The following is a 144,179-nucleotide window of genomic DNA, read 5'->3' as shown; positions in this document are numbered from 1 at the left end:
ATCTAAGAAATACACATATAGCACAACTGTTTTATTTTTGTCTGGAACACAACAACACAATCTCCGTAACAAAAACTTTGCTGATCAATCGCAGTGTATAATATGCAAGCGGCATCTATCGACATGTACTTCAAAATTAATTGAAAATGGATGTCAGAGATAATGAGGAAGAATATCTTTGTCGAACTTAGTATCTTTTTACCTGGGCTATGAAAGGGAGGTTGTCTGATGACAGTCCATTCACTTCCACTGTCTTTTGAAACCTGGCAAGCAACCGGGCCAGTTGGCAGACATATTGTTTCAGATGGTATGGGCACTCTGCTAATAAGGAACATGGAACGTCTTTACAGTTACAGTAAATAGTGAAAGAGGCATTGTAGACAATGTGAGTTATTCAAAAGAAGATGGCAGTGGCCTTCAGTTTGGCTACATATCTAATACCACAATAATCTATTCTCAGTGAATAATCGCACTCCATTGAAAACTCACCCTTTGACTGTTTTAACACTGGAAATATCAGCAACTAGCAATATAAATTGCCTACTGTGGCAGATAGAAGCCATGTTCGGATACATTTTTTTGCACAAAGAACTATGGTACCAACACAATCTATACACCTTAAGAAATAAACAAGTACCAAGTTAAATGGATATGTAAGGGTTTACATCACTTGTACTACTAACTTCAATATAAACATTTAAAATCCTGCTATAAACCGTAGCCAGTAATGTGGTCTATAGAAAGCTCCATGCAACTATCTTAAAGCAAATAACTTTATTCAGAAAACAGTTTGGGGTGCTGTTGACATTATAAGCAGGTGGACAAAATGATACTATCAAAATCTATGTTACATGTGATGTTTCATAACCATATGTGTTGGAATGGTGCACAAGGGAAACAAAAAAAAAACGTTCTTATGTGAGACACTAATTAAAACCCCAGCTTCTCTTTAGCAGGCTGAATGGGGGTGATATTGGCTTTTTAGCTGGATGTGGGAACCCGTCCAACATTACCCAAACAGACGTAGAGAGGATGGAAGAGGAGGGAACCGTGTAGCGGTCAGACTGGTACGGCCAGCGGCAGGATCATTAATTAGAGCACCCTGGTACGTTCCAAGAACGGCCTTGGTTGTCGGTTGAAATGCCCTAAACAGAATTCCTATTGAACAGCTTGAGCCAAAATGGAGTGGTTGAGCAAAGCTACTGCTCGCTTCAATGTAATCTGATCACCACTCGAGTTCACAGAAATAGACTGCAATGTTTCAACTGAAGTTCGCAGAAATAGGCTACGTATTCAACCCCCCCATGCACACAGATACACACCCACACACACACACACACACACACACAAATAGGACTATATGGATAATTTTGGATTGAAATGTAAATGCCCCCAAAAAGCTATTCTCTAAATAGGTTATAATAAAGGAGTCAAGGATAACTTCCCTTTTACCAGAATCCAGCACATTTTATATCTTCAGAAGATGAGATTAATCTACTGCTGAGAAATATTTCATTCTTCATTTACAGTAGGTTTATGGGAATGAAAACTCAGAGGGGCTGGCTCCCATCCAACAGACAGGAGAAATTATGTCTGGTCAGGACATTGCTTCAGAGATAGCATCTCCACATTCGTACGATACAGCTTTGGTTCTGCAGGAATCAAAAACCAAGCCCACAAATCACAGAAAAGTGCTTATCTCTTGCCAGACAGAAAGCCCTGAACTCTGTGCAGAGGAACATGTCAAGCTTGTTTTCCACCAGGGGATCAGACTCTGGTAATAAAAGAAGAGAAGGTATTGCTCTGATTAAAAAATGCTACACTGTGTTTAAATTAAAAATACCATGGCTGAGGACAAGGGTTCATTTTTGTAGGAAGTGTCTAGATGATGATCTAGTTTTCCCAAATGCAGAGCTGTTTTGTGAAGTAGCAACTACCTCAGGTGGCAATGTGTCAAACGATGACCAAAATGACTGACTCGTTGGGCAATGAATGTGCCAAAATGTCATTCATGTTCCTGTAAATGTCCGCTCTTTCAGTATCCTGTGCTGATGAAAGCTGTTGTTGTTGTTTTCTGCATGGACACTTCAGACATTTATGAGATAGAACCTGAGATAGAAACTTTTCCCTGTGTTTTGAATTGCAAGATTAGCCCAAATGCTTTACTTCAAAATTCTGTAAGACTGTTGATGCCAGTTCACCGCTCTCCGATATCAGTACAAAGCAATCAATCAAAAAACATGCATTTAAGGCCAAAACTAAATCATCCAAATTCCTAGAATATAATGCCTCTTGCACCATAGATTTGAATTTTTAAAAGACAGCACATTCCTCCATTTGGTAATTAATGTTCTTTCATACCTTTATGTAAAAAGAGACACTTTGATCAATGACTATGCTAATTAACTAGTTTAAACAGAAATAGGCCTGCACTGAATGTTTTTGGCTTTCACTCTTTTGCTAATCAGTGTTTCCTAAAAGTAGAATTGAATGTACAACTACCCTTGTCTATAGAGTATAGTGGAAAAATGCTTTGAGCTCTGAAGTTATTAGGTACAAAATATGATTTAAAAATAGGCTTCTGTGATTTCAGACACAACCATTTTTATTTCTGCAACAAACTGAAAAAAAGATGCTGGACACACTAGCATCAATTATCAATTTTTGCCATAAAATATTTGACCAAATTTCTTTTCACAATGACAAGTCATATGTAAATGATTGAACTATACAGTATCAGTCAAACAACCATCTACAAAGCTGGGTCATTGTTCCAAATCAATGTTTCAGAACAGACTTCCTCATTGCAAACTGCAAAAAAATAATTTATCATTGCTGTCCACCAGTTGTCTAGCCAAACCCAGCATGATGTATTTGGGCCTTCTCTGTCTCTCTCTCCATCACTCTTTCATTGCGGAATGCAAACAATCAGAACGATTTCTCAAGGACCAAATGCGTTACACCGTCAAACGCAAGCGGACAGAGCACTAGACGGACGAGTCTTCCGAATGTGGTCACTCCGCGTGCTTTGAGAGAAAACAAGTGGTCAGCCATGATTAGTGGACAGGGGGATTACCAGGAAAAACACAGAGAGGTGTCGCATCTTTTCCCATGCCTATCCCATGCCAGTGGAGTGGGTCAGGTCAGCATGGGGAGCGCCAGGCCAGGCTGTGGTCCCACAAAAATGTCTCTGACAGAAGACACCTGCTCCAGCTCCCCAAGTTCCCCACCATTAACCTCCTCTGCCAGGGACTGTCCTCTCCCAGAATCCCCTGGGCTTCAGTGGCTGGAGTGGCACCACACAGCATACCTGCGGCTCGCTCGGACGTGACGCTGTCTTATGAGGAACACCCAGATGGTGGGAACTGAGGACCCAGTACAAGGAGCTGAAAAATAAGAGCACGTAGACATTATGGAAACCAGAGGGTGGAGAGTGAGAAGTTTCCGTCCCCACTGGGGGACCTCTCAAGCAGAGAGAGACTGGGGCTACTCATAAAAGTGAGTTATGCTGTGGCAACCCTGGCTCTTTCAGTGTCTAGCATGGAGGAACTCAATACGCTGTTCAACTAAGAGGAACCAGCCATAATGACTTTGCTGTCACCCCATTATTATCAATGGTGAGTGATCGCAAAATTCTCCCCGGTGGAAGTCTTCACCTAGTTTTTAGCTATTGCAAACACTACCGCTGAACACCAAATAGGGCATCATCATGTATGAGTGTGGGGGTGGTGGTGGTAACATGACACATTTTTCTGGGGAGGTACAGTAGAATATAGATTGAATTCACGCCTGGTCTATCATAAAAAGTATGATACACATAGAGTTGACAAGTCAGACTTTGCACATGCAAAATAAAGCTCTTTTGAAGACAAGCTACCATTTTTCAGTAGTATCATTCAATTTCTTTTCTTTTACTAAACCCATCAGGCCCTGGTGTGTTCTCTGTGCAATTGTACAGATACTCCAATTAACCAGGGAGAGAGCAGAGTCAGTGGGGTCCTGTAGATGAATTTATCGGGTGTTTTCATTAATCAAAGCGGTGCAGTCAGGGGTCAGCGGGTAAAAGCAATGACGTGGTTCAATGGACCGACATGCACAGCTTGTTTTCACAGACCAAAACAAAAAAGATTGACAAAAAAGATTATTGCTATCAGTGCTGGTGTTACAGGCTATGAAGGAAGACACAACTTACTGTAACAACTATGGAAAACCTCAGTTCAGTGTCTAAACGTTTCCCAGTATTGTTTTGAACAGTAATGCATTAGGAAGCATGTTTAGGCATGTTTGGGCAGAACCCATCCCATGCAACTACTTCCAAAGATCTAATGTATTAATTTGCGCTTCATATATTGTGGGTTTAGATCTATTATCCATGGCCTGCATCTGCATCAAGGTGCTATCTGTCACAGGTGTCTGTTCATGGAGGTGGTAAGTGTTGTATGCATTTTACAGAAGTAAATAAAGTCACACATAGTCTACAATGTAGTGTTCTATTTTATTGCACTTTGTTATAGAGTGATTCAAACATTAAAACATGCATTCACTTATATATAAATAACACTTTTCCATTTGTTTCATGAATATGAATGATTTGTTCACTGCCTTTCTGTGACTTTGCATGTGTTAAACAGCCTTAGCCAGTATTCAGTCCCTCAATTATACTTCACCGACATGATGATATGGTTGGGTTATTATATCCAGATACTGTATGTGTATGAGCATGTCTATAGGCACACTCCAGCATATACTGTGAGCAAGGCTGTCCACACCCAAAACTTTAGGGCACTAAATCACAAGAATCACAAGAGAGGTAACACCTTGATGCAGGTCTTTTTGATTGAGATATTTATTATATGACAAGGTGAGGACAAAAAAACAACAAAGAAAGGGATTTGTTCAACTTTTCTTACCTTTACCAGACTGCTCTGAATTAGACGATATGATTTAGTGAAGTATTTATGCTGCAGATATATAGTATGGCTTAGCAGGAACAGCAGGGACTTTTAAGGTTAAGAACATAAAGTGTTGTCAAATAAAATCATATATACTGTATAGTTCTATTGTGGATCACCATTTATTCACTTTTGACATGCTCTCATTGAATACTTGTCAGCAATACTTGATTTGAAATCCTTATGAAATACAATCGATATGTGGTAACAGCTGTTGAAATCTGTCATATTTAAATTTCAAATAGAGTCATCATAAATTAATGTACTATGTAAATAGTACTGTAAATTGAAATCCATGTACCAGTCACATGCTGGTTGGCAGAGAAATTGGTCACTTAGGCCTTAATAGTATTCCGTGTTAAATCAACTCTTAGTATATGGTCCCTACTGGACCTGCAGGTTTAACCTATGTGGCCTGGCAGTGACTAGTTCCATTTTGAAGTCAACGTGTCCCTGAAATGTGCAGCAGAATTAGTGCAATTTTCTCATACATTATACTATATTATATTATATTATATTATATTATATTAGTAATCTTAAGTGATTTCCTTGCGGAAAACCAAAGCAAGAAAATTTGAGTGGAGTCAGCACCAGGCAATGCATACTCAGAAAATGTGGAATTACTTCCTGCAGTGTGGACTGGAAATACACTTCCTGTGTAATTTCAACAGTTCAGGTTTAGCCACATATTCACATTCTTTTGATTCATCATTTTGCAAGACAGCACATAGTTCCAAAATATTGTATAGTATTCAACAACAGTGCAATTTAATGTGTTACATATGTCACTTAAAAAGCTCAATCAGGATTCAAACTTCCACTTGTTTATATGATATAAAATACAATATGCATGTACAGTACAATATTAAACTGGTAAGAATATGCTTGGCAGTGTTCTTAAGATGGAAAAAATATATAAATATGATCTGCCTGAAAGGTGGCAGTTTTCCACCAGGCTGATGTTCAGCAGGTTAAATGACCATGTCAGTTATAACTAATTACCTCTCTGATTGATGGGGTGATATAGGGCCCTTGCAACTGTCATAGTCACTCAAGCATATCACTATCAGCTCTCAATGGCCCAAATGAAGTGATCAATTTGACATCAAAAACATTTCCATCAGTATCAAGAATCTGTATACTTGTATAATACTGGAACAAATAGTGATACATTTAAATATATGTATATCCAGCATATATAAAGTATATTAAAAAATAAATGCAACATTTATTCACTTTAATTTATTTGTTTTGCTGTATTCACTTCACAATTAAAACATAGATCTGAGTAACTAACTGGACATGAGCAACCAACTACACTGTATTCATTCTGCGGTTAATGGAGTTGAATGTGTTGTTCATTCTTGACAGACAAATCAACTTGACAAGGAGGCAAGGGCAAGGAAGAGGGCTGAGGAATGAGAATTGGCAGCTTTACAAGTTATTCTGGAAAGCTGACATGTTTCTCTTTCAGGTGATGTACCCCTCCTAAGATGACTTATGAGCGGACGTCTCCACAGGGCTGTGGTTAATGCGTGGAGGCACCAAGGCCCACCTTCAGTTCCTCCCTCAGTCACTGCTAAAACAGCTCATACTTTATGAGGCACAGAGCTGGACCACCAAACATACAGGCAGCAGCGACATATTTCATACCAGAGGGAGCGTTGTGTAATCGTGCACATCTTGGCCAAAACTACGTGCATGGCAATGTGACTGTCCTCGTGGAGTATAATTTAAAATGGGGGGAATCTTCCAAAGAGGTTAAACCTTTCATACAGTATATCTTCCAGAAGCCATTGTGCTGGGCTATCTCATCATTAAAAGATTGATAACCTGTTGGAAAAAGAGACTTAAAAGTATGTTGAGGTGGGACATATTTAAGGGGAGATAAATGGTGTGACCTGTAAACTTTAAACCTCCGCTAACCTCTGATAGCACCAAAACAGCTGGTGTTTTATTCCCTGCACTGTTAGGGGTAATCTTATATAAGAAGCAGGAATATTATTCATTGCGGTCGTGTGTTGGGAGAGTCGTGGAGGTAGAGTACACCCTGTGGTCATTCCTCATGAAAACCTGTAGAGAAATAGGAAAGGAATGCACTTCATCAAACCTTTATTCATATGCTTCTGAGGGCTCTGATTAGTCAGAGGCTTTATGTTTGTAATAAGCCACAGTGTATGCTACAATTAAAACATAACAAAGAGGTACATTTTGTTAGGATGAATAATTGCATAATAATTTAGGCATCGATTGAAATATAATTAATTTAAAGTATGAAACTCGCAAAGCCTTAAAGTCAGCTGTGAAGACTGACACAGATAGCAATCAATTTGAATAGAAAAGGACAGATTATACAGTATGGGAATGGTAGAGTGAAAATATGTTATTTTTGCTATAAACTTAGCCAAATACATTTGGATTTCAGATCCGAAGATGAATATGATGAATATGAGACATGAGCAAAGAAGGACAACCAGCTTTTATTTAATGGTATTTATACAGTATGTGTGTACGTTTTACCATTTTACAGAAACAGCTGTTTATGTGTTGAGTCCCTCCCATCAGCTGTAAATTAACTGATGTCTGACAGGTGTTAACTGTTGTTCAAGTAACCTTTTGCATGGATTAGTCACACATAGAAGAGCAGTGAGTGTCTTGGTTTTAGGCCTTCTTTTCATCTGTGCAAACTGCATTTGGAGTCAGAAGGCATGCACACACATGCAATCTACTTTTTGAATGGCCAGCACAACATGATCTGCCAACCGATGCTGGACAAAAATGAGTGTCCCGGTGTAACTGCAAATTTAGCGATGGCTGCAAAGTCAACAATGCCCTATTTCTGCTTCTGGTGTCATTGTGATGTACTGGGCATTTATGCAGGATGTGCTGTGGTGCAGGGCTGGGGTGGCTACTGATCACCTATGGACAGACCAGACAAATTAAAATCAAGTATTGTCGCTTGTCGGCTTCTATTAAATCAAAACTCCAACAGGCCAATCTGGCAACCCAAAAACTGCTCCGAAAAGGATGATGGTACCTGCATAGCCCATGAGAGGGCCCCTGGTCTGGAGGGCCCACTGAGGGGACAGGCTGCTGAGAGGGCCCCTGGTCTGGAGGGCCCACTGAGGGGACAGAGTGCTGAGAGGGCCCCTGGTCTGGAGGTCCTAGATGGCCCAGTGTGTCAGACTGTGAGGGGACCTCTGGAGGACTTGTCCGGGTGGCAGACTGCAGTGACAGCCCAGGGCAGGGTGGCAGAGCTGATGGCCTCTGATGGGCCTTCTGGACTGGGCGGCAAAGCTGCGGCCTCGGGGGGGGGCAACAGGTGGTAAGAGACACTCGTCTGGAGGGCCTACAGGTATGGGCTGTGGGCGACCCTTGTCTGGAGTGTCCTTCAAGGCAGGCAAGGGCTCATGGTAGCAGGTGACAGCAAGGGACTCTTGTCTGGAGAGCCCGCTGAGGCGGGCTATGAGGCACCCTCATCCGGAGGGCCTGCGGCCATTGGCGAGAGAGGTTCCTTGTCCGGATGGCCCTAGGGTGGGGCGGCAGGCTCCAGCAGCTCCCCTGGTCTTTGGGAGGGCTTACTGCAACAGGTGACAGCATGGGACCCTCATCTCAGGAGCCCACTGGGGCAGGCTAAATGGGTGAGGTCAGTAATTCTATATAAATATGCTGTCGGTTTTAAAAATGCCTATGTTTTGTCATTCAAACACAGATTACATGAGTGTCATTTCTTTCATACTAGGTCCAAAAATGGATATCTGTGCATCATTAGACAGAGAAGAAGGATAACCTACTGGGACTTGAATATGAGGCACTGAAAGACTGCCAAAAAAGGTTAACTTATTTAAATAACTAAACAGAATTAGTGGGAACTCATTTATGACGTGAGTATGGAGAGGGATTATCAGCCTTCACAGATAATCACTTCTGTCAATATAGAGCAGTTATGGCCGTCAGTGGAATAGTATTATGGATAATCTTTTTCTTATGGAGAGGAGTCAGTTGAGGTGGTAAGGGCATCTGATAAGGAAGTGTTCCAGGCAGGTTCACCTGGGAGGAGACCCATGGGCAGACCCAGGACGTATTGGGGAGATTATATCTCCCAGCTGGCCAGGGATCAACCTTGGGATCCCCCGGAATGAGCTGGAGGAAGTCACTGGGGTGAGGGATGTCCAGGCTGCTCTGCCTGCCCTGTTGCCACCGTGACCCTGACCAGGATTAAGCAGTTAGGAAATGGATGGATGCTTTTACTTATTTGCTTCAAACTTGAAAGGAAACAAATTTTCTTTATTTTCTAGCTCTCAGCCATCTTTTTAAGTGCAAAGCTAGTAGCATATGTGAAGTTCTACCAAAACAATACTTCATATAGTCACTTGGTAGGTGTCTTCTGGGTGCTGTTTTGCCTCTGATGGTGTCTGGTTACTATGGATCTTACTTTTCTGAAATACTGATTAGACTATTTGGTTCAGTATTCTATTGTCCTTTAATGAACAATTGGTCTATTTCATTCACCATTTCTATTCAGTTTTCAAGAAGCATACGAACCTGGCCTGTGCCTTAAACAAATATTTTTTCCCATAGTTTTGGGGCAAAAAGATGAGTTCAGTTACTTCACTTTCTTTGGAGTCTTTGAATATTTTCATCAAATGCTCATCCTTAAATGTACATCATTGTATTACTACAATAAATCAGCTTTAGCGTTAAGAAGTGATTACCTAATTAAATATTGGACAGGTAGAAGTCTTTCTAAATGAGAAATGGAGTGATGCCATTATGCTAGGATAAGCACAGCATGCAGGTCTGTTGTTTGCCTTGGTACATGGAGTGCAGTGGTGGAATGTGTGTGTCAGCACACTCTTTATTTACACTCTATAAAAATGGTTGGTAATTAACCCTTGGGCCCTCCCTCACCCATGTGTAATTGACTGTTTCAAAGGAGCATGGCTTCATAACCTGGAGAACGCACCGTATTACAATAGCATTCTCACCGCTGCAAGATCTGGGTCAGTTTCTGTGACAAGCTGAGTTTTGACATAAGTGGCAAATTAAATTATATTTATTTTACGAAATTAAGAGTGCAGGGCTTGCTAAGGGAAGCCTTTCCCAATCTCATGGCAGTCTTGGAGCTGCCACTAGTGTGACGTAACCACAACCAGAACACAACAGACGTGTATACAGCAAGACACCAGAAAGTTCTGTGAGATTGTCTGAATGAGCACGTTAATAACCCATTACTGCCATCACACATGAATGTCTTTTAAAGAGTCTGTCCCATGAGCAAACCATGGTCTTCTCACATTTTTGTGGAAGGAGAGACTTTTTTCGGCCAGCACACTTCTCTTAATGACTCCAGCCAGGTCTGGGCTGTTACTATGGCTGGTGGTGTCTTAGTCACTGGGTCGAGGCTAATGAAGCTTAACTGCAATGCTACATCTTACATGTTCTTTTCAAGTATACAGTACACGTCAGGCTTCAGAACAATGGCCCCAATAGCAAACTCACAGAATTTCCATTAAAAGTCTTTACTTTTTCGAACAAACCGAACAGACAGGTTTAAATAGAACAGATAACAAGGGAAACGAGAATCAGGTGTGCACTATAATCAAGAAGTGAGACACAGGTGAAATGAATGAACAAAATGAATGAACAGAAAACATAACTAAGGTGAGCACAGAGAGAAACAAAAGACAAAACGCTGGGGACTTAAACAAAAAGCCAGCCAAAACATAATTTGACCGAAGCATTTGTCAAAGAACATTTAAGGAAGAGGGTGGAACTCCACAATAAAAGGTACATTGTTTTAAGTAAAGAATTTTCATTACAAGTATCATGATGCTTTTTTGGCTAACCTTCAACAGAGCAATATGCAGGATTTTGTTGAGCCATTAGAAAGAATCTTGTAGATTGTAAGAATGAAGTCCACCTTTTGAACTGCTGTAACTGGAATAGTTGGTTCAGATATGTGGAGAGATAGCAGTGATAAAACTGCTTTTCATTCATACCTTTCAATTATAAAATGGGACAACACATGTATGTCTTTCACATGTATTTTGTGGAATGACACTACTACCCGTTTTCACCATGTATGGACAATACAAGACCATACATAGCTATTGTAGAATAAACCCCATAGCAACAGTTATTTTAAATTTGTGGTCCATAACCTATGCATGCTGTGTATGAAAATACATAAACAAAGTATTTCAATATTTAATAAAATAAAATACTTTGTGCTTCAAAACAAATCAATGTAGCATAGAGCCTTCATGAATGGTGTGCTAGAAAAAATATTCCACAAGCGTATCATAAAATATAGAGCACACATACAATTTATGCTGTTTTAAAAGTATTAGAATACATTTATTTACTGAAAAACTGTTTTGACAAAATAATTTTGTTAATGAACTGACTAACGGTCGAGATATTACTATTATTTGTTTCAATATAGTCTTGGTGCCTCACTGATGGGGGTCAATGAGCCTGCGCACATCAAAACAGCAACTACAGTTAGCCCAGCCTTCCTTTTTGACACAATAATGACAATCATGTACATGACAGTCAATCCTCTGTAAATAAACTGTACAAATATTTTTGCCTTCCTGTCAATAAATGGGGAGACTGCACAAAAGAATGAAACAAGTCCTTAACCACAAGTTGTTGGAAGAAGCTGACCTTTGTGTTTGCTGCCATCTTGCGTTTAACATACGTAAAATCACAAACGCATTGCCAAATTGGTAGAAGAGCCACGCAGTCTTTAATTCAGCCTTAAAATGTTTTCAAAAACATCACTGAGAGCTACATATGTTATCAAAATACTAATTGAGTTGTAAAAGGTTTGAATAGTGTAATGGTCAACTGTTTACCGTTTTTGTGGAATAATTCATGTGATTTTGCTTATCTTCGAAGGGAAAAAAGCAGTTAGTCCAGATAAGTCGGCTATACTCTAGCCTAGGTTAAATGGTTTTAGGAAATTTATGGATTTTAGAGATAAAGGAAGAAACGAATCGACTAAGTTGTTTTAATACCATTTCTACGTGTTGATTAGATCTGGATTTGATGAGAGAATAAATGCTTAGTTCTCCGTGTTGATCCGTTAAAGCAGAGCTAAAACTGTTTCTGGTTAAATGGACCCGACTGGACGCCATAATCACGCATGCACGCAAGGTGAATCACCTAGAGCAAAGTGAAAGTGAAAAACACTACCGATACTGAAGTCGTGATCTGTTCGTGTGAATTCATAGCTGAATGCAGTATAGTATATAGTATATATTCGCATTTCACGAATGGGCTATTTCACAAATGGAGCGACAGCGCAATCATTTTAACTCGCTTGCTAGTTTAGTTTCTGTTTTTTTATTTGTATTGTCTTTAATTAGTTGAGCGGACTTGTTCTTGTATCGTGTTAAACACTTGTGGAATTGTTACTAACTTATTTTGTTTATAGCCTACCTTGGTAAGGTTTTCACAAAGAGTAGGCTAACACGTAGCCTATTTAAAAAAAACATTCCTAGAAGGATACACAAGTTACAACCGAAAGCGTGTTTCTAATCGACGATTCAGTGATATTCGATTTTCATGCATATACTAATCGCTGTTCGACAAATTACCTGTCAATTTCACAAAACTGGGCTCATTTGAATCACTTGGACAGCTATGCTTTTATATTTATTGTTATGTGTACTTCTTCTTTGTGGATTCACTGCATGTGAACCTACTCAGCGAGAGGACCCATCGGCTGAAGGTGAGTTATACATTTGCTCTTACAATTTACCACCCCATATTTATTGCGTTTAACTAGGTTCATTCGAGATTGTATCACCGTTTTTGAAATGACGTAACTACGTTAGCCAAATAGCCTTTCTAGCATATTGCGTGGCAAGACTATTAAAGTCTATGAAAATCAATAGTATATTTCAAAACCTGTAAAATATCCCCGGGAACTATATTTTACTTTATCTACTCGATATTTTGGAACTCACCCAGGTTGTTACCGCAGTGATGTTATCGTTATTTCATGGGATAACCAAATGATAGCCAAAAATCCACTGATATTAACGGACTAATGATCTTGATATAGCCTAGACCATACAGATATTTGAATTAAATTGTGTGCCTGTGTAAAATACATTTATAAATGTCCCCTAGACATCTTGTATTCACGTGTGATACATTTGCTTAGTTTTTGTGGAGGAGAAGGCTGCAAATAAATTCCTAGGACGCCATCTGTTGTTCAACAAATTTGACTTTGAAATATTCACTCCCGGAAATTTGGAGAGGGAGTGCATTGAGGAAATCTGCAACTATGAGGAAGCGCGCGAGGTTTTTGAAAATATTCCACAAACAGTTGAGTATTCCATTTATAATGAATTAACACTTAGATACTATAATAATACTACATCCATGATACAACGTCGCTAATACAGTATGTATCTTGAGACCCGGAGGAAAAACTAGATTTTGTTTTGTGTTGCAGGACGCTTTCTGGAAACAGTACACAGAGGGTAAGAAAGAATTCAGACGTAAATACTCAGTCGAAGATAAACTAAACTAGCTAGTGGTTCTCAAGCTCGATCCTGGGGCTCCACAGTGTGTGCATTCCATCCAGTAGCCTATTCAAATCCCAGAATTTTACCAAGATGTATTTCTTAATTTGGTGTTTTTCATGTTTTGAGGGATTATTTACCCTGTTAAACCACATTGTCAGAAATATCTTTGAATGCCATAAAGAAGTCCCATGTTCATATTGTGTTTATTGCATTATACACTTCAATAGTTCCAATAGAAACTATATAAGTACCCTATCTAGTTATAGGGTTCATTGTCTGGCAAAATGGTTATTTGTATGGGAGTTTAAACACCTGTGACAGAGAGTTCCATAAATAACTATAAAGAGTTCCCCCTATATGGAATCAAGACATTTGTGGTTAATTAAATACTAGTATCCCGCCCACTAATTTTCACAATTAAGGAGGGAGACAGTCTGACCACAAAGCAAAAGAGAAACTTCTCAGTGTAAAATCGAGATGCTCATTATGGAGGCTATATTGTTTTGTGGAAATGGTTGTGAAATTAGCAATAGATTAACATTTCTGGAGTGGCAGCATGTCACAGGAGCTGAAACATTCCAGAAATTTAAAAGGAGCAGTTAAATACAAAGACGTGCATTATGTGTGCAGCAAAACATGGGGTAAAAAAGTGCCTGGGGTAAATTTAAAAGGTTAGACAACAATAGCCTGGAATTAAAAATAGTGATGATTCATTGACTCATGGCAAGTATTCTAAATATGACGTGATAGGATAATACTTTGTCTGATTGCACACATTTATATTGCATCTTAAAGCTAGGCTAGACATATTAATCCCATGTAAATATCTCCCAGGTTAAAAACCCTCACAATCAAATTGAAACCACGCTGATGGACCTCCCATTCAGCGTTCAAATGGGTCCTGTGATAAAATAGTGCTCAAATTGTATGTGTCTGTACTGTGGGACTCTATACTGCTTCCCTGCTGGCAGAAGCTGGTGACACCTGACAGCTCTATTATATATATTTTCCGTTGACAGTCTGGATGTTTAAATCTGCAGTTTCAGACCAATACCTACTTAGGCCTGGATGTTCAGCTGACCAGGGATATGCTTATTGGAAAGCTGTGGACTTTGATACAGTATGAAGTGAAATGAATGTATTCAAATGGGTCTGTAGGGCATTTATCTATTTCACTACTTTGCATTTGGAGTCGCCAGTCTCCCGTCTACAAAATATTTTAGTTTCTGTACAGGTGTGCATTCTCCCACCAAGTTTATTTTTATGAATCGCAACATTTGTGTGGAAAAAGGATAATCTTTCAAGATCCTTTTTGTGCATATGCAGCATTTATCACTGAGGCCCCGGGCTTGAGAAACACTGCTCCAGTTCACATCAATCATTCGTTCCACATTGAGGTGGCCAACGTCTGAATAATGTGCAACATGATTAGCTGAGAAGTTATGGCTCGAACTGCTACAAAATGGTTCTAGTATTGATTTGGTATTGCACATTTTTTATAATGAAAGAATGAAATGTATTAATAAAATGTATTCGTAATAAAATCTGTAGATATTTAGCAGGCACTCATTCAGGGAATAATTTTGTGTGTTTTTTTTTTTTGCTGTGTTGTGCGTTAAGTTTTATTGTGCTGCTGTGTTGTTTTTTGCTGAAGGTTGTGCTTGCAATATAATGCATTATATTCAGATTATCTGACTGGCAGTCTACATTGTATCCCACAGCCCATAGCAGTCCATCAAGAGTGGATATAACTGCTCTACTGATTGGCCTGGGAGTGTCTCTGATCTCCATTGTCCTCCTAGCACTGCTGATTTGGTTCTTTTGTCAAAGAAAGTACAAGAAAAATAGCAACAGAAGGTAAGGGTTCCAATTCTTGCTTCAGGTGAATAGCAGGATTGGTAACACTTTACTTGAACCCCTCGTTATGACATAACACTGTCATACACATGACATAACAAATAGGCATACCAGATGATGCCAGTTGATGTCAAATGATAAACAAAACTTCACAGACTTTCATCGGTAAATGTTATGACCGATGTCACTGTCAAACCAATAAAAGTATGACAGTTTTATGTCATTTGACATAACCTGTTATGTCATGAGTATGACAGTGTTACGTCAGCCTTATGGCGAGGGGTTCAAGTAAAGCGTTACCAGTGGATAAAATATGGAAATCCTACAGGGGCCCTGTACGGCGAGGAAGCGCTGTACCTTTGTCCGGGGGACCGGAGATCGCCATGCAGCCCATAGGCCCGCCTGCGGGACCCCTGCCTCCGCATGGCCTCCCCAGCTACGACCAGGCCATGACCAACATCGGGCCTCACGACGCCCCTCCACCGCCGTATCCAGGGTAAGAGCCAGGGCGTGGCGCTGAGGCCCACAAGAGTTCATATCATCACTGTATGCCAATACACACAGTTACATCACATCAGTGTCACATCAGTATATCTAAGTAAAGACTATACTTAGTTAAAGTTGAAGGCCCGCACACATATTTTTAGTGATTTTTGAGCTTTTCATATCTTTCTGGAGCTTTTGATTTGTGTTCCATGCTGATCCAAGTAAAACTATTGCAATTTCAGTCGAAGTATGCATATTTTAGGGTCTAACTGCTATTTTGCAGAGCAGTTTGTAAAAGGATTTTCTACGTGACATGGTGTATGTTTCGGCATAATTGCTAAATGTTAATGCAGAGAGCTGACCACAGGAGGTGGAGGGGTGGTTAGGGACTTGCATCACTGCTCTTTGCAAGGTTTTGTGGGCTTTTTGGTACTAAAACCAGGAAGAGAACGGTGATGTGTGTGGGCCTTTAAAGACTTTAATGAAATGCTTCACTCACTGCTAATGTTCAGTGGTTAGAGAAGCACCAGCAGAATATCCAGTCAGCACAAGTCACCAGTTACCACAGAGGTGATTAATTGAATCTAAATGAGGCCAGTATTATTTCACACTACTGAACACGGGTTAGCATTATGCTACAGTATACAGTGTGTTCAGAGAGTATTCCCAGTGAGAGATTGTTCATCCCTGGACACTTCCTACCATTTCTGCCAATGAGCTCTGCAACTGTGTTGTAGCTGGCCTCTTGGTTACTTCTTGTACATTTGGTAGTTTCTGGGTTGCACCATAGTTTTTCCAGTTCGCTACAATAGACTTACCAGTGCTCCTGGGAAGGATCAAAGCTTTGCCAGGCTTTTATTTACCACCCCCAGCTTTTTGTTTCCTAACAGTTTAATTACAGTTCCGTAGGCAGTGCCTTGGTCTTCATGACATCATGACCAATCTGATCTGCTGTTTTAGTGACTACATATACTTGCACACAATATTCTGGTTATTGCCATTATCCAGAATAAGACTATATTCCAAATAGGCTGTTTACATGGCTACCGAGAAATGGATGTTGTTTTTATATTCCAATTGACACGTAAAATTGTGACGTTATGTCCCTTGTGCTCTTAATTTTTCCCTCCATCCAAAATGTTGTCTTTTTTGTAGGGCCTTCCAACCCTGTCCCCTGACAACTGCTAGCTGTCTGCTCATATTAACACACTGGTAGCCTAGTAACAGCAGCGCTAATCATAAACAACACACTCAGACCGTATGTGTTGCAAACTGCTGTGAAAACCCTGACTGAGATGGATATTACAAATAAGCTGTATACAGTACATGCCTAAATACTGCTCCTGTAACCCAAATAATAATTGTGTACCAGAATATGCCTTATTCAGGGTATTTAATAAGAATATACTGTTTACATTACCCATATCTTATATGGAATATTGTCTTATTTGGAATAATATCGCAATGTGAGTGTGCATGTAAACGTACACAGTGGTGTTTATTCTGCACACAATTGAACACCTGTGGATTTGAAATCATATGTGTGTGATCCCTCTAAATATTTCAATACATTTGGCTTGATTTTGGAGAATACTTCTGAGTCATTTTCAGGTTTTTTTTTGTAATATAGATCTGAATACCTCTAGAATTGATTTGATTTTGACCTAGTTACAGTATATAAGAGCAGAACAATTCCATGAATTGTGTAAGTAAATGTGTTCAATTTGACAACATTTAAAACGGTAAATAATCAAGATTAGTGAAAACTGGACATAAAACATTTTCCTTTTTTTTCTTTTTTCTTTTAGATCAAGAACAGGAAGCAGGCAACAGTAGCATTTATGGATGGCGTCATTATACTGGGATGTTTGAAGGATTTTTAATTTAATCTGGTTAAGGAGGAATACATGACTAATTTTTGTACTTTTTTATTCTGAAATATTGAGTTTAATTTGTGTAGTATTTCAAGATTATTTCATTGAATCATTGTAAAACGTGTTAATTGATACTGTGAACAACAATGGTATTTGTTTTATGTGCATTGTTTTGTATATCGTAATTGATGTAATATATTGATAAAGACATTTTTATTTTACACTGACAATTAAATCATTGAAAAGGATATAACCTTTGTATTTATTTCCCTCAGTGAAAGTGTTGGCGAAAAGATTTGGCACCATACTTTAAATGAACAAAAGTACCTAGCATGGTGTGCCTGCAGTGTTTTTAATGGGCATCATTCTAAAATACATGAGGGTACACATTATTTTAAAACTCTGAAGAATATTCAGACTTTAAAAATTATTAAGACCATGTGCAAGTGAACTGTTCTAGACGTATCAGAACAGAACCATGGCTCAGCCATGACTTGTCCTACAGTAAATTAATCCCCCTCTCATCTTGATGAATCAAAATGCAATTGGATGATTTCAGAGTCATTATGCAATGAGCACTACATGTGTTTCTACATGCAACCTGCTCTTGCCCATGACCTCTTTCACACCCATATTACAAACTGCTAACAAAAACCCTGAGCTGTCGATCAGTTTGTATCCCCATAAAACAGTGGAAATTGCAACGTGTTTCAACAGATCTTTCAACAGATCTTTTGGTGAATCTGCTGGCAAATATACTTTGATACTGATAAAACCCTGTAAGGTTACTGGGCTGAAGAGAAAACTGAATGAAATTAAATTAAACTTCCTGCATTTCCACTTTGGCAAGCACACTTGTCCAGAGTAACATTTAACATTTTCACATTTTTCCTACTTTCTAACTTAATTTAAGTGCAATATTTATTTTGGAAGGTATTGACGAGATGGCTTGTTGCTTTCACTACTTTTCAATACACCTCAAATATGACTTGATTGAAGGAAAGCTCCAACATTTTGGGGAAATGTACCTTTTTCCGACTTACCCAGACTTAGATGAGATGTTCGATTTCATTTTCATTTTTGTGCATTATCTGGTTCAATTTCCATGTTAGCATAGTGTGTTAGCTTAGCATAAAGTAGCTTGAAGCCTATAGGAGTCAGTAGCCTACCTCCTTCAAAGTGAAGAAATACAGCAACATCCGAAGGTATGATGTGTATTTGAAATGAACGTGTGGGGGGAAAAACCTAAAACGAGAGACGTTGTTTTCTGAGAAGTTAGATGATTGGAACTATAACCGCTGAACATACATGTATCATCTTCCGCTGGTTGAGCGCGGTAATCCGTGCACCTTCTGAAGGTAGTTTTTAAAGGTGGAACTTTGTCTCCAAAGATTTCTTCCAGCACATATATTTCAAATTATTTACACAAGGTATCAAATACACATGATACCTTGTGTAAATAAGACCGCTTTGGAGTTGCTGTAAGGGGTATTCAATTTGAAGAAGGTAGGCTACTTACTCCTATAGGCTTCAAGTCTTTATGCTATACTAACACGTTATGCTGACATTGAAATTGAGCCAGTGAATGCACAATAATGAAAATTAACATCTCTTCTAAGTCTGGGTAAGTTGGGGGGGAAAAAACATCTGGCATTTTGCACTTTTTGATGAAATTGTTTTTGTTAATGTCTGCAATTGCACAATCAGTAACAGAATATACCACCACCCCCCCCTTCCAAACACCTCACAAATGAACAATTCCTTAACAGTACCCATCCCTGTCATCATCCCAAACAAGAGTCCAACACCATAGCACCTCCATGAGTGGCAATCAATAACTCATATTTGCTAAACTTACTGGCTTGTTGTTACTGTTGTGACTGAAAATAAATGAACCCACTAATCTTATTGTAGTCATGCATATACTGTCTCAAGTTTTGAGAGGAGTCCATACCTGAGTATTGAGTAGCTTATTTTACAGCTCCACCCACTAGACACTTTTTAATATGATCTTTCCATCACAACATCCAAGGTATATGCTGTAGTTTGATACTGGTATGAATCATGATATTCATTTTAAGTTTAGATTTTAGATTTTGAGTCTCCCAGTGCTACCCAGTTTCCCTGCCACATACCTATTGAGTTGCCCCTACTTGACCTGAATGCAAATGGCCAATCGATTGGTCCCTGACATCTATGGGGCTGTGTTAACTTGCAAAGAGAATTATCCATCTGAAACATATCTACAGAACAAATATAAATATGCAAATATGATCCTGAAAAATGTCTGTATTGTGCATGGCCAAGAGCTATGACAACCAGTTTGGACACATCTAAAAGTATTCCCTCTGTCATGAACAAGTGAAGTGAGATGTTTGTACAAGTGTTGAAAACCTGTTTGGTGGCCATATTGGGAACAGCTTACAACCTTAGGCGACAGAAAGCATTTAGGACATGATTAGAGCAATAATAAACTTTCAGCTATTATCCAATAAATATAACGCCTATGTCCTCATTTCTACCCCTATTAGATAGCACATGTCAAGTCATGAATGCCCAATTTATAACAATAAAATGTTCATGAATATGTTCATATAATAATCTTTTTTTTTTTTTTTTTACTGTAAGGGGGTTTGTGAAAAACAATGTAACCAATTAAATATACTTTGTATTGTATTGGGAGGCACGGATGGTGCAGTGGGTAGCACTGCCGCCTCACACCAAGGAGGTGCTGGGTTTGAATCCCCGTCGGCCGGGGCCTCTCTGTGTGGAGTTTGCATGTTCTCCCCATGTCTGCGTGGGTTTCCTCCCACAGTCCAAAGACATGCAGGTTAAGCTGATTGGAGAGTCTAAATTGCCCGTAGCTATGAGTGTGTGAGTGAATGGTGTGTGTGCCCTGCGATGGACTGGCGACCTGTCCAGGGTGTATTCCTGCCTTTCACCCAATGTGTGCTGGGATAGGCTCCAGCCCCCCTGCGACCCCGTTAAGGATAAGCGGATTCAGAAAATGGATGGATGGATGTATTGTATTGGAAGATCATAGTTATTGTAAAGGATGATGCACAAAAATGAACCATGCTCTTCTTTCTTCCAAGTTCTTTCTTCCAAGTTCCTTCCTGATGTAATCTTCAGTCCTGTGAATGTTTTTCATGATCAGAAGGGAATCAGTTGAACCCTCTGCAAGCCACATTATATTCACAAAGAGCCAAATGTAAACTTTGGTCAACATCTATAAATATTCAATGAATACTTTGTTTCAATGTTAAATACAAAAAAAATATTTTACTGGATTAGAGTTACCACTGAGAAATACTGGAAGGGGGAGAGCTACAACAACAATGGCAAGAATATAAAGGTAACAACATCGTTTTTGTGACAATATCATAAGCCAGTTTGCACGCTAAGCCTTCTTGGCATCAACCTGTATTTGTAAGGCTGCTGTTGCACCAGAAATGCCTCACAAAGAGGTTGAAATGGGTTTGTCAGGATTTAGAATGATGGCAAGGCTATGTTTTGGAGGTTTACCATGCACCACCCAGCTGAACCAGCTCACTCATTCTCCTATCTATGAGTCGATGGCATTACTGTGTTGTCTTGGATTAGATTAAATCTAGGGCACTGCAGGCACTACAAATGCCATTTAATCAGCTAGATTGCCTTTTCAGAAGACTTCACAGAATGTTACAAAAGCGACTGAAATTGGACGTGCTGATTTAATAATCATTATGGAAACATGCACACACCCACACACATATGTAAAACTATTTTATAAGTATGTACATTCATATTCTACAAAGTATACCATTTTACATGTATTCTTATGCTGAGACAAATGTATCATTTTCAGACAAAATGGATCTCAACAACCTTTTTGTATTGATATAATTATCAATAAATAAATACTTTATTTTACATGGAACTACATTTAAAAAATACTAATACCTAATATATAATACTGTAGGCTGTGATTCATAACACAGAAAATAATGTTGATGGATGTTCTGTACTCACATAGTTGTTCTTGCTGCTGGTGCAATATGCCTGTAGTAGCTTGCAATTTAAAAGGAAATTAGGGCTGGTCATCAGGATTAACCCAATAAATAAATACATTAGTAAGTAGGCCAAAAATATCAATTTGTCGAATGTTTTCAGTGGGTTTTTAATATTTATAATAATAATAATAATAATAATAATAATAATAATAATAATAATAATAATATATTATAATTATTTTTATTTTATTTTTATTTTTTTATGATTATTATTCAAACATATACTGATTGAGCACCTTGTTTGGGTATTTATTAGTCATTTAGATAACATTTCTTCCCCATTCTGAAATTCAGCTGAACCTCTTGACCACTCTGCATGCTTTTATGCATTTAGTTGCAGCCACATGATTGCCTGATAAAATATTTGCACATATAATTAATTACTTTTTAAGATTATGTAAACCTGTTTTTGATTTTTTGGTAGTTTTTTTTTTGCAACTCTTTTATTGAAATAGAATATATATATATATATATATATATATATATATATATATATATATATATATATATATATATATATATAAATATGTTTGTGTAACTGATAAAATAAATGTGCTTATATGAATGACTCCATAACTCAATGATATTTATTTGTAATTTATTTATTTTATTCCAACCATTTCCGGCCATTTACAATCCCAACTACGCGTTCCGAAGAGGTATGGGCTACTAATACTCAATAGCAGATAATGAGGAAAAACTTGCAACTCCAAGCTGGTAGGAGGTGCATCCTGGGAAAGAAACCAACATGGGGACCTGATCCAAGTCGCACCATGCAGCACTAACACCATGACTGACTGAGGGACAGGAACAATAATAATCATAAAACAATAATCAGATATTAAGAGTCACTTTGCGGATCCCCCTGAACTACCGCTCTGTGAGTCAGTGCTTCCCGATCTATGCTCCGAGACAATGTGATTATTTTTGTCCGTCCCTTCGCTTGAATGTCTGCCTGCTTTAGAAAGCTATCGGGGAAGTGCATCACTCCCAATTTTGCCGGATGATGGACAGGAATTACCCGACTTCCAGCTTCGCAGATCAGTTGGCTCCACCAGCACAGACCGCAGCTTGGGCCTACGAGCGCAACACCGCAAGCATTAAGCCAAGGTAGGAGATGACGGGGAGGGCGGGTCATCGTCCAAGAAAATTCCGGTGATGGAGGGCCTAGCACAACAAACAAAATGTGTCGAGTTGTAAAGTTAATGCGCCGTTTTAGAAGACATTGGGTTTGGGATAGTCCCTCAATTCCCACCATTCAGATGAACTAATAACTTAGCTGGTTTAAAAAGAAGTGGTGGACTTCGTGAAATCGGTTGCTAGCTAGCGACATTGTGTCCCCAGCATCGCGATTCTTGCAACTTAATTGCCATTAAGCGAAATGCAAAGTGTGCACTTGGTTAGGCTATATCTGAGACGGTGTAATGCTCCAGCTTTGATTGCACGACACTGATCTGATTTCCTGTTCGTTCTTTTGACGCGGTTGAACGGCATTAACGCTAATTGTGAACTATATTAATCTAACGCAGTTCCAGTGAAATAAATTATGAACAAGTTGTCAAATTGTACTTTTGCAACACTCAACTCGGTCGTACGTAGCTACCCTTTTTCACCGTTTATATTTGGCGATGTGTGTGCAATAGCCCATATTTTGTAATTCGTAGCCTACTCTAAAATGTGTTGTTACCTAATGTATTTTGTTTACATTTCAAACTAACGTAGTTACACGGTCCCTTGTTGTGCTGATCTGTTGTTTGAGTCGTAATTTAGTAATCCCAGCTCAGAATGCGTATAGCTAAATAATTGCCTTGTAGTTATTGAAGTGGAACGCGCTATTATTGTTATTTGGAGAGGCGCAGTGATGACGGACAATGAAAGAAAAGTGACGATCCGACATGTATAATTATATAATATGTAGTGTATCATGATTATTTTTCCAGTTGTAGCCTACTGACCTACCACTGTTCAACTACACGATTAACTGTATGACAGAATAGTCACCGTCATATTTGGAATTATATGTAGGCCAATGTATTAACTGCAACCGTATACGCTCACACACTAAGAAAGGTAAGCTTAATGAAACCCTGTAAGCTATGTAAATAAAAACCATCAGAAACGGCTAGGTTCTTTCTGGTGTTTGCTTTGAAGTGCATTGCACTGATGTGATTCTTCCATATTCTATTTGCAGTATATTATATAGCATTTCTTTGCACAATTAAGCAATGTCATGATATGTTACTTTACTTTATAAATGGCTAAGTTCGTAGTAGTATAATTGCTGACAAATTGGTACACTTTGATAGCATGAACTACTTATGTTAAGGCCAAGGCTTCCATAGACTAAGAGTAATTTCTATGAACAAAACTGTAGTTGTGGCCTAAATGGAGAGATGGTCCTTTGTATTAGCTGGGGACAAAAATGATCCTACTGGACATCGGACAGGGAGATTAACGAGGGAGCCTTAACATGTAAAGCATATGTCAAGGTCAGATACTGGACAGTAGGGATCAATGCCAGTCGAGATTCAGCCAAGAAGAGTGTATAAGCCTGCTACAAAAGTTGATGGCATCAACTGCAGTCAGCATAAAAGTTGATTGGCTCCCATTGCTTGAGTCTTTAGCACAGCAAGTCCAAGTCAACAATCTACTGTTGTTCCATATGCACGACAAGGGCCTCGGCTTACAAATTGGAGCGATGTTCTTTTGCTGCGTATACTTGTTTATGTATGTAACCATGCAGCCTGTAAATGTTTTACCATCTTGAGTTTATCTGAGTTTCCTGTACACATAGTTGAAGCATGAATTTAAGACGTCACTAGAAATACAGCCCTAACAGTTTCAGTACACGTTAGTTGGTTTTAGTTCCCTGTCTTGCACTACAGCTTGGAGTAGCTGTAGGTATTTTAAGTGAAACGGGCAAATAAATAAAGTTGAAGTTTAGGCCAGCCTCATCATTTCATATTGCTTATATCTGCTACACATTGCAATTTTCGCATTACATGACAGCAAAGGATTATTGGATCCAGGTGTCAGGTTTCTGTTAGCTCTAACACACTGTCTCTTCATTTGTACTGGTTCTTAAAAAAAAAATATTCTGAGGCTGGACTATCATTATTGTAATATCAAATTGCAAATAGTGGCGATTTAACTTGTCAACATGAATTGGTCATCAGAAGTATTTTCTAGCAAGTTATTTGTTTATTCACAGATGAACAGAGTTCCATTGTCATAAAGGAAAGTGACTACTTCCTTTTTTGGTTTGTTTGCTTCCATGTGTAGACAAATTACATGAGTGAATATGCAAATTTAATATTTCAAGATGCCTGATATGCATCACATTTCCGCTTAATACTAAGTACTGTAAATGTGACATAAGGTTGAGGAATTATAAATTGGGTTAACTAAATTTGAAATATAGTTCTGATGTTTAAAGCTGTGTGCAAACTGTTTAATCATGCCTGTTTATCGCTTATGAAATACTGAGCATGCCACTTTGATTAACTCCATTATTAAGTGATTCTGATTACATTTCTTCTTTTACATTGCTTTTATGTCTTCCTTTAGTCATAAAGACTTCTATGCAAGAGAGTATCTCCAATTGATCACAGATCACATCTGTATTAAGTGGATGTGAACATTGTCTGTACCTTTATTGAGTCTACCATTTCAGTTACATGAGGCTTACAGTGTACATGTAGGGTTACAGGTAGAATTGGTAATATTTTTGTGTCAAAACATTGTAACAAGACCATTGTAAATCCCTTCCTATCATTGAAAAAGGCCAAAGACCAAAAATATACAGTTGAGGGACCGACACTGTACCAAAACATTGTATAGCTGTACAATAAGTCAAGCTCATTGGTTGAAAATTGGTTCTAATTGCCACAGCCAATGGCATGGGGGGTTTCAACATCAGCGCGTTTACCAAGAAGGGGGAGGGATAAGTACGGTTGTGGTTTGAGGGTGTTGGTTGCTGCAATTCCTCTCTTGACAGTTAGAAGTTTGAAATGAACTATTGTACCTTTAAATAAGAGAAATATACATTCCATGCTCTTAATATCCCAATTTCATTCATTTTCATGGTAAAGTAACTCTAATTTTGTAGACTTATTTTAATTCAGAATTATTATTCACCAAAATATTATGTTGGAACAAGTGAAAGATTACTGCATGAAACATATTTTCCAATCATTGATGCATTTGAATGAATATGGAAAATTATATATGATGAGATCTGTGCAGTGCAGCTGCCACTCTGTTAGTTTGTTTGAGAAATAACATCTGCCAAATTAAATGGTAGAAACTGTTGATGGGCACTTTGTGCCAGATTTCCCAGCTAATTAGTTCTTTCTTGAAATTCTTTTTAATATTGTGTGAAATGTTGGTAAATACCGACTGCTGGGTCTGTGAAATATATAAACAGTTAGGCCTAATTGGACTGAAAACATTTTAAGTGTTTTGGATGCGACACATACTGGCTGACATCTCATATTTAATGGCTTGTTTCATGTGAAGCTGGAAGGATTTTATGCTCTCAAAATTTGATACAAATTAATCCCTTCCTACATTCTCCAAGTATATGTGTGTTTACTGGCAAACTGCTTCATACATTTCCCCACAGGACGTTTAGACGCCATTGTATAGAACAAAGTCATCACCATTTGGAAGACAAGTCTGTTTGTGTTTGTTGTTCTACCTTGTGTAAATACTATAGCCATCTCAAGTGTAATCTGAATGACAATTACATGTAAAAAGCGTCTATTATGTCATAATCAGAAGGTCATCAGGAATTATGGTGAATATGCCACACTGGTGGGAAGTGTTATTGTGTGTGTGTGTGTGAGTGTGTGAGTGTGTGAGTGTGTGAGTGTGTGTGTGTGTGTGTGTGTGAGTGAGTGTGTGAGTGTGTGAGTGTGTGAGTGTGTGTGAGTGTGTGAGTGTGTGAGTGTGTGAGTGTGTGAGAGTGTGTGTGAGTGAGTGAGACCAAGTTACATGTACAGTATTTAATATTATTTATTTAAGAGTGCAGGTTCAGGTTCTCATTTGGCTTCACATTTGCTTTTCTGGAACAAATGTACAGACATAGTTTATACATTTGTAGATTTTATAGATGTTCTAAATTCACAATTGCATTCAATATGAAACGTACATGCTTGAGAGACAAATACAGTGCATGATGAAAATTAAAATTGTACAGGGCAGTGAGCGTTTCTGGAGTTCCTTCTCTTAACATGTCTCGTCTCAACATTCCTACAGCTCAACATATGGAGCAGCATCCCCGGAATCGGATCTTCTCCAACGCCAGCCCTACGCTTCCAATCATCAGCCCTCAACCTTCGCCACTGCGCATCACCCCACAGGTAGGAAAACCAGGTGGAACTTCAGCCACGTGACTCCAGTCCACCGGGAGCCGCATCCCAGTATTCATGCTCGGTGTTGTCTACCTGCCTCCCAGGGCTGTCTGGAATCTTCGATGCTGGTGTGCACGCCGCTAACAGTAGCACTACTGAAGCGTCAGTCATGAGCTTCCTCTCTGCTGTCGAGTCCCGTTCCCCTCAGGCTGGACCTGCTACCGCATCCCTCCTCCCCCAGTTCAGGACTCCCTCATGGCAGACTGGTATGCAGAGCGGAGACGTGCCTGTGTTTGTGTTCATGGGCGCATGTTGGTTTGAGTGTGTATGTGTGCACTTCTGTATATTTAGCTTTTTGCACCTGTGTCTTGTCTGATTCTTTCATGTATCTAATTCTTGATTTTTATTTATTAACCTTTATTTATGTAGGGTAGGTTGACTGAGCATGCATGCTCTTTTACAGCAATGCTCAACACCCTTTTGTTTTGTTAACTTGTTTGTGTGCCTGTAGTTTTGTTTCTATATAGTCTGTCTTTGCCTGGATTCTCATTGGTATTGATATGTCTGAGAAAGTGCATATAGTCACTAATGTTTTGTTTGACTGTCCCTGCCAGGCATGAATTCATCTGCTGCTACGGAGCTATTTGTCGCTGGAGCCCTGCCCTCGGGAACAATCCCCACGCCCTACCAGCACCACAACACCTTCTCCACCCGCAGTTTCTCCACTGCACCATCACTGGCACTTCAGGACGCCAGCTTCACCTCCTCCACAAATGGCATACTATCTCCGCAAGACCCTCTGCTGCAGATCAAGCCTGCCCAGGGGTCGGTGCCCCCGGCTCTGCCTTTCGATCGCTTCAGCGGCGCCGCTTTGAGCGTCAGCGTTCCGCCCCAGTCATCCACGTACCGTTCGGCCCAGGAGTCGGCTCCCCATCTCCTGCAGCCTCAGTTCAGCCTGTTGCCCTCTGCCCTGACCGGGGCCCAAGCCGCCCCCCAGACTTACGGCTCCTCAGTCTTCGCAGGCTCCATCGAGAGAGCGCTCCAGCGGGAATGTAGTGTGATCAAGCACCATCAGCGGCCTTCCAGTACCCAGTCCATGCAGTCGCAGCATTCCCTGCAGGGCTACATGGCTGGCGGCGGGGGCGAGGTCACCTTCCAGAGCTCCCCCCGTGAGCCAGCCGTGCTGCCCTGCAGCCCCGTGGGAGAATCTACTCAGGTGAGCGACAGCAGACTGCAGCAGAAAACATCTCAGTCCACACTGGAGCAAACTCAGGCCTACCCCTCTTCCATCTCTTCCCCAACGTTTTCGTCCCCATCCGGCACAAAGAACAAAGACTCCAGGCACGCCCAGCAGACCCCAGAGGCCAGCGAGCCCCACGGAGGCTCCCCAGACCTGCGGCCTCAGCGCTACACCTCTCCCATCCAGAGGCAGAGCCCTGTGATTGCTGCCCAGCCCCAGCCCTACACATCATCAGCACAGCTGCCGAGCCTGATGCCAGTCAGTCCCCTGCAGCACTACGTCACGTCACCGACTGTGCCCAACCACGGCCAGGTCTGCTCTTCCAGCCAGTTGGAGAAGTTGCCTCCTTTCTACAAGACTCTGACCACTTTCTCTGGACAGTCGGGAAACATAACCCCGACAAGCCAGTCACTTGTCTACTCTTCTGGTCAGCAACAGGGGCTGATTTCGGTTGGACGTAGCGATGAGTATGTGAATTCTGCTCAGAGTTTTTCTTCCAGCCACTCTCAGACCCTGCCAACTGTAAGCTATTCTGCGCAGTCCCAGGGACTGGCTACCGTAAGTCTCTCTCAGAGCTACACTTCAGGACACTCTCTCATCCTGACCTCAGATTCCCTCTCCTACTCTTCTGCTCGTCCCCAGAACTTACCCACGTCAAGCCCCATCCAGGAGTACATCCTAATGCAGCCTTCCCCCAGCATCAAAACGGAAAACACATTGTCACCACAGCCTCAGAAATACTTGCCTCCTGTTCAGTCCCCGCCTTTCTCTAACCTAGCCTCGCATTCCCAAGCCTTACAGAACAACCAGTCCTCAGCTGAGTTGAAGCTGCCCTACAGCAAAAGGAAATTGGACGCCAGCACGTTTGTCATCTCCAAACAGGAGGGAGATGAGTTTCCTGTTCAGGATTTGCAAGGGTTGCAGCAAACCTCCCAGGACCCCACCACTCAGACCCTGGCTGCCTGTGAAACTGGAGAACAGAACAGCGCTGGGCATGCAAACTCCAAGTTGGATGACCGGTACAACTCGCAGAGCGTGATCCGGAGCAGCATGCAGCCTGAGGACCAGATACTGGGCCTGGCACTGTCCGAATCTAAAAAAGAGGAAAGGATGGTTTCCTTGAACCACCACAAACAGCATATGACCACCGCTAGTACCAGTCAAGTGACCACAGACGCGAAGAGGAACTCCCCTCTGGTGCAGTCTTCCCATGTGACCATAGGCACAGATGAGCTGAATAAGCAGCACTCACTCCTGCAAGTTGTCCCTGAGTCGCAGCTTACACTAAACCATCAGATACAGGGCGTCAGTGCTCATCAACAGAGTCAGAACAGCATGGTGCAGCAGACCCAATATATCCGCTTGCCAAGTGCCCAGGTCCTGCTGGAACCCTCACGAGACCTGCAGAGGATCCTGCTCCAGCAGCCCTTGTTCCACCCGGGGCTTGACTCAACCAAGGTATCAGCCCAGCTGCAGCAGATCCCTGTGCACTACCTGCAAATGGACGATCAGGCTATAGGATCCAGCGACGGCCATAGCCAGCAGCAGGTGGTTCTTCCACAGGGCTCAGATGTCCTGAAGATGGGGATTGCTGAAGCCTCCAAGTCTGTCCAGCAGCAGCAGCAGCACTCGTTGTCAAAAGAGAACTTTGGCCAAACGAACCAGCATGACGCAAAGCATCATTTTGCTTTGAGTTCCATTTGCTTCCCTGACTCTATGCTGCTGGGGGATGAGAGGAACATCTTGTCCAATGTGGATGACATCTTAGCTGCCACCGCGGCTGCCTGTGGAGTCACCCCTCAGGATTTTGTCAAGGCCACCTCCTCGGAAGGAGAGATGGCCTCACTGGCTAACCCCATAGACTCAAAGGGACACTTCCAGTTTGTGGACACAAGGCATAATTCTCCTAGCTTCTCGTCACCACACGCCATCACTGCTAACACCCACACTGTGGCCATGACACAGAACAGTGCCCATTTGAATTTAGGCATGCACCAGTTGTCTAAGGGTGGATGCTTGGAGAACCAAGCAATTGAGGTGTCAAATGCCCCAATGCAACAGGAGTTGGCTGGCTCTGCCTTCAGTTCTGGACATGACATAGGAGAGAGGGTGGTGGGCTCTCTGCAAAGGTCCAGGAGCACCAGCCAGGTGGCAGAAGGGGAGAAGGAGACAGTAGCTGAGGATGGGACTGTGGGCTACAGCAATGGGGCTTTCAACACCTGTGGGAGGAACCTCAACGATGAGAGCACAGCGTCCGAGAATGACCTTCATCAGGCTGGTGAGGAGTGTGACCCCATGGGGCTTATGCACAAAACCAACCTGACCAGGGACAAGCATCATGCTCAGAACCTAGGGCAGAAGACTGCTAAAGTGGACCTTGCTGGCTTTGAGTGTTCCACCAGTTTTTCCAAAAAGAAGGCAAAGTCCAAGGGTTCAAATAAGTTTATGGGCGAGGAAGAAAATGGCTACCCCAAGTTGGCAAAGAGGAGTGGCCAGGGTAAGCGACAGAACTCTAGAGGGAGTGAAACTAGCTCACCCTCCACCTCCGATTGCTGCTATGATGGATATCAGCAGCAGGAGCGAATGCGGCAGAAGATCAGGGAGGTGGAGGAGAAGCAGCCAGAGGTCAAAACAGGATTCATTGGGTCCTTTTTGGACTTCCTGAAATCAGGACCCAAGCAGCAGTTCTCCTCTCCTCCCATAAGAATGCCCAATCGTTCCCGGAAGGCACCTGCATCTTTCAAAAGGCCCCCCTGTCCCCTGACCTCCAAGGCACAACCTTTGCCAGTGCCATTGACATCACCAGACGCCGATGCTGTCAGTGCTTGCAAGAGGCTTGATGAGGAACTGAAGAGGAACCTGGAGGCCTTGCCTTCTTTCTCCTCTGATGAGGATGATTCTGTGGGAAAGAATCAGGATCTTCAAAAGAGCATCACTTCTGCCCTCTCTGCATTGGATGACCCTTCAGACAAGAAGAGTCAGTTTGGTAAGAAGGCTTACCCATTCTCATTCAGGCATTTATATGAATTTTTTCTTGAAGTGAATGCTATCCATCTTCACTCAATCAGTGTGATGTTACAGTTAATTGTAGTCTACGGGTGCAACTATGTTAAAACATCTATGATGTAAGCAGCCTGCGAATGCAGAGCTATTTAGTTTGGGTTAGTAAGACATGAGGCTGTATTGTTTTAGCATTCAGCTAATATTGTTTCTTATATTGTCTGGTAATTAAGACAGAAAATGCTCTTGATGCATAACCACGTCCCCTTAACTTAATTTCAGGTCTGACAGAGAAACATAATTCAGGACCCATCATAAAGCAGGAACAATCTCATAATGTGCCTTCATCAGGGCTGCAGACTGAAAAACAGGGTCCTGTCACGTCTGTTGAGATGTCTGCATCAGAGCAGGTGAAGGAGTTCCCATCTGACCAGCTGGCCAAACAGCTGAACTCCGTAGCCATCGAGGGCCTGACGGACGAGGACTTGTCCGACAGTGGCGGTGAGGGGATGTACCGCGAGAGAGACGAGTTTGTGGTGAAAATCGAGGATATCGAATGCTTGAAGGTGAGATGCCAGCACGATACATATGAGACATTTATTGTGTATTATTCCTTCACATAAGTCCAGACACTGAAATTTTTTTAAAGGGATTGCACTCTGAGAAATTAATTTGAGCATCTTAACACATTTTTATCCAGTCTTTATTCTGCAGAATACGGCAAAGAAGATGAGCTACAGTACAGTGCAGAATAGGTTGTTGATCAATGATAAGAATAGACCTTGTCCTTCATCAAAATGAACAGAGAAATTCACCTCACTTGGTTAAATATTTGTGCAGTTACACATGTTTGTTTGCAATCTAAATATAGCTAGATTTGTTGTCTTAAAGGGGACCTCCACTGGAAAAACCTGAACTTAAATGCTGTGGTTTTTATTTATAAACACAACAGAGCAGTGTATTGTGGGGATTGCAATGCATTGTGGCGGGTCATCTGGCTCCCTTTCTGAAGGAAAACGGACTCTCCTGTGGGTTTCATGTTCATTGATTGCTATTGATGTCTTTGCATTCAAACCCATTTCTTGGGTTTATTTGGATTCAGTTAACTGTCCCTTTCAAAAGAGAGACTTTGGAACCAGAGAGCCTGGAATCCCAAAAAAGTTTGCATTTGATTCAGTTTGCACATTTGATTTTGAAATCACAAAGATAATGATATGAAGCCATGGGCAGGAACGTGGGTATAAGGACTGAACTTAGAATTTTAGTATTAAATGGGTGCAAGTGCAAGCACTTATTTCATAAGGAACAATTCTTTGGAGTACTATGTTGTCAAATCAGGTATTAGGAGTTTATCGTCTGCAGATTGAAACATTAATTCTTACCAGTTGTAGTTGTACTCCACTAGACTAGGACAGGTACATGAACATAAATAATATTGGGCGGGAGTGCTGGCGGTGTTTGAGCAGAATTCGATTGCTGGCAGCAGAATTTTACAATGTGGCACAGTTTATAACTGCTGTCTATCTCTATGTTGCATTTAGTCTTTTCTGCTGCAATGTGTCATGTTTTATGTTGACAGATGACATTAACAGCAGGGCATGAGCCCCCTGCCATCTGGAAGGTACAGAAAGCCTTACTGCAGAAATTCGTGCCTGAGCTGAGGAACGGAACCCGAGTGTTTTCAGCTACTAACAGCGTACGTACAGAATAATCCCTGTGCTCTACCAGGACCGCACCACACTGACAGCTCTTGGAATCATTTGTATTGTTTGCTGCTGTGATTCCCTTCTGCGATTTTCCATAATTTAGGGAATGTCATCTACGGCAGAGATGCAATAACAGATGTACATGCTTGGTACCATAGATTCATTCTGAATTAATTTCTAATTTGCATAAAAAATGTAACTGAGTAAGTCTGTTATGATTGAGGAAATGGTATGATTGTTATTTCAATGACTAAACTTGAGCTCTTTGAGAATACGGATCTGTTGTCCTCTTTGTCTTGTAGTATTTAGGGTACTTTGGGGATGCGAAGACCTTGTACAGGAGAGTGTATGTGAAGTTCATCGACACTGTAAACAAGAGGGAGTACGTGCGTGTCTGCAGCAGGAAACCAAGGTGCAAACCCATGCACTCCATGAGGTATGAATTCTCCCCCCGAGCCTGTGAACGTGTACAAAGCACCAAATTGATAGCTGCTGGGATTGATCCGGCCATGAAGGAATTGCTCATAATTTTGAGTCATCAATTACCAGACACCTTTGGCCAAAAGTGACTTACAACAATTACTTTTTTGTTGTAAGTCACATTGGATATTATTTCAGTTTTACTGTACTGCTGTACAATCGATGATATTTTAGACAGAAGTTTTGTGTCACTAGCCAGCTTTCCAATGGCTGGTTTAGGGGCACTGTTAGGTATCTAGTTGTTAGGCTTTTGGGAGAGAGACAATATACTCTTGTATGGACCAGGAGCAGGTTTGCCATATAAAATTTTATTGACTCACTCCCAATCATAATCTAAAACTGGATGTCCGACAGCACATAACTGAGTGAGATATTTAGATATCAAAATTGTGCATATAATTACAAGTACTTTACATGCTCCACTTCATTTCAGTCTCTTTTTCATCCTGCACCTGCCATGAATTAGTATACAGGATGTGTAGGAATGTACTTTGAAACAAAGTACTCAAGCATTTCATTGCTGTCTTGGCCAGAGGTTCCCATGCCAAGGCTCTGCTCGGCCAGAGAGTGCCATCTGCTGCGGCCGCCAACCCCTACTCGCTAAAGCCTGCGTCCAGCAAGCCCCCCTCCAAACCAAAAGCCAAGCAGCCCAAGGTGAAGGCGGAGCCGCCACCCAAAAAGAGGAAGAAGTGGAAAGAGTTTGCCTCTTCGCCCGCCGTGGTGTCCCCAGAGGCCGTGAGCGAAGACGATGGTCAGGCTCTCCTCCTGTAGAGACATTAAGCACAAAGTCGTTTACAGACTAGTGTCATGTATCATTTTTTTAGTTGCAAAGTACTTGACAGCCTTAACTGCTTCGATAAAAATATCTTTTTGTAGCTGCTGCATTTGCATTTGTACCAATAAGTTTGCACAGGCGAATGAGTTGCACTTTGTTATGGTATTATTATAGTCCACTTCGGTGTTTTGTGTCACTTGTATTTGTGCGGTGCATACAATGTTTTGGGATGACCTGTCATTATTGAAAATTGTTCCTCCAATTTGTGTCTTCTGTCACGAGACGCGATTGTTCAGTGAGATATAACTCCACTCCTGGTTGGTGTTCCAGAGTTCAGTCCTCCGGTCCCCTTTGCCACACGCTTCCTCAACACCAGGACCATGAAGGAGGCCTTCAGGAGCTATGTGGAGCTGCTCATCGGTGTGGCTCTGGACAGCAGCGTGATGGAGAATTTGGAGAAGGAGAATGGCGAGTATTGATGCGACTGCCAACCTGCTCTGTCTCTGGGCTGCCAGACTACTGCAAAGGGGTTGCAACCAATCTGGTTTTTATAGCGTCCACATAATTTACCACAATATTTACTGTATTATCCCAACATGGAATTTTGAATACATATTGTGAAATTGAAATGACATTAGTTATTCAGCTGATGCTTCTATCCATTACATTAATGGCATTTGGCAGATGCTCTTATCCAAAGCGACGTACAGTTGATTAGACTAAGCAGGAGACAATCTTCCTCTGGAGCAATGCAGGGTTAAGGGCCTTGCTCAAGGGCCCAACGGCTATGCGGATCTTATTGTGGCTGCACCAGGGATCGAAACACCGACCTTGCGGTTCCCAGTAATTACCTTAACCACTACGCTACAGGCCGCCACCTCACAAACAAAGTTAATAGCAGATAATTGTTTTATGAATCAATTCAATTCAAGGAATGACTGGTCTGGTAATATCTTAAAATGGGGGTGTCAAACTCCAGTCCTGGAGGGCTGCAGTGTCTACAGGTGTTAGTGGTTTCTTTTCAATCAGCTGCCAAATAAGACCTTGAGAACAAGGTGTATGGATTCTTTAGCCAATGAAAGACTTGTATCTCTGGTGCTGAAACACACCAAAAACCAGCAGACACTGCAGCCCTCCAGTACTGGAGTTTGACACCTGTCTTAAAAGATAGGTAGGGAGTGGAGAGCTCTGTAAGGGACTGGAGAAGTTTCTGTCTCATTCTCTAAATTTACATCCTGAATATGGTACAGATGAGATCCTCCTTCCTCACATGAAGAAACTGGACGGGATGATAACAGACAACAGACGGAGGCTGCTGCCCAAACTGCGGGTGGGGCAACTATTCAAGGTGGGTCTCCGCTGGTCTGTGTTACGCCTGAACCATCATTTTTCATTTTACTTTTTTGTGGCACGAAAATATACATTGGTTCTTGGTACTGGGCATTTTCACTTCACTTCACACTATTGCTTGTGCTTGAAATACATTGTGGAATGTGGAACTCTTTGAAAAGATAAGGCCCGAGAGTAGCTTTGAAGGCGACCCATATGACCTTCTATTGTTGTGTGCTTGATGTGTGCTTGCGATACTTAAATATTAAATTAAATATTAATGTCTGGTTAAAGAATTTTGGAAGAGATTTTTTCCAAGTTTGAGTTCCAAGTATCAAGTATAAATACCATGGTGCACCAAGTTATTTATTTATTAATTTGTTATTAGTATTTTTATTATTTTTTGTTATGCTTTGCCATATTTGACTCATGAATTATCTATCATCCCTCCCAACAGAAAGCACTGGACAGTTTCCCAGAGATGTCAGTAGTGGCAGAGTTGACAAAAGAAGGTGAAACCCCCACCTTTAAAGTGCGGTTGAGTGGAAAACCTTACCATAAGAAAACCATGAGACCTTCCAAAGCCTCCAGCAAATTACCCCTGGTACGATTCTCAGACTCGTCGACTTTTTTTTACTCTGTTTTACTCTGTTTTATTTAAATTAAAGGGATGGGGTGCAGTATTGTGTGATTGCATTGTATTGTCTTGCTTATGTGCTGATGTAGGGTAAAATTCTGAAAAGGTTTGAGTTCACCTACCTAGGATTGAACAGTCTTGACAATGTGTCTTGAATGTGGAAAGAACACCTCAATCACATTGCTGGTCTGATGCCATCAGAAATAGCCCAAAAATCGCATACCTTGGTTGAGACACAGACGGTAATCTTATCAGTGTCAAGACTAAATGTCACACAGAGAAGTGATCACATTACACTGAATTCCACTGTTTTTCAGTTCATTTTTGTAAAATGCCAAATGGGACTAAAAGTCGCAGCTACGCATGGTTTGTCCCCTAGAGGGCACCAACATGTTGTCCTGAGAGCCACTTTCATGTACTTGTCTGAATCTTATCATGAAGTAATAGGAGTCTACAGAAAAATGCCTCCCACTCTATAGTTATGTAAATACAGTGTGTCACAATGGACATTCTGTTCCTCTTCTGAGTGCAGATGTGATCTGTCCTTAGATATTTTCCCATTTCCTTGAGTTACCGTCCTGCTTAAAGACTTCCTTCTGGCATTTCATGCAACACTGTTTGCAAAATAGTATACAGTACAGTCTGTAAGTATTTGGACAGTGACACATTTTTGTTGTTTTTGCTCTGTACTCCAGTAAACAAACGGTTGAAATACAACAATCACTATGTGATGAAAGACAGACTTTCAGCTTTAATTTATTTTTACATCCATATTGGGTGAACCACGGACATTACAGCCCTTTTTATACATATTCCTCCCAATTTTAGGGGACCAAAACAAAAAACGTGTCACTGTCCTCACGTGTACTCCACTGTAGTTAGGTTACTTCCTGAATGCATTGTAGGTGTTACAAAGAAAGAATAAAATCTCTGCCATTTACCCACCCACTACAGGAATACACTGTGGACAAGGAGAAAACACAGTGGTTTTCGCTGTATCATTCACTGCAGCATTACAAGTACCATACCTTCCTGATTTGTAAAGACGAGGTAAGATTCTGCCATCCTATCTGCATTCATCGTTTCAAACGGCATCTTAAGAATTTTGTCCCCCGTTCTTACCAGGACAATGCAAACGCTCGGCCAAGGAATGTGGCGGAACAGGTTGTGGCCAGCCTTTTCTCTTGGCTGTGCCTTAGAGGTTCTGCATGTAGCGTAATGCAGTAAAATAAATATAAATAAATAATTTGTTATTTAGCTGACGCGTTTATCCAAAGGTACTTAGTTGATTAGACTACAGTCTCAGAAATAAAGTGACAGTGGAGGTATATTTTTGTTCTTCAAGGATCAAATTTCCCAAATGTACCCTGAAAGTACAGTAATGTTCTTGGGGAAGAGTGCTTTTTGTAAGTACGCTAGGTACAAATTAGTTATATATTGCTGGCTAGGGGTACAGTTTTATGTGCCTATAGGGTACCGCCCCAGCGACAAGCAATGCCCCCCCGGAGCAATGCCCTGTAACCCTGCCCTGTGCCCTGTTGCCGACGACGCCATATCATTTTCAATGACACCTGACACTTGTGTACAAAGTAACTTACAGTTGATTAGACAAAGCAGCTGGACAATCCCCTCTAGAGAAATGCACGGTTAAGGGCCTTGCTCAAGGGCCCAACAGCTGTGCGGCTGCACCGGGGCTTGAACCACCAACCTTTCGGGTCCCAGTCATGTCCCCCTCAGCTACAGACTGCCCTGTAACCCTGTGCCCTGTTGCTTTCCTAGATCGCATCTCTTCAGACGCAGGGCCGGGACCTGGGACAGGAGGAGACGGTGCAGCTGTGCATGGGCGATGGAAAGTGGGTGGAGGGCCTCTTCGACAAGTTTGGGGAGCTGCTGACGCAGGTGCAGCAGACCTGCCTGTTGTAGCTGGAGAGCGGTGGAGGCAGACACCTGTAGTTGAATTTGTTAAAGCACTAATCAACACACGATAAAGACCAAATCATTCACTGGTGTGCAGTGGTGCCAGGTCTCACAAGCTCTTTGCATTTTCACTTCGGTCATGGAAATGCCGAATTGCACGGTGCTAAAAAAGGCGGAGTAGAGTGAATTACTCTGTTTTACTTTTGTCTTTTTTTTTTTTTTTTTTGCCTTTTTTGCCTTCTTTGTTTTATTTCATAGCTGGCCAACGGTTCTTCTCCATTTTATTTTTCTGTATTTTATTGAAAGAACCATGATGGATTAAACTGTTAACCATGCGCTAGAACAGAGCAACTTGCATAGGAATCAGTATATTTTCAATCAGACAAAAGTACCTTGCTACTTATCACCATGCCAGTGATTATGGTGATGGTGGAGATGTTTATATAGATATATATATATAAATATATATATGTATGTGTGTATGAGTGTGTGTCTGTGTGTGCGTGTGCACGCACATGCATATGGGTGTGTGTGTGTGTGTGTGTGTGTGTGTGTGTGTGTGTGTGTGTGTACACAACATCCATTTTTTCAATGGAGTGCCAAATTTATATAGACTATTGTACATTTTGTAAAGAAAAGTGTTTTGCCATTACATCCTTTTATGAAAGAAATTGACATAATATAGATATCTAAATTTTATGCTTCAAAGACTCCTTTTATTATAACAATGGTTATAAATGGTATGGAGTTGGTGCAATTCTAATACTGCTTTTTGTTATGTATTGTAATAAAATGCGATGACCTTAACTATTTTCTCTGAGGAAAAAAAAACAAATTGCCTTTATACTTTTCTTTTTCAAATGTACATTTTATCTCACTAAATTTTTCACAAAACAAAAATATTGTGGTCAAATTTGTTCCATACATCTTTGTAATATGCTTTTTGTTGTTTTCAAAAAAAAAGAAGCCCTATACATTTGTATGTTGATTACCTATTGTAAACTATATATCTTGAAAATCTTCCTTTATTAATACAAGTATGCCTCAATTTTAAGCCGGATATGCACACATTACTGGACTAGTTTTGCTTCTCAAGTGTAGCTGTGTTACACATTGCAATTATTTTCAGATATGTGAAAATAAATTTCTTACTAAACAAGAAAATGTTTTAGGTTGTCCTTAATGCTCATGGTGTCTTATTCCAAGTTTTATTTTTCTGCATTTATACATACAGGAAATTTGTTGTAAATATCATTATCCTGGTTTTCTTGTTAACACTTTACAAAAAGGTTACATAAATTGGCATGAACTAATGTAATTGTTAAGTAACTAATTATTGGGTTAGTTCATCTGTCCAGCTTTGTTTATATATTTGTGCATCATTAACTCATGTTAACAACTACATTAATGCCAATTCATAATAGAACTAGAAACTAATTATGTTTATCATATGGTTTACTATAAATATTAATGTAAGTAATACATTAGTTCGTTAACAAATATATTAACAAATTAAAATGTCATTTCAAGCTTAATGTATTTGTACATAAATGAATTCATGTTAACTACATTAGTTAATTGCAATTGATGTACCCTTATTGTAAAGTGTGACTGTTTTATTGGCTGCCTGACATATTTTCCCTTTAATCACTGCTAATATTTGGGATCTTTAGTCAGCCTGGCTGCTCAATGTTTGTATACCTAAAAGTGTGATGAGTACTGATTTTTAGAGATGGTGGTGTAGCACTGTCCTCCCACAGCTGCGAAGCCAGACGAAACGTGATTAATAATGCAACAATCCAGTATGACTGCAGTATACGTGTGCATGAGTCAGCCAGTCAGCTCTGCCTTGTCAAAGTCACGGTATACACTGTGTTCCATTAAATCAGTTCCTCCTTATCAGCTGAAATATGGAGATAAATAACAGTTCACATTGTTTTGTGAGAGAGTGAATGGTGAACTTTGCCATGATAAATTCACAAGTTAGCCTCCGCTACTAATCTTGTTAAAACGCTTTAGGAGTTGCCTTGAGCTTATGTCTGCATTGGACACACTGGGTACGTCATGTGGAAAGAAGCAGATGTATACCAAGCCTCTATGGGGCAGCCTGTAGCATAGTGGTTAAGGTACATGACTGGTCAGTGGTTCGATCCCTGGTGTAGCCCTGGAGCAAGGCCCTTAACCCCACATTGCTCCAGGGGGGATTGTCTCCTGCTTAGTCTAACCAAGTGTAAGTTGCTTTGGATAAAAGCGTCAGCCAAATAGGATTTGATGTATTCAGTGGCTCCTGACTGAGATTTGCTTAAATGGAACAGGCAATACAAGGTGGCGGTTCTTATATTGGCAAAAGGAATAGGATCTCACTGGATACAAAGGTTACACGGGACCTGGACTTGGATACGTAGAACTCCAGTACTGTTTTCACAGTATGACCCAAGTTCTTTTCCCCCAACTGCACGCTTGTCTACACACCAGGGACATGCCAGGATCTGTTCTTCTTAGGTTAGGAATAGCTGGACCATGATACTGTTTCAGTGGATGAAGGCTGACTTCTACCTGAGAGAGAAATGCTACTGTCCATGGAGGAGTCTGATCTGAACGATCTGATTTCACTGTCCAACACTAGCCACTTTATCTGGCCTGACATTTTCTTTTTGGGTTTTCCAATGCTTGCAATTCCTAGTTAATGTCACAATTTGTCGATATAACTGCAGCTTCTGTTACATCCCAAAGAAAGGGCCCAGCTTGTTGGCGCTCCCAAAAAGCGGTCTTCATGCAGTCACGGAAAGCGCATTTTCGACATTGTGAGCGGTGGCTCATTTCATGCGAAATGTGTGCTCAAGAGACGGTGGGCTGGCGGAAGAAATTTGAATAAACACAATGAAGCAGACATCTCTGTCCATGTACAAAAGCGCTCTGTTATCTAACATTTCTGAACAAATGGGACTGCTGTCTGGAATGACAATGTCTACTTGAGCTGGGCGCTCAGGGTCCCTGTACGTTTGTTACGAGGAGAAATGGATGTTTGTTAAACTTTTGTTCAAAAAGGTCAAGGATACAGCTAAAATTTATGAATATTAATTTTGCACATAGTTTTGCGAGTGGGCTAGAAATGAGAAGCTCTTTGTTTCTTGAATTGCATTCAGAGTCCATTGTACATGTAATTTCCTCTACAAAGGTCCTCAATTGGTAGCTTTTGATACATCAATTATTTTTTTCTCTATTAAATGAAGCTAAGCTTGGTTTTAGAGGAGAATTCGATCTTTGCAAATTGTGGTTCTCTCTCTACTGGTTATCTCTCCACCCTGTTGCATATTGTATAAGTATGTACAGGGAAGAATCCACCCTGTTCATTAGACATGGATACTGCATGGACAAAGGGCCTGAGTTGGCGTGGTATTACTCATGGATACCAAGGCAACCTGGTATTATTGGTATTATTACTGAGATATGTATGACGTGCTGCAAAATCCAGCTAGGATGTCAGCTTGACCCGTTTGAGAATTTACCAACTGTTTCAAAACATAGCTTGAGCTGGTAAAACCATGTCGAGCTGGGAGCTGGTCTGAACTGGTCAACTAGCTAAACCATATCCAGCTGGGAGCTAGTCTGAACTGGTCAGCCAGCTAAACCATGGTTGAGCTGGGAATCAGTCTGAACTGAACTGGTCAACCAGCTACCAGCCATTTCCAGCTTGAGCTGGGGTTTTTTCCAGCAGGGTAATCATTACTTGTCATAATCATCATTTATCTTCTCCTGCAAGAATTCACCCTAGATAACCAGCAGTGATCTGCTTTCCATGTCGTGGCATTGAGTGATGTATGCAGATTTCTTCTATAGAACCTTCTTCACCATCCCTCCTCATCTCACGGAAGAGCTCCAGCAATCAATCATCCAATCACTCATAAATCCCTACATCAAGGTGATGGGCTATCCTCTTCTTGTATGGTTGCTACCGGCTGTTTAAAAACCTAGCTTGAACTGTTTTTTTCAGCAGCGGTGTAGTGGTCAGGACAGGATAATCTTTCTCCAGACCCCCTTTTTCTGATTACCTCCTATCCTCTATGGTATGGTATTTTACATTTGTAAATGTTGTCTAATTTTATGTTTTTGAGTGCTGTACACTGATAAACTCTTTGCTATTTTCCTCCCCTGGCTGACTGGCATATTTCCTCTCAACCAATGGACTGTTTTTTTAATGTTAATCTTCAAATTCATATTACCAGCTCAATCTTGCTCTTCAGAAGTGACAGCAGCTCACCTGTGTCTGTAAGTGAGCATGGTGGATGTGTCTGATCCATATATCCGGTATGTAAGCCAAAGAACTTGCCGGATGTCACCAAGCTTGGCCAGGCTGTTACAAAATGCTTGTTTTACAATCTAAGCCTGGATTGGAGAACTTGCTAAATGAATGTGGTGCAATGTAATGCTATTCAATGTCACTGAAAACACAGCCTACTATATGCATATGTAGCGATAGGTTCCTGAAGCCTGCCTAGCTGCCCCACTAACAGTGAATTCATCATCAGAGAATGGTTAGTGCAGCCACCCCCCCCCCCCCCCCGGGAGACCCAGGTTGGAGCCTCACCAGATCTCTTCCATTACATTGGTGTCAGCTGTGGGATGCTGGGCCTCGATGGACAGGGAGGTTCTTCATGGGGGAGGCAGCCTGTGAGGGACAGGCCAGCATGAGGGCATGCTCTGTGGGAAGGTGGGGAGTAGTGTAGCAATACATTCCTGCAGCCGCCAAACTGCTCCATCAACAGTGAATTCATTACATTACATTTACATTACAGTTATTACCTACAGTACAGTTATTTAGCGGGCGACTTTATCCAAAGCAACTTACAGCTGATTACATTAAGCAGGGAACAATTCTCCTTGGAGCATTGTGGGTTTAAGGGCCTTGCTCAAGTGCCCAACAGCTGTACGCATCTTATCATGGCTACACCATGGATTGAACCAGCAACCTTCCAGGGCCCAGTCATGTACAGGCTGCCCCAATTTATCTTTAGTGCAGTAATTTGAGCAGCCACCTTTCCCCCTGGAGGCCCAGGTTAGAGCCCCACCAGATCCCTGCCATTATGTATATGAAATGTTTGTATTTTCCTCTGCCGTTTAATAATAATAATTAATCAACGGAGTGCATAATAACGTTAGGAACCTGTTCTGGAAAATTCTGTTTTCTTGGCTTCAAATGAGCTACCTACACTAGCCCTGTAAGTGAAACTGATTGTTTGCATTTCAGCTGGTAAACGGAGATTCCTCAGAACAGTAGAAGTGGTATAACCTGTTTGGGATCACATGGGCATATCTCAGAGAAGACACAGCTTTACTGAAGGCGTAGACACACCTGCTTTTGGCTACATATAACTTTTATTTTTGTCGGTGTATGGGATCTGATAATAGTAGGTGAGTTATACAAGCTTACTGTATATACTCTGTATATGTACACCAATGTTTCAGATATCAAGAGCACAAAACTTCAATGATATTTATTCTCCTGTGTGTTGTGTTTTCCGGTGTTTAGATGCTTCTTCCTTATCCTTACAAATTGTGCAATAAGTGTTCTTTAGGCATATGATTAACTTATTTATAGCTTCAAGGGAACATAGTCTTTTCTTTGACACTACCTCATGGTAGTAGTTTGCCTCAGACGTATTTAAACTGAAGCGTGTTATGATGGAACTGTAAGCAATGGGCTTGAGCTAAAGGCAGGATACTGCAGTTATACCCTTGACTAGGGGAAATTCAATCACTACTACTATATTCTATAAATATATAAAGATTGGTTGCAGATTAGTTTGTAAACGTTTTTTGTAAAGTGAGGTCCGCTTAAACCTCCTATGTTTTTGGTCAATTTCACTCCATTCAGTGTTTGACATCTCTTAAAAACCAGTTAACCTTTTTTACGGTATGATTTTTTTACATTTTGTATTTGGTGGGTTAAATAGTAGACATGAAATAAACATAATGCTTTGTTTTCAGAAGTCCTGTACCAACTTTACATGTGTTGTATGGCCTTGTCTTGACCAATTGTACCTGTGAAATATAACATTTTCATTTTTATCTCAGAATTCTTTGTGGATGATTTTGGTGACACTTTCCCATACAGGTACCAAACTTTCACTTCCTGTACCTCAGGCTCAAAAATGAGATGTATCTCACAAATGTGTTATATTTATGGATAAAAGGCTAGTCATTTGAGAGACACACAAAGTCTTAACATTGTTCTTTTGCAATAATTTTGCATTTATTTAAACTGTTGGGGTCAATTTGACCCCAAACATAAAAGCAGTCATAAATCCTAACATAATAGGAGGGTTAATAAATGTATAATAATCTCCTGCCATGGTTACATTTTCTTCATTTCTTTCACGCTCTTCAGAAGGAGTACAGAACACTCCTCTGTTTGAGGCCATTATCAGAGTCTCTATCAGCTGTGTTTGATAAAGGCAGTCTTGGGCTTTCAGAGAAGAAGAGAAGAGTTGAGCTCAGTGCAGGCCCATGCTGTACATTCATCCCTACTTCTGCGTTCCTGTGACATTCTGTAGCATCTCGAGAATATCAGATGACAGGAAATTAGGTCTTAGGTCTACACCTGCTTGACCACTTTAGTTTTATCTTGGACTGGCTGAAAGGTTGAAATGTAATAAGAATATTATTTATTCATCAACACTGGATACCTATATGGATGCCCATATGCCACTCCTTTGGTAGTGCCACTGTTATAATTAAACTGGGAGCTCAATTACTTTGGCTTGAATCAAATTTCACTGCACACTGTATGATTGAGTATGTGACAAATAAACTTTGATTTGATCAATGTTCTACTCATTCGCATATCAGAAAGTCTTATTATTATTATTATTATTATTATTATTATTATTATTATTATTATTATTTGGTGCATTACAAAAAGTGGGTTTCTGTCTTTTTGCCATGCGTTCATCATTTAGCGTCAAACATTTGACACTGCCTGAAGTAATTCTTTAGCAAGAAATTGTATTGCAAAGTCACTGCAGACCGTCCAGGTGCTGTTTTATGTGAGATATACAGTAGCTACAGACTGGTTTGGAGGGGGAGCTGACATTAAATATTGACAGAATCTTAAGTAGGTCACAGAAGTAGTACCATGTATTATAACTCAGGTGGTTGACCTGACAGTCCTTCCCCTACACATTAAGATGTTAAAAGTCCACACTTTCTACAGTATCTAGCCACTGCCTGTGATACATGCATCATACTGGCAGTGTCATTACAGAATCATCGAGTGAGTACAGAGTCAAACAAAATTGATATGGTTGATATGATTACTGCATCCCAGTAATGATGACAATGGTTAACTATAATCAACTGTTCTCAGTGTGAATCGAATGGGAAGTCTCAGTCCATTGTAAAAAGAGGCATTCCATGTAAATCAGTCTAATCTAAAATACTTCTTGCATTAAAGAGATTACCAGAACCAAAGGGATTAAATCTTTAATTTAAATAAAATATGGCAAGTGAGAAATCATAGAAAAGAAAGACATGTGGCCTATGAATTTGCTTTCTCATTAAATTATCAATTTAATCATTCCTATACTATTTTATTTCATTATTATGTTTGCCAAATGTTAATACAAACAATATTATTTTAAAAAGAAGACATTTACATTTAATCCATTAAACAGTTGCAATTTTTATTCCAGGATGTCTAACTAAAGCAAGAAACCTAGTATTCAGCAGTGTTAATGCTAGCAAGTCAGTGACAGTGCAATTTGTTATCTCACAAATAACAATAGATAATAGTTTTATTTAACCATAAAATGCATTAAAATATGTTTGCATCTTTAGGCCCTTTACTAAATCCAAATAGAAAATGTATTTTTGAGCCAAGATAGTAGAAGGGACATTCTCTCTCTGTATCTCAACACAACTGAATTATTCTCCAAATAAACCCTCAAAATAATTTAAAAATAATGAATGTAGCCTAACTACAATAACATTTCCATGTGACAACTACAAGGGGAAGGGCTTATTACCTCGGGGGCATCTTCCCCCATTTTACATTAGGTGTTTTTTTTCACAATGCAGATTTGATTAGGCTACTGTTTTCAAAAGCTGAGTGGTTTCGGCGATTGCCCGATCAAAGGATAACGCATTTGGCCGTTATTTGCTGTCACTTGCGGTTTCAGTAGAGGCTGGCTGGGAGTTGGCTTCGGTGTTACGTCACGCCCGTACTAACTGGGAAATTGCGACTCAGCAGGCGAGCAGTCATATGGGCACAGGGAGGGAGGATACGGCGGTGGCTTTGAATCTCTCTGGAACTAACTTATGCTTAATGCACCGACCGCCAAGTAAGTAGCCTACAATACCAATAATTGTTTGGAGTGAACGTAATTTTTATGCTACCTATTACATTAAATGTAGCCGATTCGGCACCAGCCACTTTAATATTTTAGAGACATATTTCATTAGAGCATACATGCATAGATACGGCACATGCCTCTATTCAGATAACTCTAAATCAGTTGTTGGATCAAAAAAGCTTACGATACTGTTCAGTTAAGTCCGTTTGCTGGCTATCGTATGTTGCATGTGAACTGAATAGCATTTGTTCATCCAGCATTTTCTTACATTTTTCAGATGATCTTAAAATGCAAGGCACTAATGATGAATAGCCAGTTGTCATCTTCGAGTTGACGAGCCTACGATTGCACTAAAATGTAGAGAAGTACGCATAATTGTAATAGTCTTCTATTATCATTCGAAATTAACAGTAGCCTATTGTATTTTTTGGTTTCCTGGGCACATACGTTAGTTGCAGCCAGGCGACATACATATACGGTTTAACAACTAAGCCACATTATTCGTGTCACTGTATTACACTATAAACGTTGTTTAAATGACATGCATTGGCTTACATGCAAGGCTTATGTTATTGCTTTCCGTGATAATCTGTTTAAGACAGTTTAATGTGTGGAAAGGAGAGAATAAGTGCAAGAAACGTGCGTTTGATATTCACTCATCATAATGCGTGGTGATTAATGATGAAATATAATTGTAGAGATACTTCAAATAGAGTTCTTCAAATATTTGCGTCGACGTAATAATTTTATCTGTTATATATATATATATATATATATATTTTTTGTGTTAAAAAAAAAAAAAGAATGCGCTAAAACAACTTCAGTATCATGATCTACATTTTGCACGTTCCTTAAGGAAATGATGAAGGCGGCCAGCCTGCTCCCGTCGGGATTATTTACCTGTCTGTTGTGCAAACAGGCCTCTATGACTGTTTCTCTAAGGAACAATCCCCTAAGGAAATAGGTCATACAGTTTGCAGTATGAATTCCAGTAGGACAGCTTTTTCAAACTACATCCCCAATCCAATCACAACCAAACGGGAATATATTGGTTTCAGGCTGTAAACAGGAGACGTTTGATCATATCCCTTCAACTACATGCAGATATCTTATCTTTTAATCTTTGAACAATGAAACTTAAACAAGCACACCTGGTTGCCAGGGCTAGCTTCAGAATAAGCTTTGTGAGGTTTAAAAAAAAATATATATATCAATGTTAATATCAATTTTAATAAATGCTACACTCACTGAGCACTTTATTAGGTAGGCCTGTACACCAGCTTGTTATTGCAAATATTTAATCAGCCATACATGTGGCAGCAACTAAACGCATACAAGCATCTAGACATTGTCAAGAGGTTCAACTGTTTTTCAGACCAAATGTCAAGAAGAAATGTGATCAAAGTGATTTTGACCATGGTGCTTTTAGTATCTCAGAATCTGATCTCCTGGGATTTTCATGCACAACAGTCTCTAGAGTTTGCAGAGAATGGTGCGAAAAACAAAGAACATCCATTGAACAGCAGTTATGTGGGCAAAAACAACTTGTTAATGAGAGAGTTCAGTGGAGATGGGCCAGACTGGTCAAAGCTGAGAGGAAGGTGACAGTAACACAAATAACCACACATTACAACAGTGGTATGCAGAAGAGCATCTCTGAACACACAACGCATCAAACCTCTTTAGTGAATAGGCTACAGCAGCAGATCACCAATAAGTCTAAAAAAGAAGTCTAATATTATACCTGATAAGTGCTCACTGAGTGTATGGTTGTCCTGCATTGTGTTAAAATCCAACATTACAGCTGCTCTCAAAACATCTGCTGTTAAGGTTGTTATGCAATCTTCAGTACATGCAAATGGGTTCTTGTAGGACAGAACATTCTCTTTGCTGGATGAGAAGAATGAAATTATTCAGGACATAGGTCAGTCCATTAAAAAAACTTTACTTATCAAGATAAATGGAGATAATTTATCTTCCGTTCACCTGTATCCTGGTTCGTAGACAAACAATGAACATGAGTCTGATTAAAACACAGCTGAAATGCAAAGACTGAGCTAGTACTTGATTTCAACACTTTTCTATATGTAGCTGTTGACATAACAAAGGCACTTTTTCATCATTACATTACATTATTGGCATTTGGCAGACGCTATTATCCAGAGCGATGTACAGTTGATTAGACTAAGCAGGAGACAATCCTCCCCTGGAGCAATGCAGGGTTAAGGGCCTTGCTCAAGGGCTGTGCAGATCTTATTTTGGCTACACCGGGATTAGAACCACTGACCTTGTGTGTCCCAGTCATTTACCTTAACCACTACGCTACAGGCCGCCCAGTAGCTTGATATAAGGGGTTCCATACCATAGGTGGCAAGATTGTCTCATAATGCAGGGAGTCTCCATAACTCTATATGCTTATGCAGTGCTTCTATAACATGGCCCCCAGTCCACACTGAAGACAGACATAATCAGCACCATGCTCACAATGTCATCATTGTATCACACTTCGTATAATTTAGGTGGCAAAATGGTCTGTTTAAACTGGTTAGGTGCCCTCATCTGACTTGTTTGCTGTTGGTTTTGGCTAAGGGTGCTGTTTACTTCCGAATATATTGCCTTTCCCATCCTTCCCATCTAACATCCCAGAATAGTTTTTTTCTCACCAACCTCCCCATCACTGTGTTTATAAACCAATACTATTGGCCCAATAGGCTCAATAGAGGTTCCTCATTGGCTCTGAGGGCCACCGGTGAGCAAAAACACAAAGGCTTGTAACTTGCTGACTTCTGGATTATTTCCTGCATTGCTCTCAGATCGCGGGATGGCTAACAAGCCCTTCCGAGCCACATACATATGGAGCAGCATCATCAGCCACCTTCAGACGCAGGTGGAGGTGAAACGGAGGCGACACAACCTCAAGGCCTACGATGACTGCTTCCTGGGTTCGGAGGCAGTGGACGTCATCCTGGAATACATTAATCACAACAAGATCTTCGGCGACGATGAGATTCCCCGGGCAAAGGTGGTGCGTGTGTGCCAGGCCCTCATGGAATACAAGGTGTTTGAGCCAGTGGGCACCAGGGGGTTTGGGAAGGATAAAAAACAACCCACGTTTGAAGACAGTAGCTGCAGCCTTTACAGGTTCCTCAATGTACAGAACCACTCCACGGACAATCAAGAAAATGGATGTGACTCCCCTGTTGATCCAAAGATTTTTTACAGAATGCATGCAAGAAGGTACAGTATCCCTAATATGCAGAAATGGTGTCCTAGCCTGTTATGGTGCAAAACACAAGAAAATAGAACTCAGTATAATATTAAAACTCAAGCGAATAATGTTATTGAGGACAAACAGTACTGTGCAAAAGTCTTGGCACCCATGATTTTGTCATATAAATTTGGTCTTAGATGTTAATTTTTGGGGTTTTGTGCATTAGTGTGTAATTCATTTTCCAAAAAATGTAATGTTACAGTGAATGTTTATTTTGTGAAACAAAGTCACATATTCAGGAATAGACCATTTTTAATATAAAAACTTGAGGAAGGCTGTCTGGGATTAGCTAAAGAGCCAGATGCAAGCGAGACAGCTAAAGTCTGCAGAAGAACTGTGGAAAGTTTTCTGATATGTTTGGAAGAACCTACTAGCTGATTTTCTTATAAAACTGTATGACAGTGAGAATGGATGCAGTGATGCAGTTTTAAGGTGAAGGATGGTCACAACAAATATTGATTTGCAATAGAAAATATCAAATATTGAAAATAGCTTTTTATAGAAAATGTTTTAGATATGTTTAATTATATTTACAACATTTTTATTTAAAAAAAATGTAATCTTGGTTTTAGAGATTTTTTTTACATGTACTTAAGACTTTTGCACAGTACTATATTTGGGTGTAACAGGACATTCGGTTTCCCTGTGATAGTGTAAATATCTGAGACAGAATGGCATGAGCTGGGTGGTGGGTTTGACCTATTGGTCAGCAGAAGAACTTGCAGGACAGAAAGTGCTGTAAAACTGCACCTATAGCAGTCTCTCAAAGTGATTACATATCCCATTTTAGGCACTGTGTTTGTGAGTCACAAGATGCCTGTGTTCTGGACATGGACATGCTGTTTCTAATGCATCAGTTGGATAGAAGGGATATAGATACTAATCAAATCCTTATGTATAATGCTCCCAAATTGAATTTATCTATATGAGGGGTGTAGATTTGGTTAATCTCAGTCAAGGCTTCTTCTGAATGTAGAGTATGGAGGTTGTGATTATGCTAAACCACTGGGTCATGAACTTTTTGACAATGGGACCAATTTAGTTGCAACTCCTTCCAACATTCTATTCAAACAGAATAAATATCATCAAACAGAATTAATTTCCATTATTCACTTTAATACTCAATATACGTACAGTATATATAAGCTTTAATCATACCGATTGTTTTGGAGAAGCAAACATATATTTTGAGCACCAGTGTAGTTTAACGATTTTCATAATTACACTCTAATCTTCCATTTTAACTTCAGTTCTAATCTCTGCGATTTACTGCAGAGCTGCCTGAGGCCTATTTTAGGTACTTGACCCACTGTTTAAGAATCACGACGTTCAACACTGAAGTTGTTTTGGTTGTCAATTGGCAGGAAAGAAGAGCCAGTGTGTTTGAAATCCTTGCCTCTCAAACCTGGTAAATCTTTGGAGAACCTCCTGGAAAATAATGTGAATTCAACAGACATCCAACAAATGAAGGTGCACACTGAACTATCACAAACAGGTAATTTTGTGTTTATCAGAGCAAAAAACATTGCTTAAACTCCTGACTGATCACCATTATCATCACATAGCTGCAACAAAGTATGTGGAAAAGTTGAGGTTGAAGAATTTGCAAAACCACAAACAAAATTGCTATGGCCATAAGGGAGTATTCAAGGTTCAATTAAATGAAAATGAAACAGCAATAAATCATCTACTGAAATATTACTTCCTCGGTTTGTTGAATTTGTTTCAACATTTTTACACAGGTCATGGCTGAACACTGAGTGTGAGAAACACCAGACTAGTCCAGACTAGTTTAGCCAATTATAATTATCAGCAATTACTGGGTACTCAGAAAACCTGTATGGAAATCTCTGGGTTGACATTGTGGCTGATGGTTACTTGCTCTCCCTCTTCCCCCCTGCAGTGGTGAATGAAGTATGGTGGGAGCAGACCGTCCTCAGACTACTGCAGCTGGTGGAGCTCCCCCTGCTGGACAGCCTCTTAGAGAGCAGGGAAAGCCACCAGCCTTCACTGCGCAGTATGGACAGTGACCCCGACCTGCTCTACACCAGCAACTACCTGGACCGCGAGATCCTCAAGGCCTTCAGTGACTCACAGTATGTGAAATTGTTTTTGTCACAAGGTGGCATGCTAATCCATCCCTGCGCCATTGTTAGCTGTCTCTCACTCCACACAAAATTCGAGAAATCTTCCTTTGACCCTGGGATCAAACGGTGTTGTTTCGGAGCCAGCTGGTGTACTGTGTGCAGCACCAGAGACTGCAGGCTGAACCTACGTGTGTAGCAGGGTTAGCTCAGCTAGTTTGCAAGTAAAAGCTCGCTATAGTGCGGGAAAGCAAATGCTCATAGCAGGATACCGTGACAGACAAATTGAAAATAAGGTTGTTGCCCTTGGCTAGGGGCGATTTTGCATTTAGCTGAGTTGTAACCCTTCTGTGTAAGAAACCTTTGGACGAGCGAGAGGCAGAGGTTCGAATCGCACCTCAGACTTTCTAACTGGTTACGCGTGCCTGTCTCTGTCGCAGGGCAGACGGCTGGATCTCGGCTGCTGTGGATTGTGTGGAGTTCCTCCCGGATCAACTGGTGGTGGAGGTCAGCCGGGGCCTGCCCAAATGCACAGACACCCCTCAGTGCAAGTGTCTGCTCTTCGAGGTCCTGGAGAAGCACTACAGCCAGGCCCACCATCCCAGCCTGCTCTCAGCCCACCTGTTCGACATCCATACCAGTATCACAGACCTGCTGGGTGAGGGACACCTTCTGCCTTGACCATGCTGAGTGGAGGGCAGCAACAACCCAATTTGTTGAAAAATGTACAGATACTAAATTATATAAATATTTTTGTAGGTCTAAACAGCACTACATTCTGAGTTTCTTGCTCGATTATTTTATTTATATTCATGACAGAGTGTCCTTCCAGGTCCATTTTGCTGCAGGTTTTATGATAGCATGGCAAGCAAATGTAAAGCAAATGTACTGAAGCTACTGCAGATGCTCATGTAAATATTTAGCATAGATTTGGCTCTATGCAATGTTAAATATTTATGTGACTTGGGCAGAGACCGTACATACAGATTCTTAAAAATGTTCTGTTCTGTTCCATCGGAGTAATTGTGTGTACAGTGTATGGTACATGGGGCAGAAGTGGAATGGAAATTGGTTCTTGTCTTCCTGAATTTCCATTGTGAGTTTTAAGACCCTTAAATAAATATCAGCACCTGAGCCCCCTAAGGAATAGTTTAGACCAAAAAAAATAGTTTTACACATGTCTATGCTTCTATGGAGCATTGTGTAGTGTTTAATCACTATTAATCATAAATGAGACTTGGCATAAATGCCAAACATATGAGAACATATTCACTGGATTAATTTCAGAATAAGAAATTAAACTAGATGTCTGGATCCATGAATGGCCATGTGAGTTTGAATTCTATTCAGCACACTTTTTAAAGTTAGGGCAAGATAGTGCAGGCCCATCCAGTAAAACGTAGCAACCATGACCTGTGAGGAAGAGCTTTAATTCAGGCAGATGGTGGCAGATGGGCTGGTGGTGTTGGAGTTATAATATAGCCTTGCTAGTCTTGCATGTTTGTCTCATGTCTGTCAGTGGTGAGATATTAGAATTTCTGAATGAGCTCTTTACTTTCCACCCACAATGTCTATGTTGCCCTTTAAATAAGCGCCCATGAATGAAGGGCTTGCCTGTGTGTCACATTTCCACTCTGGAAATACCCATGTCCACTTTCGATTGAATTGAACGGAGAGATAACCATGCCCACTCTTGATTGAAGTGAACAGAGAGATAACCATGCCCACTCTTGATTGAAGTGAACGGAGAGATAACCATGCCCACTCTTGATTGAAGTGAACGGAGAGATAACCATGCCCCAGTTGTAGGGCGTGCAACGGCGATGGATGCAGGGACGTAGGCTACTTTCAGCTCGAAATGGGACCGCAGTCAAAATGATACAGGGGTAGAAACTTGAGTTGGGCGGGGAGGGGCGGGGTGTTTCTAATTTTTATTGGAGCCCATTGCCAAAAAAAATGTATTCGCTACACGATGAATAGTATCAGTTGCATATTTAGTCTAACCAGTACATGCGGCACATCTTTAAATGTAATTGTGATGCCCACTCTTGATTGAAGTGAACGGAGAGATAACCATGCCCACTCTTGATTGAAGTGAATGGAGAGATAACCATGACACTCTTGATTTCAGTGAACGGGAAGATGGAGCAGGCTCTGGAGGCCTTGCAGCTGAGCCTGAATCTGCTGGACTCGCGCAGCCAGGAGGAGTTGCGCAGGCTGCTGTGTTTCATGTCAGCGGCCGCAGACTCCCGCGAGGTCCGACTGCACAAAGAGGTGAGGCCATGCCTGCAGGGTCAGTTGTGTAGTCAGCTCTGGGTTTACAGTGCAGTTTGTGAGTATTTCGAGAGTGGTACAATTTCTGATCTTTTGGTTCTGTACACCAGTACATTGGATTTGAAATGAAACAACAAATATGAGGTTACAATTCAGACTGTCACCTTTAATTTGAGGGTATTTACATCCATATTGGGTGATCCATGTTTGGACCATCATTAATAAGAAAGATAGTGCTAGTGTATGTTTGGGATCAGATGGCGGGGTTGGGGGTGCTTTGGTTCCTTTTAGCTTTCATACTTTGCTCTTGCCATCACTCTTGCCATCACTCTGATATAAGCTGAACTTGGTCTCATCTATCAGGAAGACAGAACTCTGCAGGCTCTTTTAGGCACTACTTAGCAAACTATAACCTGGCCATCCTGTTGTCGCAGCCAACAAGTTGTTTGCATCCTGCGGTGTAGCCTCTGTTTGTGAAGTATTCTGTGGAGAGTAGTCACTGACACACTCTGTTGGCTGAGTGTTTCTGATAAATAGCTAAACTGTCCAATTACTTCTGGTCCCCTACAATTGGGGGACTATGTTTAAAAAGGGGTGTTCCTACACCCCCTTCACCCAATATGGATGTAAATACTTCAACTTAAAGCCAATAGTCTGCAATTGAACCTCATATTCATTGTTTCATTTCAAATCCAGTACTGGACTACAGCGCCTAAAGAACAGGAATTGTACACTGTCCAAATATTTCTGGACTGCACTGTACATTTACCTAGCCTTGTGTGCTACTCAAACAGTGAAGTCTTTTTATACTTCAGAGCAAATATATTTCTGAATTTGCATTACATACAAATATAAAAAATAGATTGTTCTTGTGTATGACACAAGTTATGCACTGTGCAATAACCTGTATATTTAACAGATGAATACAGAGCCATAATTTATTCTGTGTCAATTTCAGATTGAAAACAGGATGGCAGTGAAAAGGGCCTTTTCCAGAGCGATCGTCCACAACGGAAAACACCTGGCAAAGGGGAAGGTGGACCTACTGGTGCTGTTTATGATGGACAATCATCTCGACATCTTCAAGGTACTCACTCATTTCAATCGTTGATATAAACACAGAATTAGGCCTCCACCTTGAATTAATGATCCACCAATAATAATAATTATTTTGTTTAGTGAGCAAATGCTTCAGACCTGACAATGGATACATCACGGTGGAAATCCTGTCACCTGCTCACTAGATACAGAATAAAGTGAACCACTTGTTTCTGGGGGGGGGGGGGTTGATACTACACACATGACAAATGATGGATCTGCTCTTTTCAAGGCAGCTCCTGAAATGAAGCCTTGAAATGCCCTGGTTGGATATTTCCTGTATTAGATATTACTAAACAATAGAACAGCACTGTTTACATTATGGAGGCGGCAGAGCCCAAGTCAAAGAATGGGTTTGAACATCAATGGAACATATTATTCTCTTTAGTCTGTTTATTCTTCCATTAAAACGGTGCAGAACAGATTGGAGAGTCACGTATCAGATAGAGGCATAAATAAGTTGATTCCTCTCCTTCTGTCTTTGTGGAAAAGAACGTGTCCTGGCTTTAGGGTTACGTGATATTTTATATGAGTCTAATGTTATTCATTTTCTCAATTCTTTTGCCTTTTTTAAAACAGATTCCAGGGACCTTGCACAAATTGGTCACCAATAAACTAGAAAACATCAGAAATGGGAAAGACCCAGATACCACAACAGGTACAGCCCTACAGCAACCAACAGGTTAATTTTCTAGGGATAACATCTCAGTGATGCACATTTGTTTTCATGTAACCGGAGTCAGTATCTACAATGCAGGGTTAAGGGAATACAGCCACTCAAGATTTTGGTAAATATAGCTTAAACTCCTGACTGTTCACCATTATCATCACATAGCTGCAACAAAGAGTTTAAATAATTCGCAAAACCACAAACTAAATTGCCATGGCCATAAGGGTGTATTCAAGGTTCAATGAAATTAAAATGAAACAGCAATAAATCATCTACTGAAATATTACTTCCTCAGTTTGTTGAATTTGTTTCAATATATTTACACAGGTCACGGCTGAACACTGAGTGTGGAAAATATATCCAGACTTCCCCAGACTTTGAAGAGATGTTTGATTTCATTTCATTTCATTTTTGTGCATTCACTGGATACATGTGTGTTCATGTGTGTTCAGTGGTTAACCATCTAACTTCTCTGAAAACAACGTCTCTCATTGAAAAAATTAAATAAATAAATTTTCCCGCGCATGTATTTCAAATACACGATACCTTGTGTAAATAAGATAGCTTCGGAGTTGGTGTAAGGTATATTTCTTCACACCTATAGGCTTCGAGTCTTTATGCTAAGCTAATACATTATCCTAACATGGAAACGCACAAAAATGTTGGTGTGAGGATGTGCCCCACGGTCTGGTATCTATCTAATCTGGACTATGCAAACTTCAGGACTATGCATAATCGGTTGTAGCATTGTCTGGGGAGTGAGGGAATCACTTGGCTAAGGGCATTGTGTCTCACTGCTCACAAGTGACCCCTGCTGGTCAGTCAGGTGCCCATAATCCGGTTGCTCAAGGTTCACATTAAATGTCTTCCTCTGCCTCATGTCTGTGCAAGCTTAATGTATGTATGGACTGCAGTGTGGGGGAAAAAAGCAGCTTTTGACAACACTTTTCAAAACTGCATGTTTGTCTGTGCTGTCCTGAATCGACAGCCAAGAATGCAGCAATGAGGGTGTCTGGTAGATACAGTCCTGAATTTGGATAAAATAGGGGGAAATACAAAAATGTATTTGATGGATATCTGATGAATAACTGTGAAGTGTTTTGTCTATTCAAGGTCCTTCCTTCTGTCAGCGAGTGACGGGCAAAGCATGCAGGGATAGCGTTCAGAAAACCACCGAGGGCGAGTTGTTGGTGCTGCTCAGGACGGTCCATGAAAACCCAACATTGACTTCCAAAGAGAAAAAACGATTACTGGGGCAGTTTTACAAAAGCCATCCAGAAATCTTTGTACAGTATTTAGGAAATAGAATGTCGACTATTGATGTGTAATTGTACTTGTTTTATATGTTGTATTAGTACCTGCTGTAAATGTTGTAAAGTGTTTTATGCAAAGATGTGAATGTGAAAAGACTTGAATAAATGTGAATAAATGTGTTTTTACTTGCTTTTTACACTGTGGAATGTGATCTATGGCCATCTGTACCAAAATATTTCCTCATATACTACACATGGATTTTATTGGATGGTGGGAGGTATATTTTACACTTTTAAGGAAAGGTATGCAGCCTGTATGATATTTAGAATTATAGTTACTTCACAGATCTGCACCATTCCAGATGCATATGTGTCTGCTTAGATATAGACACAGAGATATAGAGTCCATTCTGCTTTGTGTCTGTAGGGAATATAGTGGTGCATGCAAAGGTTAAATGCAGAATTTTCTAAATATCTCAGTTCATGTCTGGAACTGAATTTGAGAATGGCCTTATTGACAGGGAGAGAAGACGCACTGTCTCGTGAGCCCCGCTGCCTATACGAAGCAGCGTGACCGCATTAGCCTTTCAAGTGAGTCGAATTTCAGACAAATTCCTAAATTATTGGCATACCTCAAATGACAAGAGTGCGTATGTAATGCACATCGCTTGTCAGCATCAGGCAATTTCAAACGCTGCAGCTGCACCAGTAATGGTGGGGGTATGCTGTAATATCACACCTCCCCAATGATATATTAGTAAAACTTTTAGATGTGAATGTAAATATAACTTGAGAAAATATTGAGAACCCATGCATTCATAGTTTATATTATAAATAGTTTATATTACCAACCATAAAACCGTTCTCAGACCACCAAAGGCCCACTTTTTCTATGTGAACAAGAAACACATACTGAATTCAGTAATTTCGACAGCGTGAATATAATATGATCTCATTTAGCTGCTTAAACCAGCTGCTTAATAATTCCCATCTGGTCTCAGACGCATACATCATGTATTCTCCACTTTTTTTTTTCCCAGCTGTAATTTGTCCTAATCGTGGGCCCTTGACTTTAGAATAAATACTAGGACGTGTACAGACACAGTGGAACATGTTTAAAGACAGATTACATTACTTCTGCCATTTTATAAACAAAATGTTAAAAAATTAGAGCTGTGGAGACCAGCAGATCATAATATGAACAAATCTGAAAGTTGCACACTTAAGTTCCAACTTGCTGTGTTTTATTGACCAAGGTTTAGGCTGGATCAAAGCATTCACATATTTGCTTCTCAGTCCCTCTTTTTACAACAATAACAATTCCTATTAAAGGACCAATAGAAGCAAGGCAAGCCACAGTACATGTGCAATCTATGTGGGAGAGTTTGATGAAGAGTTTGATGAAGAATCTGATAGCATTTTTCAGTCATGAAAACCTGACGTAAAGAGAGAAACATTGAGGTAGGCCTCCACTGGGTGTTTGAATCTCGTCTACACTCTGAGAAATAATATTTTTGTTCTCTAAGGATCAGATTTCCCAAATATACCTTGAAAGTACAGTTATGTTCTCTTTGGGTACAAATGAGTACATTTCCCAAGCAAGCAAAAAAGGTACTTTTCATACCGTTAATTCTGAGAGTGTATAATTTGTATGTTCATGGATCAGACTAAGCAAAATCCTGCCTCCACATTTGATTCTCCTTTTTGAAAATGCACCGTTATCATCCCTGGGTCAAAGGCAGGAATGCAGCTATGACATGGACTGGTTCTGAGGTGTAAATCTTCCAGCCTGCTCAGTGGAATAATCTACAGTAAATCAGAGAGAAATACATTCACTGGCCCCATGCTTTCCCCCATGCAAAACGCAGAAGGATTTAGCATGTCAGGGTTAGTTATGGCTGTGTGTGTGTGTGTGTGTGTGTGCGCGTGCGTGTGTGTGCATGTGTGAGTTAATACCCAGTGTGTGAGCCCAAGAATGTGTGTAGACAATGAGATATTCTTCTAGCATCCACACATTTCACAGTATTTATACATTTGGTTTTGAGCACTAAAGTGCTGCACTCCTGTCCTGTAGGTAGGTTATGGATTCAAAATCAGATTATGTCATTGTGGGTGTTTCCTTCCCCCTTTTCAATATAAATATGGAAATAAAAAGAAGCAACAATTTGAAAAACATATGAAAATGGAGAGGCTGAGCTCTGCAGGCCAGCTGTAATGAGGCTACTTCAGTCTGTGCTGGTGCCACTCAGCCAATCAATCTGCTCCACCATACCCTACGTCACCAGACTCTGTAGCCAGGATATGAGTGCCTTCTGCTGCAGAGAAAGATGCCACTGAGCCCACAAATATTCCAGCAGGTAAAAAATAATGTCTGTCTAATACCAGCTACATGAGGCATTCTATGCACCTGTAAATACTATTATGCTTTCCTGTGTAGGGCTGACTATGGTGACAGTAACCCACACTGTCTGGCATCAGATTTCAAGGGGATTTGGGCCTTTAATTTATGTCCTACAACAGTTTGTTCCGGTCGAGTAATTTGATTGGACAAGAGGCATTCCATGAGTTCCGATGTACAGTACAACATCACTCCAACCTCATCACCAGCCGGGATCAATCCGCATTGTTTACAGAATTCGATTAGCTACTGGAACTGTCTCGCGTTGCTAGGTAACTCAGTAAACGAATGCAAAGAGCCAGCTAACTCATCAGTCTTTGCATTTGTTTATAGTGACATGGCAACCCGAGATAGTTAACGTACAGTACCTAATAGAATTCTGAAGGAACTATTTTTTGTTGATGCCAAATAAAGTCAATCTATTGTGTATTGTCAACCTATATGATCTATTGTTTCAAATTGGCATTACTTGATAAATAGCCTTGTCTGTAGAACTGTCAATATCACACTCGAGGCTGTGCGTCAAGGCCGTGACACTGCAGTACAACAGCACTCCCTCTCATGTAATACTGCTTATGTATCTTATTTGATTATTTATTATAAACCATGTTTAAAAATGTCATATAATTAACATTGATCAGTACTGGTCCACATAACCATATTCTACATTTTCCATGGCTCTGAAATGCCTAGTTATTTAATGACTCCGGAATAAATGAACATGAAAACACCAATAAGCCCCAATAATGCATTAAAATCTTTCCACCAGCTAAAGAAAATAAATGAATCATCTCATTGTTCAGCTAAGTGCAAGATGCAGGTATGCATACACAAAAAAAATGTAACTAAAAATGACATGCGAAAAGTTATTTCTTATATAAAATGGCAAGAGTGTTAATTGTTGCACATGATGTGAGTTTGTTTGTCATTGCTGTTCTTGGATGTTCTGTATTTCTGTTTTAGCCAGTGTTTAACTGTTTTATGAGCAGAAAACAGCACAGGATGCTTGCTGGGTCGCACAAATCACAGATTTGTTTCAGCTCTGGCTTGGACTTAACTGCATGGTTATTAAATTGCTGATGATTTCCATTGAGTAGACAGTGGAAAAGTGGTAACTTTTTGTGAAATCACCTTTAATCTATTCTAGAACGTATGTGATGATCAAATATATTTTCGATTCAAAATGTGAGAACAATACTTAACTGCAGATAAAACAGTAATGCCCCCTTGTGGTAACTCTTAAAAGTGCATGTTTATCTTTGCAAAGAGGCTTGTTGCTTTGGATCAAGTCCATTTTCCTACAGATAAGTTTTTTCTGGAAGTTGATGCGAGTGCTTGCATAACTCTTCCCAAAAATGTGTCTCAATCCCCGATCTAGATCCTGATGCAACTTCTCATGCTTAGAGAAGGCCGCCATTGCTAAATGGCCTTTGAAATGGAATGGGTGCTGGTATTGGGAAACATACACTCACCGAGCACTTTATTAGGTATTTATTAGACTTATTTTTTAGACTTCTGCTGCTGTAGCCTATCCACTTAAGAGTTATGATGCGTTGTGTGTTCAGAGATGCGCTTCTGCTGTAATGTGTGGTTATTTGCATTACTGTTACCTTCCTGTCAGCTTTGATCAGTCTGGCCATTCTCCTTTGAAGTCTCTCATTATCAAGGCGTTTATGTCTGCAGAATTGCTACTCACTGGATTTTTAGTTTTGCACCATTGTTTGCAAACTCTAGAGACTAGTGTGTGGAAATCCCAGGAGATCAGCAGTTTCTGAGATACTCAATCCACGGTCAAAGTCACTCAGATCACATTTTTTCCCCATTCTTATGGTTGATGTGAACATTAACTGAAGCTTCTGACCCATATCTACATGATCGCACGCAATCACTGCTGCCACACAACTGGCTGATTAGATAATTGCATGAATATGTAGGTGTAATAAAGTAAAAATGTTTTGAGTGTATATTTGTGGTGGTTTCACGAAAACAAATTTGTTTCTCTGCATACAGGATACAGAAGCAGCAAACAGCTTGTCTGGCTAATGAAAATGTCAGGCAGATCCATGCGTCCATCCACTGCAAAATCTTTCATTTGTCATGGAGAGTTTAGAGTTGTTTGTCGCGTCAAATTAATTTTATGGTCTGTGGTATATTCATTTGTAGCATAATCAGCACTTACTGTAAGAGTTGAATATGTATTTATTAGGGAACACAGTGGGCCTGCAGATTTCTGAGAATTAAGATGACTTGCTGCTTATTTATTGAATAACCCCATTTCAGAATGTCATCCAATGGCTTCTGATAATGGTTTGAATGATCATATAAAGAGGGAAATTAAATATGCCCTCTATAGACAATCTCTCAATAACTGCTAGAATATGAAGAATTCATTAATTTATTTACTTTCTGATATTGTTATATCTCAAGGGAAGTATACTTAAGCAATAACTCACGACAGGCAATATAAGCAATAACTCTTTGGAGGCATGGATCATCATTTTCATTAGCAAGAACAAGACAAGCTGTTTGCTACTTTAGCATTAATAATTTTGATTTGCTACAAACAAATCTGATTGAGTGAAACCACCAGAAATTCAAATAGTTTTTTTATTAAGAATGTCATTACAAGAAAAATGTACAAGAAAATAGTTCCTTCTTCTGGCAGATAGTGCCAGGCAGTTGCTATGCAACGTTAGCAAACTCTAATGTTCTGCCAAACTCACTAGTTAGCTGTGTCCCTGCTTGCTTGCAAATTGCAAAGGTGACTGACGAGCATCATCTTGCATCTAACGTTTTTTTCATTTTGATTTGAATCACCATGGAGTGATATTTCTAGAAATGTAAATAAGCATTAGAACTGACATCAGTGGTGTATATAGTCATTTTATCACTGCTATCAACCAATCACATTGCAAGATTTGTCCTACCTGTTTTACAAAATTTCATATACAGACTATGTGGCACTTTAGTTCTTACTGCAAAGTGATATATAATGCTGAGGCAACACCCATGAGTGATGAAATGAAGTACACAAATAAAAGTCAGCAGTCAGTGAGTAGTTTTCCCCTTTTTATTAAAAAGACACATATTTGACTACAAACCACAAACCAACTTTGTATCAGAAATACCCATGGCAGAATGTGCAGCGAACTCAAATCAATTGAATTGAAAAGATATTTTTTAAGAACAAGACTGTAGAGACAGTATGTGTGCATGGGAACAGAGGCTGAATCAAGTTTACTTACAAGTTTATGAGCACCTATTCCTGTGTCTTCACTAGCCATTAACCCAGAGGACCAGCGGCAGAGGACACACTCTGCGCAGGGGGGGCGTCTTGCGCTTTGGCACAGTGGAGCTGCAGTCGTTAAGGGGGCCTGGGGCCTGGTGGTGGCCTGGCCTGTGCAGGACGCTCCTCACGGGGGCAGGGTGAGCGAGGCTCTTTCGGTCTGACGGTCAGAGAGCTCAGCGGATCCTCTTCTGCTGGCGCGCCCGGTAGATGTCGTGCACGGGGGGGGCCACGGCGCTCTTGTCGTCCTCGTCGTCGGAGTCGGGGCCGGGCCTCTTCAGGGACTTGCCGTGCGCGCCGTTGTTCTCCGCCGGGCCGCCGCCCTCGCCCGCCGACTCCGGCTGCCTCCCCGTCACCATCTCCATGGCGACCACGTCCACGGCTGAGCGGGGCGGTAAAGGGCACAGACGCGTCACATGCCAGCTGCTCTCTGCCATTTAGAGCGGCCGCAGAGCAATGCAACATGTACAGCGAGCCCCATAACGTTTGGGACAAAGACAAAAAAAAAATGTCTTGATTCACCTCTAGATTTTCAATCTAACAATTGACACGTGGTTAAAGTGCACACTCTCAGCTTTTATTTCTTTTGTATTTTCATACACTTTGGATTCACCATGTGGAAATTAGAGCATTTATAAATAATCCCCTATTTCAGGGCACCATATGAAAGTAATGTAAATTAGAAAGTATTCGTGTTTAGTACTCATTTGCATGCCATGACAAAGACTGAAATCTGTGATCCATCTGCCAGACCTGCACTACAGCCTGCTTGTTTCGGGAGCTAGTTGCCTTACGTTTTCTTTTCAGCATAAGAAACGCATATTCAACTGGATTCATTGTCTGGGATCATTGTCTTGCTGTAGGATGAAGAGCTGTCAAATTAATTAGGAGGCTTTTGGTTGAACATGAGCAGATAGGATGCCTCTGTACTGCTGCTGTACACTTAATTCTGCAGTTGCTATCAGCAGTTCCATCATTAATAAGGTGAGCCAGTGTCTGTGGCAGTCATATGTGCCCAAACTATGTTTCACAGATGAGGGGGGTGATTTGGATCTTGGGCAGTTCCTTTTCACCTCCACAGTGCTCCTGCCTTCAGTCTGATACATGCGATTCTTGGTCTCATCTGTCCACAAGACCTTTTCCTAGAACTCTGCAGGCTCTATTAGGTACTTCTTTGGGAACTGTGGCCATCTTGTTTTGCAGCTATCTAGCTATCTAGTCACTTGCATCTTGCAGTGTAGTTCTCCCATGCTAGTGTCCTGAAGATTTGCCAGACAGGTGTTGGGGGTTTTTCTTCATTATGATGAGAATTCCTCGGTCATCAGCTGTAAAGGTCTTGGCCAACCAGGCCCTTTGTGATTACTGAGCTCACAAGTCCCCTGTTTCTTCTTAGCGATGTTCCAAACAGCTCATTTTAGTATGCCTGGCCTATGCCATGACTGTTTTCTTTCTCATTTCACTGGCAGACCTCTGGTCCTCATGTTGACAAATGCCAATAACAGACTCCAAAAGCAACCAAAAGCCTAGAATCAAGACTAGATACTGAAAGCGTACATATACCTGCGTACATTATGTGATTGTACATCTGAAATTGTGGGGTATAGAGACAAATTAAAATTGTCCCAAACATTATGGAGCTCACCATCTACTATTGAGTCAAACACACACCAGCCTTTTTAATGTCAGGCTGTATAATGAAAACTTTTCATTAATGGTTTGGAAACTCACTGTCTGGAAGTGTACACCTTCTGAAAGTCTCCATCAACTCATCCACCTGCACAAAGGGACCCTAGAAAACAGGAACCCCCATCCCCATTAGACAGTCATAATACCACAGCTTTGTAGGCGGAGAGGAATGTGTGCTTCTCCAAGGCTCCCCACCCAGGACGGGGCGGTGCGACTGACCGTGAAGCAGTTGGGCGGGGGCAGCAGCTTCATCAGCAGGACAGCAGCAGGAGGAACAGGGAATACCCCCCCTGGAACTGGGTGCAGTCCTGGAGCTAGGGTGGGGGGAGGTTTCAGGTTACAGCAGGCCTGCGGTTACTGACATTAGCCGTTAGGAAAAGCAGTCATGTCTGACCTATGAGCTCATGATACGACTATAAACACGGTGCTTACGGGCCAAGTGGCGGGGCTGGAAGGGGATCATCTGATTGGTGTCGGGTTTGGGGTACTCCGGTTTTCTGTCCACCTCGTCTTTCAGCGTGGGCGCAGATGGGGTGACCACCGCCTCCGGAATTAGAGCCGCGAGTTTGGCCCGGGACACATCCTACCATGACCACAACAAGGGTTTTTGTCGCATGTGAGATACGATTCAGCAATCACCATTGCGCAAACTGAGCCAGCTTGCTAAGCTACGTGTCAATTAAAAGAGAATGAAACCAAAATCGGACGTACTGAACAAAAGTGAAACGTAAAACATTGTAGATATGATAGTTCTCTATTCTGCACACCCCCGCAAATGGACTACCCGATGACTCAAGCTCCCTGACCTCTGACCCCCATCAATTAAATGTAACCTTGTCTGACACAGATATGGGACATAAATAGCCTCCTCATCCTTCACTCATTGGATACATTGACACATTCCTACCTTGTAGCCCAGGGCTTTGAGCTCGCTGCTAGAACAGGGGTAGAGGTCCATGAACTTGTATCTGTCCACCAGTAGGGCTGTTTCCTTCCCTTCGTACTCTTCTTTGAAGGCCACAAACCTCCGCCTCTCCACTTTCAGGATACTGGCCAGGTCGCCAATGTTGCTTTCAAAGGCCAGGAAGCGGGCCCAAATCTCCCTGGAAACCCACACACGCAAATAAACACGCACAGCACTGAGATGGTGTGCAGTGGGCAGTCAGCATTCTCAATTACACTTGGCCAAAAAGAACTCCACAACACGTCACGTTGCAAATTTACAATGCAAACATGACCGTTATGAAGGCAAGGGGAGATATTTTGGGGAATGGATTATGTTCGGAGACAGTTTACGGATTTGTATGTAAAAATAAACAGGCTGTTAAGGCAGCTGTAAATCACACACCTCGTATCAATTCTCGCCTGAGTGTCTTTTTCATGTACAGAACGTGCACTTGGGAATGTGGCTTACCCGGACTTCTCCGGCGATAGGCTCCCTGATGTTAAAACCCTCTCAAACAGAACCCTGGTGTTGTTGTCCTCTGCGGGAGAAGAACAGAATGTGAAAATAAGCAAGCTGTCCCATTTGTACTTTTCCTTTTGGATAATGCTATCAATAAGTCAGTTGTTCAAACCACCAGTGATTTTTTAGATAATATAACAACCATCCTCTGCAAATTTTGTCTATAACTCCAAGAAAATCTTTCTTAAGTGGTGAATAGGGCTCATGTCTTTCTGTAATTAATTGTATTATCCGTAATTACATATAACACAAAGCTTAATGAAAATGCACTTACCATTAAGGTGGGAAAGATAATCAATGTATGCTAGTATATACTCTGGAACATCTCCATATTTCTTAAGGCCAAGTTCAAATATCTTAAAGGCCACCGATTTGTCCTGTGTGATAAAACAATGATAGTAATGAAAGTAAATATTTTTTATAAATATTGTTCTCAATAGCAAATACAACATGCAGGAAAATAACCATCTAAAAGAGGATAGCATTAAGGTTTAATCAAGGTTGCAGTCAAATACACATTTCATGTTTTTTCATTATTGCGCGTGAGGGAACACATTGGTTTTAGAGCAAGATTAAACAAGCAAGGATGCCTCAAATCAAATGGTTTTGGACTCAAATACTTTTCTGTGCTCTGTTGATCTTGCCTGGAGCAGATGGGCAGGATTTGGAATTCTGGGATAATTTCACGTGTTCCGATACACCAGACAAGCTTAGTCAAATGCAGAAAAATATTCGAATCCAAAACAAATACTATTTGTACCACTGAAATTCATACAACTATACAATTTAATATTAATAATATTACTGGCAATCACAAAACCTCTGAATGAGGACACTGTGAACAGTACCTGTCCAGAATCTCTGCACTGCCAAAGAAGTCTTAACAACAGTCTTAGTCTTGCAATAAGACTTAAGATCTTTTTTTTAGTAGAAGTAGAAAATATTAGCTTTTCCACTGGAAAATCTTGCAATGAGTCAAACCGCATTGCCTCATTGTCAATATTTTCGTCTTCTTATTTAGAAAAAGAAGTAAAAGATGGTAGGTCTTTGCGGAGTGTGTTTTGGCTCAGTACGGTCAGGACCAGGCGGTCCTCTCACCTTGCTGCAGTAGTACTCCATCAGAGCTGCCGACACGTAGACGTGGTGGCGCGTCCGCGCGTCCTCTCGCGCCTTCTTGAAGATGGTCCGGCCCGATTTGATCCCCTCCGCCCTCCTGGCGAACTTCATGTACTGCACGTAAACCTGCAACAAGACGCGACTGTGGGTTTCTGGAAAGGTTTGACATGTTCTACGAAATGACACAGGGGAAAGAAAAAAGAACTTGACACGCATTTGACATCTAAACCAATCATATGAAAGACTGCATCTGCAGTATGCTGCTAGTTAATGTGCATACAATTCAATAAAAAATGACTATATTATGGAACAGAGGCTGTATTTTATGAAGGAGAAAATGCATTTGCTCATTAAATAGCCAAAAACGTTTGGGAGCTACTCCTGAAAAGAGCCAGTGTTTTCTCTCATTTACTCTTGCACTATTCAGAGAACCAATCTTCATCATAGAAACAGGCTCAGGAGTACCATTGCTCAAGATAAATCAAATATGTAAATATAAACCCATGTCCCTCAGTGTTTACGAAGATACTTTGGCTTGACTAAGAAGAAGCTTGGCAGTGCAACTTTTAAAAAGTCATTAAGGAGAACATACAGTATGAAATGTACATTGAGAGGAAAGAGCCTGGTTGCTGCTATGACTGGAGAATGCTGTGGAGAAGACAAGACCTTACCAGTGTGGGGTCAATGTCTTCTATGGCCAGCAGACGGTTGTATACGTTGTGCACTTTCTCGTGCTTCATTCGGCTCTGAAAAACGGCAGAGATTCAGGACAGTCGGTCTCGAGGGCGTACGCGTCGGACCGCAGGCATGAATGAGGGGGGAGGTTCTGCTCCCGCCCTGTTTCCATGGCGCTCACCTCCTCGTAGTCGGCGAAGGAGAAGTGGAGCAGCATGTTCTTCTTCAGCAGGGTGCCGATGGCGCGCTCATAGATGTTGGCCGCCTCGTCGCTGAACAGCTTGGCGTTGTTCATGTCCTGGATGTGAAGGACAAAGGCTGTTCATTTGTTGGCCATCGAAAAACAAAGGGATCCCTCCCTTGACAACACTATTGTCAATTGTCAATAAACAGTTTCAAACGGTTTATTCTGGTAAACCTATTGTTTGGCATATGTCTCTGAATGTTGTTCTTCTTATTTCTCAGCCTCATAACGGCTTCCTTGACTTTCATCGTTGTCCTCATTTTGACAAATATCAATAACAGACTCCAAAGGCAATAAAAGCCAAGAATCAAGACTAGATACTGAAAGATTTCTTATACGTACAAAAAGGAGGCAATTGAATACACCTGGGTAATCAAAAACGGTTGAGAAGCCAACTGTCCAATTACTTTTGGTCCCCTAAAATCGATGAACTAAGTATAAAAACGTATAAAAATGCCATACACCCAATATGGATTTAAATAACCCTAAAAATAAAAGTCTACATTTTAACCTCATTATTCATTGTCGCATTTCAAATCAAATGTGCATGAGTGCAGAGCCAAAAGAACAGAAATTGTACCACTGTCCAAATACTTATGGACTACACTGTAGCTTTGGTATGGGCATGGATCAATGCCAGCCCATGGTGCACACCCACATGGTAAAAAAAAGCATCTTCACAGTATATCCCACCTAATAAACCACGTTGTTTATTGTTGTTAAAACTATATTTAACAGGGAGTACCAACTGAGAACTCAATTCTCATTTGCAGTGTAGACCTGGGACTCAAAGGAGGTATGGCATGCGACGGATTGCAACGGACCCCCTGCCTTGTAATGTTAGAGGCAGCTTGGAGCACGTACCCCCTTTTCGGCCAGCAGTTTGCTGGACTGCTCCAGGTACTGTGCGGCCTCGTACCAGACGTCAGGGTGATGTCCCAGGACCAGAAGGCACTGCTCATAGGCAAACATGACTGCAAATCAACATAGCATAGGTTACTAAACCATCAAAAAAATCCTTTCACTAAATACTTACTGGCAGTTAAGCATGGCCATTTAAATTCCGTTGAAATATCAGAAGCACAACAAGTACTTTCTGAATTTAGTCAACTGGGAGAATAAATTCTGGCCAAGTCTGCCACAGCACTCAATCATATTACTAAGTACAAATATCACATTTCTACAAGACTGTGAGCATATTCTGTATTAGCCAGGCAGGGGGCAGCATCGAGTCTCTGTCTTCAACTTCAGCATTTTGTGCCTATATTAAAGCAATCTATCAACCACAGCACCAGCAGAATAACTGATTACGTACCTCCAGATACAATCAAAGACAATGAAGACACATTCACAGAGGAAGACATGTCTATTAGAAAATAACTCCTGTCAAGTGTTTAATGAGATCGGTGTCCAGGGACAAGTGCCCATTTCCTTCTGCAAAAATGATCTCAGACCAGTTATGTGAGGGTGAGCCTCTTTGCATGAGGCTTTGAGTGCTGGTCTGGGATCAGCAGGTGGCCTCACCTCTCTTGGTGATGAGGGTCTGGTCCTCTGTGCGCAGTGGGTTGCTCTTCTCCCACTGGATGTACTTCTTCCACATCTCCACCTGCTGGGCCTCTTGGGGGGCGTTTTGGGGGGGCACCGACGGGGCGTTCCTGTCCAGCCCCTTCATCACCGTCTCGTACTCCTGTGGGGGGGCGGGGGGCCACACACTCTTAACAGTCGCCCATCCGCCATCTTTCAAGGCACGTTAGTGTACTTATAATTACTGGACTGTAAAAAATTATTGTAATACTTCTATTGAATTACAGCAGGAAAACATAACCATAATAGAAAGAGAAAAATCCCAATACTTTGACAGCACTTATGATCTCAAATAGAAGCCCAAAACCACTCACATTACAACAAACACACCAACACACTTACCACACACACACACATGCTCTCTATCTACGGATGGTTAGGCAATTATAATTAAAGATCAATTAAATCATATTTAGATCCAGAAATCCAGAGAGTATTGGCTTCACTAATGTACTGTAATTGCACATGAATAGAAAGCGACGGTTGTTTGAGACGAAGGGACCAAGGTGTGTTGTGGGAAGAGAGACCAGAGGCCTTGCCTTTGCCACTCTCCTGGCGTTCATGTAGTCCCTGCTGCGGTCTTCAATCATTTTCTTTGCCAGATGCACATTGATCCCCTACCACAGAAACACAAATACACGCTCTTATCATCATAACAACTATCGCAATCCACCTCCTCCTAAAGGCAGGACTCATTTTGAGGAGGTGCAGTATGGATACGCTTTGGGTCCTCAAGGCTAAGCACGGCATCGTAGCTCTTTACAGCAGGCAAAATGATTTCCCTGAATGGACTCATCTTCTCACGTATGTATTGCCACACTGCTTACATTTTATCATGCATTCTTCGTATAATATTGTGATTATATGAAGAATGCATTCACCAGCCATGGGAGCATATATTCCATTTATGCTAGTAATGTATGTACAGAACAGCTGCTCAAGCGCTACAACAGCAGCAACCGCTGATTAAGTGACCAGGCCATTAGACGCCCCATGACCCCCCGGTCTCGCTAAGTGGTACCCCAGTGTTCGCGGAGTGGTCTCGCACCTCCTCGTACTTGCTGTAGTCCCTCCACAGCTGCTCGATGTTGATCATGGGGTTGACGCAGCCCCTCTGGTAGACCCGACGCACGGCCGTGATCCGCTGGTTCTCTGCGTATGAGCCCACCGCCTCGCTGGGGACACAGAGCAGAGGTCAGTCGAGCTGCTTCCTGTGGGTCGCCTGGCAACGGTCTCATCAGAACACTGTACTCTAGACACACTTACACTCCTTTCAGGAAGTTTATGTAGTCCACCCATATCTGGAAAAAGGACGAGACAACATTTTATGAAGTGAGACTGACCCTGTGGGACTGATGTTGTGGACTGAGTCTATTTGCGGCCCTGTACCTGATATGACATGATCTCCATCCCGATCTTGTCCAAGGCGAAATCATAGGCTTGTGCCATCTTCTCTCTGACACATTCAAGGGAACAATTATTGTTGAACTGGCTTGTATGTATGGTATATAATATACAAAACCTACAGTGCTGACCAAAAGTATTTGGACAGTGACACAACTTTTGTTTGTTTGGCTCTGCATAGCAGCACATTTGAAATGAGACAATGAGAATGAGGTTACAGTGCAGACTGTCAGATTTCATTTGAGGGCATTTGCATCCATATGGAGTGAAACGTGTCGGAATTACAGCCATTTCTATACATAGTTCCCCTGGATTTCTGTTTTTCAGAAATTAGCCAGTATATACATACAAATAAATGCAAAGCATCAACTCAAAAATGAATCTTATTCGCTCATAGGCAGTGAATGGGTTCAGCAGGCCAACAGAGACTGTGCTATGGAACAACCAGTATTAAAGGTACTGTAAATGTCCTGCTATCTCCTCTCTCCCAGTGGCAGACCTGTGTAATGGTACACATTCATAATAAGAATATTATACTCCACGGAAAGAATGACCCAACTTACTTGTAACTTGGCAGCTTGCCTTTGGTCTCGCGGACATAGGAAAGGTAGCACTTCCACAGATCGATGTGAAGCACTTTCATTAGACATCTCTGAAACAGCTGAGAGGGGAGATAAACATTCTCATCCTAAGCTTTTGTGCTGCAGGTCATTTCTTTATCCTCCATTCAATAAACGGCTAAACAAAAGTGAAAATATAAAGGGGGAGCGTGTTCTATCATGCTCAGGCTTGCTATAATCAAGGGTTGGGTGGTTCTTTAACGGACAAAATACTGACATAAGCGTGTCAACCATGACTGAGAGCATTATCAGGATTGGACTGGACTGTCGAAGACTATTAGAGCGCTTCATATCATGACTCGGTGATATGTGTTACCGTTGACCCCGCTCAGTGGAGAGGGAGACATAAATGTCTCATATGCATGAAAAGAGGGGGAGGAGAAGGCACTCTCAGGAGAGGTGGAAAAACTGGGGATGAGTCAGAGTGGCGTTGGGCCTGACTGACGTGGGAGAGACGCACTGGAGAGGAGGGGACTGTTTGTTGTCTGGATACCAACCGCTTACGTCAACAGCCCGCCCGGGGCCCCCCTCCTTCCCCTCTGTTCCAGACCTTCACACACGTACACTACCATCCCTGACCGCGCTGAGGGCCATCACACATAGAAACACAAACACACCAACCAGAGCTCAATAAAGACAGGACCCTACGCAGAGCAAACCTACACCGGGCACTGTCAGGGTTGGGGTTCATTTAAGGGCATAGTTTCCAACTTAAATCCAGTGAATTAAGTGAATATCGCAACAAACAACAGTTAGCGGAGTATAGATATATTGTGTATGACATGAAATGATTATTCCCCACTTCACTGACATCCACAGAAGGTGTGAGGCTGTAAAGTACATAACCATTTTAGATTAGTTTATTTGACTAATACCCTTGTTTCTAATAATGCCCGTAGCTCGTAGGCTTGTAAAGAGGTAAACAGCAATGAAAGACCAAGACTGACCTAATACTACAAAGGGAGGAGGATTCAGAAGAGCAAAACATTTCCCTGGTGCAAAATCCAGCTATGACCAGCTTGAATTTACCAGCTAACATGTTCTCAATGTTGAGCTGGTCTGAACTGGTCAACCAGCTACCAGCTGTTTTTTTAGCAGCATACTCGGAATGTTCTGAACGTTTATGGCAATCAGTCACTCACCTTTTCAACTTTGTCATAGTTTTTAGCCTTGATCTGTGGACAGATTTTAAACAGTGTTCATTAGATTAGATCAGTAACTGTTTCAGAAAGTATAATGTAAAATTATGACACAGAGACACCACACACTTGCACGCATACACACATAACACCTGCAATCCATCTCAGGTCAACAAAGTGAAGTTCACACAGATCTTGTCATTATATTCCAAGCTGCATAATTTGGCAATGGTCGACACATGAAGTTAAACATTTTTAATTTATGTTAAAAAAATAAATTGTAACTATATTACAATTTGCATATACTGTAACTTCTTTCTGAAATTCTGTGATTTTATATAGTACCAAAGCAGCCCTTAAATTATCCAGTGACTCGAACTTGCTCCTACTTACCACATATACGAGACAATTCACTACCGTTTTAAAATTTCTAAACTTTTTTCTCCAATATATTGGATTTGCGAGTCGTGCTTGGAGTCACAATCTAGGCAGATGTCCAGACTATAAAACCCAGCACGTGCTCTGCATGTCCTGCAACGTGTTCAGAGCAAATTATGTTCTAGGGAGCAACAGTTCAAATTGGAATTCAAACACCCCATAGAACAGCTGGAGAGAAAAGAATGTACCACTCGAAAATACAGACCCACTTCAACCATCCATTTTTGGTATTAAATTGCAGTGTGTACAAAGTATATTGTATTACGTGTGGTCCAATCAAAGTGTTCAGCACAGTCTGAATCATACATAGATGATTGTGAAATATGTCACTGAAGCAATTGGCTTTGTGGAGAAAAACAGAACTGTTATGGTCTGTGGCTGTCATCGGTGGGAAGAATAGCTCCATTAGTAGAGTGCAAGACTGGGCTATGTTCCTCTTGCCTGACACAGTGGGATGTGAGAGGTATGACATCATTAGCTGAGAGGTGCCAGGGCGAAGCCTTGCCCGTGCCCTACGGGGTAAGCACGGTCAGATGACAGAAAGACAGGACACAAGCCCACAGCCAACCATAAGCAGCCGGCTCCTGGCTACTGCAATGCACTCACAAGTCCACAAGCCTGTCAAAATCCACAGCACATAACTGCCATCCAAATATTAGTAAAAATTGAACCCGTAATTCAGATATAGGACCTACATCCATCCGATCAAATAATTGTGCATAAAAAACTGCCTCTGAGGCTCACTGAGGATGAGGCCTGCTCTACAGCCTACCAGGTAGTCAGAGAGTCGGGGAATACAATGGAGCAAGATAATAAGTGAAACCTCATCTCAAGACCCATCCAGTCATTAACATCCACCCAATCAGTTAGCAAAGGACACTCTAGGGGCACTTCATTAGGTACTTATTTGACTTATTTGTACTTATCCACCTAGAGGTTTGACGAGTCTGGCCCTTCTCCTCTAACCTCTCTCATTAACAACACATTTCAGCCCACAGACTAGATGTTTTTTTGTTTTCCACACTATTGTGACTGTTGTGTGTGAAAATCCCAGGAGATCAGCAATTACAGAAATACTCAAACCAGCCCGTCTGGCAACAACAATCATGCCACAGTCAAAATCACTGATTTTTTAACTCATTCTGATGGTTGATGTGAACAGAAGCTCCTGACCAGTATCTTCATGATTGTATGCATTGCACTTCTGCCACATGATTGGCTGATTAGATAATCGCATTAATAAGTAGGTGTACAGGTGTTCCTAATAAAGTGCCCAGTGAGTGCATCTACAATACGCTGACAAAAACTATGGATTCAAAATATACAGTGACCAGAGCTGGGAAATGAAAATTAAACACAAGAGCCTGTAGACAAGGCAGTAAATTATAACTAAATTAAGGGTGGCATCGATTTTTTCCAACACTTTCATTTTAAGTAACATATTCAAACAAGTGTTACAGATACGGGAGTAAAATCATCTGCTGAAAATGTGCTGATCAAACCCAATCAAAGCTTTTCATGAGGTATGATTCAGCTTGTCAAGTTGAATTAGAAATAAGATATAAGAGAAGAGTGGAGGTACAGTGCAGGTATTTGGACAGCGATACAATTTATGTTAGTTTGTGCAGACCGTCTCCTTTAATTTGAGGGTATTTACATGCATATCGGGTGATCCTTGTTGGAATTACATCCCTTTTTAAACATAGTATATTTTTGGGGACCAAAAGTAATTAGACTGTTGACTTCTAAGCTGTTTCTCATTAGTTAGGTACATCCCATTGCTTCTTTAGTGCAGGCGTAAGAAAGCTTTCAGTATCTAGTCTTTTGATTGCCTTTGGAGTCCATTGGCATTTGTCAACATGAGGACCAGAGTCAAAGAAGCCATTATGAGGCTGAGAAATGAGAATAACAACAGTTAGAGTGGTCTAACAATAGGCTTATCAGAATAAACAGGTTTAAACATCATTGTCAACATTAACAATAGTGTTGTCAAGGGAGGGATCCATTTGTTCAGGAAACGTTTAGTACTGGTAGGCCAAGGACAACCTCTACAATTGATGACTGAATAACAGGAAAATCCCAGATCAGCAGTTACTCAGATACTCAGACCACACTGTCTGCCACCAACAATCATTCCATGGTCACTCAGAGATAAAAAATTTTCCCCATTCTGATGGTTGATGTGAACATTAACTGAAGCTCCTGACCCGTATCTACATGATTGTATGCATTGCACTGCTGCCACACGATTGGCTGTTTAGATAATCGCATGAATAAGTAGGTGTAATAAAGTAAAAATGTTCCTAATAATGTGCTTGGTGAGTGTATATCATTGATGAAGATAAGTGAGCCAGTAGCTGTGGCAGCCATATATGCCCAAACACCCCCACATTTCACAGATGAGGGGGGGTGCTTTGGATCTTGGACTTTTTTTGGCGTCAACACTCCATCACTCTGATATAAGAATCTTGGTCTCACGTCCAGAAGACGTTTTTCAAAAGTTGGCACTAGTTATGCACTAGTGTTACACAATCTAACTAGTGTTTTTATCTTGCAGTGTAGGCTTTGTAGTTCTGCTTGTGACGTCTTCTGTGGCCAGTAGTCACTGAAATATCCATGCCTGCCTTAGTTTTTCTTCATTATGGTGTGAATTCTTTTGTCATCAACTGCAGACCTCTTCCTTGGCCTTCCAAGCCCTTTGTGGTTAGTGAGATGTTCCAGTTGATTTTGCTAAGTCCACGATTTCGCCTAGATCTGTTTTTTTCTTATTTCTCAGCCATAATGGCTTCCTTGACTTGCATTGGAACAACTCTTGTCCATTGGCGTTTGTTGACATGACCACACTCCAAAGGCAATCAAAAGGCTTTTGTAGCAACGGCAGTGTGTTTGGGGTCATTGTCTTGCTGCCAGATGAAGCACCAGCCAATGAGGTTGGAAGTCTTTGTGCAGTGAATGTATACACTTCCAAATTCATCCTACTGCCACCATCCTCCATTTCAAAGATGAGTGAGCTTGTTCCAGCCATATATGCCCAAAACATGACACTACCTCCTCCATACTTCAGATGAGGTGGTAAGCTCTGGAGCATGACTATTCCTTTCTCCACACCTTTTTCCAGTCCCTGTCCCATCATTTTTAGGAGCAGATGCAACAATGATCTCAGAAATCCAAATTGAGCATTTGATACATAGAGCCCTATTTACACCTGGTTGTTAATGTGTCTTTAGCATCCAGATTATATCTGGATAGGGATTATCCACATAGAAATGCAAGAACAAATTCCGATGGCCTACTTCAGGAAGTGGTCTGAGACGCATTTGACACCGATCTTACAGAAGTGTAAATGCAGCCGCATCTCCATTACGACAACCAAAACTCTATTTAAAAAAAAAACTATAATGTCACGCAACATAGCCAACTCCCAATGCAGAACACATGTAGCTTCTTTGGTAGTACACTGTCTGCTGAATATGGCATCTTCCCTTTACTGTAGGGAAACTGAAAAATGCAAGACAATATTTTTTTTATTCATCTTTACTCATTGTGAGATGAAATGAAACAGTTATGCACAAAATAGCAATCGGATTTCAATCTGACAAATCGGAGACATTTGACTACCAAGTGTAAATCCATTGTGGATCAATCTTATCTATATACAAACTAGATACCATGAAAGTGCCATGAAACAACTAGGTGTCTCGGGGCCAGGCTGGGCTCCTCAGTGGCTCCATCAGCTAAGCCACTCACATGCCCTTTTCTGACACTTTTGCAAAGCCTATCTTTTACAGGGGCAATGAGAAAAGGGAATAGGTTATTCTAAATAAATCAGTTGCATCACCAGCTGTAAAACACTGAAACTGCTTGTGGAAACTTTTGCCAAAGGGATATGCTTACAGAGTTCTTATAAAAATACATTTAATTACATTTGGTGCGACCAAATCGTCAATTACTGCACAACGGTATATACACTCAGTAACTATTAGGTAGACCTGTACACCAGCTTGTAAATGCAAATATTTAATCAGCAAATCATGTGGCAGCAACTAAATGCATAAATTCATGCAGTCAGTCAAGAGGTTCAGCAATTTTTCAGACCAAATGTCAGAATGGAGAAGAAATGTGATCTAAGTGACTTTGGCCATGTAATGATTGTTGGTGCCAGACAGGGCGGTTTGAGTATCTCAGAAACTACTGATCTCCTGTGATTTTCACACAACAGTTTCTATAGTGCAGAGAATGGTGCAAATAACAATAACAAACAAAAAAAATAAAAAGAATCCAGTGAGCAGCAGTGCATGCAAACAAGGGTGGTTGAAGGTGACAGTAAGGAAAATAACCACGCATTACAAAGTACAATGTACAATGTGTCAAGTGGATAGACTACAACAGCAGAAGTCCAATAAGTCTAAAAAATAAGTTTAAGAAATACCCAATAAAGTGCTCACAGAGTATATATTGCCCTGGGAAGTATTATTGGACCAGTACTAAGACTCATACAAAGTTAGTGCTGAATTATAGGACACTTCAAGGTGAAAAAGAGCAGGTAAGAATACAGTTGGGGATACTATTAATAGGGATTATTAAAAAATTTTCATTATTATTTTCTATTTCACAAATACATGCAAGAGCTAATTCTTATCCTTACTTTTATCACCAAAGGTTGGACTAGTTCAGTAAATTGCATATGTGAAAGACAATTAAGATTAATTAAACATGTTGAATCCAGGTCTTTGTGTGAAAGTGATGGTGGTGATGAGAATGCAATAACTGTAGAAATACAGCACACTAAATTCCGAACAAGATACTATCATAGGATTTACCCTATATGCCTCAAAAGAAAAAAAGCAAGATGCAATAATTCAAAGTACAGTATTGATCAGATTATTCTTTATTTATTACATCTTCGCTTCTCTGCAGAGACCAAAGCAAAATCATTGGAGGAAACAAGTAGAATCCATTGACCGATAATCGGCACATTTTCTGCAATAACTAGAATGAATCAACAAGAGATTAATAGTTGCGCGATAACAGTATATCTGTCTGCTTCTCGAAAAACAGCCATGAAGAGGAAGCTCAGTTGCATGACATAAAGGTCACCATGTGAGATAGTGAGATTGAAGTTGAAAGAGCATGGGAAGGTATTTACGCAAAGGCTGGTTGTTGTACAACACAGTCCCCTGTGCCTGTGGGAAATTAGGGAAGAGTGGGTTTCCCAGTATTTGCCAATTATAATTTTAGATTCACATCCAATTGCTACCTGAAACAAATACTCCTAAAAACCTAATTTGACAACTATTTACACCATTATACTTATTTTATGGCTACTTTCCAACCCAAATGTTTATGGCTTCTATGGGGCATATCAAGCTACAGGTTCAATTTACCATAAATGAGGCCAATTTGTCTAAAATAGGGAAAGCTATTTGCCAAAATAGAAAAATACGAATTCAATTTTAACTTACAGAACTGACCTAGCATACTTGCACTGTACTCCACACACTTTGCGCCTGCGTATTCTGGTTCAAAAAGAAATAAGGGCAGCCAAATGAAGACACAAAATCATCTCCGTAACAGCCGATGAATAAATGGCCATTGCAAGAGGTTCAGGGTTCAAATTTTCCTAATTGTAAAGGTGAGTCACACACCACTGTAAACAAGACATTTTACAGTTGTAGCTGAAATAGAATTTCTTTCTCCAAAAAAAAGATCCATTTCATTTTTCTTCCAAATAAAATAATCACTTTTTAGTTAGTACTTAAATATTCTAATATTCTCAAAACAGGAATATGGAATCATTATAGCTGCATTTTCTAGGCTTGTCATCACTGCTACTTTTCACAGTTGAGCAGATACTGTACAAGACAACCATGCTTCCAGTGCAAGAAAACTGAAGCTGTACAACTGATCGAGAGAAAATGTACAATGAGGTGGGGGTTACCCTGGTGACAGTGATCTTAAGTAGGCAATACTTCGGCCACTTATATTTGTTTTTTGTTATTCATATTCGTTATTAGTTTAAGCGTAAAATGTCAGGTTTCATTTCCTGCAGACGGGCACTGACTTTTTTCCAAATACTTACCAACTCAAAGTTTCATTGAATTCCAGGCAAATTACCATTTTATATAGCCGATAACCGAAGTTAAACTTCAAACCAAAAATAACAGTATGTCTCCTTCATCAGAAATATGGTTAATGGTTAATATCTATAAAATATACAAATATCATGAATATATTAAAAAAATTACTTCACCATCGCTCAACTCAAAGCAAAGGCAAGTGGGAAAGGGCATCAATTTTGACTTCTGTGGTACAGAAATGGTCCATTTCTATTCCCAATGTGATCCAGGTATTAAGAAACATGTCTGTAAAAATGTGCTGGATTGCATGGTCTAACAATCAGATTGATTAAGAAATGGAAACCAACTACAAACCAGGGCTGGATATGTTATCCTCCTCATATAAAATAGTTCAAAAGGAGGAGAGAACAACAAATGGCAATAATTAGGCAGCAGTTAAATTCTTTTGAAAAGTTTGAGATCACCTGAATTTGCTCAAGAAAAATAAAACAGACTAGCAATGGTTAAGTAAGAGTCCACAGAAGAACATTTTGTAAAGAAAAGTTTGTGTACTCTGCCAACGAGGATGCACTAAAATTAGGTTACATATTGAAGGCACTTTACACATATAAAAACTGTTTGTAAGCTACAAATGTATTGCCATTTTAACTAAGTGGCAAATGTACTGGTAGTAGCATGAAGTGGACAAGAAGTGGACAAGTAACCAAAGGCGACCAGAAGTGTGCAGTTGGCATTAACATTTTATCAACTGGAATAACGTAGGCTCAAGGAAATGACACAGGAGGCAATAAATTGAGACGACAAGTGAATAAAAGGCTAAAGCACTCCGATACCATTAAAACAGTTTTAATACTGTTGCAGAGGAAACACGCAACAATGTTCATTGCACCCCATGAACCTCAGAATAATATTAAAAGTGGACATGATCTGTGGAACATGTCTAGGCTGCTGCTGGAAAAGAAAGTGTTAGGCTCTACTCTCTTGCTGTGCTTTTAGGCTGCTTAAAGGAGTAACATGGTGGTTGGTCACACTTTTTTGGTTTTTACATGCGATTTGCACAAGAGAGCATTGAAGAAATACCATGAAAGTATTAAATATGTCCGTTCTTTAGCTTTGGAGAAGCGTTTAAAATTTCAACCAGTTGAGAATGTTCTCCTTGTAGTGCGTCACATGAGGATAACCACTCATCCCTCCCCTATAACTCGTGACCCACAGTTCGTGTCGCTGGCCTACAGGAAATTGGGGGCACGTCATAGCTTATTGACGATTCTCATTACCATGCCCAGGCAGTTTGGGTGAACTTTTAGTGGGAAATTTAGGCTTAGAAAAATATGTTTTTAAATGCATTTAAATGACAAAATACAAATTATGCACCTTTGTTTAATCGTTGCCTAAAGACAACTGGCAAGTGTCACATTCAACCACCATGTTACTCCTTTAACACCACTCTGTCCAAGAAGTGTGAATTTCACAATGCTGATACTGATAGGATTCAGACACCCATGCACACGTGTAGTTTGTGAAAGATTTAGGTGAAGGGGGGGGAAGAAAAGAAAAGAAAACTCAACCTCAGCTTCAATGTATAGTTTCCAGAATCTGCCAGAACTTGGGAACTGGGCGACAAGTCGCTCGTAAGTCTTCCTTGCTTTGTCTATAGGTTGGTTCTAAAAAGCAGAAGGCATTTAAACAGTTTACACCTGAATCTCATGCGTTATATTTACACGATGTGGAGTCATGTTTCCTGTTCAAAGGCAACCCCTGCCCACCCTTTCCCGCCCCGTTACCCCAGGTAGAAGGAAATGCAATCCTGCGCCACTAAACCTGTGCTTCTCGAATCAGTATGCTCCACGCGTCAAGGTCATATGGGTTTTCTTCCAACTTCTTTTCCGCTTTCTTCACTTTCTCTGGGATATACTCTGCAGCCTGGAAGAAATGCATATTAGAGAACAGGTTTCAGACAAAGAAATGCAAGGCAGTCACCTATCTTTTGACATTGGAATTCAGAAGAGATTAGCTGCCAATTCAAAACAGTCTAGTAACCGACTCGATTACGTTCATTCTAGAAATAATCCTTCAAGTTGCCCCTCTTAGCAGCATTGTATGTAACGTACTGAGAGCCACAAACGGTTTATTAAACGTTAACCACGATAACTTCAAAGTACTTGGCTCCACACTCCCTTCACACTGCATGGCATTACGTCACCTTTCAAGTTCTTTTTGATACCAGCCGAATCGAATACGTTCATTGTTAGCAGTAAAACATTTGTTTCACCCGACCGCACGACAGTATCAGGGGGACAAAAGGGATCCAAGTTAGAATGGCGAGCTAAACAAAGGCGTAAAACACCCTTTATATCCGTTAAATATAGCTAGCAACGAACCCACGTAGCTTTACACAAACCAGCCAAGTTAGGTACTAAAATAATTTAAATCAAACGCAGCGTGACCTCAAAGGATGCAGTCTTAAACGGTGCGGCTAGCTAACTAGCTAGTTTACCAACTCGTTCCAGGCAGCCCAAACATTGACGTTAGATAACTAGGTTGGCTCATTAGGTACCTAGGTAGCAGCTAACGTTACAGGACATTTCGGTAGTTAGCTAGCTAGCAAACGTTTTGAGCGTACACTAATGCAACCATGGCTTATGAACTTTGCGACGGGTTTTATATATTTGTATGGTTACAAAAAAATATCGACAATAGCCACCCCAGCTATTGTGACTAATTAGTAGGCTAACTTATAGCTCTGATGTTAGCTAACATAGGCCGCGTAGCCAAATCACCGCCGCGGTGAATATAAATTCAGTTCGAATAAGTTACTTCACCTGGTCGGAGGTTCCTTCCGTAGACATTATTAAGTTAATTTAAAATGTGTAAAAACACCGTCTAGTACTATGGAAACAATCTAACTATCAAACATAACGCTAGACAAGGCTTTCTGTATGCTAAATTAGTACGATAGCGCTGCCGCTACAGCTAACTATAGCTACTATTCTGAAGAAAAATGGCGGCTTTCACCCGCCTCGTACGATATGCCTGTGCTTCTGTGGCTTCGAGTGCATCGCTCTGCGCAGATTCACTGATCTGAACGTCATCAGGTACGGTGGCTCTGAAGTGCGAAACACAAAAAGAAAAAGAAAACGCGGAAACAAAAACTTTCGGGCCTGATGTGCAGATACAATACATCCAAAAACAAGAAATGGTGCAAGTGTTCGTTCGTGTTTTGCACTTCTGGACCTCTGCTTTTTGTTGGGGAACTACTGTTTGGCTACATCGTTTTGATATATTTATTAAAACTTAAGTCGAATCACCACTATTTGTGGTTTTGATTTGATATTCTTTAGATATTTATTTTGATCATCGAGAGCACTCTTGCCTGCAAATCTTTGTCCACTTTGTCTTCAGAACACCGACTTTCATATTTTAGCTGTCCCAATGTAACATAATTTTATTCGCAAATTAACAATTACCTGCCAACTTACAGATACTGATGTTTGATTATATATTTTATTTTATTTCCGAGAAGTTTTTTATTTAAAGAAATAATCTTCCACATTCTGGTTAGATGTGTCTATGTTTGTTACCAAAATGTTAAACGTTATTCCAAGCTGCAATATGAATATGGAGTGCGAAGATATGTGTAATTAATAATTTCAAACGTGTCAGCCTTAAATGTTCACCCTTCACCTTCAGACAACCACATGTCTGCAACTTACAATGTTAATGATTTAATTATAACATGTCGCCTACATGAAATGAGATAAAATAAAGGTACTTTTTCTTGTATTGTTCCCTTGTTACCCAATACAATGGGCAACATTGAGGATCTCATGCTTTCTTGGAGGGGTTGCATAACATGAGTGTAGAGACCAGCTTGGGCTACATTGCTGACAGATACACTTTCTGACCCAGGAAAAAAAAATCTACATCCTGATACTTCTGTAAATTAGTGAATACAAAGCGTCTTGTGGGAAAGTGAACAGAACTGGGTTCATGCCTTGAAGAAAAGCCAGGTTAAGTCATTGCCTTTGATACCCTGCCTTAAAAATGTGTTCCAAGAGAATGAGGCGTTCATGTGAATCAAGTGGTATTTCGAGAGCATAAGCTGAAGGCCCAGAGAGGCAGCATGTGCTGAGTGGGAGGGCAGGCACCTGACAATGACAGGACTGTGGTTTCCATAGTGCCTTTCAGCCTGAAGCTAAACTCAACAGTGTCTTGCTAAAGAAAAACAGACTATTGTGAATGAGCTCTAAGTTAAAGTGATTTGGATTTGAAGAGGACAGATTGATAAAGCCTGGTAAAAATAATAAAGATGAGGCTATTGGTTGGTGGGGAATGTGGAGAAACCATAATCAACACCTTACCTTTCAAACAATAGAGGCATTGATTTACAGATGAACCCAGCGATAGTGTTACTTATTTATTATTACTTATTATTATTTTAATGTGTTTTAAAGATCAAACTAGAAGCAACTGTAGAGGCATCTTGCTCCCCTCAACTGGGAAATAAGTAATGGGTTGACAGTCTCATCTCTGCCTTTTCCTATTCAGTTTGATTTTAACCCCATAAAGTGCCCAGAACTGGGCTATATGGTGTTTGTTTGGCACAGTAGGCACCAATACTGTGAAGGTACTGGCTTGCTCCACCCTACATATCCAGTTTTTGCATAGCATAATGTTGTCTTTCATAGCTAGCCAACAGAGTGGGATAGATGCACACCTGATCTAATGAAAACTCTTGAGAGAGAAGCTATCCACAGACCACAAACACAACATCATGTGTTTAGCATGTGACTGGCTCAGCAGCACATGACATGAAGGACAACATTCTTAAGTGAGCATCACACATGTATGAAAGCCTGAAAGCCTATCTGCTTCATTCACACTTGAAGTTCGGTAGATATGGAGTACTGGTTCTTGCTTGCTCAATGCAGGTGAGTAAGTCTTGGTGTTGAGGAGTACACATGTCTTTTATGGTTTCATCTTGGTGGCGAAGTATGCCAAGTGCAGACAGGTCCTCCCAGCTGGATCAGGCTGTACCCAAACATGTTACTTCACCACTTAACAACCATAAAGCTGCTGAAACAAAAGTCATATAGTTTAACTATATAGTTACAATGCTATGTGAAATATGTAAATGGTAAATGTCTAAGTGCATTGCTTAACATATATTGTTTTTCTTCAAAGAGAATGGTGTGGGCTCAATGTTTCATATTTCTGAATTATCTGTTGTGGGTGGGAAGAGATAGATAAAGATACAGGCTTCAGTCAAAGACAAGGAAGCAGAAGAAATGACAGCAGAGCCCAAGATGAGAACCAAAGAAGCAAAGTCCAAGGGTTAAAAACTGTCAAGAGATGAAAGTACATCTATTACATTAAAGAATATGAAAGTGTTTGTGATCCTTCAGCTTACAAAGTATATTTGTATTAACCTTTTTATATTCAGTGAAATACGTTGCTTATTTTAACCAACACATCAATATATGGGATTGCAGAAAGTGTAAGGGAGATACATTTTGCCTTGACAATCAACCGTCATGCTCCAAGACATCCATCCATCCATCCATTATCTGAACCCGCTTATCCTAATCAGGGTCGCAGGGGGGCTGGAGCCTATCCCAGCATACATTGGGCGAAAGGCAGGAATACACCCTGGACAGGTCGCCAGTCCATCGCAGGGCACACACACCATTCACTCACACACTCATACCTACGGGCAATTTAGACTCTCCAATCAGCCTAACCTGCATGTCTTTGGACTGTGGGAGGAAACCAGAGTACCCGGAGGAAACCCACGCAGACACGGGGAGAACATGCAAACTCCGCACAGAGAGGCCCCGGCCGTCGGGGATTCGAACCCAGGACCTCCTTGCTGTGAGGCGGCAGTGCTACCCACTGCACCATCCGTGCCGCCTTGCTCCAAGACAATACACACATATTATGCATGGCAATGAAATACTTACCTGAATAACTTCTAGAATAATATATACCACCTGAATAACTGGCTTATTTATTCTGATTGATTAAGAAGATCAACGGGGATATAAAAGTCACTCCTTAGATGTTGCAAGGAAAGTTGGTGGCAAGGGAGTTCTTTGCATAGCACTGCACCACACTAACCAGGAGAGCTGACCAGCAATACATCTTCCCAACAGCAGAGAGCAGAGGGGGTTGAGAGCACAGTTCTGCGGTTGTGTGTGATAGGCTATGAGCAGACCATAATAAACGATCTCAGAGCCGCTCAACAGGCTGAGGCAAAAATCTCATTAGCTTGCTGTTACTTGCACACTGAGCACACTTACCTCACAAATGATTAATGGCAACAGGTGGGGAGGAGGCTGTGCCAGTGAGCTTACCCATACATGTGAAGGCCGCAGTGCCAACTGCAGGCTGGTGTGTGGTGTCTCTCTGCTGGGCAGGCCCCTCCCACACAGCAGGTTGCCTCATTTTAATGTGTGATCAGTTGGCACGTCCTGATAACTGGGTGTGATCTGAAAAAAAAAAGATAATGTAATAATAATAATAATAATAATAATAATAATTTTAGAAAGCACAAAGGAGAGCCAACTACTTTCTCTTTTGCTCAAGGAATGCATGAATTAGTTCTAAAATTTTTCAAAAATGAACAGAGTAGAACCCCTTTTTAAAAGAAAAATGTAGTTTTCTTTAAGGCACTAAATAGACACTCCTTGGTATGCCTTCAACCAGTAGTAACATGCTTGATATAATTACATTTGAGCGATAAAACTGTTTGCATAACTCTTTAACTGAATTTTAAAATGCTATTGCTCCACAGCATGTAAAACACATGAAGCAATCTTACCTCAGTGTGCTTTGTATTTAAATTCCTATGAACAAAATGGATATGTCTTTCAGTGCTTAGATATTATCAAATACTGAAAAAATGTTGTACAAGTAACTTAAAATATATGACATTTGTTTGTTGCAATGTCAAAAAAGCTCTTCATTTAACATCAATGACAAAGTATAGGTGCAATAAGATTGACTTTTGGATATGGAATATCACCATTTTCCAAGCATTAACTCATTATTTGAGATGCCTGTACATCTGTCTGTACAATCTGAGCAAGCAATGAGCATGCTTTACCAGACATTCACTACACAATGCATTCATACCCTTACATTTTGAAATGTTGATGGTATTAATGTTATACACTACAGTCATAGCCAAACAGCATCTGACCTTTAGTCACAGCAAACTAAACAGAAGTAATTCTGCATAGACTAAATATTCATGTTGCTATGCAGACAAACAGTGTATTTAAGTGGGAATGATTTTACACCTGTTTTACCAGCTGAATCCAAACTTCATTACCAGCTGAGGCTAACAGTTGTTTGGTGGATTAGAAGCTGCTGTCCTGCAGTTGGCTATTCAATCCTATCACTGACTTATGTTTTTTTTTGTCCACTAGTGCTTTCAGGCTGTCTGTATAGGTGCCTAGGTCACTTTTAACATAAATCTTGTAAAGCACTAAATATTGCGTATTGCGTGCCTAAATATAGCAGAAAGGAAAAGTCACAAGCTTTTAATTCTCAGGAAGAGTGGAGGAAATGCAATATATTTTACTAAAGAAGACACGTTAGCACAGAACGTTCAAACAATTTTTTGGAATGCTTCTCATAATCCGAAAACACAACACTTACAGGTGCTCATATATGACAATATAAAATCATGAATGTATGTTGTGCAAATTAGATATGCATTCAAATGATTTTTTTAATGGATGCGGAAAAGGAGTCTTGAAAGTACTGTGTATGTGGTCAGTAATATTTGGGAAGGAAAGGGATATGACTGTCACCCAGAGCTGTCAAAGTTGGTGGGACTAGAGTATACTATATGGTCTACTTCACTCTGAAAACAGCATAAATGTGGGTAGAAGGTCTTTACTTTCGTCCATTCAGTAAGAGGTGGCAACTGCTGAGAGGAGCAGAAGACATTGGGATTTTTATGCATTGCAATAACTATTAGTGAAAGTTCCTTTTCCTCAGCAACACTTGATCTCACACAATCTTGCACTTGACATGGATCCCCTTTTTAGAAAATATCTTAAGCTTTCAAATGTAGGCAGCACGGATGGTGCAGTGGGTAGCACTGCCGCCTCACAGCAAGGATGTCCTGGGTTCGAATCCCTGTCGGCCGGGGCCTCTCTGTGTGGAGTGTGCATGTTCTCCCCATGTCTGCGTGGATTTCCTCTGGGTACTCCGGTTTCCTCCCACAGTCCAAAGACATGCAGGTTAGGCTGATTGGAGAGTCTAAATTGCCCATAGGTATGAGTGTATGAGTGTATGAGGGTATGAGGGTGTGAGTGAATGGTGTGTGTGCCCTGCGATGGACTGGCGACCTGTCCAGGGTGTATTCCTGCCTTTCGCCCAATGTATGCTGGGATAGGCTCCAGCCCCCCTGCGACCCTGTTCAGGATAAGCGGGTTAGGATAATGGATGGATGGATGGATTTCAAATGTTTGTAGACAATTGGGTCAAAATTCACCATTTTATTTCTTGAAAATGTTTCAATATATCCTATTCCAATATACAAGACAATACCAGTTAGTCTTACCTTATAACTGTATTAAAAACACAGTATTATGTCATGGGGCATGTTTCTCCTTGAAAATAGGAGGCTGTTAATAGGCCTAAATAAGAAGTATGTTGTCGCTGTTTCAAACCAAAGAAGTGGAACACACTAACCGTAAACCTTTCTTTAAATTGGACCAAAATACCCTTCAAGCACCGTATTGTAACATTGCCATTTAAAACCAGTCCAAACAAAGTGTAACACATAGTAATCTGTCAGCGTAAACCTGTTTCAGGAACAAATGACCAAAGAGGTAAGCAGCTGGGTATGTCTCAATCCAACAGCAAGACACAATGAACTTCTGTCTCAGAAGAACCAAAAGGCCATTTGGCCTTCTATGTTTGACCAGCTGCTGTGTAGCAGTAAGTGCCCCGTCCTCATTTCTTGTTTGTTTGTTTTTTTTCCACAGACAGGATGAGATGAGAAAATATACATTTCATTCAGAGGGTACTTACTTTTTTGCATTGCATGGAAAAATACAAGGCAAAAAATACATCCTACATGCCTTTTAAGGTTCTAATGAATCATAATCCAGTGATACATGATTGTGGGGCATTCGGATCAAGCTGTTAGCATATGTTGTTGGTCAGTCATACTGAAGTTATTTGAGTTGGATTTGCTTTGTTTATCTCTTGAAGCCATGGGGTCAATAGTATTTACCATGGATAGTTTTATAACACACAATTCCCATGAGCAAGTACATAGACTTAAAAAGCTTGCCTCACCCACTACCTGTTCTGACCAGTGAAAAGGGCTCCTTTAACGATAGAAAATGTAACTATTGTCACAAAAGTTACTTTGAATTCAGGGTTGGGTGAAAATGATTGACTAAAGAATACATCAATGTTAATATCAAGGAGAAATAAGTTAAATAAATGTACATAATTACCTTTTATCATTTAAAGGACAGCATTCATTTATGTTAATAAATACTAATACAATTTCATATTGCCTGGGCAGGAGTGCCATGGAGTCATTCTGTCTTGTGAATGTTCCCTTGCGTGCAATCCTTTTTTTGCCAAGGAGACTAAGCTACATTGCCAGAATAATCCATATACAGTGCAATCCATAACTATGTGGACAATGGTACAATTTCTGTTCTTTTGGCTCTGTACTCCAACACATTGGATATGAAATTAAACAATGAATATTAGGTTAAGGTGCATACTGTCACCTTTAATTTGAGGTTATGTTAGCCTATTGTTTGGCCTATATGTCTGACAGTTTCTTTCTCATTTATCAGTCTCATAATGGCTTCCTTAACTTTCATTGGCACATCTATGGTCCTCATGTTGATAAACCCCAATAACAGACTCCAAGGCAAGGCTAATCAGAAACAGCTGTCCAATTACTTTTGGCCCCCTAAGATGGGGGTACTATAAAAAAAGGATGTAATTCCTCCACAGATCACCCGATATGGATGTAAATTGTACCACTGTCCAAATACTTACGGCCCTCACTTTGTATATATTGTATGTAGTTGCTATGGTAATCAAATATTTTATTTCTCTGAACAGATTATCATTGTAGAAGCACTGGGGAAGGAACATATCCCCTGTCGTTGTAGATTTTATCACATCAGTATCATTGGAATTCCAGCTCTGTTGAATGTGTTTAGACTTGAAGCCCACTAAGATGTGGCATTTTGTGATAACACACACACATCCTATGAAATACAACTGGATAATCAGATGAAATCACATTTTTTAAAGATTTGCTCTACAGAGAAAATCAGCCAAATCATGATATATGTCACTCGCATGGTGTGTGTGTGTGTGTGTGTGTGTGTGTGTTTGGGCACATATGCATGCTATACAGTATAGCAGTAATATTAGGAGCAGTGGACTGTGTGAAAAGAAGTTATTACTCATGCTGCCATTTGCAGGCATCATTCTCATGTACAGTATTCTACTGTAATAGAACCCATTCACATCTGCCAGTATTACTCAATGTGATAGTTCTCATTAGGCTGGATGCTCAGAATTTCAAATGTGCCCTCTTTGACAATATATTATGTGTTCTATCTTGAGGAAAATTAGAGCGTTTCCTTGGCAACTTGCATAACAGTATCATCAAATGACTGTATAATGCAACTGGTCATTGTTCAAGCAGTCTGATTTTATTCACCAGATATTGGTCTTCACTGAACAACCACGACTACATTTGAGGCAATATGAATTGTAGGGATATGTTGGGAAATACAATACACTAAAACAATGCAGTTTTATAAGTAACCTGTGCGTTAACTAATGCAACTGCTTTAATTTTTCAATAGTTAAGATTACTACTTCTGAGCCATCTATTTGTGTTATCCTATGCTTTCTGCTAATTATGCTAGTGCTGCTGCTGATTTTGTTTGCATTTACGTAGCCCAGCCTAGAGTTACATAATTCTGTAAATCCACCGTGGGATTTGGAACACACATTATATTTGCTTGCAAATATATATACTATACTTGCAGATAGGTACAACTAAATTCGGTAAAAAACTAAATATGCCTACAATGCTTGATTGGCAAACTGAAAAAAATATCTTGTGAACTGAAAAGGTTTAATTTAGGGAATTAACCCCCCTATATATATATATATAAAACGCCTATCAACATCACAGTATGGTAAACTGCAATTTCGTTTAAGTAATGCTGAAGTCAACAGTCAAGAGAAACTCTTGTTAAACTAGCATAGCTAATGCTTTATGTTCATGTTGATTTAACCAAACAACACACGAACAGTAACCGAACGCTGAAAATATATACATTCTAAATTATTTTCCACCAGCCATTTGTCCTATTTTATACGTTTTTTGGCACGTATCAAAATATAATTGTTACTACATACAGTATTTGTCACTTGTTTCAGCTGTGCAACCACAAAACACATTTGCTCAATATGCGCATAGTGTACGTGCGGGTCTAGTGAAATCTGGGATCGATTAATCTGGCCTCACGCCATGGGCAAACAAACATTCCATACGCAGCAGAGTGCAACCTGCCTAATTCAGACGGAGAGAACGGGAGGGATCGGAAAGACACAGGGACAGGCGGTCCCTTTTCAAAACAGGGAAAATGGGTTTCATTGCCCTCGCAACCAAGAGAAAAACAATCTTCAGTGAAACCAGAACTCGTTAACTACGCATTGATCTTGATCCGATCCCGCTGAATTATTTTATGCGTGAGTTCTTTGAAGTTTAAAATGTGGGAGATGGTGGTTTTGTCGAGAGCGAGGTCTCCCCTCCTGTTGTCCAGAACAAGATGGCAGCAATGCAGGCAAACTGAGCATGGTATGGGTACGCTATAACTCCGTAGCTAACATGTTCAGAGAAGCCCTGGATTCTATCACTTGTTATTGTGTGTGAAGGTAAGTCTTTGCCTTTCTCATTTTTGTCATTTGTGTGCTTAGAAGTACACAGTTGGTTAAATGTCATACGTATTTTTAGTCTCCTTTATCCTAGCTGCCAACTGTCTGGATGACTAGCTTGTTAGCTAGCTGCCTAACAATAAATCAATAAAATAGTGGTTTTTAGTAGTAGCTGGTTGGCTACAAATAGTAACTAGTGAATTATCGCAACTGGAACAAACTTGTGGTTGTCTAACTTTGCTAACCACCTAGATGACGACATATGACATTTGGCTGACTAGGTAAGACCAACATTGCTAGCTAACTTGACTGGCTAACTTAGTTTCTCGTTTACTTTACGTTTGTTCACTGGCTAGCTGTTGGGTAACGTAATTTACAAATCCGTAATTTACGATGGTTGGCTTTACACATATTAAGCTATCCATGCAAGAACTAACTGAGCTAGCGCGAACGTTATAGTTAGCTATATTTTTGATTTTCACTATTGTTGTCCATCTAACTTGGCGTTTTCTCGGTTGGGTGCTGGAAATGGATAACGTTAACAATATGTTCTTGTCAACAAATAGTCACTTATATGGTAACTTACCTTGTCCACTTGTGACTGAATTTGCTTTTAGTTGCAGCGTCAGTTACAGTTCGGTTAGCTAGCTCCTTTAGAAAAAAGTACGAACTCGAGCCGCGCTGCTGTGTCTATATCCGTTTAATTCCGCTAATATGCGTTCCCACTTGCCGATACTATCACTTGCACTGTAAATCATGACCAGTATTCTCACTAGACGAAATTATTTTAGTGCAATTTTCTCAGAAATGGAATTGTCAGGACAGCTTGAAAGTAATTTACTGTAATAGCATCTCACATAACTTACTCAACTTAAGTAATGACTGTTGAAGTAATACAATTAAGTGAGCAAAACTTATTCTATTTATGTGGGGCTTACTTTTTTATTTTTTCGAGTTAAATCTTTAGTTTTAGTCTAGTTTTGTTTTCATTTAACAGACTTTGTTAACTGAAGTAACTGAAGTATTTTGTTTTATACGAATCAAAGCAGTTTAAAGCTAACCAAAAGTGTATATCAGTTTGTTTTGCAGACGCATAATAAGCTACTTTTACAATTTCAGAAATTGTAACTATAACTAAAAATAAAGTTAAGCATAAGAAAACACATTAGCGGTTGGCAAGAACTGCCTTTGAATTAATCACATTTCATTAGAAGTAGCCAAATCTATCAACAATAATGTTTCATATTCTTATTGGATTGTTAGCTAATTCTGAAAGAGTTTGCGGATTCATTCTTTGATCACTAATAGAAACAAATTAATATATCCAAAGGGGCACCGTCAAAACAAGCCACAAATGGGCTGTTTTGAATCTGAAGGTTCAGATAACAAAAATGAACACACAATCTTTTTCATAAATAGTTTATGCAATTCTTCTGACAGTAGCAGGTTTAAAAAAGTAATTCTGATCCTCCTCCAAGGTAGACAAAGTCCTACAAAGTTTAATTTAAAGAGTATGCAAAAGTACCCAGACATGGTAATGTTGGGTGCACAATTTGAATCATTGTAGAAAGAAGGTTAAATAGAAATTAAATAGAAATAATTGGTCACTTGCAGGCAAATGATCAACCAGCAATGCCTCAAATAGCTATGTGTGTTTCTAATATTAAAACTACAATTATTCCTGACTGACTGCCCTGCATATTTTGTTTGTGGCTCAAATTTGTTTGGAGGAAGCAGGGATTGTTATTTTCAGTTTGCAAGCTAAATTAAGAACAATTTTTGTTTGAAATGTTAAATTAAGTAAAATAAAAATGAACAGCAACAGTGAATATTTTTGTCTGACATTTTGAAGATTAATTTAATGAGTGAACGTACATGATATGCATGTGTCTGATTGTGTGGCAAATGTGGCTGTGTTGGGCTCTCTTCCAGATATTTCAAAGTAAAAGCCAGCTTGCATTCCTAGTGTAATACATTTCTAATGTAATACCTGTGCTGACATGCTGTTGAAACTTCCTTGTTTCATCACTTCTTGTTTTTGGGTTGGCATTGTTACAAAGTTTGTAACTCCTGTTGTCACAGGTCTCCAGTGGCTTCCTGTTGCTTTATTGTTTTGAACTCTTCCCCTGTAAAGCAGCACAGTGCACGTGCTGCAACCAGGTGCTGATTTTCAAGGGTTCAATGTTTGTATTTGTTGGAATTGGGTCTTGTGTGGTTGAAATGCATATTCTTTTCCCCCACTCTCCCCAAAACCAAGCTGCAGATGTGTTCTGTGTGGTGCTACTATTGGGTTTGTTGAGACTCTGACAGCTTTTGCACAACAATAGGGGAATCGTCACAGTATTCCTTTTTGAAAAAAGATATTCCCGTATCATTGTCCCATATCATTCCCCTTGTTGTTAACACTGCTGTCTGGTGGCTGAGCTACCACCTCTACTGTGCTATAGGATTGTGCAGCCGATGCAGCTGTCGCGTGTAGATTACATGCATCCGATCAAACAGAGAAGGCTCTGTGGAGCGATAAGGCACCCAGAGCCTGCCCTCCCAGGGTGTTGTTACGGTTAATTGTGCCTTGCCCAGTTCGACTCCTGACCATGGCCGAGTATGACGCGGTCCAAATTTGATCCCAGTCGTTGGGCGTGTCGAGTAATATGATACGCGGCTCGGGATCCCCGCAATGTTCAGTTTTCAACGGGATGAATCATCCCAGAATAAGGAACAGAGAATGTCTCCAATTATTTCTATGGGATTAATTTGTTCAGCAGCAACTAACCATGACACACAATAGATCCCTATGCCGCTTCTTGTGATCTCAGGAAGTTAGCAAGAAAGTAAGAAACTTTCATTGTACACCAGAGAACGCTGTACCCTGGCTGGACGTTTGCATGTTCCGTTTACTCGACGTGAACCTACCCTCGTGCTTTTACCTGCTACTGCAGATTGAACGCGAGCCTTCGGTTTGCTGTTGGGTCAAAATGGCTGGCAGACATTGTGCAGTTGTGGAATGTTGCTGTTGAGTCTCTCACACCTCTCTCTCCCCGTGGAGAAGCACGTGAGCGGCCTGCGATTCCTGCGCCGCAATCAATAGTCCTGCTTGTTTTGCTTCTGACTCCCGTTTGTTGCGTCTCCTTGAAAACTGGAGCATGCCGGCTGTAATTTGTTATGCATTAGATTTTATTTCTGGACTCTTAATGGCGCTTTGTTGGCTTCATGCGAACGTGATACTCCGGGTCTTGTGAACACAATGCCGCATGCTTATTAAATAAGGAACCCCTTATTAAGCTGAAGGCTCCAGTCTTTTATCCCTTTCTTCAGGGTACACTGCGTTGGCAGTGCTGCAGTCACAGCAGTCGTTTAAACCGAAAAGAAAACAAAGAAAAATCCAAAAGTATGTTATTATTATTTTGCCAATGGCTGACCAGTGCTCATGTAATGGTTGCGGTTCAGGTGATCTCATAGTGTCGTTCAGGTGATCACGGTTGGTTAACGCGTCGTGGTAGCTTGCTTTCTTTTTTGGCTTTTGTGGTTTTGTTTACGTGGTGTTTACTCTGTTGCTAAGCACGGAGATGGTGGTCATTGGGTTGCCAGGTCTTTATGTGCTGTTCATTCCGTCACCGTGTGCTGAGGCCGCGATCATTTGGCAGCCAGGTGGTGTTTGGAAGGCGTTCACGCAGTTGAACAGTGTCCAGGTGCTTATCGGTTGCAGCGCCGGGTTGGAAAGTCTTAGCTCAATCATGTAATGGTAGTCCTCTAGGTGTGTCAGATGGCAGATGGTCGCCCCGGCCCACCGTTGCCTGACGTGGCCCGGGGGATTGTTTGTTCTGGGCTGTCCCAGTCTGCCGCTGCATGCATACGCCATGTGATGTGACTGTCTCCATGGTGCGGTGCTGGTTTGTAAACCACACCAACCTCTTGGTTTCTCCATATACATTTCCGCCAGCTTAGGTGTTTCTTTATTGTTCCAATGCTGGAAAAAGGGCAGTTTTGTAAATGTTTCAACAAGTGATTAATTCATATGATTGAATAAACCTATTTTGAAGTGACACACCTGAGGGGAGATTGATATAATTATATGTACAACTGGTTCAGGATAAAATTGGGTTGTAATTGACACAGATAATATTCCAATGGCCTGTCTTGTAATAGTGTTGAACTTTGTCAGAATACTCCTCTGGCTGATGGAGTATTTCCGTTTGAAGGGGGAAGTTTTTAACTGGATGGTAATGACAGAAATGTTCCAACAGACTGGGGGTTGAGAGAGAGCTCCCCTGTGGTTGGTCTTTGTGCCATTTTGGAGAAAACACCATCTTATCTGTCTGTTCCTGAGGAGACTGCTGGAAGTACTGTGGCAGAATTCCGATGCCTTTGTGTGCGAGTTCAAACTGTAAACATTTTTCAAGCCCCGACCAAATCCAAAAGTAAGGCGCAAAATTTGGTCATTTTGACACGAGAGGCTGTTTCAGAAAAGTACCATTCCAACTTCTTCCCAATACTTTTTCATGTGTTTACCACTGAATTGGCATTTTTCTCTATTGTTTTTTCCCCCCACTCCATATAAATACACTGGGCAGAGCTTAAGGAGGCTTGCTGTAGCAGTGGGCAGCTTAAGGAAATGGCTTCCCTGTAGTGCAGACACATAGGCGGCTCATCTTTTGACCAGATGTCTTTGCACCCAATTAACACATCAGCGCAGCATTCGCCCTTTGGATCTACGCGACAAATGGGAGCCTTTGAGGCTTTGCCTTGCACCACGACTGCACTTTTTCCACAGGGGTGGCTGCACCATTCAGGTGCTTTCTGCCGAACCCCCCACCCCACTCGACACCCCACAGCAGGATTGTCCTGACTCAGGCAAAAGGTCAACAAGAAGCAATTACTTGTGGCCCTGGACCTTGAGTCACAGTAACCCGACACCACGCGAGGAGTTTCCACCCAGCGTAGGGGAGTGTCAGGCTACGGGAGGTAATAATAGCAGGCCTTGCAGCTGCCACACACGCAAGCTTAAATTTATTAAAGGGCTCTATTTGTGAAGTCCCCCCCCCCCCCCCCCCCCCCTTCCCAGTTGCTTGACTCCAACATTGTAACTGGTCCCTCCTCGCATGTCCGGTCCCCAAACAGAAGGTCCCGTCAGATCACTCCCTCAAATGAATGCCAGACTGGCCCAGATTTATCTTATCTCGCAAGTACGGAGGCTGTGGGCTCTTCCTACGTCACCGAACCGCTTGACAGATGTGCTTTGGGTAGCGTGACTTGCTTGGCCTGCCGGTGTCCCTGGCCTGTGAGGGGGAAGTGTTCTGATGCTCATCTCTGAGCGGAGGCCATTTTGCTGATGAGGAGATAAGAGAGTGGACTCTTTCTCAGAACCTGCCACTCCTGCTCCTGTAGTGCCTCTTGTAAAGTTCTCATGAAATTGGCAAAAGGTGCGCCGGCACAAACTTTGAACAAATGGAACCTGGAGAATTAAACGGGGTGTCCTCGTTTGTCCCGTACCATATGGTTGTGCACAAAGGGAATTCTAAATTACTGGGCAAAACTTTGTCTGATAAACTACCAACTCCTTTCAACTGCGGCAGTGGGCTTTGAAAGTAGTTGCGATTATTTAGACCCGTCAGCCGATACATTGTGTGCTGTGTGGTACAGCATTTTTGTTAAAGATTTAAAGGCTCCCTTTTAGCAACGACTAAAAAAAAACAACAAACCCCCCTTTTTGGTGCGCACAGTTCCCATGTTGCTAAAATGGCCTTCTTGGTTGATGCAGCTCTGGTGAGGATCTCTGCGTGCCTGCTGTGGCATATTTTAATGCCAAAACAGGTCGTTCTTTAGTGTCTTTTTGTGTCTTATCACCCTCTCAGTGTCCAGTATCCCACGAACACTGCAGCTGGTCGGTTAATATTTACTCAGTGTGCTGCCAAAGGAGCTCCACTACAGGAGACGCCACCCTGAAGTCGCTCGTCTGATAACAGACAAACGGGCTCCATTCCTGTCCCCTGCTGTTAGGGCCTGAGGCTCGTTTAATATTTTCCCTGTGCCGGCACATGCATAAGCTGCCCTACCGTCTGGACGCTTTTGTACTTCTGATAAAGAATTCGGCATACACCACCTGCGTGCCAGCAGGGAACAGGGTTGCGGACAGTTGGCAGGCTGGCCGTTCCCTGATAAAACAGCCCAGCCCATCTCTCCCTCAGCAGTTCAACTTCGCCGCCGCTCAAAAACTCCTCCTCGTTTTGGCACGTTCTGGGCCGGTTGCCTTGAGACCGGCTCATCTTTGGAGTTTGGCTTTTGCGAGCAGGTTCGGAGGTCAAGCCTCGCTGTCTGGTTTGCCCCTGGTCCGCACAAACGTCTCCGACGGCACGGGTGGGCCTTATTTACCATCCACACCGAGACAGGCCGGGTCTAATCCCTCCACTTCCGCCCGCCACGGGAGCGTAGCGAAGTCTGTCGACAATGAAGCAAGTTTTCTGCAGCGAAACAATGCGCCGTCTTTGTGCCGCCCGAGCCGTAAGCGTGTGTCACAAGTGCAACACCGTTTTTCTATGAGCGCAGTTATTTTTGGCTGTCGTGCAGAGCGAGCCCACACAGTGAGTGTCTGCAGCCAGCTGGATGTGTAAAACTCTCTAATTGAGGATGGAAGTCCCAGTGCTGACAGAATTCACAGAACATAACCCTCTGCTTTTTATAAAAGAATGTATTGATAATACCACAACCAAGTCTGGAAAGCCTGGATTTGTTTGTTAAGCTTGGCTTTTTGGACAGCTGACATTACATTAGCTGACATAGGGGCAAGCAAACACTGGACTGTTTTCAGATAATCTATCAGATAGATCACTAATGAACGCAGTGTGCATCTTGACTTGGGAATATCTGCACCAGATGTACTGAAATGACTAAGATTACTTGTATTTGGTCATCCTCCAAAGAACCCTCCCTTCCCCTTCTGAACTCTTTGGGCATCTGGGGGGGAAACCCCAGTATAGGTCAGAGTTCTCCACAGTGAATAGGTTTCTTCTCAGTGCACAGGGAGTTTTAGCTCGTCAGAAAATGGATGTCACGTGGAACGTGGCTGGTCAAGGTTTCCACAGCTTTCGGTTAGGATGCGACCAGGCTCATTGCAGCCAAATTTGATGGTAGAATACTACCAGAAGAGCGAACTTGCACCAGTCTTTATCAGTACATCGCTCACGTTTATCTGTTTTCTAGAACTGCAGCTGTCAGCTGTTTTGGCTTTGAGGCGGAAGTGACGGCGCCTTGCTTCCTGGCCGATGTTCTTTGCGTAAAAAAAAAAGGTGACGAAGTTGAGTTGCAAAGTCTGCCCCACAAAGGGGAAATTGGCTGTGGTTTGGGTCACATGGTCTCCTGTTGAATAGCGTGGCCTTATCTAGTTCCCTTTGCCTTGCGCTGCTGTTTGGGCTGTCGCAAGCGAAGCAGCCCGACGTAGACGTTCTCTCCTCTAAGATGCCTAATTGATTAGTTCTACTTTGAAGCTCCCTTGCTTTTCTTTTGGGGGGGGGTTGGGGATGTAACATGGAGGACCAAAAAGAGGAGAGAGTGAGGTAGGCTCTTGATAGTTATTTTTAATACGTGCTTTTACAGTCTACTGTCTACAGTCAAACTGTTAAGCCACTTAAATGAAGCCACTGAGTAAGTTTGGGCTTCATTTCTCGAATTCGTAGTGGTGACTAAATCTGAAAATATGTTTAACACCTTGGTTTTCGAGAAACTATAATTGAAAATCCTGCCACAGCAGTATGCCGCGGCTGAATGAACGGTGTGTTGTGCTTATTTTTGAATAGGCTATTTGTTAGCTTTAGGCTAATGCTGCCTGGTAGACTGTAGCTCATTCCAAGGGCTAGATCTGCTCCAGCAGAACTAGATTGGCGGCTTCAGCTGGACACGCAGACAGCTGTGGGGACAGTTCAGTGTGCCAAGGGCACCGTATGAGTGGCCCTAAACTACGAACCCAATGAAATTAAATATGCTGTGCCACACCTTTGCTGAAGAGAGACGTCCCAGTTTTGTCTAAATATTTTGTCTATAAAAAAAACTGTAAGTATCGCATTGCTTTTTGAAATGAGGAAATGGGCCAAGCGTTGTTGCTGGGAGGAATCCTTATCGAAGCTGGTGTTTTGCGCTGCTGTGGGCAGCGCAACAGTCATTACTCAACTTTCCCTGCTCTGAGTAACCAAACGCCAGTTCCCCAGAGACCGAAAGGTTGCTGCTGGGAAACCGGCCATAAAAGGTCAGGTGAACCTATTGAGCATTCGGTCCCTTCCCAACAGTAGCAGTGGGGGAACAAGGCCTCCATCGAAGCGCACGTGTTTTTCATCTGGAAAGGTTGCGTCTGTGCGCTGACGTCACTTGCCCGGCCTGTGCGCTCAGAGTCTGGCGCAGGACTTTCGAGCTGTGGAATTTGCGTGCATGTCAGCGCAAATGTTTTCAGAAAAAAAAGACGCGGCTTCACTCATCTGTATTTGCGATGTGCCAACCGCAAGACGGCATTGCCTAATTTTGTGCTGCCTTATGAAATCTCACATGCAAACATTACAAAACGAGCTTGCATGAAAAATAGGTTTTCTCTTCCAGTACTTTTCCAGCAAAAGCTCTTGAGGGATTGCATATCGGTGCTAAAATGTGATTAGGCTTAGCCCAGTGCTCTACGCCATTGTTCAGATATGGAACAGCGAAGTCACGCATTTTAGATATTAAAGGCAATGACAAAAAAACAAATTGGAATTTAATATTTTCCTGTGCTTATGGATGAACATTTGTCTTCATTACAAATGAATATCCTTTTAATGTCTGTGTGTCTAGTGAATTTCTGGTCATATTCTGTAATTAAATTGACTGTAATTCATGCGATTAATCCCACTTCAATTTAACTGGAATTCTTAAAACCCAATCCGACTTTGGTACGTTTTTCATATACATGAAACGGGAATAGTTTAGTCCAGTGGTAGTTGAGCAGAAACTAATCTTCTGTATGCCATTTGGGTGGGTTTTGAAAGTTTGTGTGTGGACCCAATTGCCCGTTGGCCTTGCACTAATTCCACGCTTTCCTCTCTTCCCCACAGGTATGGCCTCACAAGTCTTAGTATACCCACCACATGTTTATCAGACCCAGTCAAGTGCCTTTTGTAGAGTGAAGAAACTGAAAGTCGAGCCCAGCAGCTGCGTTTACCATGAGAGAGCCCACCCGCGGACCTATTTGAATGGTAGAACCCTCGGCATCGCCAAGCCCACCAAAAGTGTTCGTTCGTTTCAGACTGAGGACTCGGCGGCTGGCAGACCCCGCGACAGGCAGGACCTCGCGTCTCAGCCGGCGTCTTTGAGCGGCTCGCACCGCCAGCGGCCCCAGGAAGGGGCGGTCCCCTCGCAGGGCAAGGGGCGGAGCCTGCAGGAGGGCGGGGAAGGTGGCAGCGGAGCAGTGAGGGAAGGAGGCGGAGACGGTGACCGGAGCAGCGGACGAGGAGGGGGAGGGGGAGGGGGAGGGGGCGGAGACCAGGACGAGAAGGAGAACGAGAAGGAGAACGAGGACAGCGCAGGTTTGAACTCGGGACTCGGTCCGCAGCGATGCGGGCTGAAACGTAAGAGCGAGGAGTTGGATAACCGGGAGAGCGCCATGCAGATAGTCGAGGACCTGTCCATGTTGCCTGCTATGTTGCAAACCAGTGTGGCGAACCCGGCGGGGGGGGCAGGAGCAGGGGTGGGGGGAGGGCCCTCGAAGCAGGGCGGGGCAGGGGCGGCGGGCGGGGATGGGGACTACCAGCTGGTGCAGCACGAGGTGCTGTGCTCCATGAAGAACACCTACGAGGTGTTGGACTTCCTGGGCCGGGGGACTTTCGGCCAGGTGGTGAAGTGCTGGAAGCGGGGCACGAGCGACGTGGTGGCCGTCAAGATCCTGAAGAACCACCCATCGTACGCGCGGCAGGGCCAGATCGAGGTGGGCATCCTGGCCCGTCTGAGCAGCGAGAATGCCGACGAGAACAACCTGGTGCGGGCCTTCGAGTGCTTCCAGCACCGCAACCACACCTGCCTGGTGTTCGAGATGCTGGAGCAGAACCTGTACGACTTCCTCAAGCAGAACAAGTTCAGCCCGCTGCCGCTCAAGGTGATCCGGCCCATCCTGCAGCAGGTGGCCACCGCGCTGAAGAAGCTGAAGAGCCTGGGGCTCATCCACGCCGACCTCAAGCCCGAGAACATCATGCTGGTGGACCCTGTGCGGCAGCCCTACAGGGTGAAGGTCATAGACTTTGGCTCGGCCAGCCACGTCTCCAAAGCCGTGTGCTCCACGTACCTGCAGTCGCGCTACTACAGGTAAGGGGGCTGCAGCGGCCGTGGGGTGTTAGGGTGGGACAGCTGCTTTTTGTCAGGCTTTTTGAGCCCCTCAAACTGTGTGAATCTTCAGCTATAGGTCAGGGGTCTCCAAAAGAGCCAGTGTGGGTGCAGGTTTTGGTTTTAGCCCAGTGCTGACAGTTATTACTGACTTGATTCTCTTTATTGAAGACCATGATTGGATAATTAGTTCATAATATGTTATTTAGCAGAAGCATTTATCCAATGCGACTTCAATTCAGTTCATTAGCAGGGGACCATCCCCCTGGAGTAGTGCAGGGTCTTGCTCAAGGGCCTCATTGTGGCTACACCAGAGCTTTAACCACCAGTCATGTACCTTAGCCACTAGGCTACAGGCTGCCCCTAGTTGGGCCAGGTGTCTTCATGCTGGGTAAAAACAAAAACCTGCACCCACACCGGCCCTTTTCGGATAAGATGGACTCCCCTGCTATAGGTGGTTATCGCATATTGTCTTTGTTGATGCTGCTTCAGAAAGTTGTGGTGCATTTAGTCTTGCTCCCTTCCAATTATTGAGCTCTGCGTTGTTCATGTTATATAATAGGTCAACGTCTTAGTTTGAGGCCTACATAACACAAATTATCTCATCGGCTATCGGATGGCATCTCAGGATTTAACTGCTGCTTCTCGATGAGAATGTCACCGTTTCGCTTACTTCTTAAAAACCTTTTAGAGATATACTAAATGGTTAAATAGTGAAACTAAAAATAGGCCACAGGCAACAAAGCTAAACTTACTACGAAAACAACATCCTGTTCTCGGAGAAGCCACAGAGAAAATGTAACTTCATGATTTTACTGGCCGCAGGTAAACATTACTGGAATTTGGCAGATCTTATGCAGAGCAGTGTACACTATTTTTACATAGTGTCCATTTATTCAGCTGGAAATATGCTGAGTGGTTATGACCTCAGTGGCGTACCTGGGAAATCAGCCCTTGAACACTATGTAAGGAACTGAATTGACACGCATGTAATTGTACTACCTGGTCTGGTTATTTACAAACTTTATAGAAAACTGTCCTGAATGTTTTTTGGGACTCAGGGGATCTGGTTTTTTAAAAGCAATTGGGGGGAAAAAAAGAAGAAAAAAAAGTATGCTCGAATACCCATGCATATTCGGCTATGCAAAGCACAGATCTTCACTGACAGCACGAGAGCTGGCAAGCTCCTGTCTAATCCGACGGTCACACCCAAACACGTGGCCTTGCATAACAGTGGAACAGGCATGTTTATCTGCACAGGAATGCTTCTAATGTCTTGCATGTTTCTGGATTGGTGGATGGAAAATTGTCTGGAAGAAGTCTCTTTAGCTGCCCTTTTCGAGATACCCATGCATATTTGGTATGATGTCTGCCATTACATAACTTACAGGAATGACCCATTTAACCCAAGGGTTTCAGCTTGGAGCCTTCGTGAGACATTCTTGGCTTGGAAAGAACATTCCAAGGCCCGGTTCTGTGCTAACGCATACGCAACCTGACTAGTTATATCAGCAAAGAACATAATGTAACATATGAGAACAGATACTGCTTTACAGCAGAGGAAATCCTACTCATTGCAGGTAGTGCATGAGGTATGTGTTTAAAGAGATCTATATCTGCACTATGGGAAGAGCTGTTTGTTTCTATGCCCCACTGAGGCGTAGGTGTGAAGGTTCTCGTTGAGTCCTGCTTCACGGTCGGTTACTGGGAGTGCTTTTACGGGAAGGCTTGTTTGCAGAAGGCATCCCCCCGCCTCTCTCTGCCTTGGAAGAGCGCTGCTGCAGCAGTCTTAGGGCCTCCTGTCTCTAATTAAACCAGGCCCGCTGTAATTAAGGTCTGCCCACGTTCTGTAAGGAAAGCGGTTTATTACTGCACGTCTAGAAAAAAAAACCTTTTCTCCGCCTCTTTCGCCGAGTCTTTACTGGATCGTTAGGCGTGGTGGAAAAACGGGGGCAACCCTTGTGTCTTTTTCAGTCAAAGGTCCGCCTCCACCCCCCACCCCCCCACCACCAATTTGGGGGTTTGACTTCCCTTATCGGGCTTTCGTTACATAATGTGAGGGTACAGTTTGTCTGCACAGGCTTGTTCTGATGTCTGTGGCAAGGTTGCGCAGTGCACAGATAAAAAAGAAGAACAAGTGTACATTCTGTGCCTTCCACTGCCTGTTTATTGGCATGTTCCATCCCAAGGCAAGATGAAGGACCCCAGTCTCTGGTTTGCAAGAACGGATAAGAAAAAAATGTTTACTCGTTTCAACTAAGCTGTCAATTTTCCAACATCTGGTTCAATATCTTGTCACTTAATGACAGACGTTTTATTCTTTACTCTGGTCTATGAATGTCTCTGCATGATATAAAATTATATAACGGAAATATATTTTACTGAAATTGTGTTTCCATGGGCTATCTTTTGCATGACAGGGATTGCATAGTCAGTAGCCACACAAGTACAAACTCATACATTTTTCCTGTTTAATCTAGAGGGGTATTATAAATGGCATTCAGTGAAACGTTTGAATGTTTAGTACATTTGTTTAGCATGTTTTATGCAGTTTTTCAGGAGCCGCAGGTTGTAGGAGTTGGTCGCTGGCATGCGGACGGCTGATCTGGCGAACAGCCTGTTCTGACCCAGTAATCAATGGGGGACTGGGGCAGACGGCCTTTTTCCGGAACCATCCGGAACACAATGTGTAGTGCGCATGGATCCTGGACAATTGGGCCGGCCACCTGAATGCCAGCATTTATGCTCCCGTCAGGAGAAATTCCCTGTGACCCATCCGGTTTTTTTATGGGCCTATTTTTTACCCGCCCACCTTTGCCATGTGACGCAGACTCTCGTTCGCCTCCTGAAGGCCAGCCCCCTCCGTATGACGGCTTCTCACTCACCGCCTGGAGACCGTGACAGTTCTGAAATGCCGGGTCCCCGTCACAGCTGGGAGCTCGTTCCCGTCCTGTGCGCGGTTCTTCGGCGAGGAAGACTCCGCTGGGTCACCGCTGGGAGCGAGTCAAACCGCTATGTTCAATTTAACACTTCGACCGCGCTCCATCTTACCGTCCCGCGCTGCCCTTCTCATCCCCTGCCAGTAAATGCAATTTACAATTTTTCTCCAGAAACCCCACTGGTCCACTACACTGAAGCAGTTTAACTCGTCCCTTTGGCAAAATCCATTTAAAGCCATACTCCATTTCAGGTGTCCTAAATGCCCATGTCTTGTGTCCAGGAGTATCTAAAAAATCTTTTTTAATAAAAAAAACATGCAGAAGCCGTCCATGTTGGTTCTCTTGGACCGAATCGGCATATGATTTTTGCCGTCTTTGCATTGACCGTTGAGCTCAACAAGCCAGCATCCTTGCGCTCCTGGTACTGTGCTCTTTGAAACATTAAGCATAATGAGCAGGGAGGTGCAGACATCCCCCCTGATTTGATTGCATTGTCCTGCTGAATGAGGGAGATTTATGGGCTGGCCTGGCAGCTGGAACGGCACGTGGGGAGCCTGGGCTTGACCACAGCGAGCCTCTTGTGTAGCAGGATGTGGCTGCACAGTGATACCTATATCTACACTACGCATCTGTGCTTATCTTCTGCACCTAGTATAAACTACTCGGTACATTACTTATCTGCCTTTTTAAAAACGCATAAAATGATGGACAGCTAGAGGGGCACCGATACTATCTGAAGCATCGATCGACGCCGAAACAGCCTCCAAGGCTCGATTTAAGAAACTTTACGTCGAACCTAATAAAACATCTGCCGGTTAATCACCAAATGAGCACAATGAATTCACTACAGTGAAACCGTAGCATTAAGCGCTAGCCAGGCAAAGCAGCTAACACTACAACAATCTCTGCACAGACGAGACCAGCTTCCAAACGTCGGCATGAATGACCACTAACATAATAAGTAGCCTACTTGTTACACTTAATGAAGTATTTGGTAATCGGTTCTGAAAAAAAACAAAAAACGTATTGGCATACCTCTACACTTTTGTGTATAGCGGCTGAATAGAGTTAGCACTTTGTGATAAAAGGCCCAAGTTTATTCTCTGTACACATGTGCACTCATGCACACTCTTTCACAATTAATATTTTAATTTTAGAAGGGAAAGACTAGTACGAGAGATTAGAGTGGTGCTCTCTACTAATTTTGATTTGCCAAAAACAACATTGCAAACCATTCGAAATTAAACTTCTGAACCCGTCCGACTGGAGTGAAGTTGTGTTCTTGTACCTTAGAATGAGCTATTTTCACTAATGTCCTCTCAGACGCTGATGGGAGAATGCTGGCTGGGTTTGGATGTTTTCATGGCCGTGGAGGTAATGTGGGTCAGCTGAGCCCACAGGGAGAAAATGGGTCAGGTGACTCGCAGCAGTGCCCTGCTGTGTTTTGCCAGCAGCGGAAGGTGTGGTGGTGTTGCAGCTGAAAGCTGGTTTTACGGAAAGAAGGTTGTGGGGCTGTGACGCACTGTGGCGTCCATCCTCAAAAGCGGAAGCGACTCATCTCTCGGGTCCTCCTCCTGCCGGACCAGAATGCTTTGCAGGCCGACTTTGGCTAGTGAACAGACCCGGGTGGGGGTCGGGTGCGTATGAAGCGGCTTCCGTTGCCGTTTCGCCCTGCTCCATTCTGACCGCTCAAGTACGGCAAGTTGACGTGGTGTTTGAATAATTAATGCTGCGTGCTCGGTGACCCAGACCGCTGTGTCATAAAGGGATCGCTTGCAAACCTAAGCAGTGAGGTCACACCTCACTTCTATAGGAAGACACTGGCCACTACAGCTTTAGTAGTCTCAGTTATAGGATCTGTTGTAATTGTGTTGTCTGGGGAACAGTGCAACACAGACCACTAGCCTACTGAATGTTGGTGTGAAAGCTCAAAATGAATTTACAGTGGTTGGTCTGTAGAGAGTCTGAACCATCTAGTGGCCATTTGTGACATGGGGGTCCAAGTCCCGGCAGAATAAAGAGAATCCTTTATTTTTCTTCACTATTATACCTGCTGAAATGTTCTTGCTGTGAAAAAAAAAACAGGTGGCAGTGTCAAGAGTTCACACATCTGCAGAATAGACACCAGAGCTCGGACATAATGACTGTGACCCAGCTCATGTATCAGTTCCTATTACCAATGGTGAAGGTGTTCATCGGTAGTTCAGGTAGTTCTGTCTTATTGTACAGACAGATTTGCTGTTTCTGTTCATGTCCTTTAGCCAGTTCAGCACAGCTATGCTCACAATAAGCCTGCACACCCGTGATATGGGAAGTCTTAAAGCAGCTATGATGCAGAAGCGAGCTTGTGAAAGCTCAAGTGGCTGCTCTGTTTATTTTCCCATGTTAAGAAATCGTCCCTCTGGGGTTTTTCAGTAGGACTTGGCAGGTCCAGAGAGAAGTGACTGCACACTTTTGAGAGACTGTGCTGCTGTGGAACTGCCATGCACTAGCTTGAGTCGAACCGTTATTAACCAGCCATTTAACGGCCTTAGTCTTGCTTTTACTCATTCCTGCCCGTCTTTGTGACACACAGCGCTGACGTTCTCTCGCTGCCTCGCTTACGGTAAAGGCTTAGTGTTTCAGGAAATGGCTGAAATAGAACGGCGCTTTGTGTGACGTCGAAAGGAAGTCGAGCCCAGAGTGGACCGAAATTGGCGAGTTAAATTTCACATCTCTGTTTATCTCCAGATAAAATCTTTTGCAGCGGCTCTTCGCCATGTAATGAGGGGACGTCTAAAAAATGTTAATGGAAATACCCTTCCAAGGATCCGTGCTTGTGTAGTGGCCGTTTCATCATCTCGGAATTTCTTCCTAAATGAAATGTAATATTTATTTTGGGAGGGGACATTTCATAAAATCCTAAGGGGGAAGGAGGAACATACCACTCTGTCTTGGCAGAAGGGGAAATGTATTTTATTTTGCAAATAGGTGAAGTTCGACAGACAGTTTGCCGTGTATGCTCTCCAAAAAAAAAAAAACCAAGTGACTTACTCGATTTGCACTGAGAGAGCACTGACACATTCTCAGTGTTGTCATTGTACACTCGGCTGGCTCCGTCGAGCGGGCGACGTCTTAACCGCCGCAGCTGTCGATCAGATCCATACCGGCCATTGTTTCATCCTCCACTTCTAAGCCTATTCACGGTAGTCCCCAAATTCGCCATTCTCATATTTTCCTCGGGCAGCCTGCGGTCCCAGTTCTGTCTCCCAAGTCGAGGCTCCGTCTTCAAAGGAAGCGTTTATAAACAGGAAGTGTATTCCCAACATCCTGTTGTCTGCTTTACGGGGGTTGAAGGAGTGGGAGTGAGTTAGGAGGCTGGGGAGGGGGCCTCACCCCCAAACACTGGACGTGATAGCGATATGGCTCGCTGCAGTCCCCGCTCCTCTTCTGAGAGCAACAGCCGAGCATACCTCCTTAAAATAGCCAATGGGACGGGCCCAGTGCTTGTTGACTACTATAGATGGAGAGGCCTCTGGCAGCGGGAGTGAAATAAGGCAGAGCTAAATGCTAGCGAGGCCGTTCTCTCCTTCAAGGTCAGCATGTTCCAGTGTGGCTTTCTTTTTTCTTCTTTTCGTTTGCAGGAGAAAATTCAACAGGGTGGAATCGAAGTAAAGGATGTTGGACCCCTTTTTTTAGCCTGAAGGCAGGTCGACTCTCTTGCCTCCTCTCCCTTCCCTTGTCCTTTTAAAAGTTTTCAGTTTTGTTTGGTTTCCATGGAGAAAAACAGCCTTGTTACTATTTACGAGGTGGTAATTAGTTCAACATTTTCTACTTTGTGTTCCACCACAATCAACTAATTCCCACACATTCCTGCTGAAAACATCTCCCCATTTGTTTCGCTCAACCTTGTAAATAGTCACTTTAAATTTATGCTGGAAGGAGGGTGAAATTTGGGGATGCATCTTAATTGTACCCCTGCTCCCGCACCCAGCTGGTAGATCAAAATTGTGACCAGAGAAAGCCTATTTTCTGAAAAACCTTTTAGTACTTGTATCCTCGGCCAGGAATTTTCTGTTGCGGTTTTGCGTCGAGTAAGGTGTCATTCTCTTAGACATTCAACTCTGCTGAACACACGAAGTGATGCGGTCCGCAGTTATTTTTGTATCGTAGTATCAAGGCAATTAGTGCAATTGTCTGCTTTTGTATCCCCTCGGACCCTCTCTCTCTGCTCGCGTTTTGGCTTCACACCCAAGGCGACACCGAATCGCTCGGTTGCCATGCTTCAAGGGGAGGAGATGCAGGCATGTGTTCCTCTGTTGGGAAGCATGTCTGGGTGAATAATGCAGGCCCTGCCATTCTCGGGTGTCCCGGGGTTCATCTCCTCGGTGTTGGGTCTCCCGGGCCGGGATTCGCTCGGTGTCTCTTTGCACGGGCTCGGCGTGTCAGTTTGGAAGCGCCCGATCAATAATTCACACCGCTCCCTCCGAGCCCGCCCGGCATCGGAGAGGAACAAGGACGCGTCAAATGTACCGTTCTGATGGAGAACGAGACTTATTATATTTAATGCCTTGAATGGTTTCATTGCTGGTCCTTCTTTCCAAATTCGTTTGCGGTACCTTGGCTTCTTATTATGCAAACACTTGGCCCTGGTGGTTTTGATGTAGTTTGATACTTTATAATATGTATGTGACTAATGGGGGACAGTGTGTTTAGGTGGCTGAGTAGCTTATCAAACAGTTCTTCCATCGGGTGAATCTTTGTATAAGTGGTCTAGACGCTCTAGCATAGAACATGACCAAACAGTGACGTAAAATGTTTCTATAATTTGATCAAGTGATTTGTTTTCTTACAGTGTTAATAGGGATTAATAGGGATTGCTTGTCTTCAAGCCGAACTGCGTATTGACTGCTGCTAAACAGACTGGGTGGAAAAATGAGCGCTCTCTGTCCAGCTGCATCATGTTTCCTCCTTGCGGTGGTGCTCAGGGTTCGGGGAAACTGTCCTGTTGGTGATTAATTATTCATGAGCGTTAATAATATATGGATCTGGGGTGGAGAGGGGTTGTATTGGGTTTTGTTGTCAGGTGTCAGAGAGAACACCCAGAGCATTACTGGTGATAAGAACATGTGTCCACTAAGTCCTTCCCCTCTCTGCATTGTTGCAAGATTTAGAGAAGTGGGGGAGTCTGTCCCCTGCGGGGGCCCTCTTATCCTCCTTATGTTTGGCAGAAATTAGGATGTGGCCATGTTTCTTTGTTGATTTTTGTCCACTGATTTCCTATTTGTGTAGTTGCCAATAGAAACACATTCTCATGACACTAGACTGCCAACCACTACTGTTAGGTACTACCTATCTAAAAACAATTTGGAATTTGCAACTGCTGGCTCAAATCAATTACACAAGACAACTGCACAAGTCACTAAGATGATAATGATAATTGTAGCAGCACTTTTGTGTCTATTGATATTGTAGCATGCCAGTATCGCTCAGTCTGTCCCAAATCCTCTCTGTTGGAAGTGGGTTGACTCCGACAAGTGTCATTGCAAGCTGGTTCCTGTTTTGGGCTGGACATGTTGAGAACGGTAGCGTTGGCTAAAAGTGGATGTTTGTGTGTTGGCTGTCCCTTTGTCTCCTTCCTGTCAGAGTTGCCTGAGGGTGGTATTCATTGTAAACAGAGAATAACACTGTTTTACTGGCAGGCCAGCTTGGCTCATACATGCTCTGCCTATCCTGTATCCCACTTTCCTGTTTTATGTCACTCCTGTTCACAATAAAATGCCATCTTGGCAAATGAATGGATATTTCCCTCTGTCTAGCTAACATAGTAGCTATCTGTTTTGTCATCTTGGAGCTGTTGTCTAATACAGGGCAGCCCAACCCTGTTCCTGGCGATCAGCCATCCTGTAGGTTTTCACTCCAAAACTAATTTTGCACTTCTGATACTACTAATTAGTAGCTCAGTGCGATCTCTATCTGGCGTGCTTTCTTAGGGCTGGAGTGAAATCCTACAGGACGGTATGTCTCCTGAAACAGGGCTGGGCAGCCCTGGTCTAATAAATCAATCATACTGGGAACTGAAAAACAAAAGGAGGCTCTGACTGCTGTTCAACTTTTCACCGTTTGTTTTGCCTCTGATGAAGGACTGATCGCTGTTCTGTCCTCTTGGACATGCATATAGGCTACACAGTGGAAACTGTGCTCTTTCATAGGGCTTCCAGGCTTGACAACATGGCTTGCACAGCAGCCTTTGCTGCTCCAGTGCTGCTTGGTGTAGGTTCGCTGGATCGCTTGCAGTCGAAAGCGCACGCTTCCTGTTACCTTTGTAAATGGAGAGTAGGAAAGAGGTGAGGCCAGGGATTTTTTTCCAGGAACTGAGCTGGCGTAAAAAAATATATTTAAAAAATGTTTTTGTCACATCTGTAAATTTCAACCAGATGTGTTGCGAGGCTTTTGTTTTTGTTTGGGTTGAGCCAGTGCGTTAACATCGCTTCTGCCACAGTGGAATTCAGGGCACTGTTAAAAGTGTCCGGGTTGGAAAGTAAAATGACAGGCTGTGGATGTGGTGAAGGGGGGAGGCAATAGTGACGCAATACAAAGGGCCTGGCCCTGTCTGACGGGCCCATTATATTTCCATCTGCTTCACCCTTTCAACCGGGAAAATGAACCTAGGGAAATTCCAACTGCCTGCAGCGTGAGGGGCTTTACCTGTGTGTACTTTTACAAACCGCTTTCATTGCCTGTCAATACTTTGCATAGTAGCATCATCTGCAACTCTGTTAATATATTCTTGCTCATTTCTCCTGGCTTTCATAGACTTTCTCAGATCAAGGTATTGTCCTTTATTTGGAGTTGCTGCGTGCCTGTATTTGTAGGTATAGCTACTCTTAAGCTCTGGATATGCTGTTTGAAGCAGTACTAGGCAAGACTGCTGTCGACTTGACAAACTGGCTTTCTTGGTTTGCAATGATCAACACGTGGAAAGCCGAAGGTTGCAGAGGTATTGGAAGTCATTTGCTACAGCACAATTATTCACCCCCCCCCCCCCCCCAATTCTCTGCACCCCTGACCACTCAGAGCGTCAAATTACCCGCCACTCACAGCGGCCCCTGGGCCGTTCAAAGGGCCGGCGCATCTGTTCTTGTCCGTTGTCCAGGAGCGGAGGCGGGTCGCTGAGGGCACGGAGGCCTGACTCCAGGCCTGCTTTAAAGTGTGCGAACGCTGCGGCAGCGCACCGCTTTTCCCAGAACTCCCGCGGGCTGAGGGACTTTGAGCCACATCGTTCATCCGCCGTTCACAGGCTTTGATGTGAAGTACGGCACGGTTTGAGATGCGTTCCGTATTGCTCAACCGAGCTGAAAACATCTCTGAACTGTTCCATCCCTAGTGATGAAATAAAAAATCAAACCCTACGGCACTTTGAAAAGGGGGTATTTTCAGCAGGGGCTTGTGCCCTTGCCCGTGTTGTGGTCGGTTATCTGCTGGGGTCTGTGCTGTGGCAGGGGCGAGCCTCGAACGTTCGAGAGGGCAGCCAGCTCCGCGGCCTGTGAATAATTCATGTTGTGGTTTGGGCGTTGGGTGGGGGGCGGGGTGTGTTTCCCGGAGGATAGAAGCTAGTTTGGTGGAGAGAGAATGAGCAAATGCCGTCATTTGGACCAATTAACAATTAAACAACCAGTTTGCGAAACGTGCTACTATTGGAATCACACTGGTAGACTAGTATTTCAATACACCTCAGACATTACATTAAATTTAGATGCTTTGGCGTGTTATGGAAGTGAGGAAACGCACCCATTTCATGGACTGTTGTGAGTGTCTTAACATGGTGCATTTCAACGTTATTGGTTTCTCAGCCACTGCTCATTATTTTGCAGCTACCTTTGAGGAGAGGCACATTTTTGGAGTGTGAGGTCGTGCCTATATGCGTTTTTCGCAAATACTGCAGGCATTCCTAGAATTTTGTTGGAAGACATTTTGGAAGGGGATACTAGATGGTGTTTTGCTGCCGACCTACGTAAGCCGTTCAACCAGAAGACTCCTGTTTGTTATTATAACAGTGTGAGAAAATGTGAGAAAAGTCTTTTAGTCCCTGGTGTCCTGGAGGAGAATGTTTCATTACTCCTGCCTCAGCCGTTTGATTGAGTGCACAACAGAGCCAGGCAGACATGCTGTTCTTTCTCCTGTCAGAAGAACAGGACGAGTTTCCAAGATGTTTTTTTTTGTCGTATCCAAACGTCAACTGCTCCTTTTGACTTTGGGTGGATTTCTTTATTGTTATTTTGAAACTTTTTTTCATTCTGCTGCCTGCAGAATGAAGGTCGGTTTTATTGATGAATTTTCAAATGAAATTTCCTCTTGTTGTAAGCATAAAGGTTTTATGCGTCCTTAGACTTCCTGCACTTCCACCGATGTTTATCTTGGTTTGAAGCATCCCAGGGCTGAGCTAACCTTAGCAAAGTCCAACTTTTTTTTTATTTTTTTTTATTTTTTATTTTTTTATTGAATAATGCTCTTTGGCTTATGTGCCAAATTCAGCCTGAACATTTCTGGCCAGTTGCTAAGAACCAATATTCACAGACCATTGCAGAACATACCATTAACTCAGTAGCCTGCAAAGAGGCTGTGCCTAGGCATTCCAACCCTCAATAGAATGCCTGTGTCTCTCAAACTAGAATCTTTGTACTCATGAGTCATTTCATAGAAATGTTTCTGGCATTTAAGGTTTTGCATGTTAAAATTTTAATACATTTTCTACATAGCAGATTATAAATTGCCCCTGTGGTCTGTAAAGCTTACTGTGTGGCCGGGGATTTAGAAGTGTTTATTTAGCAGTTTTTCATGTTTTGGTGTTGTGAACCAAAGTGGTGCAGAAGGCAGAGGTGGCAGGCTTTTCAACCAGTTTTTTGGTTGAAAATGTTCCCTGGCCCCCTCCCAGCACTTGCAGGGGTGGACTGTGAAAATGTTCGTAGTCAGCATGGGCTTTTAAACAAGTAATTTCTGCACGGTCCCCAAAAATGAATGGGAGTAAATCGAGAACATAACCAGGCAACCGGGAGGAACGGCGATGCCATTAACGGTTGGCCGGGACAGCTGATGTTGCTAGTGCTCCTGAAATGCAGGCAGTTACTGAATGTTACTGAATGTCAGGACATCTCTTCTGTACCTGCTCTGGCTCTCCGTGAGCTGCAGTTTACCGCTCTCCCGTTTAGCTACAGCAGCTTACGTGATAGAAATGAAAATTAGGACTGCAGAATTCGTTTTGGCTCGGCTGGTTTTGGCACGGCTGGCTTCGACGCTGAAATGAAGGGTAATGCAACGTTACGCGTCTACCAGCCCCTCTCCCTGGTTAATGGTCTTGCTGGCTGATATTTCCAGCAATCTTTCGAACGCATCAGCGCTTTGGAGCCGGTGCTTTGTTCAGTGCGAATCTCCTGCGACTCGTGGCTCGCAGCCAGAACTTCGTCTTTGTGCGAAGTGCAGGGTAACACGTGGCCCTGATGACTTCTCCCTATCAGGGCATTGTCAGAATTCCGAAGGCTGAGGTCAATGGGTCTGCTCCGTTTTGCGAAGGGATTTTTCTCCCCCCTTAGTAGCCTGTGTCTTACTATCGTCCTGTTATTAACTTTAAGTACAGCGAACGGTATCTCATGACATTGAAGCGCGCAAGTTTAAATGAATTGAAGCCGTGTCATGGGAATTGAGTGCGCAGCCCTGTACAAGAGCATCAGTCAAGCACATTATTAATAATGAAAACGGTATTAAATATTGACAAGGCCCTACTCGACCCACTGATCAAAGGGAAAAAGTTTGATCTTGTGTAAGAGTTTGATGGCGGAACTATTTCAGTTAAAGTCGAATAGCGCAAAGTAGATTTAAGTTCTGAGAAAGCAGGCAGCATCAGTATAACACTACAGGCACTTGAAGAGGCTTGCTGGATGCGGCTGGCCCTCTCTCTGTGGGGCACAGACAGGGTTTGCTGGCCCTCTCTCTGTGGGGCACAGACAGGGTTTGCTGGCCCTCTCTCTGTGGGGCACAGACAGGGTTTGCTGGCCCTCTCTCTACGAGGCACCGACAGGGTTTGTTGGCCCTCTCTCTACGGGGCACAGACAGGGTTTGCTGGCCCTCTCTCTGCGGGGCACAGACAGGGTTTGCTGGCCCTCTCTGCGGGGCACAGACAGGGTTTGCTGGCCCTCTCTCTGCGGGGCACAGAGGGTTTACTGGCCCTCTCTCTGCGGGGCACAGAGGGTTTGCTGGCCCTCTCTCTGCGGGGCACAGAGGGTTTACTGGCCCTCTCTCTGCAGGGCACAGATAGGGGTTGCTGGCCCTCTCTCTGCAGGGCACAGACAGGGTTTGCTGGCCCTCTCTCTGCAGGGCACAGACAGGGATTGCTGGCCCTCTCTCTGTGGGGCACAGACAGGGATTGCTGGCCCTCTCTCTGCGGGGCACAGGCAGGGTTTTCTGGCCCTCTCTCTGCAGGGCACAGACAGGGTTTGCTGGCCCTCTCTCTGCGGGGCACAGACAGGGTTTGTTGGCGGATCGCCTCTCCTCCCCCTCGGCCTGCACCACGCAGCCCCGCTGGCCGCTGGCAGCGCTGAAGAGCTGGGTACGCGCCCTGCTCCTGCCACCCTCGCAGAACCGCGCGCCCCGCGGGCTTTTCTGCCGTTATTTTTAGCGAGTCGCAGGCCAGGACCTGAATAATGATGGCAGGTCCGGCGGGGACGGGCTTTTACAGAGGGTCCAGGCTGGCAGCGGTCCAGAGTCGAGAGGAGCCATACCGCCGGGGTGGGGACACACGCTGCTTTTATACCCTCGCGTAAACATGGTGGGAGGTCTCTGCTCATTCGCTCCACATCCAGGATTTAATATATTTTATAACATCTGTTCTTTCTGATATGGGTTGTATACACTCAGTGAGCACTATATTAGGTGTTTATATAGTATATATCTCATTATCAATGCGTTTCTGCCCACAGAACTGCTGCTCACTGGCTGTTTTTTTGTTTTTCCAACCATTATCTGCAAACTCCAGAGACTGTTGTGCGTGAAAATCCCAGGAGATCAGCAGTTTCTGAGATACTCAAACTAGCCTTTCTATCACCAACAAACATTCCACGGTCAAAGTCACTTTGATAACATGTCTTCCCCATTCTGACATTTGGTCTGAACAACAGCTAAACCTCTTTACCATGTCTGCTTTTATGTATTTAGTTGCTGCCACATGATTGGCTGATCAAATATTTGCATTAACAAGCTGGTGTGCAGGTCTACCTAATAAAGTGCTCATTGAGTGTATATTTTCAGTTCAGTGTGAGCATACTGAGAGAAGCTACAAAACTATTTTCTCCCCCATCTAAACAGATGATATCTTAACGGACTGGTGTCAAGTAAACTGTCATCTTGGAGAACTAGCAGGCTTCATGTGCTACTGATGAAGTCAGTTTGGCTGTTTATGCGAGTCCCTTTTTTATGACTTACGAAATCTCTCATTTGCCAAGAGCGCTGCACAGCCTTGGGTTTTCAGTTAAGCAGTCAGTGAAGCAGACAAGGGCCCACATGTCCGGGGATGGTTTCAAAGGAGGCACTGACGAATGCACTCATGGTTCCAGAACAGTCTTTGAAGATGTACGCTTTTTCCATGCCAAGGTTTTTCCATAGCCCGTAGTGTGCCTCTTAAAACCTTTTGAAAGCGTAGAAAGAGCCACACGTAGGCAAGCCTACAGAGCCCAATAGCTTTCGAAACTTCCCCCACTGGCTTTACCTGTACACAGTATTTTAGCATCAAACTATAGACTGTTCTGTTGTTGAACATCGCTTGAAAAATACTGCTGCTGCTATGAAAGTCACAGTTTTTTCTGGTGATGGACTACGTCTCATGTTTAGGTGTATTTAGCCGTTGGCAGTTGTCTTTTATGACATAATGGATAATTGTGTACGTGATTCTGTAATTGTGTGGAGGGCTTCCCCCTTGCCCCAGCAAGTTTGGCCGGCTCACGTGGAGCAGCAATAATTGCCTCGCTGCTCCAGAGGGAGGGACTTGGCAGGGTTAGTAGATCGCCGCCCAAAAACAAGCACCTCGAGCGGTCACGACTTGTGAGACGAGACGGCTTGAAGAAGGCGTGTCACTCTCCTGCCGGCCGCCGAGGGACGGGGTGTGGGCGGTGTATCTAATACTAGCTCTAATTGAATCAGACGGGGTCCAATTGGCTACCAAATTGGGCGAAAAAGGGAAAAAATCAACAAAAAAAAAATATAGATATTAGAAAAAATTCTTATTACCTCTTATTAACCTGCAGATTTACACTGCTAGAAAACGGTTCCCAAAACTGTAAGCCCCCAAAATATTCCTTAATCAGGATTGAGTCGCCCCGCACTAGTGTAGTAATGTGAAAAAAGGGTGAAAACGTCGCGTTCTGTACATTTCAGACCCGAGGGATCGGTTGAACAGTCGCTGCGGTTAATTACATAAGTATGCTGCGTTTAAAAGCGGCGGTGTGACAGCCCTGTCCCCCCCCTCTCCGCGGGGCTTACAGAGAGCTCTCCGGTGAAAAGGGCCAGTGTGCGTTAATGCTGGAACCGGCGGCTGGGTGCTGCCAGGCTCTGCCGGCCGCTTCTGGAAAGCCAGGCCCTGCGCCGGGGCCTTTATGCCCGGGCTGGAATCCGGCCCTGAATGGCTGCGGTTCGCACCCGCTTTCGCTCCCGCTGCCGGCCGATAAACACCCCCATCACATGGGCTCCCTGTCCCAGCGTAGCGCTCCGTCACTGCGGCCTCCTCCGCTGCTCAAACCCCCGCCCGGCCGTCGGAGTCATCGTTATGCGTGTGGGCCACCGATGCGCTTGGCTGCAATCATCACTATTGTGTATGCTTGTTTTGATATCCTTCGGGATCGTTGCACAGACGCAGATTAGGCTTAGTCCCGGACTAAATCGAGTTTTGCCCGGAGAATCTCTCCATTCCATTTTCAATTTAGTCTCGGACTAGCCTTAATGGGTGTCTGTGAAACTGGGCCTTATGCTTGCCACAACCGTTGCTATTGTTGTTTATCTGATTAATCTACAAGAGTTCAAGTTTTTTATTGCTGCTGTGATCAGTCTAGCACTTGGAACCGTTCTTCCCTCCAGGGTTTTCAGCACATTTGTCCCTGGTTATGGATTTGCACTTTATTGTATTGCTCTGGAAAAGAGCCTCTGCTAAATGACTGCAGTCTAATGTCATGCTACATACATCAGTTTTCATACGAGCTCAAAAGGTTGGTGCGGTCGATCCGTGCAGCAAGTGAAACATGTAGCTTTTTAAAATGTCACTTTCGGTTCTCTTGCGGTCGTAGACGGGGACGGAACAGACAAAGCCTGGTGCGCTCGTACGTGCTGCGCACCCTCGCGTGGGAACCCAGATACGTTCACGCTGGAGGAAGAGAAACCGCTGTGGGGCGAGCAGATGCTTCACCAGCTTGTGCAACGAGAACTTGCGGGTGCTGGTTTCACGTCTGCACACCTAGTCCTGGTGTTTATCGAGCCGCGCGGCCCTCCTCGGAACACGAGCGTCACCAGCGCTAGCCAGTGTTGCTATGGCGACCTGACATGCTGAAACCTGATCGAATGAAACTTGATAAAGTGTCACTCGGGCTGCTTCAGCACCAGCCCTGATAGTCCCGCAGCGCTCCCTCCACGGGTATGGGAAGCAATACCGCTGCTGGAATATGCATGTTCCCGAGTCCTCTGTTTAAAATAGTCTTGGGTGTTTGTGGCTTTCGGGAAGTCATAGAGTTTTTGTGTTCAGCTGTTAGGAAAGAGATGGAGACCTGAGGGCGGAATCTGTTTACATGCAGTGAAAGCCACCACCCACTCTCTTGCTGAAGCTTTCAATACTGCCACAGCTATGGGTGGGCAATAGACTTGTGCATGGTTTTGCGGAGCCTCGTTGGTCCTTTGGACCCTGTAATGTACCGGCAGTGCTTCTGGCCTAGCCGCACATTGTGAATATCGCGGCGCACAAGCACAGAAATGGGTCTGGGCTTGCCTTGCGAGCCACGTTAGCCGTTTCTGTAATCACCAGGGAAGGTGGGCGAATGCAGCGCTGTGGAAACTGGTGATACTTAGTCCTGAGTGTGGTTTTTGCCCAGTTTTTAAGAGTGGTTGCCAGAGCTGCACGTGTTCTCTCGGCTGCTTCCTTTCAGGCGGTGGACTGTATGCGGGTAAACCGCCGTGCGAGTAGGCCCCCCTCTCCCCCCCTGCCCTGGCTCGGGGAGTTGGTTTGTGGCGCAGGCCAGCTGAGAGGCGCGGGGGAGGGGATTGGAAATTCTCTTCGGGTTTGTTTTACTAATTCTCATTCCCCCGCCCAACGGGCCCGCTTCCTGCTCTCTCGCGTTTGTTTTCTCGGTTGCTCTTTTCAGTACCGTACGAGCAGAGGGGTCGGCGGGTTTTTGCCGCTCCGCCGATTTGGGCGGCCGCGTGTTTTCTTAGGACGGCTGAAGCCCTGGCCAGGCCTCATGAAGGCCCTCCCTCCGGGTTAAGAAGCGCTTTCTCTGGAGGCCCAGGTCCTGCTCCGGGTCCCGCCTCAGGGACCGCTGAATGCGGCCAGCCCCAGAGAGCCATGACGCAGCGTCACGTCGCCCCGTTCCCCTACAGCAAGCGAACGCCGCAAATACTAACCATCATTTCTGCAGCAGTTTCGTAAGGGTGACGGTCAGCGCCCGTCCTCTCCCTGAACCGCCGTCTCTTGCTCTCCCTTTGCTTTTCCCTGGCACTGCGGAGCTGTCTGGAAGCGTCGAAGGTTCATCAGACTGTAGTCGTCGCAGACGTGACCAAGCTCAGCCTCAGGCGGAACATTCCGGATTCCCGGCCGGTAGCCGGTGGCGGAGGAAGGGGGGAAACGGCTTCCTGTTATTCAAGTGTGCTCAGCTATACGTGTGCAGTTCTCACATCGGGCCTTGAATGCCTATGAGCCCTGCCCTTCGCACAGGACACTTTAAATCAGTCGCTGAGATAAAGCAGAAGGCCGCGGTCTGCTTCTGCTGTGTGCGCTTCACTGAGTAATGGGGGATTGGGATGTTTAGCCTCGATGGGACAGCGAGTGAATGTCGATTTTCCCCCCAAGCCACCCCCCCCCCCCCCTCACAAATGGCACATTAATGTCTAGACAGCCTTTTGCACCCACCGGACAATGTCGGTTTTAATAATGGTTCAGCGTTGTTTTGGGTTTTTTGTTTGTTTGTTCTCTGCGTGTTTTGCTAAGCTTAGCCACTAGCTGTTTTCGCTGCAGTGTCCTGTTCCTCTATCAGGGAATGTTTGTTGCCCCACAGTCAAATTTCATGTATTTAAAGTCTGCTTTACATTTTTTATGAGGTTGTATAAGCTTAAGTCCTGCAGCGTTTTCTTAACATGGAAATTCAGGGTTTTTCCTACCCATGTGGGCGAGTTCAGACTCTCATGCAACTGTCATTCGTTTTGAAGGTGCGTCACATGTTTTTTGCATGTGCTGTGATTTTGGCCCCTAGAATGCAACGTTGTTTCCCTGCCGACTTGCCTTTCAGGATTCATGATAAATGAAAGAATAAGCAGGTTGAATTTAATACAGGTTTCTGAGGCATTCTGTGAAAAGTTGGTAATACTCTTACAATTTTAAAGTGTGGCAGGAAACTGTGATGTAACCAAGTATCAGTACTCCGGAGGGGTTTGTAAATGGAATGGGAAAATGGAGGAAATGTCCTTCTGAAAACCCAGCTTCCTGTTCTATGGAAATACCCCAGAGATGCTTGGGGGTGGGATATTCGGTCACCGGGGTTGTCTTCATAACACACCCCTCAGTTTATGAGAAAGTCCTGCTCCGTGTTTTCACTCCACTAACAAAACCTCCGCTACGACGCGGCTGGAACACAGAGGCCTTCTGACCACCGCCCCCCCTCCCCCCCGCCCCGCCTGTTTGCACGCCATCCCCCTGTCAGGCGCTCTCGCCCCAGCTGTTTCTCTGCGCCGCCCTCGCGTGTAAACCCACGCCGTTGTCAGGAGAGGAGACGTCTTCTGCTCCGGCTCATCCGGACACGGCCGGGAATAAGCCACTCGACACGCCAAACATTCGCACACTTCTGAAACGCTGCCAGAAATAACCCTTTAACGTCCGTGGGAGACGGGCAAGACATTTTAGGGGGGGGGGGGTTATAAATACCTGCGGCAGCTCTGGAATTCGTACGCTGTGATTCTCTGGGCTTTGAGACGCCCCCATCCCTCCCCCCAAAAATGTAGAGCTGCACCCTGTAGAGCAAGGTTGACTTGCTGCGTAGATGGAAAAAGAAAGCCTGCACACTTTACAGCTCCGAACACACCTTTCATTTGTGATGTGCACTAGAACAAGGACAAGGTTTCGATCCTGTCCGGGTGTTCCTCCGGTCTGACATTGGGACATTGAGTCCCGACCGAAACGTCGTCCTTGTTCTCGTGTTTGTATCGAATTAAAGGTGTGTTTGGAGCTCCTTTCTCCTTGTATTGTCACAGCCCCTCCGCCTTATCTTCGGACGTGCGTGTGATTATGCATGGCTTGTTGCATAGACCACGGCGGCCAAAGCTCCTGTTACATTTTCTTACGGCTTACTGAGCCCACACTGGAGTTTGGTTTTTGTTCAAATGCTTAAACACGGCGTAATAATCCCTTTTGTAATGGGGATTGCGGGGGACGACTTCCTGCCCGTGCATCATCGGGATTTGTACAGGAGGCCAAGAAGGTCTCGCCAGAGGAAGTTTCTCCGATGCGTGTAATTTGGCTGTTGGGTGCGTGATGTCATCAAAGCACAATGGGTCCTGGCTGACCTTCCTCTGGGTTTCACGCGTTTCCCGAGCAACCGTTACATCATCCAGGTGGCCCCTTCGCTCAGGCTCACCTGTCGAAACCTGGCCGCGTTGCGCCCGAAAGCCGACACCAACGCCGCGTTCCTGTTATCCCCCGCCTTTGCTGAAAAGCCCCTGGTCGAGCGGCTCTGACACCCTAGGGCCAGAAAATTACCGCGCAACACAGTCCGTGACTGTGACTAAACCTTGCGTCATCAAAACAAAGTTAAACCTGTTTACTGTTCGTAACCTGGATACTCCTGTGAGTGAGGATTGTAGTCTCAGCTCCATGGGCCTTAGGCCTGCTTCCTGCTCCAGCACGGCTCATTAAAAAGCATTAGGGAAGATTTGGGGCAGGGCAGGAGCCAGAACGTTCCAGAAGCTCAGGTACTTGTTTGAACGTTTAACCATGTTCGTACTTTGCTCTTTCCCACTGCATACAGGTTGTGAGTGATTTTAATATACTGCAGCTGTCTCCTCTCTGCCAGCCATCAGTAATGTCTTGTTTAGTATTAGGAACCTGAGGCTGACTGCTCTTTTTTTTGTCCCTCCCTTGCAGAGCACCGGAGATTATTTTGGGGTTGCCGTTTTGTGAAGCCATAGACATGTGGTCGCTGGGCTGCGTGATCGCGGAGCTGTTTCTGGGCTGGCCGCTGTACCCCGGGGCGCTGGAGTACGATCAGGTAATGACCCCTAGCCCCGATGGGCCCCTTTCTGCAGGAAAAAATAGAGGACTGAGCCTCGCCCTTATGCACTTCATATTACCCGCTGCTCGGCGATTGATTAATCGAGCCTGCCTTCTGAGGAAGTGACCCAACGGGCAACCAGTCAACCTGTGGCTAGGCTCCTATTTTATTTATTATTATTTTATATATTATTTTATAATAACATTTTATTTTACATCCCCAAAAAGAATGACAGATCAAGTATAAGGCAATATTCAATCTTCTAATTCTCCCTACTCCTCTATCTACCCCCCACCCACCCATCCCAATCTCCCACCCTCAATACATACAAAAAAAAGACATTTAAATAGGAAATAAAATAAATCAATCAATTAAATAAAAAAATAATGAATAATTTGCCTTTTAATTCCCTATTACCTTCTCACTCTATGGATAGCATAGCCATTTCAGCACTTCCCGTATGTGCTCTCCGGTATGAGAGTGGAGTGGTGGAGGAGTCATCGTGGTAATTACTGGTTGTGTGGTTCTGGAGGGCACACCCCGTTGCTCACATCCTCAGAGAAGCAAGCTGCTGCCTGCTGCTTCCTGTCGCTCTGCAGTCCACCGGCTGAGCTACACTGCCTCTGCACTGGCGGGGACTGTACCAGCTAGCAGCCCTGATGCCGAGTATATTTATAAATGCGGTCTGTTGACCCAAAGCCATCCAGACTCCCTCGCACCCTCTTTGACGGCACGATCCGCAAGGGCGAGGTCTGTGACCAGCTGCTGTAACTGCCGTTTATTGGCCATTTGGAGGCAGCAGTGTCGCGGGTGGCCAAACCACACCATCCCCCCTCCCCTCTCTTGCTTTCTCCGGAGCTCACTGGTGGACACTGAGGCCTGTATCGATCAACCCGAGGTCTCTGGTGGTCACTGAGACGCGTATCTCCGGAGGTCTCTGGTGCACACTGAGGCCCGTTTCGATCCCCAGAGGTCTCTGGTGCACACTGAGGCCCGTTTCGATCCCCAGAGGTCTCTGGTGCACACTGAGGGCCGTTTCGATCCCCAGAGGTCTCTGGTGCACACTGAGGGCCGTTTCGATCCCCAGAGGTCTCTGGTGCACACTGAGGGCCGTTTCGATCCCCAGAGGTCTCTGGTGCACACTGAGGCCCGTTTCGATCCCCAGAGGTCTCTGGTGTGGACACAGGCCTGTATCGATCCCCAGAGGTCTCTGGTGCACACTGAGGCCCGTTTCGATCCCCAGAGGTCTCTGGTGTGGACACAGGCCTGTATCGATCCCCAGAGGTCTCTGGTGCACACTGAGGCCCGTTTCCATCTCCAGAGGTCTCTGGTGCGCACTGAGGCCCATATTAATCTCCAGAGGTCTCTGGTGCGCACTGAGGCCCATATTAATCTCCAGAGGTCTCTGGTGTGGACACAGGCTTGTATCGATCTCCAGAGGTCTCTGGTGTGGACACGGATACTTTTTTTACGGCCTGCCGTTTTTCATGCTCCTCCGCTTGGGAGATAACTCAACTCAACACCCTGTGGATTGATGCAGTAGCGAGAGTGATGAACACACCCTCGAGCTGAGGACAGAGCATACGGAGCCAGAGGAAGAGGGCGAGGCGGAGCAACTGTTCCTCCGACGGCGAGTGATGTGCTGGGGAACGTTCGGATGGGAAGACGCTTCCTGCGTTAGCTTCCCTCGCTTGCCTCCCTGAGCAACGTGCCCTGCAAACCACGCATTGCTCGTCCTTCCCCGGTATTAGCTCCTGTTATTAGCTGGGAGCGTGCGTCAACGGTGATGATATAGACGGCTACTGCGTGCAGACGAGGGAGAAAACCTGGCCTTAATCATCTCCATATCCATCCAACACGCCATCGGCTGAACGGATGAACCTTTTGCCATACGCCTGCATCGGAAATGTGACGCATTCCCTGAAAACGTGCAGGAAATGAGGACAGGAAACGGACATCACGGCGAGACAAAAATTGAGATGTTGCGGTGGAACCGCTTAGCCGCCGTAATGACCAATCCTGGGGGACGGCTGGTGCCCATGGAAGTCTGGAAGATTTCCAGGGCTGACAAGTGGAGCAGTTAAACTCGTTCGATACCGTTCCCATCGTGTTTGCTGCTGTGATGCGCTTGTGTTTATTTTCACAACCCGCTCTCCGCCTGGCACGCAGCTCCAGTACATCGCTGTTTTGGTGTCCTCTGTATTCACGGCTGACTGTAGTGCTGGTTACGTCATTTTGATAGCTGCGTGTTTGACATTGGCTCTTCTTTTTTTTTTGTTTTTATTGCCCCTGTTGATAGGCTTCCACATACCGTACCTTGTTTGGCTGGTTTTGTCTGGAGTGTTTCTCTAGCCTTGTCCAATGAGATCTGTTATCCGGGCTCTATGGGAGGCGGGAGGTGGAGTTCCCTGGTGGTGTGGGGTGTCACCCATGGGGGCTTGGTCACAATCGCTGCGGTCAGGCGGAGGGACCAGCACTTTGCTGACTGATCAGTCCTGGGCACTGCTCTGTCCAGTGAAGCAGAATATATTTATAACTCAAAGCTGGGGTCACCCCCCACCAATGGCGAGAGAACGGGAGAGAGAGAACCATACACACTGTACTCACACACTACACATACAAGCATACGCACGCAGAAGTACCCTGCACACCACAAACACGTACACAGATGCACAGGCATACACACTACACAAGCAATATGCACACACACCCCACACATGCAAGCATCCATACACACACACACACGCTCGCACACAAGAAGCTCCCTGCACACCTCAAACAAGTATACCGACGCACAGGCATACACACTACACAAACAATATGCACACACACACACACACACACACACACGCACACGCACACATGCCCTACACATACAAGCATTCATGTACACATACACACTCTCACAGAAGCACCCTGCACACCACATCCAATTACACATACTCCACACATGTACACACACCCCTCACTGTGCAGGCATTCCAGACATCCTCGCTGTGCGTCTGAAGCGGTTAAAAACAGCGCGGCGCTGTAACCCGTCAGCCCAGCCCCTGGGGCTCCAGCGTGTTTACCGCGCCCCGCCCCGCCCCAGCGTTGCCGTGGGAAACGGGGCTGTTTCCGGGGAAAAACCACACCTGCCCCTCCCGCGCGCGGCGTTCCTGCAGGGCGCGTCCGGCTCTCACGCTCCGGGGATTCGCCGGCGCGCACGCCTCTCGCGCCCCTCTGGAACCTTCCGTGGCAACAGAACGCCGACACCCAGCCGGCGGAGGACGCGGCGAACAAATGCCGCGGAGCCGCGAGAGAAGGTCACGCGGCCCAGAGGCCCGTGATGGATGGCCAGGTGTGAGTTTCATCCGCTTATTTTTAAACGGAAGCGGAGGCCCTTTTCTCAGAGGGAAAAGGCTTTCGAACACGCTTTCGGGGGCCCCCGCGTGCTAAGGTGTGAAAATTTGGCATGCGTCATTCTGTCAGTGCTAACCACAGCTGTGGTTCAGAAGAACTGGAAAAACTCAGTTCTCAGGCAAATGTTGGTGGCACAAAGCACATCACGTCCCGGCCTCCTCATTTCAGTCCTGTGGCTCTCTTCAGTGTCACGAACAGAATAAATCCGCTCGCAGACCTGGGCGAAATATGTAACTGTTCTGGATTCAAAATACTTCTCTACACTTTACTTGTCTGATGTATTGGAGTGCAAAACCCGGTTCTGGTCCTCTTAGTTGGCTTAGTTGCAGCAAGAAAGATCAATTGAGCACCAAAACAATATTTGAATCCAAAACAATTGCGTATTTCACTCATGACTCTCTAGTACATTTAATTTATTTGTGGAAAAGCTCAGGCTTGGCCCTGGTTAAAGCAGCAGTTGCCCTGGGTGGTTCTGGTAGTTTGTGGCCCGTGCAGTCTGTCTGCACCAGCTTTAGCTGCTGCTGACAGGAACGTTCTGCTCAATGTGGATACTGCAGAGTGAGTAGATGCAGGCTTCATGGAAACGCACGGTCATACGTGCTTTCCAGAATCGATGGAGGGACAGGCCCACCAAAGCCGAGTGCTTGAAGCTGTGACTTGTGGGGAGGGTTTGGGAATAAGCGCGGATTGGGTCGTAGAGTAACGTATGAACGTGCTGCTACAGAAGAGGACAGAGCGCATTTGTCTCTGAATTTGAAAAGCGGTGGGAGAGTAACAGTGCCCATGGTGCTAGGCTGCGAGCCCGCCCCTCAGTGGGCTCCTTGTTCCTTTTCTTCCCCTGCGACCGTAAATCAGAGGAGCCGGGGAGCTCTCCCTACGTCCGTGCCCTTTCGCTCGCCGGTCGCTCCGCGCCCCGTCCGGACAATGAGGCGAGTCGGAGCCCTTTTCCGGCCGAACCCCTGCGTCCTGGTACGAGTTCGGAACGGAGGGAGGGGGGGGGAGCTTCCCGGCTCCATGAAGCGCGGCATTCTGCAGAGACGGCCGGGAGTCTCGGAATGCCGACGCGCTTACCTCACGCTTCCGAACGCGGAGCGGCTTAATGGAGCTTCTGTCCCGCTCGCCGGCGTAAGAGGGGTCAGGGTGACAGGGCCGCGCCCTGGGCCAGCAAATCACAGACCGCTGTCTTCACACGCCGAACACAGAGCCTTGCATAGCTTCGGCCTGTTTACCAGGGTATGGACCAGGCTTTCAGAAAAAACATCTCCCTGCGGTAAATTTGTCCAAAGGGACAGTATAAATAGTTGAAGAACCTTTTAATACATTACCAAATATGCTGTAAGAACACACTGTCCCAAGTAGCCTTCACAGAATTGATTTTCATTTTCATATCCCGAAATGAAAGCACTTGTTGCCTTTTCAATACTATTATTCATTTAGTCTTGTAAATAAATAATAATGTTTGTTGAGCCATTCATTGAAGTTACTTTCCCTACATTTTACAACGTCAAAAAAAAAATACTGATGATTTCAGTCTCCATTCCAAATCTAATCTGCCCCCTTTTTAACCTTACTCTTACTTCATCTGCTGCCGTTACATTCCTTTCTTTGTTCTCAGCAGAATAATTGTACTAGAATGTTCTACTAATGGTTGTAGACTGCCATAGGGGATGGGTTTGATTTGGTTATTGAACTGAATATTATGTAATATCGTGCTGATGATATTCCACTTACTGACATTCAGGTCGAGCAGCTATATGCAAATGCAGACAGGGACCTGCTAGTTCACGGGGGGAGGTTGTGGTAAACAAAGAGACGAAAACGTGTCGTGTTGCACATCACCATGGAAAAGCTGTCTTTACCCGAGATGAATATTGACGATATGTGGCCAAATCCTCTCTCCACCTCAGATTCGCTACATTTCCCAGACGCAAGGGTTACCGGGGGAACAGATCCTCAACGCTGGGACGAAGACCGCCCGCTTCTTCTGCAGGGAGTCCGAGTCTCCGTACGCGGCATGGAGACTGAAGGCAAGCGCCCCTCTCCCGCCACCATCTTACAACACCTCCCCTACACCAACACAAGCTCTGACACAAACACACACACACACACAGACACACGCCTATTTGCTCAGTCTTTCTTACAGCACACACCCCTTTAACACACAAACGTGCACACTCTCACACCCCTAGCTACCACTCCCAGCCATTACAACCCCTGCCTCGCACGGAGCAGAAGAACCGGAATTGCAGCCCTGCACCTGGAACCCCCCCCCCCCACCTCTTAGCCACAGCCGCTGCGACACAACTGGATGTTTCCCCACTGACTCTCCCTGCAGTTCAGCCCTGTTGAACTCAGAAAGAGCACAGTCTCCCCTCTTTTTAACGGAAGCACACACCGGACATGGCTACCTGAGACCATAGGTTCAGAGCTGTATTTTCATAGCTAAAGAAAACCTCTGAATTCAGACGAGGATTTTGCTTGGCTCCAGTCCCATGCAGCCGACACCTCCTTTCACTCATTGGACCGAAGCCTTGAACCGACGTTAACCCACACAACCAGTCCTTGGGTTTTTTGTTTGTTTCCTATCCTAGTCCAACCTTTCATTGTCTCTGCAGACGACAGAGGAACATGAGACGGAGACGGCGATGAAATCAAAGGAAGCCAGGAAGTACATCTTCAGCTGTTTGGATGATATTGCGCATGTAAGTGTCCCCGGAGCGACAGGTTTGAAACCAGACGCTGAGTGTACGCTCTGTCAATGAGTCCACACCAAGAACTGTAACTATAAAGACAACTGTAACTGTCTTTTTAAAGTCAAATGGAGTCCACACCGCAAGTATAATGACAACAATATCGTTGGGATAGCAGTGGGATAGCATGACAGCCAGTCAAAAATCTGAAGGGCGTCAAGTTGAAAATGGCAGATGACATAGCCGAGAGACAATTTACAGAACGCTATCGTTCATCAGTGCGGCTGCTCACAGGTTCTGGCTGTAGTTATAGCTCTTGGTGTGGACAGGGCTTAAATGAGGAAATGTACTGTTTATGGCCATTTTAGTCCTGTAAAAACGGGGTCACGTATTAACATTTTGAAACGCTGCGACATATATTAATATGTCCGCTCTTTCTCCCCAGGTGAACATGGTAATGAATTTGGAAGGAAGTGACTTGATGGCGGAGAAGGCAGACCGTGGAGAGTTTGTGAGCTTGTTGAAGAAGATGTTGCTGATCGATGCGGAGAAGAGGATCGTTCCGGCTGAGGTCCTGGCCCACCCCTTTGTCAACATGCAGCACCTCCTGGACTTCCCCCACAGCAACCAGTATGTCCCCCCGCCCTGTTCAGGACCCACCGCACACGTGAATGTGGTTACGCAATACATTACCGCCAAGTTAATGGAAAATGGGCTGCTTGCAAGTCTGCCTGCGGCAATACTTTTAGTCATGACAGTTCATGAAAATGTACTTTTGGCTATCGGTTTTTTTTTTTAAAGAAAAAAAAATATTATGTATGTAATTCCAGAGAACCTTAGAAAGCAAATAAAAAAATGTTTTGTCCATATATGGCTATTGAACAGAACATCATAATATCTGACACTATTATTACCTGATACCTGCACTATTATTACCTTGCTCCCTTACCAGGTTTAGCCAAAATTTTGTACTTTGCACCCGTCATTTCTAGACGTGTTGGGTTAACCGGTCAGTTTTTAACTGGGTTCTACTTTATTTCAATAAAATTTGATATTTAAACAAATGTGAATGCAGGTCGACTAGGACTAGGAATTATCAGTAAATTGCTGTTGTGCTGTGTACTGCATTGAAACCAAACTGTTTAGCACAATGCTAGACTGTATTTAAAGGTCATAGTGGGTATGCAAAGCTGTCTGTGAAATGTTCCGTCCTTCTTATTGGACCATGTTCACTTTTTGCCTCTGCAGTGTGAAATCCTGTTTCCACATCATGGACCTGTGCAGGTTACGGCCCGGCGCGTACGACATCATCAACCGCAACAAGGCGCCGTTCATGAGGCCCGTCGCCACCGGCAACCCGGCCAACCTTCCTGTGGCCTTCAACAAGATGGCTGCCGTTCACACTCAAGTAAGTGGATATGTTGCGACATTTAGGTTTGAGAATTCAAATGAAGCCTGTTGCTGAAATGCAGTGTTATGTAAGATTGCCTGTATATACCATTTGTTACAGCAATTTTATTAATCAGTTGGAACGATATTTCTTCCAGTTATGTTCATACAAAATAAAATAAAATATTTTTATGGCAATGGGGGATTAAGCTCCTCATAAAACTGTCTGTTTGTCATTGAGAGTAGAAAGTACCTTTCTTATCTTCATCTGGGAATTTTCCTGGATTTGAAACCGGTGAGGTTATGTTTCAGTTTTCCCTGGCTGTTTTGATTGTGGAGCCTGGAGGGGAGAGCCCTCATGGCTGAAAGTGTGTGATCACGTGTAGGTTGCCAATGGACACCGGCCATTCGTACATTTTTCACTCAGGGAGCCGTGAACTTTGATCCAAGCACACGTGTTTTGCTCTGTTGGCCTCAGCGAAGTCCTGAAGTCACCGTTTTTTTTGCTTTTTATTTACTACTATATTGCCACCTACTGGTGTGTGATGATAGTGTCAGGACCTTTCAGTACTGTTACCAGTTGCTCATGCAGTAATTCCTCCATTTGATGTTTTTAATGTTGGCAGTTAGTTGAGCTCATGGGTATTCTCCTTTGTTCCTCTTCTCCTTTCCAGGCGTTGGCACCGTCCGCTCCCTCTGTGATGCATCCTGGGATACCATTGCAGACAGGAAGTGCTCAGTTTGGCTGCAGTGACACCTTTCAGCAAACGCTTATCCTTTGCCCCCCTGCTATTCAAGGTAAACCCCTGTTATCAAACATTTGATACAGAAAGATGGACCACTTCCATCCTCAGTTTATTCTTTCAGTTTTATTTTTGCCATTTCACATTTCATTTCCTGTTGTTATTTTATTCTGTTTTTATTGTATCCCTTGTGTGGTAATTGTGTTCTTTTATCTGTTTTGGGAAGCAGTTTTTGCTGTATGCTTGAAAGGTGCTATATAAATAAAGTTTATTGTTATAATCAACTTCATATTGTGCAGATATCGATCAGTTCTGTGTATATGCTTTCAGTACAATATCAGGAAAAAATGTCATCTAAGTATGATTCAAAAGCAATAAAATTGTGTTTACCCCACTGTGCACTGTGGGTTGTTTAATAAAATGCAAATTGAAGCAGACGTGTGTAGTTAAAAGTTTAGAAGGATTGTTTGTATAGCAGTTTAGGGCGCTGTGAGTATGACTGCCTTTTACAGTGAGTCTGTACACCTTTGCAGGAATGCCTCCCAACCCAAACAAGCCTGCTGGCTATGCAGTCCGGATGGAGAATACTGTACCACTCGTGACCCAGGCCCCGCCTGTTCAGCCCTTACAGATACGACCAGGAGTCATTCCACAGGTACGAGACTCATTCAGGGGTCAGTACGCGGTTTCATGTCAACTCGGCAAACTTTTGGACCGCATTGTCACAGATTTTTCATGCGATTTCGCTTAATCTTTAAATCTGATTTGAGAAGAAAAAAAAACTATTTTAAATCTTTAAATCTGATTTGAGAAGAAAAAAAACTTTTAAAATTGATTAAATTCTCTCCAAAGTTACGTTATAATGTCAACAGCATTTCCAGAAAATTTTGTGTTGGATATTTGAGTCGTTGCCGAGATATCATTACTTATCTGATGCATCATCAATGGTTTTGGATCACTAATTCCTGGTTTTCCACCCTCCCTTTCCCTGGGGGTCATTTGTGAAGACAGTCTGGCCAATCAATAACACTAATTACCCGAGAGCAATGAAAACCAGGGCTTTTTTTGGTTTTGATCTGAGACTAGTGTGATCTTGGTTTCAGGGGTTTCTTATAAGGCCAAATCAGCATGCTAAATCTCATTAAAACCTGAGACAATGCAGTCCAAAAGTGTGTTGAGTTGACATGGAATTACCCAGCAGTCAGTACACTGGAGAGAGACTCAGGAGTCACTACACAGGCTTTAGAGAGAGAAGTACATGCACAGTAACCCTCCTGTGTTGTCTCCTCTGAGCTGGGTGAGCAGAATCAGTGGTAATGTACTCCTCTCCTGCAGCAGACATGGTCCAACCGGGCCCAGCAGATTCTGGTTCCAGCCTGGCAGCAGGTGGCGCCCCCGGCCACCACGCTGGCGTCGGACACTGTGGCCGGCCCACAGAGACTGGGGGACTGGAGGTGAGGACAGGGAGCCTGCCCAACGACACTACCCCTCACGTGCTCCGTATCATAGCAACCGTCTCAACCGTAACTGGCCCAACGACACTACCCCTCACGTGCTCGGTATCATAGCAACCGTCTCAACCGTAACTGGCCCAACGACACTACCCCTCACCTGCTCCGTATCATAGCAACCGTCTCAACCGTAACTGGCCCAGCGACACTACCCCTCACCTGCTCCGTATCATAGCAACCGTCTCAACCGTAACTGGCCCAGCGACACTACCCCTCACCTGCTCCATATCATAGCAACCGTCTCAACTGTAACTGGCCCAACGACACTACCCCTCACCTGCTCCATATCATAGCAACCGTCTCAACCGTAACTGGCCCAGCTATACTACCCCTCACGTGCTCCGTATCATAACAACCGTCTCAACCGTAACTGGCCCAGCTATACTATCCCTCACGTGCTCCGTATCATAACAACCGTCTCAACCGTAACTGGCCCAGCTATACTATCCCTCACGTGCTCCGTATCATAACAACCGTCTCAACCGTAACTGGCCCAACGACACTACCCCTCACCTGCTCCGTATCATAGCAACCGTCTCAACCGTAACTGGCCCAGCTATACTACCCCTCACCTGCTCCGTATCATAGCAACCGTCTCAACCCTATCTGTGCTTTCTGCTGTTAAAACGTGACTGTGACGTCAGCGCCTCACTGTGAGTTTTAATCCTCGCCGCCATTTTGTGTGCTTTCAGCAAAATGCGTCCCCACGGCACCCATTACAGTTCCATGATGCCCCAACCTCTCCTCGCCAACCAAATGGGCATGTCGGCCCAGCCAATCAACATCGGCATCGCGCACGTGGTGTGGCCCCAGCCCCACGCTAACAAGAGGAGCAAGCCCTGTCAGAACCGGTGAGCCCTTCTGCAAAACATCATCATTAATATTATTATTATTGTTTATTTGCGTTGGGACAGACACAAACAGATTGACAAATTGAGGCAACGATCATCTGATGCATTGCACCGTAGTGTATGCAGATCACACTCATTTTCAACACTCGTTCTCAGAAAAGAAAAGGTTTCAAACTTCTCTCACGTATTTGACTCTCACATCGTACACAATTTTCTTTGTGAAGACTTCACAACCTGACGTGGTCTTCTTTCGTCAACGCTGAAAATGCGACGCAACATTTCGACACTTTGCCGCAACGCGCCGATGCTAACATCCCTTCTGCGACACGCTCGTCCCGCTGCAGAAGCAACAACTTCCTGCACAACGGCAACGCCCACAATTCGGCATGCCAGTCCCCAAAGACGTCGGAGGCGGGGAAGAGCGCGAAGGAGGCGCCCTGCCCGGTGCCGCAGCCCCAGCCGGAGGTGGGGGCGGAGGAGCGGGAGAGGCGCAGCTACTGCAAGGCGGGGCAGGACCCTGAGGAGCTCACCATATCCCACAAGCAGCGGCAGACCGTCATCATCGCCGACTCGCCCAGCCCCGCCGGCAGCGTCATCACCATCAGCAGCGACACGGACGCCGAGGAGGAGGAGGAGAGCGGCCAGAGGCACTCGCTGGGGGAGTGAGTCGCCCTTCATCGCCCGCGCACCCTTCACATTATAGCCTCATGTGTCATGCCGTATAAACTGCACAGAGAAGCTAAATACCGTTAGCATTACTGTGTATACAGTAGCTAAGTACCTTTAGCATTACTGTGTATACAGTAGCTAAGTACCTTTAGCATTACTGTGTATACAGTAGCTAAGTACCTTTAGCATCACTGTGTATGCAGGAGCTAAGTACCTTTTAGCATTACTGTGTATACAGTAGCTAAGTATCTTTAGTATTACTATGTATACAGTAGCTAAGTACCTTTAGCATTACTGTGCATACAGTAGCTAAGTACCTTTAGCATTACTGTGTATACAGCAGCTAAGTACCTTTAGCATTACTGTGTGTACAGTAGTTAAGTACCTTTAGCATTACTGTGTGTACAGTAGTTAAGTACCTTTAGCATTACTGTGTATACAGTAGCTAAGTACCTTTAGCATTACTGTGTATACAGTAGCTAAGTACCTTTAGCATTACTGTGTATACAGTAGCTAAGTACCTTTAGCATTACTGTGTATAGAGTAGCTAAGTACCATTTTGCATTACTGTGTATACAGTAGCTAAGTACCTTTAGCATTACTGTGTATACAGTAGTTAAGTACCTTTAGCATTACTGTGTATACAGTAGTTAAGTACCTTTAGCATTACTGTGTATACAGTAGTTAAGTACCTTTAGCATTACTGTGTATACAGTAGTTAAGTACCTTTAGCATTACTGTGTATACAGTAGCTAAGTACCTTTAGCATTACTGTGTATACAGTAGCTAAGTACCTTTAGCATTACTGTGTATACAGTAGCTAAGTACCTTTAGCATTACTGTGTTTATCAGTAGCTAAGTACCTTTAGCATTACTGTGTATACAGTAGCTAAGTACCTTCAGCATTACTATCTACACAGCAGCTAAGTACCTTTAGCATTACTGTGTATATAGTAGCTAAGTACCTTCAGCATTACTATCTACACAGCAGCTAAGTACCTTTAGCATTTTGTGGTGTCTCACGCTGGATGCAAATCTGCAGCCTTATGTTACGCACACAGTGCCTAGGAACCACCTAGCCTGTTAACCAGGACTCATTAATCCAGTGCACTTGCATGTCGCTACTTGCATTACTATGCAAGACAAAAATGCCTGCTGAGGAGCAAGTTGACAATCATTTGGCTGTCATGACACGTTTTAATAAATGTGGTTCTTGCTCATAACTTTTAAAAACAGACACTTCTTGTGTCCATCTTAATTGAATCATTACTGGTTCACAAATTATAACCTTCAATTTGAAACTTAGACTTCCAAAGCCCCAGATGTCGTTCATATCTGGCCTTAGCTCCTCCTCTCAGTCGTGACGTTGTGCATTAGAAGTTCCCCCTGGAATGTTCTGGAGTTGGAGTGAAGCGTGTTTGACGGCGTCCTCGCCCTCCCCTGCAGGTGTAAAGGCAGCCCGGATTGCGAGGCGTGTCAGAGCACCCTGAACATGGAGCGCGTCTGCTCCCTCAGCAGCCCTGACAGCACCCTGAGCACCAGCTCCTCCGCCTCCGCACAGTCCAGCCCGTCCCCCTGCAAGAGGCCCAACAGGTACTGCCCAGCCCTAACTCTGGTTTAAACCGTCCTTGTGTCAGTCTCCTGTGAATCCAAAAAATGTCATTGGACTGAATTGAACTCGGTTGATTGCCATTAGACCGGTCTGATACAGGATTGCGTATGCGGTGAGCGGTCTCTGAGTGCGATTGCTCTGGCCTGTCCCTCAGCATGTCGGATGAGGAGCAGGAGAGCGGCTGCGATACGGTGGACGGTTCGCCGGCCTCAGACTCCTCGGGCCCCAGCGAGAGCCCCTTCCTGGAGAGGCGCTACATCAGCGACAGCAACCAGAACCGGGAGCCGCGCCCCGCCCGCATCGCCCCGGTGACGGAGCCCTGCAAGCCCGCCGTGCGCACCATGGTGGTCCCGCCCATGAGGGTGCTCAACAACAACTCCATCGCCGACGAGCACGCGGCCAACATAGGTGACTATGACTGGCCGTTTTGTGAAGATGCCGCCATTCCGGCTCCTGTAGAGGTCATGCAGCTGGAGCGAGTTTCTCCTGACTGAGGCCTGAGTCTCGGGGGATTTGACTGTGATGCTGCATTGCGATGAGCCGCTAGCCGCAATTCCGGCACGGAAACGATGCTTGCTTCAAGCTATCTGTAAATGCTAAAGCATGGCTGCCCAACCATGTTCCTGGAGATATAACATCATGTAGGTTTTAATTTCAACCCTTATTTAGTGCACCTGATTCTACTAGTTGGCAGCTCAATGAGATCTCTAGCTGTTGAATGAGGTGTCCTTTGCTTGAGTTGGAGTGAAAACCTACAGGATGGTATATCTCCAGGAACATGGTTGGGTACTCAGTTTTGTGTCTGAAGGTTAGCCTACACAACCTGAGAGGTTCACAGATGCTCTGCTAGCAGTGTTTATGACATGTTGTGGGTCCTGTTGCAATGAAAGTGGATAAGAGCTGCTGTTGGAGAAGGTCAGATGTGCAATCACCGGTGCTAATGTCTGCTTTGCAGGTCACATGACTTGGACTGGGGATTGCCCCTCCTTTATAAGTCAGAGAGGCTATAACAGGTGAATGCGGTTGCTGTAACGGTCAGCCTGGTTCTGTACGGTTTTGAGTGGATGCAATCAGTATCGGTTCCCTTCCAAATTTTCTCTTGTTCCTGGTCTTGTTCTGGTCGTCTCTGATTGGATCTCGGTTTGTGTTCGTTCTGGTGTGTCCGTAACTGTGAGCGTACAGTGAAGGATATATTACTCTGCTGTATTCCAGCATACAGCGACACTCCCATTTGAAATGCATGTTATAAAGCCAGGTGTACATTGCAGCTGCATAATGCTTCCATAATCAGTTGATTTGTGAACCTTTGTACGTGGTTATAGCCACTCGTGAAAAAAAACTTTCGTGGTGTGTGCAGGTTGTGCGTGTTTGCGAATGCTTATGCCAAGCATTATGAAGCATTATGTCGGTGTTACGAAGGTTTTACGTGGGTTTTGTAGCATGCATTTGAAGACGCACATCAATCACAATGACCTTTGGTTGACCCCTTGACCATTGGGATTGTGCTATTTCCAAAGCTCTGAATGGCAGGTAATATATACAACACTGTTGACTGGGTGACTGTAAAGTTTGCAATTGATATGCCCTGATATTGCATTTCATGAAACAGCTCCCTGTCCTCCCGCCTTCCCCCACCTTTGGAGCATTCGCACATTTATGAAACTAATCCGCACGTAAGCCCAGCACAGCTATATCGGCTTTGCAGAGGGTATTTTTAGGAAGCGGTTTCATTTACCGCTATAAAAAAAGTTTGCGGTTACTTTCAAATTGGCTTTTATCACCCCGATCTTATCATAGGTCTTTTTATAATAAATAAATAAATTAATAAATGAATGAATGAAGAAAATGTTCCAGGTTTCCTCCATTAGTCAGTTAGGGCAAATTAAGGTTGGAATTGAACCAAACCTTCTACCTGCCGGTTAACCGTGTAAAAAAAACCTTGTGCCAGACGGAGCTTCTCCGCTGGAGAACGGCACTAGCGCTGGGTTTTTGGCGGTCGGGCGGCTGGGTGGAAGTGTCCGGGTTGATTCTGGCCCTCGGTGTGCCTGTGGGTGGCCCTCTCTGACCTCGGCTGACGTGTTCCTCCCCGCGCTCTCAGCCTTAGACTCTTCTTGCCAGTCCAAGGGCCGCTGCGTCCCTGGACGGCAGAACCACCACTCCGCCCCCCTCCTCAACCGCCAGCACACGATGACCTCCGCATTCCAGCAGCAACACCTGGGCTTTGGGCAGGTCAGTTGCCTCCGCCAACCATCACACCTTTCCTCAGCCGAACCCACGCTCTGCCGTCTCATTCCCCTGGGGGCTCCTCTGTACAAGGGATCATCAAATCTGGACCTTGAGTCCAAATCCGACCCTGGTTTTCTGTTCTGCCTGGTAATTAGCTGAACAATTAATGCTAACGATTAGTCTGACTGTCTTCGCACCTGACTCCCAGGTAATGGGAGAGTGGGAGAGCGGCAGTTCTTGGACCTCGAGGACCGTGATTTGATGATCCCCGCTGCAGATAATGATACAAATGCGCTGACATCCTAACCTTGTCACTCATTTTGTGCAAGTTGGAGTGTTCAGTAAAAACTGCTATTAGCATAGTCTGCTTAACATCATCACAGACCACATTAACCGGACATTACTCAGCACGGGTGTACAGTTAAGCTGCAGTTTTGCTTGTAAACGATGCCTCTTAGCATGAATGAAACAACCCAGACTTTGTTTGATCCGATTGAGCTGGCTATGAATGAATAGAACAGGTGTGTCAAACTCCACTCCTGCAGGGCAGAGTTGTTACTCTGCACTTAATCTTAGTCTCAACAGGGTGCTGATTTTAAGGTGAAAACAAAAACCAGGGGCCGGGGTTGGAGACCACTCCTTTAGAAGGACAATAAAGATTCTAATTTAATTTAATCTGAACTCCTGCCTGTCCCCTTCCTCGTCCTCCTCCTCCTCCTCCTCCTCCTCCTCCCCCCAGGTCCAGCATTACGGCTCCTGCCACCAGGAGTGGAACGGAAACTACAGCCACCGGCGGCAGCAGGCCTTCATCCCGCCCACGGTGCACGGGCACTCCTTCACCATGCCCCAGGGCAGCCCCAACCACACTACGGCCCACCCCCACCCCCACCCGCACCACCCGGCCCTGCTCCCGTACCCGCCCTCGGGGCCGCTGGTCTCTGCCGCGCCCGTGGCCCACCTGCTGGCCCCGCCCTGCACCACGCGGGCCGTCCTGCAGCCGGCCTACGGCATCGTGCACCAGGTGACCGTGGGCATCAACCCGCGGCTGCTGCCCTCGCCCACCGTCCACCAGAGCCAGTTCAAGCCCCTGTTCCCGCCCCACTCCTACATCGCCTCGCCCGCCTACGCTGGCTTCCCCCTCAGCCCCACCAAACTCAGCCAGTACCCGTACGTGTGAGCGCCGGCCCCCGCTGGGGCCCCAGGCCCAGGCGCGGGCCCCCCGCGGACGGCGGCCTGGCGGCGGCGGCCAGGGCCGCGGCCCAGCAGAAACGACGGCTCTCGAACCGCGGCGACCCGGGTGCAATGGAAACTTTGAGCTTTAAAGAGTTCTGGGGAGAAAAAGAAAAGAACGAAACTCACTTTTAATGTGGTTTTTTTCTTCTTTTTTTTTTTTTTTGCACATTTGATATACCTTCTCTTCTCATTGGATCTTCTACGGTAAACTCTCCAAAAACGGGGGCTATATCTGGGGCAGGCGTCGCATTTTTGCACCCTCTATTTTTCTATATTGCCTTCTAAACTTGTGCAAGACACATATACGTGTGTGAAGCCATCCCAGTATCCAGATTTAGAGCAACAGATGCACATGTGTCCCCCCCTCCCCCCTGTGCGGTGTGTTTGTTTAACTATTTGTATTTTTTCAGTGTCTTTGGTGTTTTCAATGTGGAGTCAAATTAATGGTAAAGGCTGTTCCTCACACTGCATGTCTTGCATGTGCGAAAAATTTAATGGAAAGACGCCTCGACGTTGCTCTTATCGTTCGTGTCCCGAGACTCGCTGCATCGTAAACTCGTTCCCACACATAGTGCCTTAAATATCAGAGGTTGTTAATGTTACCAATATATTAATGTAATGGACTGCAGCACTTGAAATTCAAATCTGCTGGTGCATTTTGTGTGTGTATATATATATTCACCCATATATATGCATAGATACAATGCATCACCGAGAGCAATGCTTACTCTTGCGTTCAGTGTATATGTGAGAAACACAAGCGACTTTTTGGTTTTTCGTGAAAAGACGGCATGCTTTGCTGTAGCAGATGCTTGCTGTTCAGTTTTTGTTTTCTTTCTTTCTTTTCCCGACTGAACTAGTGTACAAAGAGCAAACGTTGAATATTGCTTAATATTTGATAATCAATTTCTATTTAGTATACTCTTACTACTAACAGTATTTATACTGTTCACTGAACTGCAATACAATCTAAATAATTGATTTGTTTTATTTTTATTTTAAGAGTTTGGGGTTTTTGAGATATTTAGAAGTGTGACAGGCATGGCTTTGGCTAGATGAAGACAAAAATGCAGATTGCTCTTTGATTCATAGTATGGGTTCATCTTGGCTTGAGCAAACCATGCAGTATTTGGTATAGATGTGCGTGTGTGCACGTGGGTGTGTGTGCATGCGTGTGTACGTGTGTTTGTACGTGTGTGTGTGTAGGCGTGCGCGCCTATGCCTGCGTATGTGTCTGCATACACACAGACATGCATACGTACACACACACACGCATGCATACATATATCATATATAATAGTTATTTAGTGTTAAAGCTTGAAATGGTGTGAGTTATATTGTGTGCAATTTTTCATTTATGCATGATGAAATTTTACTTATTTTTCCCTTTTATTATACCATTTGTTAAGGCTTGTTGGTGTCGATTGCTTATTTCATACATTCCGTCAGGGAGAATATATATATATGCTGTGTGCATTTTTTGGGTTTGGGTAGTATGTGCGTAAAGTTTTGTCTTTACTTTAAATGAAGTTGCTTTTGCAGCACCAAAGACTGTAATTCATTTCCTAAGCAAGTGAGCTATTCCTCCTGCATAGACCTCAAGTATACTGTAGATTTAGAGACGGGGTTAATATAAAAAAAAAAGGTATTCAAAATGGTTGAGGCTATGTTTAGCTTTTGGGCGAGTAATATGTTGTATCATTTATCTTGAATGTATCATAGATAAGCTGCTATATAATGATTGCCACTTCAAATAGCTGTGAAATTAGGTGATTAACTTAGTTCCTACTTAGCGATATTATTTTTGTATAGGTCTAATTACCTGAAATAGAAGTGGGGTTTTTGATTTTAATATTTTGCTTTCATGTTTGGAGTGTCATTGTAACTACTGTATTGCAAATGATGGAAGTTAGTTGAATTTGTTGTTTTGGGGATGTGATTTTCTTTTTTTTTTTTTTCTTTTTTTTTTGGCATCAGTATTTTATCTTCATTAACCTTTGGGCTCATCACTGCATATAAATGGATGTATTGATGTAACTTAATTTTTGTATGTTTTCATATTGGCATTTTGTAGATGTGTGTAAGGCTATAGCTTGCAGGATTGACTTAACTTTTCATTATGGCAGTTATATACTAACATACTGATACGGTTTACAGCGACACTGTATTCTATATTTATCAGTCAGTACAGTTGCAAAGGAAATGCCAAGGCATTCAATCGAACATTTCTTTATAATACACCACTAAGCACTTGTATAACTGTCAATAAGCTATAACTGGGGTCGGTTTAGGCGGGAATCATTGGCCTTTTTTTCCTAATGGAAATTGATTTGCAGTGTTCTGTTGAAAATGTTTGTCCATGACATGAATTTTGTGCGAGCAGTTTGTTTCAGCCCTTTAAAACACGACGCCCACATTGCGATGGACAGTTGTACATTTACGTTTTCTACGGATCCTTTGTACGTGTTCAGTGTAATCACAGATCAAAATCGTGCTTCAGACGCGTTTCCTTTGTATGTGTTCAATGTAATCTCAAATCAAAGTTGTGTTTCAGATGCGTTTCAGAAACAACTTTTTAAGTCACACCAAACGTAACCAATCACTTCAACCAAATAGGGAGTAGGTCTGTTTAAGGACGAGGAAGGAATCTTGTTTTACGCGATTTCGCCACCCCTCCGGTTCTTTACGTCGTTGACAGTGTGAGCAGCACTGTGTTTGTGCCTTGAGTATAGGTGGGTCACTCGCTGAAGGATTGCTGATCCCTCCCTCCCACCAGGTGCTGGGCGTTCAGCAACAATCCAATACGATACAAAACGACCGTGACGTACAGCGCTACTCCAAAAGTGGCAGCTCGACCAAATAACGGAATAATACAAAATACGCACTCGTGCCATTCGGCGTCATTCCAGGGATGGAAAACATACTATTTTTACAGGCTGTCGTTAAAGCAAGGTGGCACGGTGGTCATTAAGGACGTCTGTTATTTGAAGACATATTTCCTGTGTACAGTCTCCGTACGTTGCGACAGCCATTCGAGAAGGCACTTTAAGCTGACATTTACCAACCCGTTTTTAGGAAAATAAATAAATAACTCCGCCAGCACGTCAAATGCAGTATTCTCAATTCCCCGTAGCACCATTCTGCCGTCAAGTGTTCTTAGCTTGTCTGTAGTTGTTGATGTAGGCTAATCGCTCGGTTTAGCAAACCCGTTCCGATTTGAATAGTGAAAATCCTGTTTCAAATTAGTTTCTAATGCTAAAAACCCGAAACTTGGACAATGATAATAAATTGTTCCTAGTCCTGAGAAATTATCTTGGTAGGCATAGGCTACGCAGTCAGGGAAACGTGTTCAATGTGCTTATCACCCAGAACATTCAAATCTCCTATTCAGAAAGCTTTACATATGCACTGTGAATGTACACATTGAGTTTAAGGAATTTATGACTTACCAGCGTAGGGTAAGCTCTTCATTGATTTTAATTGCTCACTGATAAACAACTTTTGCCTTCGTTAAATAACCTTTAATGCTCTGAAGGACCACAACCATTGCAAGGATTAATCAACGCCTTGCTGGTAGCTGGTGTCAAAAACAACACATGGTTTCTAAATAAGGTCTTGTATAAAGGTGTTGTACAAATAAGGTCTACAGCTGCAGCTGGCAAGAAGCACTTCATTACTAGTTACAAAATCTAATTCATTTCAATCTGTTGCACCTCGATCTGAAGGAAACAGAAAGTTCGGTCTATTGTTGGCATTTCATATCAGAAAAAAGAAACGGAACTTATGAACTTGACAAATCACATGCTGTGTTGTTTGTACTCTAATATGTATGTGGAATTTTAACTGTTTGTGTGTAATGGTATTTACCAGCAAATATGCCTGCACAAAATCTCCATGTTAGCCAAAACTTAACATAGGTACAAAGAAATCAGTTGATTACGTTTGTACAGACAGTAATGCTAGTTCGATTTAACCATCTGAAAAGGTTTTTAAAATCTGGTAATACAACATTGCTTTGAAAACCTAATTACTTTTTTTACATGAAATATACCAAACACTGCAGTTTTTAAACTTCCCTTAATTTTATTTTATTTTTTGCAGAATTCTATGTATTTGATTGGTGTTATTTTAAAAATACTTAAGGAGTTAATTCAGGGTCTTTGTATTAATCCAATGTGCTACTGTATTAATCTTAAATCCTTACTACTTGGTTTGATTTGATTTTGATCTGTTTTTACAATTTCCCTTTTTTTTTATTTTCAAATTAGCTGTGTTAGCAAAAGTTAATTCACACTGCAAGTTATGGAGTAATCTATTTAGATACACAGCAAATAGACTTGATTACTAAGTTTGAACCGTTACTGTTTTAATATTTGTGGCTTTCCTTTTGGTTTTTATTTGCTTTTGATTTTATGCTACAGTAGTTTGCCATGTAGCAATTGCACTGTGCAATATTTACAATATGAGGACTGGGAAAATAAATCTCTGGATGTAATGTCTCTTACAGTTTGCGATAGTATTTCTCTCTAGTTCTCAGTGATTTAAATGTGACCAAGCCTTATGTACTTTGTCACAAAAAGCGGGTTTTCCAGGTGACTCTTATGGTGAGTGTCAAAATAAGAATTTATGGTGTATTATTGTCAAGATTCACTTTGAATTAAAAACTATCTATTGCTGCAGCAAACTGACATGCTATGTTCTTTTCACTGTGTTTTGAATACCTGCATAGAGAGGGCACAGTAGGTTATTTTATTTTGTATTTAAGCAAACATCAACTAGGCTAAAGCACATAAGATGTACCTAAGCACCTATTTCATAACGTCACAGTGTCTTTTTCGTGACATGAATCCAAAGTGCCCCCTCCACTTTCGCCTCCTATTTAATGTGGTGGTAATCAGCTAGCGCTTACAGAAATGGAAACAAATGCATTGAAATAAAATATTCATTCATGAAGATATTGTAACACTTGACATTATAAGGGGGTCATATCATATCTTTTTCCATATTGAAATATGTTTACAATGGTTTGTAGTATATTCCATTTCTATATGAAAGCTAATATTTAACCAGTATTAATGTAATGTGACCGATGAGTTCATCCACAGTGTTTGGTTACACTATGTAGGCTGCGGCAGCACCATTTAAGGGCCCTATATAGGAAACTTCACAAACTGCATAGCACTTTCATAAGCAACCATAAATTGTCACCACACGTTTCATGTAACTACTGATGAAGCACGTCACATTGGTAATACCTGTCACCAGGATCTACTGAAAGCATTCGTGCTGCACTTATGTGTTCTGACTCCCTAACCGTGTATCAAACGGCTGATTTTGACGTGCCCAGTGTTTCGGTTATGGATTCATTTGGTCGGATTTGTCAACCTCATGATGGCTTAGAGATTTATTTGGTCTTCATGTTGAGAGACAACAGCAACAAATACGAACACAGACTCCAAATACAAATTCCACATGCACATCAATTCTAGACCTATTGTTAGCTTTCTTGTGCATGAACTAATTACATTATTGGCATTTGGCAGACGCTCTTATCCAGAGCGACGTACAACAAAGTGCAAACCCATAACCAGGGATAGGTTCGCTGAAAGACCCTAGAGGGAAGTACAATTTCAACTGATACCTGTACAACAAAGATAAGGACGAGGGCCTTTTTTTTTTTTTTTTTTTTTTTTTTTTTGAGAACAAATCAACAAACAGAGCAAAAGTGACCAAAGTTCACTTTTAACTAAGTTAATATATTAACTACTAATGATGCAAAGACATACAACTGGCCAACAAATTGTCCCATTGCTTT

At 43.1% G+C, this 144,179-nt stretch overlaps 5 protein-coding genes across 12 annotated transcripts; 4 read left to right on the top strand and 1 right to left on the bottom strand.

Moving 5' to 3' along the window:
* Positions 1 to 8,362: 8,362 nt before the first annotated feature.
* LOC133131609 (transmembrane gamma-carboxyglutamic acid protein 2-like) lies at positions 8,363 to 17,968 on the top strand. Its single transcript, XM_061246981.1, has 8 exons — positions 8,363 to 8,462; positions 12,052 to 12,116; positions 12,672 to 12,693; positions 13,132 to 13,295; positions 13,426 to 13,453; positions 15,220 to 15,355; positions 15,684 to 15,851; positions 17,650 to 17,968. Exons 1-8 carry the CDS (start codon positions 8,363 to 8,365, stop codon positions 17,675 to 17,677), a joined length of 711 nt encoding a protein of 236 aa, XP_061102965.1. The 3' UTR covers positions 17,678 to 17,968.
* A 4,540-nt stretch (positions 17,969 to 22,508) lies between these two features.
* On the top strand, positions 22,509 to 39,369 carry qser1 (glutamine and serine rich 1). 2 transcript variants are annotated; one of them, XM_061246207.1, is made up of 13 exons: positions 22,509 to 22,877; positions 27,027 to 27,130; positions 27,226 to 27,387; positions 27,736 to 31,347; positions 31,644 to 31,927; positions 32,941 to 33,057; positions 33,370 to 33,503; positions 34,081 to 34,298; positions 34,653 to 34,790; positions 35,573 to 35,670; positions 36,109 to 36,255; positions 37,243 to 37,338; positions 38,068 to 39,369. In XM_061246207.1, the coding sequence occupies exons 1-13, from the start codon at positions 22,771 to 22,773 to the stop codon at positions 38,209 to 38,211; spliced, it is 5,361 nt and encodes a 1,786-aa protein (XP_061102191.1). In that variant the 5' UTR covers positions 22,509 to 22,770; the 3' UTR covers positions 38,212 to 39,369. The 2 variants fall into 2 exon arrangements, with proteins under 2 accessions (XP_061102191.1, XP_061102192.1); XM_061246208.1 differs by lacking the exon at positions 27,226 to 27,387.
* Positions 39,370 to 43,512: 4,143 nt separating this feature from the next.
* LOC133131070 (DEP domain-containing protein 7-like) lies at positions 43,513 to 57,403 on the top strand. 3 transcript variants are annotated; one of them, XM_061246187.1, is made up of 9 exons: positions 43,513 to 43,617; positions 49,370 to 49,793; positions 51,192 to 51,322; positions 51,731 to 51,923; positions 52,352 to 52,569; positions 54,043 to 54,185; positions 55,144 to 55,272; positions 55,863 to 55,965; positions 57,067 to 57,403. In XM_061246187.1, exons 2-9 carry the CDS (start codon positions 49,378 to 49,380, stop codon positions 57,279 to 57,281), a joined length of 1,548 nt encoding a protein of 515 aa, XP_061102171.1. In that variant the 5' UTR covers positions 43,513 to 43,617; positions 49,370 to 49,377; the 3' UTR covers positions 57,282 to 57,403. The 3 variants fall into 3 exon arrangements, with proteins under 3 accessions (XP_061102171.1, XP_061102169.1, XP_061102168.1); XM_061246185.1 differs by lacking the exon at positions 43,513 to 43,617 and adding an exon at positions 46,466 to 46,544 and having other exon boundaries at positions 55,863 to 55,941; XM_061246184.1 differs by lacking the exon at positions 43,513 to 43,617 and adding an exon at positions 46,466 to 46,544.
* A 5,257-nt stretch (positions 57,404 to 62,660) lies between these two features.
* On the bottom strand, positions 62,661 to 82,405 carry LOC133131061 (cleavage stimulation factor subunit 3-like). The gene is made up of 21 exons (XM_061246165.1): positions 82,161 to 82,405; positions 81,160 to 81,261; positions 80,907 to 81,002; positions 72,827 to 72,859; positions 71,628 to 71,725; positions 71,050 to 71,116; positions 70,927 to 70,961; positions 70,709 to 70,835; positions 70,200 to 70,277; positions 69,601 to 69,763; positions 68,941 to 69,050; positions 68,014 to 68,130; positions 67,829 to 67,903; positions 67,140 to 67,283; positions 66,316 to 66,418; positions 65,991 to 66,060; positions 65,484 to 65,679; positions 65,009 to 65,159; positions 64,796 to 64,890; positions 64,619 to 64,679; positions 62,661 to 63,272 (listed from the first exon to the last, which is right to left on the bottom strand). The coding sequence occupies exons 1-21, from the start codon at positions 82,185 to 82,187 to the stop codon at positions 63,067 to 63,069; spliced, it is 2,154 nt and encodes a 717-aa protein (XP_061102149.1). The 5' UTR covers positions 82,188 to 82,405; the 3' UTR covers positions 62,661 to 63,066.
* An 8,534-nt stretch (positions 82,406 to 90,939) lies between these two features.
* Positions 90,940 to 138,459, top strand: hipk3b (homeodomain interacting protein kinase 3b). 5 transcript variants are annotated; one of them, XM_061244620.1, is made up of 16 exons: positions 90,940 to 91,287; positions 100,356 to 101,598; positions 121,912 to 122,035; positions 127,348 to 127,467; positions 128,056 to 128,142; positions 128,576 to 128,760; positions 129,379 to 129,538; positions 130,194 to 130,317; positions 130,796 to 130,917; positions 131,601 to 131,716; positions 132,466 to 132,624; positions 132,849 to 133,286; positions 134,740 to 134,886; positions 135,060 to 135,313; positions 137,004 to 137,134; positions 137,871 to 138,459. In XM_061244620.1, exons 2-16 carry the CDS (start codon positions 100,358 to 100,360, stop codon positions 138,306 to 138,308), a joined length of 3,846 nt encoding a protein of 1,281 aa, XP_061100604.1. In that variant the 5' UTR covers positions 90,940 to 91,287; positions 100,356 to 100,357; the 3' UTR covers positions 138,309 to 138,459. The 5 variants fall into 5 exon arrangements, with proteins under 5 accessions (XP_061100604.1, XP_061100605.1, XP_061100602.1 ...); XM_061244621.1 differs by having other exon boundaries at positions 131,598 to 131,716; positions 132,969 to 133,286; XM_061244618.1 differs by having other exon boundaries at positions 131,598 to 131,716.
* Positions 138,460 to 144,179: the final 5,720 nt, after the last annotated feature.

The sequence above is a fragment of the Conger conger genome, chromosome 6 (assembly GCF_963514075.1).
Source record: "Conger conger chromosome 6, fConCon1.1, whole genome shotgun sequence".
NCBI classification, from domain to species: domain Eukaryota; kingdom Metazoa; phylum Chordata; class Actinopteri; order Anguilliformes; family Congridae; genus Conger; species Conger conger.
The sequence above is the reverse complement of the archived record's forward strand: the minus strand, read 5'-3'. Positions and strand labels throughout refer to the sequence as shown.

Coding starts and splice junctions, on each gene's coding strand:
- LOC133131609 (XM_061246981.1), top strand. CDS start 8,363: ATGGTAGCAGGTGACAGCAAGGGACTCTTGTCTGGAGAGCCCGCTGAG. Junction 12,117..12,671: donor TAATCACGCATGCACGCAAG/GTGAATCACCTA, acceptor GAACCTACTCAG/CGAGAGGACCCATCGGCTGA. Junction 15,852..17,649: donor CCTCCACCGCCGTATCCAGG/GTAAGAGCCAGG, acceptor TTTTTCTTTTAG/ATCAAGAACAGGAAGCAGGC.
- qser1 (XM_061246207.1), top strand. CDS start 22,771: ATGATGGACAGGAATTACCCGACTTCCAGCTTCGCAGATCAGTTGGCT. Junction 22,878..27,026: donor ACCGCAAGCATTAAGCCAAG/GTAGGAGATGAC, acceptor ACATTCCTACAG/CTCAACATATGGAGCAGCAT. Junction 36,256..37,242: donor CCTCCAGCAAATTACCCCTG/GTACGATTCTCA, acceptor CACCCACTACAG/GAATACACTGTGGACAAGGA.
- LOC133131070 (XM_061246184.1), top strand. CDS start 46,466: ATGGGCACAGGGAGGGAGGATACGGCGGTGGCTTTGAATCTCTCTGGA. Junction 49,794..51,191: donor TACAGAATGCATGCAAGAAG/GTACAGTATCCC, acceptor GTCAATTGGCAG/GAAAGAAGAGCCAGTGTGTT. Junction 55,966..57,066: donor AGCCCTACAGCAACCAACAG/GTTAATTTTCTA, acceptor TGTCTATTCAAG/GTCCTTCCTTCTGTCAGCGA.
- LOC133131061 (XM_061246165.1), bottom strand. CDS start 82,187: ATGTCTACGGAAGGAACCTCCGACCAG. Junction 71,726..72,826: donor ACTATGACAAAGTTGAAAAG/GTGAGTGACTGA, acceptor CTCCCCTCTCAG/CTGTTTCAGAGATGTCTAAT. Junction 65,160..65,483: donor TCAAAGCCCTGGGCTACAAG/GTAGGAATGTGT, acceptor TGGTCATGGTAG/GATGTGTCCCGGGCCAAACT.
- hipk3b (XM_061244618.1), top strand. CDS start 100,358: ATGGCCTCACAAGTCTTAGTATACCCACCACATGTTTATCAGACCCAG. Junction 122,036..127,347: donor GGGCGCTGGAGTACGATCAG/GTAATGACCCCT, acceptor TCTCCACCTCAG/ATTCGCTACATTTCCCAGAC. Junction 132,625..132,848: donor AGCAAGCCCTGTCAGAACCG/GTGAGCCCTTCT, acceptor TTCTTTGTGAAG/ACTTCACAACCTGACGTGGT.